Source organism: Bos grunniens, chromosome 8 (assembly GCF_055505025.1).
Source record: "Bos grunniens cultivar Pamir isolate PY7600 chromosome 8, Bosgru_T2T1.0, whole genome shotgun sequence".
In the NCBI taxonomy this organism is placed as follows: Eukaryota; Metazoa; Chordata; class Mammalia; order Artiodactyla; family Bovidae; genus Bos; species Bos grunniens.
Window position 1 is genome coordinate 9,907,045 of NC_141172.1, and position 130,849 is coordinate 10,037,893.

At 41.4% G+C, this 130,849-nt stretch overlaps 3 protein-coding genes and 1 long non-coding RNA gene across 5 annotated transcripts; 2 read left to right on the plus strand and 2 right to left on the minus strand.

Annotated features, from left to right (window-relative positions):
* Positions 1-61,744: 61,744 nt before the first annotated feature.
* LOC147366657 (uncharacterized) lies at positions 61,745-76,106 on the minus strand. Its single transcript, XR_015169441.1, has 2 exons — positions 75,916-76,106; positions 61,745-64,080 (listed from the first exon to the last, which is right to left on the minus strand). It is a non-coding gene; the product is annotated as an uncharacterized LOC147366657 (long non-coding RNA).
* Positions 76,107-76,139: 33 nt separating this feature from the next.
* Positions 76,140-92,493, plus strand: NDUFB6 (NADH:ubiquinone oxidoreductase subunit B6). Its single transcript, XM_086414888.1, has 4 exons — positions 76,140-76,418; positions 80,351-80,443; positions 88,927-88,971; positions 92,323-92,493. The coding sequence occupies exons 1-4, from the start codon at positions 76,239-76,241 to the stop codon at positions 92,389-92,391; spliced, it is 387 nt and encodes a 128-aa protein (XP_086271014.1). The 5' UTR covers positions 76,140-76,238; the 3' UTR covers positions 92,392-92,493.
* Positions 92,494-93,146: 653 nt separating this feature from the next.
* On the minus strand, positions 93,147-93,852 carry TZMP1 (transition zone microprotein 1). The gene is made up of 2 exons (XM_086414889.1): positions 93,684-93,852; positions 93,147-93,357 (listed from the first exon to the last, which is right to left on the minus strand). The coding sequence occupies exons 1-2, from the start codon at positions 93,726-93,728 to the stop codon at positions 93,235-93,237; spliced, it is 168 nt and encodes a 55-aa protein (XP_086271015.1). The 5' UTR covers positions 93,729-93,852; the 3' UTR covers positions 93,147-93,234.
* Positions 93,559-104,439, plus strand: TOPORS (TOP1 binding arginine/serine rich protein, E3 ubiquitin ligase). Of its 2 annotated transcripts, none has more exons than XM_086414881.1 (3): positions 93,559-93,729; positions 95,382-95,576; positions 100,903-104,439. In XM_086414881.1, the coding sequence occupies exons 1-3, from the start codon at positions 93,727-93,729 to the stop codon at positions 103,816-103,818; spliced, it is 3,114 nt and encodes a 1,037-aa protein (XP_086271007.1). In that variant the 5' UTR covers positions 93,559-93,726; the 3' UTR covers positions 103,819-104,439. The 2 variants fall into 2 exon arrangements, with proteins under 2 accessions (XP_086271007.1, XP_086271006.1); XM_086414880.1 differs by lacking the exon at positions 93,559-93,729 and adding an exon at positions 93,959-94,081.
* The last annotated feature ends 26,410 nt before the right edge of the window (positions 104,440-130,849 follow it).

Here is a 130,849-nt window from a genome sequence, read left to right on the forward strand (position 1 = left end):
TGCGTTCTGAAGCCTCTAGAATTATACACACAGATTTTGTTTCTGTGTATGTTTTCTGGGACAAAGAGTTTCTCTCTTTTATCAGCTCCTCAGAGGAGTTCATGACCCAAACATGTCAAGAACCCCTGGTGTAAATATCAAATCCATCTCCAAACTCTTCAGAATGATCCAATTTTTCATCCCATTCTGGAATATTCAGCCACGAGTGTTGCTTTCTCTTACCACCCTTCTCACTCAGACCTGCTGTCATTTTTAAAAGGATGTGTACACATCAAAAACAAGTCTGTAAGTGAAATCTTTTATTCTTTTACAATGGGTACATATCCAAGTCCCAAACTGAGGCAGGCAGAAAATATACATTTCTTTCACTTTTCTAAAATGGAAATTAACTTCTGTCATGAGCCCTCATTCCGTCCTTGTGTCAGAGACTTAATCTGTATGTTTGAGATTTTCTGTTTCTCTGCCCCAGGGGATTATGTCTCAACTCTGGGTGCTCACCTAGTATGAGGTGCCCAGATAGGACCAAGGCATGGAGCGCAGCAGGAGGCATCTATCCTCCATGTCATCTGTCCACAAAGGCATCTGCTGAGATCCACCTCTTGTCCCACTGAATCCTTGGCCATGGGACCACATGTGCGGACCCTGAGCTGGCCATCTTCTAGTCCTGGCCTCGGCAGACCTCCCTGCTATCTTTTTTGTTTTTTGGCTGTGCTAGGTCTTCATTGGGGTTCATGGGACTCTTCGTTGCTGCAAGAGGGCTTTCTCTAGTTGCAGCAAGAAGGGTCTACTCTTTTAGATTTAGTGCCTGGGTTTCTCTTTGCGGTGGCTTCTCTTGTTATGGAGCATGGGCTCTAGGGCATGCATGGGCTTCAGTTGCCCACCGCATGTGGGATCTTGTTCCCAGACCAGGAATTGAACCCATGTGCCTGCACTGGCAGGCAGACTCTTAACCACTGGACCACTAGGGAAGCCCCCTTCCCTGCTGTCTTTATGATGAATCCTTGGAGCTGCTCATGGCTCTGCCCTCCTCAAGCTGAGGCTCTGTGGTCTGGCTTCTCTCCAGGGTTCACTGGTCCAGGAAAGAGGGTGCTTTGGATCTCTCTTTGAGGTCCAAAGTTACCAAATTTTCCAATTTGTTTTTCCAGAAGAAACTGGAAATTTTCACTTTATGTAAACTGTTCTGATTTTTAAATGGTGAAAATTAAATGTTCTTTGGAAAAAGATCACTCCAGGTCAAATGAAAAAACATCTGTAGCCCAGCTTCATCCCCAGGGCTGCCACTTTGCACCTCCACCCTAAAGCTTCAGTTCAGTTCAGTTCAGTGGCTCAGTCGTGTCCAATTCTTTGCGACCCCATGAATCGCAGAACGCCAGGCCTCCCTGTCCATCACCAACTCCCAGAGTTCACTCAGACTCATGTCCATCGAGTCAGTGCTGCCATCCAGCCATCTCATCCTCTGTCGTCCCCTTCTCCTCCTGCCCCCAATCCCTCCCAGCATCAGAGTCTTTTCCAATGAGTCAACTCTTCGCATGAGGTGGCCAAACTACTGGAGCCTCAGCTTTAGCATCATTCCCTCCAAAGAACACCCAGGGCTGATCTCCTTCAGAATGGACTGGTTGGATCTCCTTGCAGTCCATGGGACTCTCAGGAGTCTTCTCCAACACCGCAGTTCAAAAGCATCAATTCTCCAGTGCTCAGCTTTCTTCACAGTCCAACTCTCACATCCATACATGACCACTAGAAAAACCATAGCCTTGACTAGACGGACCTTTGTTGGCAAAGTAATATCTCTGCTTTTCAATATGCTATCTAGGTTGGTCATAACTTTCCTTCCAAGGAGTAAATGTCTTTTAATTTCATGGCTGCAGTCACCATCTGCAGTGATTTTGGAACCCCAAAAAATAAAGTCTGACACTGTTTCCACTGTTTCCCCATCTATTTCCCATGAAGTGATGGGACCAGATGCCATGATCTTCGTTTTCTGAATGTTGAGCTTTAAGCCAACTTTTTCACTCTCCTCTTTCATTTTCATCAAGAAGGCTTAGACTTATGCAAACCAAAGCAAGGGTAACACCTCTGCCTCTTTTTTTCCTTCTGTTCTTGGATATGTCACTGCTCTCCCCAGAGCAATAAACACAGGATTGATTGCCTACCTACTAGAACAGGAAAGAAGGGCAAAAGGGAGAAATTTGGGGGCAAAACATTATATTTCTAAAGTATTATCCTTCTTTACCTTGACACTGAGCTTTTATCATCGGGTCTCTATTTCATAAAGGTAAACTTCTTTTATGTCCAGGAAAAAAGGCTCATCATTGCACAATATATTTTTGGTAATGTGATCCCACCCAGCAAATACTTTGAGTGGAATTACACAGCTTTCTATTGGGTGTCCTTAGTGATCATTTAATTTTAGTTCCTGAGACTGGATTAAATAAAAGTGACACCTGAAGCCTAGAAATAAGTGACTTTGCCTTGGCCACCTAGCAAGTCACAGCCAGCCGGACTCACAGTCGCTGACTCTCAGCTCTTTCTGTTTAGCACCTCCTGCCAGACAAACCAGGGCCCTGGTGGGCATTGTGCTCTGCTTGGGGTGGGAGGAGGGTGTGGGTGCTGAAATGGAGTGCTCAACTCAAGGAGGGAAGACCCAGGAGGCCCGGCCCCCAGGAGAAGTCAAGTTAAGGTGGGTGCAAACCAGAGGCCGTGATCATCAAAAGGGACTTGGGAGAGAGGGAGAATCCATGGACAAGCAGCAGGTCAAAAACCAGGAGTTTGGGCTGGGCTTTCTGGAGGGGCTTGAGACCGTGGGTGGGTGGGTGGAAAGACCCACCAGTGACATCAAGGTGTCAGGGACATCAAGGCAACTGGGACATTTTGTACTGTAATTGGGACACTTTTTACCTGAGAGATCTTTCTTAAGACACGGTTTCAAATTATATTAATCCCTTAAAACTGTCCAAGGGCTTCCTGTTGCCTATGGGACAAAGTTCTAACTCTTTGTTTATTAAAATATGGATTTATTTGGCTGCACCAGGTCTTAATTGTGGCATGCACGGTCTTTAGCTGTGGCCTGCCGGATCTAGTTCCCCGATCAGGGGTTGAACCTGGTCCCCGTGTATTGGGGTCTTGGAGTATTAGCCACTGGCCCACCAGGGAAGCCCCCTAACCCTTCTTTGTTACTGTGCCCCCTGTGCATTTCTAGTATTTTTCAACACCATTACCCAACTTTTTCATACTCTAGCCCAGCGGTTTTCCAACAGTATTGTAACTTGAATGAATGTGTATTACAGTTGTCTAGAGGGCTTGAAAAAACAGATTTCTAGATCCCCATCCTCAGAGTTTCTTTTTTTTCTTTAATTTTTTAATTGGAGGAAACTTACTTTACAATGTTGTGTTGGTTTCTGCCTCACAACAATGTGAATCAGCCATAATTATACACATATCCCCTCCCTGTTGAGCCTCCCTCCCCTTCCCCCATCCGTCATCTCTAGACCATCACAGAGCACCTGGCTGGGCTCCCTGTGTTACACAACTTCTCACCAGCTATTTGTTTTGCACATGATAGTGTATATATATATGTCAATGTCCATTCTCAGAGTCCTAATTCAGTACATCTGGGGTGGGACCTGAAATTCTGTATTTCTCCCTTGTTCCCAGGGGAGCCTGATGGTCTGGGCACTATATTTTGAACACTACTGTTCCAGCCACGCGCTTGATTGTTCCCTGAGCCAGCAGCAGCAGCAGCGTCGCCTGGGAGCTCTTAATACTTAGATATGCAGGTAGTCTGACCCACACCAGACCTACAGAATCAGCGTCTGCATGAAAAAGAGCCTCCTGTGATTCATCTGACATTAAAATCTGAGACGTACTGTTCTGGCCTAATAGTTCTGTACTCTGTCTACACCTTAGAATCACCTGGACAGCTTCACAATCTTAATTTTAAAATTTCATGGAGGCCCGTGCTCCACCCCTAAAGATTCTGATTTCATCAAAATGTTCAAAGGGACAAGGTATCTGTCGTTTTAAAAGCTCCCCAGGTGACTTTTATGAATACAATCTTGTGATTAGGTGAATACACAGCAAGATGGAGAATGACCACCCTGGCCTCACGGAACCACGACCACCTTCCAGACGTCATGCTGCCGCCCTCCCTGTTGTTACTCTGCACTGCTCTCCCTTCAGCCTGCAGCAACACTTCTCATCCTTCAAAACCCACGCTACCAAACCTCCTCTGTGAAGAGGTCCCTGGACTTTTCCCCAGCAGAGTTCTCTGCTCCTCTTTTAGGAGTCCACTCTTTGTGCACGCCATTAGAGGTAGAGCATATCAAATTGTAATCATGTATTTTCTATTTTTTTATTTTATTTTTTTAAATTTTATTTTATTTTTAAACTTTACAATATTGTATTAGTTTTGCCAAATATCGAAATGAATCCGCCACAGGTATACCTGTGTTTCCCATCCTGAACCCTCCTCCCTCCTCCCTCCCCATACCCTCCCTCTGGGTCGTCCCAGTGCACCAGCCCCAAGCATCCAGTATCGTGCATTGAACCTGGACTGGTGACTCCTTTCATACATGATATTATACATGTTTCAATGCCATTCTTCCAAATCTCCCCACCCTCTCCCTCTCCCACAGAGTCCATAAGACTGATCTATACATCAGTGTCTCTTTTGCTGTCTCGTACACAGGGTTATTGTTACCATCTTTCTAAATTCCATATATATGCGTTAGTATACTGTATTGGTGTTTTTCTTTCTGGCTTACTTCACTCTGTATAATAGGCTCCAGTTTCATCCATCTCATTAGAACTGATTCAAATGTATTCTTTTTAATGGCTGAGTAATACTCCATTGTGTATATGTACCACAGCTTTCTTATCCATTCATCTGCTGATGATCAATGGAACAAAGTAGAAAGCCCAGAGATAAATCCACGCACATATGGACACCGTATCTTTGACAAATGAGGCAAGAATATACAATGGATTAAAGACAATCTCTTTAACAAGTGGTGCTGGGAAAACTGGTCAACCACTTGTAAAAGAATGAAACTAGAACACTTTCTAACACCATTTACAAAAATAAACTCAAAATGGATTAAAGATCTCAACGTAAGACCAGAAACTATAAAACTCCTAGAGGAGAACATAGGCAAAACACTCTCCGACATACATCACAGCAGGATCCTCTATGACCCACCTCCCAGAATATTGGAAATAAAAGCAAAAATAAACAAATGGAACCTAATTAAACTTAAAAGCTTCTGCACAACAAAGGAAACTATTAGCAACGTGAAAAGGCAGCCTTCAGAATGGGAGAAAATAATAGCAAATGAAGCAACTGACAAACAACTCATCTCAAAAATATACAAGCAACTCCTACAGCTCAACTCCAGAAAAATAAATGACCCAATCAAAAAATGGGCCAAAGAACTAAATAGACATTTCTCCAAAGAAGACATACAGATGGCTAACAAACACATGAAGAGATGCTCAACATCACTCATTATCAGAGAAATGCAAATCAAAACCACTGTGAGGTACCATTTCACGCCAGTCAGAATGGCTGCGATCCAAAAGTCTACAAGCAATAAATGCTGGAGAGGGTGTGGAGAAAAGGGAACTCTTACACTGTTGGTGGGAATGCAAACTAGTACAGTCACTATGGAGAACAGTGTGGAGATTCCTTAAAAAACTGGAAATAGAACGCCTTATGACCCAGCAATCCCACTGCTGGGCATACACACTGAGGAAACCAGAAGGGAAAGAGACACGTGTACCCCAATGTTCATCGCAGCACTGTTTATAATAATCATGTATTTTCATATCTCTTTCTCTCACCAGAGAAAACTATGTTGTGAATATCTTTGGGGCAAGAAATCTGGTTCATTTGCTTTTTTTAAACTGTTTTTGTTCAGTTGCTCAGTCGTATCCAACTGTTTGCAGCCTCACGGACTGCAACACACCAGGCTTCATTGTCCATCACCATCTCCCAGAGCTTGCTCAAACTCATGTCCATTGAGTTGGTGATGCCATCCAACTGTCTCATCTTCTGTTGTCCCCTTCTCCTCCTGCCTTCAGTCTTTCCTAGCCTCAGGATCTCTTCCAATGAGTCGCCTAGCTTTGTTATAGTTGGTTCTTTGTAACTGGTTCTCTGTTTCTGTCAGTGATTAAACTCAGATGAGTTGAGTCAAGCTTTGAGAATCAAGTAAGTATCCTTCAGACGTTCTCAGTCCCTCTGGAAACACCTACAACCCTGCCAAAACTTTACTGTCCACCAAAAGAAAACAAAAGAAAGCAAAAGTATGAAACAACAAACACCCCAGAACAGATATGTGCATAATATACATGTCTTGTTTGCCTCAGAAGGAATAGTTGGGAACAGGTTGTAAGGGCAGGAAATTTGTTGGTTTTGTTCCTTACTCTATCCCCCATGCCTGGGAAGAACTACATGGAATGGATGTTGAACAAGTGGTTACTGCAAGGCAGCTTGCTTTCCTCCTTCTCCTTTCCCATGGATCATTCACACCAGGGACTCTAAGCTCTGTTTTGAATGCTGTAGCTTATCCCAAGTCAAGATTACCAGGAGCCCCGCCCAAGATGCTCTCGCTTTGGAAATTTGCTGACTCCAACCATTGTTTTTGCAGGCAAAGTGTGAATCAACCTCTGGTAATATCCTACATGCTTCTTAGAGACATGGTAATCTTTTGGAACGACTGAATATCATATAGTTGTAAGACCCTAACTTCTTCATTATTCACCCTCACCCCAATGTTCACAGGAACACACACATGCCCAAGGGAAGAGCTCAAGTTATACCGAGCTGTTGTACATTGAGCATCAGTGGCACACCAGGTCTCCACACTGTGCTCTGCCCTTAAGAACTCAGAAGTATTTACTGCCCTGTGGGCTGAATCAGCAGTGAATTTGACCATTTCTTGATGACAGCTTGTTTTGCCGAATCACTGACAAGAGAATGACAGAATTTTAGAACTGGAAGGGATCTTGGAGATCATTTGGTTTAACCTCACGTGTTTGATGGATTGAGGAGGCTGAGGTCCAGAGACATGTCACTTGCCTAAAGTAACACAGCTCATTTGTTGCTGAATAAGAGCATTAGTTGGTGTCCTGAGTTCTAGTTGTTGTTGTTCAGTTGCTCAGTCATGTCCAGGTCTTTGAGACCCCACGGACGGCAGCACGCCAGGCTTCCCTGTCCATCACCAACTCCCGGAGTTTACTCAAACTCATGTCCGTTGAGTTGGTGATACCATCCAACCATCTTATTCTCTATCACTCCCCTCTCTTCCTGCCTTCAATCTTTCCCAGCTTCTGGGCCTCTTCCAGTGAGCAGACTCTTCGCATCAGGTGGCCAAAGTATTGGAGCTTCAGCTTCAGCATCTGTCCTTCCAATGAATATTCAGGACTGATTTCCTTTATGATTGGCTGGTTTGATCTCCTTGCTGTCCAAGGGACTCTCAAGAGTCTTCTCTAGCACCACAGTTCAAAAGCATCAATTCCTTGGGCGCTCAGCCTTCTTTATGGTCCAACTCTGGTCACCTGCATTTTCTATTTATCTTATTACCAGCTCTAGAATATGCCTTATGCTGGATCTTAAAGCACCACATTTAGGAATGGCAAGTCATTTTCTGTTCCTTATGACAAAAAAAGGACTTTAAAAGAGAGTTATGATCCTTAAAAAAATCCTTTTAGATTAAAAGTGCGGTTAGGATGTGTTGAAATGCATTGGTCTCAGCTTGAAAGAACATGGTGAAATTTTTTTGCTCTTCAACTAAAAGCATTTAGCCTCTGTTAAAGTTTTTCTCAAAGCATAATTTTTTCCCCAAGATTTACAACTTACAAAGAAACAAAACCAAAACAATGTCTCAACCAAACTGATTTATTCACTGTCTCAGAGATACACTTCATATTTGTAGAATATCCTCACCAGCCTGCTTCACACTTTTGGTCCTGGCTGACCTCTATTCATATCTCTATATTTTTCCAAATCTAGTTAAATTTTTCTCCTCTCTAAGTGTCCTCTGGACTGCATGCCTTGCCTGAAACAATTTCTCCTTTTTCATAACTTCTTTAATATTTGTCAGAGATTCTAATAATTATATATTAATTTTATTGTATATTAGGAAAAATATATTACTAATATTTTAGACTCATGATTTCATAGTGGATTTTTTTTAAAGGTGATTTAATTGAAAATTGTATCAGTTCATTACTGCTGCAAAACAAACCAGTCCAACACAATAGTTTAAAAGAAGGATGTTTTGTTGAACTTACGACTGGTAATTAGGTCTGGGTTCAGCTGGACTGAAGTCAGCTGGGTTCCTTCATGTGTGTGTAGTCAGCTGCAGATTTGCTAACTGGTTGGGGCTTGCTGGCTGTCAGCTGGAGGCCTTTCCTTTCCCTCCACATAGTCCATCATCCCCCATTATGCTTGCCAGGCTCTTTGTATGGCAGAGCCAGGGGTCTAAGAATATAGCAGAAACATGTAGAGTCTCTTGAGGCCTTTGGGAACTGACACACCATCACTTCTGCATTCTATTGGTTGGAGCAACTCCTGAGGCCAGTCCCTCCAAATGGGAGGGGCTACAAAGTCACATTGCAAGGGGCATGGATGCGGAGAGGGGAAAACAGCTATGGACATGCTGCAGTTGATCTACTATGAAAGTTGATTTAAAGAAAAGTGCAGAGACTTCCCTGGTGGTCCAGTGGTTAAGAATCCACCTCTCTTGAGGTTTGACAGAAAACAACAAAATTCTGTAAACAATTATCCTTCAATAAAAAAATAAAAAGAAAAAAAATCCACCCCCCCCAAAAAAAATCCACCTCTCAATGCAGGTGACACAGGTTTGATCCCTATGGCACCCCACTCCAGTACTCTTGCCTGGAAAATCCCATGGACAGAGGAGCCTGGTAGGCTGCAAGGGATGGGGGAGCCTGGTGGGCTGCCGTCTATGGGGTCGCACAGAGTCGGACACAACTGAAGCGACTTAGCAGCAGCAGCAGCAGGGATGGCATCACCGACTCAATGGACAAGAGTTTGGGTGAACTCCGGGAGTTGGTGATGGACGGGGAGGCCTGGCGTGCTGCAATTCATGGGGTCGAAAAGAGTCAGAGACGACTGAGCAACTGAACTAAACTGAACTGAGGGGAACTAAGATCCTACAGCAACTAAGCCTGTGTGCGGCAACTCCTGAGCCCCAGAGCCACAGCTAGAGGGAAGCCTGCGTGGTGCAATGAAGTTCCCATGTGCCACAACTAAGACCCGATGCAGCCAAAAATAAGATGAATATTTTTTTTCTTTTTTTGTTTTCTGACCCCATGGACTGTGGCCTGCCAAGTTCCTCTGTCCATGGGATTTCCCAGGCAAGTATACTGGAGTGGGTTGCCATTTCCTTCTCCAAGGATGAATATTTTTAAAAGAGAGAGAGAAAAAGTGCAGGTTGTAGAAGACTCTGGTAAAGACTGTGAAATTGTTACCCAAATGGCTGAACAAAGATCAAGAATGCAATCCATCTGACACTTAATCACTTATCGCCTTGTAACTATTCTGGTGGGACCACCCAGTAGCACTAATTTGGAGTGTAGTTAGAATAGGGCATTACCTATGTCTTGATCTTTTCAACTTGGACTTCCAGAATTCTAGCCCCATATAAGTCTTCCCTTCAGATCTCAGGATTGGAGTTGTCTGGGGGTGAGGTATGTGAGGTATGTTGGTATGTTGCGGCAGAGGAAGATCCCAAAGGGCATCTCATGAAATGTTTTCCTCCACGACCTTCAGGAAGCACACATAACAGGGTGGAAGCTGGATCATCCCTTTGTGTCTGGACACCAGTGTTTCTATCTCGCCATTATACTGCTCTAGTTTGGGGCAGGTATTTAACATAAAGATCAAGTTATTCTTATTTAGCCACTGTGATCTATCCACATTGAAGCCAGGAATATTTTTCTTGGGTACTACAACAATTAAAATTTCAGTTTAAGAAAAAATTGGTAATGTAAGAATGGATATTTCCACCCTATTACTGAGTCCTGCCTCAGAAGTGAGATGAGCAGGTGAGGGGGAAGCATCCTGGGCTTCAGGATGAAATGCTAAAATGAAGTTATAATACATTGAAAATATAGTTCCTATTAACCTAGATTTCCATAAGCAACTCTTTATTACATAACTAGAAAAACGTAATTGATCAGCTCTTGCTGAGAGAGACAATGTAATCAACTTGAACCTAAAAATGAAGGAAGGAAGGAAGAGGAAATGAACTCATAGAGAAGACACTGACTTTTCAAGTGTTATGTATGTGTTAGTTGCTCAGTCCTGTCCAACTCTTTGTGACCCTATGGACCATAGCCAGCCAGGCTCCTCTGGAATTCCAGGCTCCATGGAATTCTCCAGGCAAGAATGCTGGAGTGGGTTGCCATTCCCTTCTCCAGGGGATCTTTCTGACCCAGGGATCGAACCTGAGTCTCCCACATTGCAGGCAGATTCTTTACTGTCTGAGTCAGCAGGGAAGCCCCTGTCAAGTATTGGGTTGACCAAAAAATTTATTCAGGTTTTTCCATAACACCTTATAGAAAAGCCTGAATGAATCTTTTTTTTTTTCAATTATGTATGCTTATATACATATATATGTATATATATCTTATGTGCATACATATATAATGTATATATAAATGAAATGACAGCAATACAAGGGAGAGGAGAAAGGAATTAAAATTATTTTGTTATTAAAGGTGTTTACACTACCCATAAGGCATTATAGAGTTTTTAAAAGACTTTATTTTGTATTGGAGTGTAGCTGATTAACAATGTTTGATAGTTTTAGGTGGACAGCAAAGGGATTCAGCCATACATACACATGTATCCACTTTTCCCCAAACTCCCGTCCCATCCAGGCTGCCACATAACATTGAGCAGAGTTCCCTGGGCTACACAGGGGGTCCTTGTTGGTTATTCATTTTAAATACAGCAGTGTGTACATGTCTATCCCAAACGCCCTAACTATCCCTTCCCCCATCCTCCCCTCTGCCAAATGCACTTTTTGGCCAGCCTAATCCATTCACAGTGAGTGACTGCAAATTACCTGGTGCAGCGAGGGATCACAACAGTCCTAGGAAGCATCCAGCCCCTAGTCCTCATGACAGGCCTTGTCATCAGCCTAAACGCTAAAACTGTTTCATACATAATGTATTTATTTCCTAGGTCTGCCTTAACAAAGTACCACAAATAGGTGAGTTAGAACAACAGAAATTTGTTGTCTCACAGTTCTGGACACTACAAATCTGAAACTGAGGTGTCAGCAGGGCCTGACTCCCTCTGAAAGCTGTAGGGTAGGGATTCTCCTTTCCTCTTCAGCTTCAGGTAGCCCCAGATGCACCTTTGTATCTGGCTGCAGAACTCCTCTGTCCTTCATGCCTGTTCACATAGTTCCCTCTGTGCATGTCTGTCTCTGTGTCCAAATTTGCCTTTAAAATAAGGACACCAGTCATACTGGATTAGGGCCCAGTCTAATGACCTATTTTAACTTGATTACTTCTGAAAAGACCCTCTTTCCAAATAAGGTCACATTCTGAGGTCTTGGAAGTTAATGGCAGCATATCTTTTGGGGGGAACACAATTAAACCCATGATACATGGCATGGTGCTGTTTATTTGGAATAAAGAATTCATTTTATTACCTAAAATTTGTAAACTTGCCTTGAAAATATATAAGTTTAAAATATACCTCTCAAAAAGCTGTCTAGTTTCAAAAGGTCACAAAGGAAGTCTAAAAAAAAAAAAAGATTTACCAAAAAATAGGAAATATTTTACCATCAGAAAACTGAAAAAACAAGTTTTTAAACATATTTGTAACTGCATCTTTGTTGTTGTTTAGCTGCTCAGTTGTGTCCAACTCTTTGTGACCCCATAGACTGCAGCACGCCAGGCTTCCCTTCTCTGTCTCCCAGACTTTGCTCAAACTCATGTCCACTGAGTCAGTAATGCAATCTAACCATCTCATCCTCTGTCAGCCCCTTCTCCTCTTGTCCTCAATCTTTCCCAACATGAGGGTCTTTTCCAGTGTCAGCTCTTCACATCAGGTGGTCAAAGTATTGGAGCTTTAGCATCAGTCTTTCCAATGAATATTCAGGGTTGATTTATTAGTGAAGATCACCAGGCAGATGGCTGTCTAATCATAAGAGATGTAAATGAGGGTTATTACAAATACATTTAATTGTTTTCTATAGTCAGTGTATCTACTAAGGGCCTTGTCTTTGTAACCCACGTGTATCTGGGGCCCTACCTGGACCCATCACCCTGTGGTGCTATTGAGTGAAAAAAAGTATCACAGGGTTAGGACAAAAAATATAATTGGAAGCACTTTTTCCAGTTTCCTTTGATGAAATTCTAAGATGGAAAAATATCCTTCAGTTCAGCTCAGTTGCTGTGTCGTGTCCAAGTCTTTGCGACCCCATGGACTGCAGCATGCCAGGCTTCCCTGTCTATCACCATCTCCAAGAGCTTGTTCAAAATCACATCCATTGAGTTAGTGATGCCATCCAACCATCTCATCCTCTGTCATCCCCTTCTCTTCCCGCTTTCAATCTTGCCCAACATCAGGGTCTTTTCCAAAGAGTCAGGTCTTTGCATCAGGTGGCCAAAGTACTGGAGCTTCAGCTTCAACATCAGTCCTTCCAATGAATATTCAGGACTGATTTCCTTTAGGATGGACTAGTTGGATCTCCTTGCTGTCCAAGGGACTCTCAAGAGTCTTCTCTAGCACCACAGTTCAAAAGCATCAATTCCTTGGGCGCTCAGCCTTCTTTATGGTCCAACTCTCACATCCATACATGACCACTGGAAAAACCATAGCCTTGACTAGACGGACCTTTGCTGACAAAGTAATGTCTCTGCTTTTGAATATGCTGTCTAGGTTGGTCATAGCTTTTCTTCCAAGGAGCATGTGTCTTTTCATTTCATCACTGCAGTCACCATCTGCAGGGATTTTGGAGCCCAGAAAAATAAAGTCTGCCACTGTTTCCATTGTTGCACCATTTATTTGCCATGAAGTGATGGGACCAGATACCATGACTTAGTTTTCTGAATGTTGAGTTTTAAACCAACTTTTTTTCAGTTTCTTTTGGTGAAATGCTAAGGTAGGAGAATATCCTTAATAAATAGTAAAAGCCCCAAGAGAAAACATTCTCATTATCTCTCTGTCTCCTAATGTAGACACAGGCACACACACACTCCTGTCAGTGACTTCTGAAGTCAATGCTGCTGCTGCTGCTGAGTTACTTCAGTCATGTCTGGCTCTGTGCCCCAGACGGCAGCCCACCAGGCTCCTTTGGCCCTGGGATTCTCCAGGCAAGAATACTGGACTGGGTTGCCATTTCGCATGCAAGCATGCTAAGTCGCTTCAGTCGTGTCCGACTCTGTGTGACCCTATGGACAGCAACCCACCAGGCTCCTCTGTCCATGGGATTCTCTAGGCAAGAGTACTGGAGTGGGTTGCCATTTTTCCTTCTCCTTCTGAAGTGAATGATTCCTCTCAATTTTTTCCCTCCAACTATTTTTAACACCAACCATGTGCTTGGTCTTCCTTTCTCTCCTTCCCTTTCTTCTTGAGCCCTTTATTATAGAGAATAACCAAGTCTCTCTGGTTCCTTTTGATTCTTCCCCATGACTGCCTGTTTCTCATGTGCTGCAGAGCAAAGGAGAGCCTGGGATCCAATCCAGCAAGTCAGAGTCACCCTCCTTAGAAGAAGAAGTGGGAGAGGCTGTGACTACTCAGACATTAATATTTTGTCAGCTGCTGCACTTCTATATTTTTGGATGGTGTTACATTTTCAATATGAAGTGAGTGGTTTGTTAATATAAAGCAAGTGGTTTTATTAATAGAAGCCACTTTCTCCCTGCAGCCATGAAATAAACTCTGAACTAATATTTTAGACTATCTCTTTGAGCACCCAATGATTAACCCCCTAAGTGCATCCACGTAAGAAGGTCTTGGGAAGAAGTGTGTTTGTGATCAAAGACAGTAGGGCATTGGTGACAGAGAACAAGGTTGAAAAGCTTGGGATTCAATGTGAAAAATGATGACTGAGAGACAATGTTTTTTTTTTTTTTTAAATCAATAAAATAATTAAAGGCATGGAGAATACAAGAATGTTGGCATAGTTCCCCAATTCCTGGATATTAGAGCTAAGCTGAAGCTTAGAACCCAAAAAGGAGGTATAATTCCAAACAGCAATTTTATAGTTGGTCTGCATCATTTAAAGTTTGAACCTCATGAAAAAAGGGTTTTAAATGAAGTCATGAGTATCCATGATCTCATATGAGTTGAACTTTATATACCCTCTCAAAGCTTTCCAATGAAATGCCTAAGAAAAGGCACAAAAAAGACAACACCAGAAGGTAAAGAGAAGACCATATGCTGTGGTCTAGAGGGGAATTTCTACTAGAGAGAATTTCCGTGAACAGAAACACTGATGAATGTGCCCCCTCAACCCAATGATAAAGTTAGAAAAGGACTTTAGCAATGCAGGGAACTTTATTTCTGCTTCAGTTACCGGTTAACATCAGCCAGCAGGTGTAGAGTCTTCTGTTGTCCCCATAACCCTGAGGGCAGGGGACTCGGTAGGCTCTAGTGTCTGAGGGTAGGCCTCCCAGAACTTCAGCCCCCTCAGTCCCTCAGCCTCCACGCCAAATAGGAAGATACGGCTTTTGTGTAGCCAAATCAATTTCAAAAGTGTGCCTTTGGGGACGGATCCACATCCAAGACCTGGTTGAGGGGTGTCCAGATGCAGTTTCCGACTCGTGTGTGATAGCCATGCTATCTGCAATTGGAATGGTGTCCACTTGGGCAGACCCAAGGGCTGGGGGTCCCAGACAGCCAGGCTAAAACTGGAAAGTGGGCCATAAAGGGGAAGAATGCCCCCTCCACTACCCCAGCAGGAGATGGAGAGATGCCAGTGCACTGCCCTGTCTGGAAGAAAGGGGTGCCAGCACACTGGGCCCCTGGCACCAGCCTCATTCCTGTCCCCGGATGCCCCTGGGTGTGACTAAAGGGACTCTTGGGCTGCCTCCCCATCAGAGGAGCTCATAACCTTCAAGTTGTGCTGCCTTAGAGGCTGCAGAGCCAGGCCAGCAGCGGCTCTCCCCTTCATGCCTTCAGGGCACCCCTGTTCTGGACTAACCACACAGCTCCAGCCGCCAGGTCTTCAAACCCCGACTGGGTGCCTTTCTGTTTACCAGCTACTTCAATCCCAAAGTTTGAATCTGCAAACATCTTACTCCCAGCCACTTTGCCTTCTTGCTGTGTTGCATGTTTTTTCTTGGTGCTTGTGAGCCCAAGTGGTTCATGTCTCTAAGTGTGAGTGTGTGTATACATGCGTGCAGGCGTGACAGCCTTCGCTGAAGAGTTAGACAGATGCTCAGAGTTCGTTGTCATGTTTACCAATAAATAAAAGCAGTACTTTTTCAAAAAAAAAAGAAAAGGACTTTAGCTACCTCTTATTCTCTCGCTCTCCATAAATCTGTGATGTCTCTACCAGGAAAACGGGTAGCTGCCCATCTCTGTAAGGGGGCTGTTTTGTGTGCTAAGTGGAATTGTGGAATCTGCCCCATACCTGCCCCATCATTTCTCCTTTTATATACTTTGGAAACTAAAACTCCAAGTGTGCAGCACAACCAGAAGCAGATGACATGTTTGTCTCCATCCAAGGGCCCTAAACTGAGTAGGGTGGGGTGTAAGTGCACAAGTATTTGCATTCATACTCTCTGAAAGTTCCACTACTTTATTTCTGTGGACCTAATCTGGAAAAGAAAAGTGTGGAAAGTACACTGATTATGTCACTATTATTGCTATCAAGCATTTATAGTTCAAGCATTTATAGATTCTCCAAGCATTTATAGTTACCCTACAAGATGAGTTTCTGAAGATTATATTCCTCTTTGAATAATGTTGATATTAGGACACTGCAAAATTTGCGGAACCTTTAACATAAATGCCAATGTGTCAGTATTACTAATGCATATTTTATAATTCTAGGAGTTAAGAACTCATATTTGGTACCTGTAATCCCTGGGGTGCAATTTGAAGAAGAAAAATGGAATCTCGCCATGGGCAATGAAGAAGCGTGCTGCAGAGGTAAATAAATCGAGGTTTTGCAATTTCAGTGGGAAAGGATTCTCCTACAAGTTCAAACCCAAATTTTAGCCACTCCATTAATATATATACTGTATAAAGTTGACTATTTTTGTATAGTAAAAGAGAAGAAGGAAAGGAAATTTTGCCCTAAACTACTGTCTACGTTTTTATTTTATTTATTTATTTTTTGTCTATGTTTTTAAAGTAACTTTTTTTTTTTGCTTTCAATCTGAAAATTAATATCTGCTCACTGTAGAGGACTTTTCAAATGATAGCACTGTATTACTACAGAAATTTTTTACATAAAATTTTTTTTAAATTTAAAATAATATTATAGCTATATTAATTATAATATGGCAGACATCATTCTAAACACTTGATTTGCATTAAGCATTTGGATTTTTAGAAAATATTTATTCTTTGGCTGCACCAGGTGTGTGGTTGCAGCATGTGTGACTTAATTCCCTTACCAAGGACTGAACCCAGGGCCCTTGCATTGGGACCTTGGAGTCTTAGTCACTGGACCACCAGGGAAATCCCAATGATTTGAATTTTAACAACTCCGCAGATAGGTTTTATTAGTCCCATTCATAGATGGGGGAAGTGAGTCATAGAGAAATGTAAGTATTTATGGTCTTTTTTCTTTTATAATTTCCTTTTATTATTTTTTGCTTTTGAGGATAACTAATAGTTCTCCTTTAACTTTTTCAAAAACAGTTAACTCATATGTTTTCTAATCATCAAAATAAGAAATGAAATGACATCTTCATATTTTCTTTTATATGTGAATGAGAAATTGACATTCACTTCCACTTCTCATCTCCCTTTCTAGTCTTTGTTAAGGTAATTTGATTTAGGTCATACCTGAATGGTCTAGTGGTTTTCCCTACTTTCTTCAATTTAAGTCTGAATTTGGCAATAAGGAGTTCATGATCTGAGCCAGTCAGCTCCTGGTCTTGTTTTTGCTGACTGTATAGGGCTTCTCCATTGTTGGCTGCAAAGAATATAATCAATCTGATTTCAGTGTTGACCATCTGGTGATGTCCATGTGTAGAGTCTTCTCTTGTGTTGTTGGACGAGGGTGTTTGCTATGACCGGTGCATTTTCTTGGCAAAATTCTATTAGTCTTTGCCCTGCTTCATTCTGTATTCCAAGGCCAAATTTGCCTGTTACTCCAGGTGTTTCTTGACTTCCTACTTTTGCATTCCAGTCCCCTATAATGAAAAGGACATCTTTTTTGGGTGTTAGTCCTAAAAGGTCTTGTAGGTCTTCATAGAATCATTCAATTTCAGCTTCTTCAGCATTACTGGTTGGGGCATAGACTTGGATTACTGTGATATTGAATGGTTTGCCTTGGAAACGAACAGAGATCATTCTGTCATTTTTGAGATTGCATCCAAGTACTGCCTTTCGGACTCTCTTGTTGACCATAATGGCTACTCCATTTCTTCTGAGGGATTCCTGCCCGCAGGAGTAGATATAAGAAAAGTTATGACCAACCTAGATAGCATATTGAAAAGCAGAGATATTACTTTGCCAACAAAGGTCCGTCTAGTCAAGGCTATGGTTTTTCCAGTGGTCATGTATGGATGTGAAAGTTGGACTGTGAAGAAAGCTGAGCGCCAAAGAATTAATGCTTTTGAACTGTGGTGTTGGAGAAGACTCTTGAGAGTCCCATGGACTGCAAGGAGATCCAACCAGTCCATTCTGAAGGAGATCAGCCCTGGGATTTCTTTGGAAGGAATGATGCTAAAGCTGAAACTCCAGTACTTTGGCCACCTCATGCGAAGAGTTGTCTCATTGGAAAAGACCCTGATGCTGGGAGGGATTGGGTGCAGGAGGAGAAGGGGATGACAGAGGATGAGATGGCTGGATGGCATCACTGACTAGATGGATGTGAGTCTGAGTGAACTCCGGGAGTTGGTGAGGACGGGGAGGCCTGGCGTGCTGCGATTCATGGGGTCGCAAAGAGTATAAGACACAACTGAGTGACTGAACTGAACTGAAGGTAATTTGGAATTTAACACAATTGTTTTTATATTATGTATCCTTTTTTCTTCCAGGATTACAAAAATATTTCATTTTGTAGCAAAGTTTACAATTCTTTGGATTTATCTCAAAATGTCTCCAATGCTCTTGCTAATTCTTTTACATCTTTCTATTTTTCCCTTAAATCTCCATTCACCTCAATCTTAAAGGGTTATTGCTTGCTTCTTACTTTTTAGGAGAATAGGTAAGTAAAATCATTTAGTTCCCCATAGACATGAATTTGTCTCTCGGTTGCCTTTGCATCTATCTGAATGAGTTTTTAAAATCTGGGTTGGAGCATTTTTCTCCTAAAAACTCTGAAGATGTTACCACATTGTGTTCTGCACTTAGTCTGGCAAAAGTGGAGGGGGCACCAGCCTGGTTGTGGTTCCACTATGTACAACATGTTTGTTTTACTACATGCCTTTTCTGTATCCATACAATTCTAAACTTTTTTTCAGAATATATCTATGTATGCATCTTTTTTCCAAAGGGAGGCAAGAGCTGATTGCTTTGGGAGGCAATACAGGTTAAGAACTCAAGCTCAGGGCTGGTGCACTGGGATGACCCTGAAAGATGGGATGGGGAGGGAGGTGGGAGGGGGGTTCAGGATGGGGGACACATGTACACCCAAGGCCGATTCATGTCAATGTATGGCAAAAACCACCACAATATTGTAAAGTAATTAGACTCCAATTAAAGTAAATTAATTAATTTAAAAAAATAAAAAAAGTAAACTAAGAACCATTATAATCCAAAAAAAAAAAAAAAAAGAACTCAAGCATGGAAATCAAATAACATAGATTGAATCTCAACTCTGCTCTTAGAGTTGAGACCTTTGTCAACTGACCTTCTCTAGTCTCCGTTTCCTCCACATAAAGTGGAATGATGATAGCATTTCACTACTTAGGTTTGTTGCTGGGATTCATTGAAATCATGGAGGTGAAATAGCACGTACCTGACCCATAGCAAGTGGTATTATTATTGTTATTAGGCTTGTCGGGAACGTGGTTCACCCTTCCAATCTTTACACTAACACAGGTTAAAGCAGACTGATATGATCATAGATATTATTTCTCATGAAAATTTCCCAATAATTCCAAGAATAGAGGCAGTCACCAGCTAGAAGCAGAGCATTGTTTTCCTGGAGGAGGCTGAAACCATCAGAAGCTTGCAGAAGTTGGCCAAAATGTCTCCTTTTTCACACATTAGTTTTTGGTTTGGGTTTTGGGTTAACCAGAGCATTTTGAGCAATGTATGTGGAAATCTTATTCATAAGCGGAGCCATTATTCTCCTCCACTCCCTGCTTCATGCATGCATGGTTTGTGGCAGTTAGGGCTGCTGATAATGTAGGAAAAATAGAATAAATAGGAGGTAGAGTATAATAGTCTGGAGGTATATGTATGTAGGAATATCATACGTATACAATGGTATTCCTACAATAGATGGATGTATTCTCAATTTTCTAGTTGGTGCAGACCTTGGTTTTTCTAATAGGGAAAGAAAGTGGTAAGAAGCTAAGCAAAACCTCTTTTCTGCAAAAGTGAAGGACATGGGCTCTGAGGCAGGAAATGAGAGATATGGGCCTCTCTGTATTGCTGTCTTTTTGATCACTTGTTCCAGGCAAAGACAGCCAGTGAGCTGTGAGGAAACTCATGCAGTCCTGTATAGAAGAACTGAGAGGAACTGAGGCCTCTCCCCAACAACCAGCACCAATTTGATAGCCACATGAGTGAACTACTTCTGAAGTAAATTCTCCAGCTCCAGTCTAGTCGAGTCAAGGCATCTCCAGATAACTGTAGTCCCAACTGACATCTTGACCACTTATGAGAGACCCCCAGTCAGACCCTTACAGCTGATTCACTCTCAAATTCTTGACCCAAACAATCTGTGAGAAACAATAAGTGTTCATTTTTTAATTTTTAGTTAAATTTGTATTGGGATAAAATTAATATTACATACAATTTACTATTTTCACCATTTTAAAGGATAAAATCCAGTAGTTTTTAGTATATTAATGATGTGCACCTTTCACCACTACCTAATTCTGTAATCCTTCCATCACTCCTAAAATGAATCATTTACCCTAAAATAAATCCTGTGCCTCCTGATTACTCCTGACTGCCATCCCCCGAACATCACTAATCCACTTTCTGTGTTTATGGATTTGTCTATTCTGGACATTTCACATAAATGGAATCAGACAATACTTGGGGTGATTTATTATGCAGGAATAGATAACAGCTACTGTTCTTTCAGTGCATAGAACAACTGACATGGAACAGATTCTTTTCAATCTAATTTCATTGGTTTTGTACTTAAAAGCCAGTGACAGTCCCTTCACGATTCTGAATAGATTGACATTCAGTCTTGTTAAATTTTTTTCCAGCTTTTTGTTTGTTATTTTATAAGAACGTTTGTTAAAGTATAAGAAAAGCCATGAGTGAGGCCACGTATTAGTTATCTATTGCTACATGACAAATTACCACAAACGTGGCAGCTTAAAACCATGCACAGGTATTATCTCACAGCTTCTGTGAGTCAGAACTTGACTGAGATGTGTCTTCTGTTCATGGTCTCACCAGGCTACAGTCAAGGCATCATCTGGGGGGGCTTGTTTAGGGAAGAATCTGCCCAAGCTCACTCAGATTTGGGGCAGAATTAATTTCTTTGCAGTTGTAGGATGAAGGGTTCCAGCTTCTTGTCAGCTACTGCCTGGAGGGTGCCCACACTTCCAAATGGCCGCCCTCAATGGGTCATGGGCTTCCCCACCATGACCACTTACTTCTCCAAGCAAGCAGGCAGAAACTCTAGAACGAGTGTGCCAGCCAGATGCAGCCTCATAAAATGTGACCGAGTCGGGGAACCGCCATCCCACCCCTTTGCCATATTCCACGGGTTAGAAGCAGGCCACAGGTCCTGCCCACACTCGGTGGGAGAGGACTACCCAGACATGTGAGCACCAAGAGACAGCGATCATGGGAGGGAAGCCGACATCTCCAGAGTCTGCCACAGATTGCAGACTGAATACCGTTTTCAACAGGATGTGGAGGAAAATCTTGTACAGAGTCAAACTCTTTTTTCATTTTACCTTGTTTCTAAAAGGCTAGAATTCATTGGATGGTACTTTTACTGTCTACTTTTACTCTCATGTTTTATCAGTTTTGATACAGCACTGTCTAACTTTCTTTCCACACACACACACACACAAAAGATTTTATTTTCTGAACCTTGCCTCAGCTCAAAAATGGAAAAACGAACTGCAATCTAGAGCTAGCTTTAATGGCTCTGATGTCTCCATAGAGTCACTCTCCTGAAAACTTTATGAGACGATATAGCATAATGCTTATGAATGTGGGTTCTGGAGTTAGGAAAACTTGGGTTGCTATGTCACCTAAGACAAAGGACTCAATTTCTTTATCTTCAGTTCAGTTCAGTTCAGTCACTCGGTTGTGTCCGACTCTTTGTGACCCCATGAATCGCAGCACGCCAGGCCTCCCTGTCCATCACCAACTCCCGGAGTTCACTCAGACTCACATACATCGAGTCGGTGATGCCATCCAGCCATCTCATCCTCTGTCGTCCCCTTCTCCTCCTGCCCCCAATCCCTCCCAGCATCAGGGTCTTTTCCAATGAGTCAACTCTTCGCATGAGGTGGCCAAAGTACTGGACTTTCAGCTTCAGCATCATTCCCTCCAAAGAACACCCAGGGCTGATCTCCTTCAGAATGGACTGGTTGGATCTCCTTGCAGTCCAAGGGACTCCCAAGAGTCTTTTCCAAACCACAGTTCAAAAGCATCAATTCTTCGGCGCTCAGCTTTCTTCACAGTCCAACTCTCTTCATCTTAGCATAGGCATAATAATAATAGCTACATTGTAGGGTTATGAGTATTCAAGAACAGAATGCGTAGCAAGTGTTTAACACACTGCTTTATGTATTATAAGCACTCTTGATGCAAACTTATAATGACAATAATGACAATAATAATAAGTATTATTGATCCAAAGGAGAGTTTAAAGAAGGAGGAAGCAATGAACAGTATGGCGTAGAGGCCAGGTATGACAAGGACTGAAGGATGCCCAAGAGACGCAGCAACTGGAAGGTCACTGATGGTCACGGTAGAGCTGTACCAGTGAATGGGGGTGTGACCGTAACTGTAATGCATAGGATGTGCAGAGAATGGGAAGTTAAGATGGAAAAGCAGATGAGAAGGGCAGGAGGAGTTGTGAAGGAGGGACCATGAGGCCATATCCATGATATGCCCTTTGCCTCTGTGTGCAGTGGGTGACAGAGTTCACCTCACAAGGTAAGAATATCCAGCAAGTCCCCACACCTGTGCAGGAGGTTTGACTTTTCCTCTTTAGGTTAATATATTTCTAACCCTTTCTTATAAAAAAAATTTTAAAATCCAAACTTCTATTTCTGGCTTCTCTGTAGTTTGCTAAATTACAACTTTAAATATTTAAAGGATTCCCGCATACACAACAAGCTGATGCAATAAATGCAAAAAAAGAAACTGATCTGTAAGAGGCAGGGGAGATTAGCAGAGGTTACAAATTCCCAGCTGGCATGAAAATGAATGGTGGAGACTTTGAACGTTTGAGGGAAATCGAATGCAAGCCAAGGATGGTAGATTTAGAGATTTTAATATTGCGCACTCAGTTGCAAACCCATTTGGCATGTGACCAGCTATTAGTATGGGTAAAATGGAGGCGCTGATGTTTATATTCTTTTCTGAGCTAGTTAGAGGATTTATCTGTGTGGTAATAAGCTCTCCAAGCTGGAACAGTGGGGAAGATGCTTGAGTTTGTCATTTATTATTATTCCACCTAGCATTGTATTTTGTGCCAGCAGTCACACTTTACCCAAGAGCTTTCTGAAAATTTCAGTTCATCAGCCAGAGGGAAGAATAGTTCTTCAGTAATAAGGGCCATGAGCTGAATGCTGTGCCTTTACCTTAAGGGATGCTGGAAATATTATATGATGCAGTACCGGACATTTATAGAGCTAAAGAGTCGCCTTAGTTCTCCCCGTGGGGGGAACTTATGGAAGCTTTAGCAAGCTGTTACTGTGAGGCAGTAGGAAAGGCTCTGAACTGGAGTCCCAGAGTCCAGTATCAAATCCTAGATCCATTGCTTACTGTGTAAACTAGGTCACTTCATACCCTAAGCCCATTTCTTCTTCTGTGAAATCAGGCAGTTAAATCAATCTCATGAACAGTTGTACAGATGAATGAGATTTTGCATGTCGGGCACGTTGAAGTTTCAATAGATTCCACCTGAATTTGGATTTATAGCACATCTCTACTTTCTATTCAGTAAATTGAATTCTTTCTGTGAATATAACCTGAGTAACAACTTCTAAGATCCATACCCCAAATATGGAGTAATGAGTTCCCTGTTCAGTTTCTGCTGCTGCTGTGTGGCAGAACATGCATGGGGCAGTGTGGTGAAGTGATGTAATTTTGCTGCCCAGGAAGGCACGACTCCTGGCTGCACCTCTAAAAAAATCCCCCTGGGTGACCTTGAAAATGATATTGACTCTCTAAGCCTACTTTCTGGTTTGTAAATTGCACCACAGGGCAGTTGCTGGTGTGGAACAAATACATTCTGAGTTTTCTTCTGTCTTGAATATTCCCAGTGTAGATAAGAAAGTTCTTTCTATAGTGGGCTACTGAGTCATACTTTTGCGCATAGTAATTCATTAAGAAGCATTATTGCCAGGAACTCTAAATTATTCCCATGGAAGAATATAGCAGCTTAGGAAATACAATGACAATAAATGAATTTGTTAACTAAAATGCAATACAGTCCTATGAAGAAGACAATTTGTTTTTTATTATCATTTAAACATATTAATGGCATCCTACTCCAGTATTCTTGCCTAGAGAATCCTATGGACGGAGGAGCCTGGTGGGCTGCTGTCTATGGGGTCACGCAGAGTCGGACACGACTGAAGCAACTTAGCAGCAGCAGCAACCAAATTAAAAAAGGCCATTATCATTCAGTTCCTGAATTCTGTTGCATGAACATTTGTTGATTTAACAAGTAAATAGATGCTTGCCTTCTATATCAGCCATCTATGCGATTGTGTCAAACAGGAGCATGGGCTGTTTGGATGTTAGGGGATGTAGGAGGGGCTGTGTTCTGAGCACTTGCCTTTCTGTGATGCTGCTTGGTACTGTGGTCCTAAAATACACCTTTGCCTGCAAGGATCCTGCAGGCTAATTTCAGCAGCTGGGAGTGTGCCCGGGCTGTCATGGGCTTTAAGGTATGCTGCCGCAGGCAGTCACCAGCAGGCATCTGTCTCCAGATCTAGGGGAGCTCGGAGTGATGTGACCCCAGCCCCAGTATGGAGCCTAATGGAAAGCAATAAGTCATAGCTGCGCATCCAAATATTTTTGTTAGAATAAATATAGGACTTGTTTAAATGTTGTGTACACACACAGGAAAAGAGTTACCTTGATCACATAAGAATCAATGCTGACCTTGTTGAGGACCAATTACTGATGCAGACTAGCAGGGAAATTACGCCTATGCTTTGAGGTGCTTGGGGTCCCTATCATGCGGTCTTCCTCTAAGCTGCCGATCTCAGACCCAGTTTCAAGTCCTACTGCTACTTATTAGCAGTGCAGCTTTGGGAAGGTATTCTTTTCTATAACAAGAGGCTAAAAATCGTACCCATCTCACACATGGTGAATATGAGAATTAAATGAGATAATGCATATTATATGCTTTGTAAAGGGCTTTTCACCTAGTAAACCCTGCTGCTGCTGCTGCTGCTAAGTCACTTCAGTCATGTCCGACTCTGTGCGACCCCATGGACGGCAGCCCACGAGGCGCCCCTGTCCCTGGGATTCTCCAGGTAAGAACACTGGAGTGGGTTGCCCTTTCCTTCTCCAATGCATGAAAGGGAAAAGTGAAAGTGAAGTCGCTCAGTCGTGTCCGCCCCTCAGCAACCCCGTGGACTCCAGCCTTCCAGGCTCCTCCGTCCATGGGATTTTCCAGGCAAGAGTACTGGAGTGGGGTGCCATTGCCTTCTCCGAGTAAACCCTGAATTGTTATAATTATTCATGATTATTTTGTTACTGTTATGATAACAAAATTTGGGGGCTCAGAGAGAGCTGCCCAAGGTCAGACAGCTAACAGCTAACTGGTCAGGCCAAGCTGAGCACTCAAGTGTGTCTGGGTGTGGTTCTACCACACTTGGTGCAAAGGACAGATGAGTGTGGGGACGCCGAGATCACCAACAGCAGAGGCAGAACTGACGGACTAACACTACTGTGGAGCAGTCAATCCTGGGCAGAACCTTGTCCATCAGGAACAGAAGGAAGTGAGAATCAGTCACACGTATAATACAGCAGCGGAGAAGGCAATGGCACTCCACTCCAGTACTCTTGCCTGGAAAATCCCACGGATGGAGGAGCCTGGAAGGCTGCAGTCCATGGGGTCGCTGAGGGTCGGACACAACTGAGCGACTTCACTTTCACTTTTCCCTTTCATGCATTGGAGAAGGAGGTGGCAACCCACTCCAGTGTTCTTGCCTGGAGAATCCCAGGGACCGGGGAGCCTGGTGGGCTGTCATCTATGGGGTCACACAGAGTCAGACACGACCGAAGTGACTTAGCAGCAGCAGCATAATACAGCAGTCCTTCCCACCTTTCTTCCCACAGGTTAGAGAAAGACTAAACCTGGGCCTCGGTGGCACTCCTGAAACCAGACGAACCTCAGCAGACCTACTTGTGAACTGGGGTTAAAACGGAAAAAAAAATACACACCAAGCAGTGCAACGAGTACAGCTCCTTTATTCTGTGTAACTTCCCTTTTGTCTTCCTCTGTGCGGCTGTCAGACTGCTTGTTGACACGGCATACTCGAGTAGGCAACCTCCTTTCAAATCTGAAATTCAGACTGGGGTACAAATGTCTCTGGTTTTCTTTCTCCCAAACATTCTGGAGGTTTTTTTTTTTTCTTCACAGCCCTTACGGTGCCAATGTGAAGCAAAGCTGGGTAGGGGAAGTCAGGGCTTTAGCATCTGACCTCTCGCTGATGTTTTCTTCTTCTATTTTCTGTTCCTGTCTTACAGGAACTTTCCTTGGATTACCTCTGAGTCCACTCTAACTATGGTGTGGAGAAAAAAAAAACTATGCATTATCAGACATATAAGCATCATTTCTTACTTCAAAGGGAGATTTTAGAATTTATAATTTTTTTTCTCTGCAACATTTGGCTTTCAAGTCTTTCTGGCTATTAAAATTTTAAAAAGACATTTGATGATGTGGTACTGACCTTCTCCTTTCCTAGGACAGTGTGACTCTTGGCCTATCTTTAGGGGGAAAAAAATAACACCTTAATTACTCAGAAGTTACTAAAGAAATGATCAAAGATACTTACATTATCCAAAAGACACTGGTTAAGATCCATAGTTATGCCATTAGGGTGGATCTTTCATTCATTCATTTGGGAATATTTAGAGAGAGCCAACAGAGGCCAGGCATCAATGATGGCAATAAACCACTTTCTCACTTTTCAAAGTCCAGACAATAGCATTGAGGTCAACCACAAATATAATCAATTTTCATAGAACCTTGGAGAAGCCTTGGAGAAAATGAGTTGGTGTTTTTCTGGACTATCTATAATGAGAATAAAGACGCTTGCTTTTTGAGGAACCATTGCATCATGCCCTCTGTTCAGAGGTGCTATTTCCCAACCCTGGCTGCATTTTGTATTGGTTATTTATTTTTGTGTAATAATTTACCCCAAACTTAGCAGATTAAAACAGCAGGTACTGAATATTTCACCTTGGGTCACGCATTTGGGAGCAGCTTAGTCAGGTGCCATTGGGCCAAGGTGTCTCATACATTTGCCATCAAGCTGTCAGCCATGGCTGCAGTCACCTACAAGGCTTGACTGTGGCTGAAAACCTGCTTCCAGATTCACTCAGATGGTTCTTGTCAGGCCTCAGAAGATCTGCTTCCAAGTTCACTCATGTGGCCCCCTCTGCCAGCCAGGCAACCTTATCACGTGGCAGGTGACTCCCCCAGAGTGAGAGCAAAAGAGAGTGTCCAAGACGGAAACCACAGTCTTTTATAACCAATATCATAATTGACATCCCAGAACTTCTGAAGTATTCTGTTTGTTAGGAGCAAGTTAATAGATCCAGCCCATATTCTAGGGGGAGGAAGATACCCCAGTGTGTGAATATCAGTAAGCAGGGATTATTGGGCACCATCTTGGACAGACTGTCTGGCTTAATTTTTTTTTTTACCTGCTATGAATGTGTTTTAGGTTAAAGATCACAGTATAGATTTCTATGATTTTCCCTAATTCTTTGGCATAAATGATCATAGGCATTTAATGAACTGTTTACTACATTATGCTGCTGCTGCTAAGTCGCTTCAGTCGTGTCCAACTCTGTGTGACCCCAAAGACGGCAGCCCACCAGGCTCCCCTGTCCCTGGGATTCTCCAGGCAAGAACACGGGAGTGGGTACTACATTATGCGTTAGTCTCAAATTAGTTCAGGCAATCCAGGCGATCCATGATGCTGATTGCCTGCAGAACCAGTAGAAGAGACACTTCCTTCTAAGGTGCCTTCTTATTTTTGTTTGTTTTGTATAGATCAGTCTTATGGACTCTGTGGGAGAGGGAGAGGGTGGGGAGATTTGGGAGAATGGCATTGAAACATGTATAATATCATGTATGAAACGAGTCACCAGTCCAGGTTCGATGCACCATACTGGATGCTTGGGGCTGGTGCACTGGGACGACCCAGAGGGAGGGTATGGGGAGGGAGGAGGGAGGAGGGTTCAGGATGGGGAACACAGGTATACCTGTGGTGGATTCATTTTGATATTTGGCAAAACTAATACAATATTGTAAAGTTTAAAAATAAAATTAAATTAAAAAAAATAAAAAATAAAAATATTTATTCAAGATAAATGCAGATTTTGGTCATTCTAGATAAACTGTTAAAATTGCATATTTTTCCATTCATTACTTTTCTTTTTTTGTAAGGTGTCTTCTTATAAGCTTCGCTGGTGGCTCAGATGGTAAAAGTGTCTGTTTGCAATGCAGGAGACCCAGGTTCCATCCCTGGATCAGGAAGATCTCCTGGAGAAGGAAATGGCAACCCACTCCTGTACTCTTGCCTGGAAAATTTCATGGATGGAGGAACCTCGTAGGCTACAGTCCCTGGGGTCACAAACAGTCACTCACTTACTTCTTATAAGCACTTGCTCTTTGCTATTGAGAGAGTATTTTGGGATACAGTTATACAACCTCAGATGAACAGTTAATGGGATGAATTAGAAATACAGGGAGTGTTTCCAATGATGATTCATGTCCTGACATTTTAGGAGCTGTTTTAACCACAAATGCACTTGAACTTATCACAGAATTAAGAATCAAGAAACCTGGATTTGAACTCCAAACTTGCCTCTAGCTCTTGATGTGGGGTAAGTTACTTTACCTCTCAGAGGGTCTCTTTTCTTTATCTGGAAAATGAAAGCTTGGGCTAAATGGTCTCTAAGGGCTCTTGCAGCTCTACCAGACTGTGCCTCTTCAGCATGGTTTTTCTTCTTCAGGAGGTTTATGTGGAACCAGGGATGCTGTCTTGCTGCTGGTTGTGTTATTTGTTGGAACTGGAGAGATTGTTATCACTTGGCAATTTTCTATTTTCACTTTCTATAAACTACTAAGACATACTCCCACCAATCTTGTATGGGAAAACATTGAACATTTATTGAAATCTTACCATGTACCAGGCACTTTGCTAAGCACTCGATAGGCATTCTTACAACAATCCTATGAAGTAGATATCTTTTGTTCCATAGTTGATGTAAGAAGAAACTGAGACTTAGAGAATAATTTGTCAAGATCACAAGCTAATTATGACAGGAGCCAGAATTCTCTTTTTTTCATATTTTAGTTTTTTTTTAAAAAATTGAAGTATAATTGACTTAAAAGATTAGTTTCTCATGTACAACGTAATGATTCAATATTTTTATACAGTGGGGAATGATCACCATGATAAATCTAGTTATCATCTGTCACCATACTAAGTTCTTACGATATTATTGACTTATTTTCTATGTTATTCATTACAGCCCCATGACTTACTTATTTTATAACTGGGTTTTTATAACTTATTTTATAACTGGACCTCTTAACCCTCTTCACCAGTTTTGCCAGTTCCGCCTCTCTTTTCCTCTCTGCTAACCACTATTTTGTTCTCTATGTCTATGAGTCTGTTACTGTTTGTTCATTTGTTTTGTTTTTCAGATTCCTCGTATCAATGATATCAAATGGTGTGTGTTTTTATCTCACTTATTACCATTTAGCATAATACCCTGTAGGTCCAACCATGTAGTTGCAAATGTCAAGATTTCAATTCTTTTTTATGTGCGTATAGACAGTACCATATCTTCTTTACTCATTTATCTATTGATAGATGCAAGTTGCTTCCATTCCGTGGCTAAATAGTGCTGCAATTAACACTAGGGTGCATATAGCTTTTTGAAGTAGTGTTTTTGTTTTCTTTGGGTAAATACCCAGAAGTTGAAGTGCTGGATTGTATGATTCTATGTTTTCTTTTGGTCATGGATTGCCATTCTGTTTTCCACAGTGGCTGTTATCCATTGACATTCCCATTGATAGCAGAAGATGGTTCTATTTTCTCTATATACTTTCGAACATCTATTATTTCTTGTTTTTTGGATGACAGTCATTCTGGCAGATGTGAGGGGAAATCTCATTAGTGGTTTTGATGTGCATTTTCCTGATGATTAGTGATGTTGAGCATCTTTACATGTGCCTGTTGGTGGGGCAAGAATTCTAAGGGTCAATCTGGCTGGCTAAAGCCAGGCCCTTGACCTCTAAGTTATCTCTTCTGTGCACCAGTTCCTTGGGTAACGCCTATCAGTCAAGGATCTGGGATCCTGAGCAATGAAGCTAATCAAAGTGCTCTGGCCAGTGCAATAGCTTAAAAATGCTAAGCACCCCATGGGAATGAGCAGTATTCTTCCAGAATAAGCTTTTCATGTAAGGTTCAGACTTTGAGGAAGGTGAGTCTTATGAGCACATATCATTTTCTGACAAGACCCCTAAATGTGTGTTGCTGAGGAGAGATGGAAATAAAGTGTGTGCTTTTTTTTTCCCCTACTGTGATTTCTTATTCTTCATGAATGTACTTTTATTTGAAAATATCTCCTCTATGTTTGGCTAGTAAGAGAGTTACAAAGTGGAAATGCCTCTCTTGACCCCTTTGGCCCTCTTGGAGACATAACCTTGTTGCCAGAAGGTCTTTCAAGGTAGACAGGATGGGACTTCCCTGATGGTCCAGTGGTCAAGGATCTGCCTTGCACTACAGGGGATGTGGGTTGGGTCCCTGGTTGGGGAACTAAGATTCCGCATACTGTGGAGCAACTAAGCCTGTGCACCCCTACTACTGAGTCCACCTGCTCAGAGACCACGTGGCACAGCTAGAGAGCTCACAGCTACTAAAGCTGCAGAGCCTGTGCACTCCAGAGCCTGTATGCCACAACTGGAGAGCCCACATACCACAGCTACTGAGTCTGTGCTTGCCACAACTAGTCTGCACTCTGCAGTGAAAGATTCCACATTCCACAACTAAGACTCTAGGCAGCCAAATAAAAAGAAGAAAAGCAGACAGGACTCTGAGGCAGTTTTTTTGTTTGTTATTTTGTTCTGTTTGGGGTGTGTGTGTGTGTGTGGGCTCCTTTAGGCTGTTAGTCACACCCACAGCACATTGTAGAACAGTTTGTAGGAACTTTCACAGGGAGCCCCCTAGCAAAGGCTGTCCCTGGCCCCTGGCTCTTCTTAGCTCATGCTGATGTTGCAACTCAAGCTAGTTTCTGCTATGGGCTGAGAAGGAAGGGCATCAATTCAGCAGCTCTTGTTTCTAATGGGCTGTTTTGGGAGGGGCCTTTTGGAGTTGGAAGAAATGCTATTTTCTGTAGCCATTTATTTGGCTGTTGCAATAAGGAAAATTTCCACTGACGTGAAGAATCTAGTAAAGATTTTACTAGATGGGAATGGCTGCACCAGAATGATGAAAACCGCAAAGCAGCATGTATAATCGCTAACATTTCTGGAGAATTTTGCAGGAGCTTTGCACATTATTTAAATCCTTTCACCAACCTTGAGTGATAGATATTATCTCCATCATGGAGATGATATGTAGAGAGTCTAAGAGATTGTTCAAAGTAGAAATTCCTGTAACTAGGAAAGCTAAACTAGAACCCATATCTCTCAAAATCCAAAACCTGCGTTTTAGCCTACTATGCAAATTACCTGCTTATAAGTTTGAACTTTTTATATTGATTACATGTTGAAATATTTGGGATGCATTGGGTTAAAGTATATTATTAAAATTGATTTTACCTGTTTCTGTTATTTTTTTTAAGAAGGCTACTAGAAACTTTAAAATGATGTAAGCCACTCCCATTATGTTTCTATTGGACAGTGTGAGACTACAGATGTTTCATATCCCCAGGAGATGCAACTGGGAAAGTTGATTGGCTTCCGAGCTTGGAAGGCCTTGAGGAACAATTTATGAATTACCCATAGTGTGCCAATATTGCCTACAGCTTATAAGAATATATTAATAATGTCTTCACTCAAGGTTCACGGCTTTTGTATTGCCTGGTAAGGGTAACTTTTAACATTACCACATCCAGGGACTTCCCTGATGGTCCAGTTGTTAAGAACCCATCTTCCAATGCAGAGGATGTGGGTTTGATTCCTGGTTGGGAAACTAAGGCCCCACATGCAGCGGGGCAACTAAGCCCATGCCACAACCAGAGGGTAGCCTGTGCATGTCAACGAAGACCTTGCATGCCACGACTGAGGCTCGACATAGCCAAATATTTTTTTAAAGGTCAATATCCACAATTGTTTGAGCAGTCACCTTTCCCAATTCTTCGCTTATTGTGTTTTACGAAGTAGTTAAATAGTTGGAAAAAGCTACCAGGAACGAAGGTAAGGAAGCAAGAGGCACAGTTCTGCAAGGGGATTAGGAGACAACTGCGTTGCTTCCATCTAAAAGTGATGAAAACCAAGGCGCTGAGCCATTAATCCAGGGTGCACTCTCTAGCAGGCCTTTGGCAAGAAGCATAACACTTACTTAAGTGGGTCACAGCCTGACTGTTAATTTCCATTCATGGAATTTGCTTCATTTTCTGGTGTCTCAGTTAGCTCCAAGGTGATGCTTTAAATAGTTGTGAAGGCATCACGGAGGTAGTCAGAGCTTCTAGAGTAGTCATCATTAACTTCTTTTTGTCAGTATTTCTTCACCTTCTGATGAGTCTTCAGCAGAATCTGGGCTCTTCTCCTGGAATCCAACCAGCAAGCTCTTATCAGAATTGTCCAGCCACTCCTGAATACCACTGCCAATGAGCTGGGAAGAATTGTGCAGGGGGAAATGCCAGCCTTGCTGAGTGAAGCAACTTTTTCAACCCAAAGCTGACTGGTAATTGTGGTGGGATTCATGAGACTGTATTAGGTTCACTCAGCCCAGACCCAGGTCCACGTAGAGAAGAGCCGGCAGTCAGGCTATGCAGGCAGCAGGTATGGTACTAGCCCTCTGAATTCTGGGGTTCCTTTGGTGTGATTAGATTGTGAATGAAAAAGAGAATAAGAGCTGAGGGTTGATAAAGCCTGTGCTACCCACAGGCTTATGCTTTCGATTCAGGTATAGTCTGGATGAAGATGAGGGGTCCAGTTTAAATAGTCCCCAAAGTAACTCTCATTTGAAAGTTCAGTTGAAGCAGGGCTTTGTAGACAAATGAGTTGAAGTTGAGCCATGACCCTTCAAGTTAACGGCTGCGTGATTTTGGCCAAATCACTTTTATCCTTCTGAGCTTCAGTTTCCTCATCTGTAAAATGGGCATATACACATTCCCTTCTGGGGTTGATGTCAGAGTTAATTGACACGTGCCTGTGGCCTCCAGCACGAGTAATGCAACAAGTCATGCTAACTTTTCCCCTTCAATGTGTTTTATTATTAAAGCATATAATATATGCTTTAGTATAAATAAATACCTTTCTTATGAAATCGAATTCCAACCTTTGGAACTGATCATGCTTGGTCTAGAATTTTTTTAACTACTTGACTTTGGAAATTGTCCAATTTTGATGATGCTGATGATGATGACGGATACTTATCTTTTTTTTTTTTTTTTTGACCATACTGCTCAGCCTGTGGAATCTTAGTTCCCCAACCAGGGATTGAACCTGGACCACGGCAGTGAAATTGTCCAGTCCTAACCACTGGACCACCAGGGAATTCCTTAATGAAAGCGTATCATTTATTCAGCACCTAACCTGTGTTATGGCAATGCCATGGACAGAGGAGCCTAGTGGGCTACAGTCCATTGGGTCTCAAAGAGTCAGACATGACCAAAGTCTGTATTAAGTGCTTTTTATATGTTATCTCATATAGTCATCTTAACCCCATGAGGCAGGTACTATTATCAACATTTATAGATGAGGAATGAGGTTAAGAGAGAATAAGTGATTTATTCAAGATTATAAAATTAGGTACAGAACACCTGGGATTTAAACCCAGGCGTGTCTCCAACACTATCATGCTTAACCACTACGTTACGTTGTATCCATTCTATCTGTTAGTTCACCTTATTTTTCCTCAAACCAAAAGATTTTCTGTGCCCATAAAAGTTATCAAAATGTGCTTGAAAAAGGAACCATTCCCAACTTTAAATATCTTTTATAGTTTGAACTTACTTGATATCATATTGAAACTAAAATTGTAATTGAAAGACAATCAGGAAATCATTTTGATGAAAGAAAATTGAATTTCTTATTCTACAGGGAAATTAAGAGAATAAATGTAATTCCGTGGAGAAAAGAAAATAAATTATCTTCAAACCAAAGTCTAAAAGAACCAATTATAGAGCTATATGCAATTTATAAATAATTGCAGTACTTAAGGTTTATGAAAATGTTCAAAAATTTATAGACATAGAAGATTGTGTTCTTTTAAACTCCAAATGTTACTTTTGTATGAGTGCAAAAATTATATAATACTCACTTGCTATCATATTAAAGGATATGAGAATGTTAAATAAATATGAGAAAATTGAGAATATGAAAAAAATTGAGAAATTAAAGTAAACAATTCTATTTCTGAGGCCAAAGAAATATTTCATATAACTAAAGGGATAAACCACTGAGCATTTTTCATGGTGGGGTTGGGGAGGAAATTCTATCTGTTGAGTTGACACCATTCAAGGCTGTTATTTGCTATTGCCAAGAGAGTTTTATTTTTTATTAGAATTCTTTTTCTTCGGTTTTTCCCCAAAGAACAAATGTCATTCTAAGGCCAATATTGTCAAATGCATTTATTGCTTGGATTTACTTTTCTAAAATTTGCCCTCTCTCTCTTTCTTTTTTTTTAAATATTTATTTATTTGGCTGCACTGGGTCTTAGTTGCAGCACACAGGATCTAGGATCTTTGATCTTTGTTGCAGCATGTGGGATCTAGTTCCCTGACCAGGGACTGAACCCAGGCCCTCTGTATTGGGAGCACAGAGTCTTAGCCACTGGATCACCAGAGAAGTCCCTGCCCTCTCTTTCTTGAATAAAGGTACATCTCTCTCTAGGATACTAAAAGCTCTAATTTTTTTTTTTTAATTGAAGTATACTTGATTTATATTCTTGTGTTAGTTTCTGGAATATAGAAAAATGATTCAGTTATATATATATATATATATATACATATTGTTTTTCATATGGTTTAATAAGTTAATAAATTACAGAATATTAATGATAAATTACAGGATATTAAATGTAGTTCCCTGTGCTATACAGTAGGACCTTGTTGTTTATTTTACATATGATAGTCTGTACCTGCTAATCCCAAACTCCTAATTTATCCCTACCCCCTTTTCCCTTTGTTAACCATAAGCTTGTTTTCTATGTCTGCTAGTCTATTTTTGTTTCATAAATAAGTTATTTTTGTTAAATTTTAGATCCTACATATAAGTGATATCATATGGTATTTGTCTTTCTCTGACTTATTTGCTTAGTATGATAATCTTTAGGTCTATACATGTTGGTGTTAATGAATTATTTCATTCTTTTTTATACTAAAAGCCCTAATTTTACTAATGATGAGATTATTCAGAATAAGTATAGCATGTTTGAACAACTGGCTTATCAATATAATTCACATTAACTACCTCAGAGGAAAACTTGTAAATCTCATGTTGCTATAATATATAGCATCTTCTCTGTTACATTTGATAAAGGCTATTTTTAAAGAAAAAGAGGAACCATTTACCATTTTGACTTTATTCATCTTGTTATTCTACTGAAATGTCCCAATGACCTGGACGTTACTTACTTCATGACTTTGCTTGTATCTCCAAGAACCGATGAGCATGCTTCCTTCTTGAAATGCTGTCTTCATTTGGCTTGAGACATCACTTTGTCCTAGTTCTCCTATTCCACTGATCATTCAAGTCCTCTTTATCTTCTGACTCCTAAGTGTTGAGCCCTAAAAACCTTTCATTTTCTTTCTCATTATTTATTCCCTCTGTAATACCATCCCCAGGCTCTTAGCTTTGAAAGCATCTATATGTCAGTGATTCCCAAATGTGCATTTCTAGCCCTCTTTTCTAAAGAGGACTCATGATCAACCATCTACTCAAATCTACACTTAAATATTAGTCAGGATCTCAAACTTAACCTGTCCTGAATCAAACTCCCAATTCTCCACTGCCATGCCCCATCTCTCCACTGACAATCCTCTTTGTACCATTTTCTACATCTCAAAAGATGTTAGCCCTGCCTTTCTAGTTGCCCAGCCAAAACTACATTTTCTGTCTTCCTCTGACACTCTACATTCATCAGTAAATCCTATTGGTTTTACCTCCAATATGTGCTTAGTTGCTCAGTGTCCGACTCTTTGCAACCCCATGGACTGTAGCCCGCCAGGCTCCTCTGTCCATGGGGATTCTCCAGGCAAGAATACTGGGGTGGGTTGCCATGCCCTCCTCCAGGGGATCTTCCCAACCCAGGGATCGAACCCAGGTCTCCTGCATTGCAGGCAGATTCTTTACCAGCTGAGCTACCAGGGAATCCTAAATGTATTTTTGTTCTTTGATTTCAAAGAGCACTTCAATCTACAGAATTCTTAAGGAAAAACAAAGCATCACATACACACAAAACAGATATACTCACTGTCTGTGTCCTCACGCACAACTGGCTGTATCATTGCAATTAGTTAAAACTGCTAAATTAAACATTTTAATGAAACTGATTTACTAATTTTGCCTCCGATATTCTATTTATCAAAAATCTGAGCTCTTTTCACCACTTCCATTGCTCTTTACCTGGTCTAGGCTTCTACTGTAATTTAATCCCTCACCTGAATTATTTCAAAAACTCCTAGATGGACTCTTTTCTTCCTCCCGCACTACACTCTGTTCTCCACTTAGAGGTGAGAATAATCTATTTAAATTGCAGGTAAAATCAAGTTACTCTTTCGCTCAAAACTTTTAATGGCTCCTCATCTCATTCACAGTAAAATCCAAAGACAATATGACCTGCCCTATATAACCTTTTTGGGCTATAACCTTTTTGCCTCTTAGTATGTTCATTGGGTTCGCAAGGCAAAAATACTGAAGTGCCATTCCCTTCTCCAGTGGGCCACGTTTGGTATCTCAAAGAGTTGGACATGACTGAGCAACTGAACGACAGCAACAACATAACCTTTCCCTCAGCTACCTCTCTCATCTCATACTTTTATTTCTTGTTCCCTGAGTTCTTGCCTCTTTGTACATACTCTGTTCCAGACATACCCCTAGAAGAGATTTCCTAGAACAAATACCTTTCTCACTTTTCAAGGTTATTTGTTCATGTGTTATCATTTAGGAAATATCTTTCCTGAGTATTCTTCCCCTCCTCCCTGGTCTTCCTGTATCCTTTATTCTGTGTTATTTATCTCTGTAGCACTTTTTACCACCTGACACAATATATATTCATTTGTTTATTTTCTCCATTAGAATATTAGCCTATATTCCAGATTTCAGGAATGGCATGCTAGATGATTCCAACCAAGCCTCCCACTTGAAGACAATTTTAAAAACTGAAACACACACACATTCTCATAAGCATCAGAGACCTAACGAGATATTTAGAGAGAACAAGGAAATAATCAGAGCCCTTTTGGACAGGATGATTTACTAATGACGAAAAGAAAAGTGAAAGGCAGAGCTTGACTGAGACGTTAGGAAATGACCCACTCTGTGCTCCAGAGCCCACGGGCTGAAATTTGGCTCTGAGGCCACTTGCTGGAAGCATTTGAGACACAGAGCTAAGCATTTGAGAATTCAGATACACGAAGATTTGGGGACTGTATCCATCTCCTTCAAAAACAGTGAGGCCTTAATATAATATCCCTTTTTCTGACTTGAAACACTCAAAGGCTACATCCTGGAGGCACGGGATCTGGATTTTAGTCTAGCCTGCACAAAACCCTCATATCTTGGTCCTAGACTGCTCATCTACTTGGGTGTTTTGTAGGGGAAAAAAGGAAAATATTTTGTGGAGGAAAATAACATCATTCTAGGTCTCAAATTATTACCAAATGTTATTTTAATTTGTCCAGCAAACTATTAAAGGCTATAAAGCAAATGAAAGTTCAAGACAAATGGCAACTAATATAGTTCTAAACCAACTAGCCACTCAGCATATGAAAAGATGCTCAGCATCGTTAGTCACGAGACAGATGCAAATTAAAACCACAACAACATACCAATACCCACCAAATAAGACAAAAAGAAGTCACTGATAACACTGAATGCTGGCGAGGATACAGAGCAACTGGAACTCCCACGCATCCCTGGCAGGAACATGAAATGGCACCACCGCTTTGGAACACAATTTGGCGGTTATTTAAAAATTCAGTGTACACTTCCCCTGTGACCCAGCCATCCCACTTGTAGGTATTTACCCAAGAGAAAATAAGATATGTAAATGCTTATCCAGTGGTAAATGGATAAGTAAACAACTATAAACATAAAAACCATACACCAATAAAGATTAATTAAAAAAAAAACAAAAAACAGGGCTTCCAGGGTGACTGCAGCTGATTCCAGGTTAAGAATCCATATACCAGTGCAGGAGACATGGGTTCAGTCCCTGGTTCCGGAAGATCCCATTTGGCTAAGCCTATGCACCACAACTGCTGAGCCTGTGCTCTAGAGCCCGGGAGCCACAACTACTGAAGGCCTTGCGCCCGAAAGCCCATGTTCTGAAACAGGAGAGGCAGCCACATGAGAAGCCCGAGCACTGCAATTAGAGAGAAGCCCCTGCTCGCTGCACCTAGAGAAAAGCCCACACAGCCAAAAATAAACTAAATAAAAAAAACAAAACAAAAACCATACAATGGAATGTTACTCAGTAATATTTACTGAATATATTATTTAATACTTTTAAATTATTAAATAAGCATAATATTTAACCTGTGATATTATATATTATTTTTAAAATATTTTAATAATACTATATATTTTTTCAAAAATATTTAGTAATATATATTATTTAAAAATAATATTATATATTATTTTTAAAATATTTCTTGGTAGAAAGCCACATTGACCCTTTCAACACTGGTCTGATGTTTTGGTTGCCTCTGTGGGCGGGTGACAGAACATATGGATGCTCTTGAGAGCAGGAGGATGGTGAACCTTTAATTCAGGGAGGGCAGCAGCCCTTTCACTTCCCATTTTTCCTTCCACTTGACTCTCTTCCTTCTCCTCTGACGTGGTGCTCCTTCAGTCCTTCCCACTGCCACCTGGGGTTGGGCTCATGGTCCCCTCTGATACCACCAAACAGCCAAGGATGTTTTCACAGCAAGGCCATTTGCTGTGGGCTCAGCTGCCTCAACAATTTGGCCAATATTTCACATCCCCTGGAGCAGGAAGGAGAAAGAAACTTGTAACTTGAGGGCAAGACCTTGGTTTGTGCATTTGTAGTGACCCATCATGGCCAAGCACAGAGTCTTAGACATGCTGAATGCTCAATATATGTTTGCTTTGTGTCCAGATTTGGTTTCTTTAAAGATACTAACTGGTTCCTAGCATCCTCAAGTGTAGTGAATGCAAGTTGAAATTACTCTGGCAGGGGTGTGTGTTTAGTTGCTCAGTCATGTCTGATTCTCTGTGACCCCATGGGCTGTAGCCTACCAGGCTCCTCTGTCCATGAGGATTCTCTAGGCAAGAATATTGGAGTAGGTGGCCATCACCTTCTCCAGGGGATCTTCCCAATCCAGGGACTGAACCCGTGTCTCTTGCATCTCCTGCACTGTAGGCGCTTTCTTTACCACTGAGCTACCTGGAAATGATATCCTCAGTTTAAGAATATCAACTATGTAATATATATTCATTTATTTATGAATTCAACAAATATTTACTGAACACCTACTATGTCCTAGATTCTATGCCGAATTATTTAGGTTAAAGGGATACATATCCAAGAACAAAAATCAATCATTAATTGAAAGTATCAACAATATAGATTGACCTTTGCATATTTTGTTTCCTAGTGAATTTAATTTTTCTTCTCATTTTCTTGTTCCTGTAAGGGAAGAAGATGTTTTTAGGCACAGATACCCTGGAACAGTGATTGGTGGCTCACTTTCCTGTCCTAGGAAGCTTAAAGGAATTGGTTCATTTTTGTGAGTAACAGTAACTCTCCATGGTGGGGCATCTAAATACGGGCAGGTTGTTAAGGGTGCGAGTGAAGCACCAGGAGGGCCTGGGGAGCCTGTGTACTGATAGCTTCAAATCATTTATCTACCCTCCCCTCCGTGCCTGTGACCATCAGCTTCTTTAGTGTCTGCTTTGCCCTGAGGGGAGAAAGTTTCCCACACTTACTTTCTTTTTCTCAGTAGGAAAGATTCTATTGTTTGACTTTCCTGTTTTTTGCTATCTCAAGTTTTCACTGAAACAGTAACTGAATTCAGGAGATTAAAGATACACAGGTGACTTGTCTATTATTAACTGTAAATTGTCTGCACCCTCCTATTCTCTCTCTCCCTGGAACACAAGTACTTCTTTCTTCTTGTGTTTTGATGATTATCATGTGGTTTTGTTTAGTCTAGGGTACTGACATTGATTTTTTAAAAATCAAATTATTGTTGGGATTCCACAGAAATGACACATCTAATAATGTTTAGAGACTTGCACATGGACAATAGAATCACGAACCATTTCTATTGATGCTAAGTGGTGATTGAATCACTCCAGAATGTTTTGGACTTGATAAATTTTGCTGTAACTTGAAAAAAAAAAGAGTAGACAATGTCATAGGACAGAAAGCAAACATTTGTACATTTCTGTTATAAATCTCCCCCAGATTTTCTAGTTTCCACAAGCTCAAGTTCATTAATACATCACAACTATGATCCTGGTGGTTGTGGAGGGCACAGTAGGAAAAAAGGGGGATGGAGCGAATGCTCCAGATAGAGCCCAAGAGATGTCCATTGCTGGGATTCAGGTACATCTGATATGTCCATCTGGAGGATTGTTAACATGGTGCACTAGGGACCTCCTGAAGGAAAAAGTCCTAAAGGAAAGGGCAAAACCAGCAACAGGCTTGGCCAGTAAAAAGGCCACAGGGGTCAGAGATGAGGTGAGTCTTCTGAGGATCTCCTGTTAGTGAAGCCTTTGGTCACTGGGATCCAGCCTTCTATCGGCCATCTGCTGCTGCTCAAGCATTCCCAGGAGGAATCAGATCTCCAACCCCCTCAGTGTGATTATGTTAACAAACCAGACTTGGTTCCCTTAACCCACTGGCAGTAAAGCCAGCCTATGGACCCTGGGTTATGATGAAGAAAAATGTAGCATTTATTGCAGGAGACCAAGCAAAGAGTTCAGGCAGCTAATGTTTAAAAGGCCTGAACTTCTTGCTTGGCACTCTACAGTAAACACTACACTTTTCTTCACCACAACCTGGTGTGAATAGTTTGGCTTTACTGAAAGTGGGTAAAGGGATCCAACTTTGGTTGAGGAGCAAAGAGCCAAATCTTACTCCTGTTCGTGTCGCTGGTTAAACGTCGCTTATCTGGGGTTGCCTTCCTTGTCCCCCTCAGGTGGCTCACCAATCATATTATCTGCCCTCACAGTACTCTGCATTTCTCTTTCTTAACACTGCACAGATGATCACCAAGGCCTTTGCAAGGACCAAGCCTGAGTCCTCCTTATTTTATTGGGTCCTGGTAAGCCAGAGGTTCTTCCATCATCCATCTTCACTACTGAGCCACCAGGGAAGCCCTCCATTTATCTAGATTTGGAATAGTAAAGAAATGTGACCCTATTACTGGTTACATTTTTGGGTTTGAAACTAATGTATCAGAAGTTCAATCAATAAGGAGCCACGTGCAGGGTCAATTACTTTTTTATATGACCCAGAAAAGAATGCAAGCCCTCAGATAACCAACACATGCATCTGACTCTGCAGAAATCTCAGTGCTAATAAAAATGTTAGTGTGTGGGAGAGAAAGAGGCTGCATACAACTAGATAAATGATGTTCAACATGGTTTTAGAAAAGGCAGAGGAACCAGAGATCAAATTGCCAACATCCGCTGGTTCGTCGAAAAAGCAAGAGATTTCCAGAAAAACATCTATTTCTGCTTTATTGACTATGACAAAGCCTTTGACTGTGTGGATCACAATAAACTGTGGGAAATTCTGAAAGAGATGGGAATACCAGATCACCTGACCTGCCTCTTGAGAAACCTATATGCAGGTCAGGAAGCAACAGTTAGAACTGGACATGGAACAACAGACTGGTTCCAAATAGGAAAAGGAGTACGTCAAGGCTGTATATTGTCACCCTGTTTATTTAACTTATATGCAGAGTACATCAGGAGAAACACAGGGCTGGAAGAAGCACAAGCTGGAATCAAGATTGCCTGGAGAAATATCAATAACCTCAGTTATGCAGATGATGCTACCCTTATGGCAGAAAGTGAAGAGGAACTAAAAAGCCTCTTGATGAAAATGAAAGAGGAGAGTGAAAAAGTTGGCTTAAAGCTCAAAACGAAGATCATGGCATCTGGTCCCATCACTTCATGGGAAATAGATGGGGAAACAGTGGAAACGGTGTCAAACTTTATTTTTTGGGGCTCCAAAATCACTGTAGATGGTGATTGCAGCCATGAAATTAAAAGACGCTTACTCCTTGGAAGGAAAGTTATGACCAATCTAGATAGCATATTAAAAAACAGAGACATTACTTTGCCAACAAAAGTCCGTCTAGTCAAGGCTATGGTTTTTCCAGTGGTCACGTATGGATATGAGAGTTGGACTGTGAAGAAAGCTGAGCGCTGAAGAATTGATGCTTTTGAACTGTGGTGTTGGAGAAGACTCTTGAGAGTCCCTTGGACTGCAAGGAGATCCAACCAGTCCATTCGAAAGGAGACCAGTCCTGGGTGTTCATTGGAAGGACTGATGCTGAGGCTGAAACTCCAATACTTTGGCCACCTCATGTGAATAATTGACTCATTGGAAAAGACTCTGATGCTGGGAGGGATTGGGGTCAGGAGAAGGGGATTACAGAGGATGAGATGGGTGGATGGCATCACTGACTCGATGCACATGAGTTTGGGTGGACTCCGGGAGTTGGTGATGGACAGAGAAGCCTGGCATGCTGTGATTCATGGAGTCACAAAGAGTCGGACATGACTGAGCAACTGAACTGAACTGAACTGAAGCACTTTGTTATTGAAAAAAATGATTAAAATTACATTTGGAAATACATAGGATTTACTTTTATTAAGTGAAAAAAGAAATTTTGCCATTCTGCCCCTAAGACTTCTTCCGGTCAGGGAGGGGGCACTGATTTACCTGCTTCCTCAGACTTGGAGGTTGCTTGTCTTATATGCCTCATGTATGATCATTTGAACTATTTTGGGAGTTTGAGCTTTCTTTGAATTTTTGTCTCTATTATTCTTTCTCTAATACTTTAAATTGGTTTGCATTCAGTGATCGGTTCCATATATGCAAATTGTTCTGCGATTCCAGAAGAAAATTTTAGATTCTAAGTGACTGGGAAAAAAAAAATAGGCATTAATTCTAAAAACTCTTTAACAGCCTACAGTCAATTGCTATTAATTGTTCGTTCTTATTATCTTTAGAAAAAGAATGCCACTTTAAAACAAAGCAGCATGCCTCACTGATCATATGCCTGGGTTTCATCTTTCTGCAAACTGCATGTCCCCTAGCCCAGGCAAGCTTCTTCTGAGTTTTTAATCTTAATGTAATTCACCTTTTTGTCTTATTTTTGCTGTTATTAACAATACATTTTTAATGTATACACAAAGTGAGGAATACTACGTATAATGTTAGATAGAAGTTCTTGCTTATCAGTCTAAAATAGAAATTGCTTTCATTCTACGTATATTCTTCTTCTTCTAAGTCGATTCAGTCGTGTCCGACTCTGTGCGACCCCAGAGACGCCAGCCCACCAGGCTCCGCCATCCCTGGGATTCTCCAGGCAAGAACACTGGAGAGGGTTGCCATTTCCTTCTCCAATGCATGAGAGTGAAAAGTGAAAGTGAAGTCGCTCAGTCGTGTCCGACTCTAGCGATCACACGGACTGCAGCCTACCAGGCTCCTCCGTCCATGGGATTTTTCAGGCAAAAGTACTGGAGTGGGGTGCCATTGCTTTCTCCGACGTATATTGTTAGCCATCCCAAAATATTTACATGTGGGATACATGCAAATAATCGTTAATAATGCATATACATGCTTTAGAAGATGACGTAACTGAATCTGGAAGTGCTCCAATTTACAGATTAGGAAGCTAACATACTTTTTAACTGAATTATATAATTTTAAAAATCAATTATTCCCCACGCATAGAAATAAAACATGATTTACAAATGTATAGTCAACTTACATGTGCATATTTGTAAATCACGAGCTATTTAGAAAGAATAGATTCTATTTATGGATTATTAACACCACTTTTGGAGAAGGCAATGACACCCCACTCCAGTACTCCTGCCTGGAAAATCCCATGGATGGAGGAGCCTGGTAGGCTGCAGTCCATGGGGTCACTGAGGGTCGGACACGACTTGAGCGACTTCACTTTCACTTTTCACTTTCATGCATTGGAGAAGGAAATGGCAACCCACTCCAGTGTTCTTGCCTGGAGAATCCCAGGGATGGGGGAGCCTGGTGGGCTGCTGTCTATGGGGTCGCACAGACTGAAGTGACTTAGCAGCAGCAGCAGCAGCAACACCACTTTAATGGATGATATGTATATTTTTAAATGGAATTTGGCAATTAAGAAAAATTGTGAGAAACAAGATTGTGGAAATAACAGAAGATTCCCAGAAAGAATTCCCCATGAATTCCTATTTGCATGGTATATGTGTACTAATTACCTTAAAATAACTAAACTAAATAACTACTTTGTTGAAAGAGCTATTTCCAAGACTAACTATTGCCTAGAGATGATTAAGTGATCCATAGTCATTTGATTAACACATATTATTATTTTCCTAAAGGAAACCAAAAAAAGAAGTGATTCTCAGTATGTTGTTAAATACAGTAGAACAAGAAGCAAAGAAACTAGGAAAAGGCGGAAATATTATTTCTACAAATACAGTAAATGAGAAAAAAAGCTGAGGAAGAAATGTTCATATATTGAGATATGGGGACATCATTTTGGCTTATACATGATTTGGCTTAAACTTTATGCTAACTAGAACAGCCCATTTTGTGGCCTAGTAAACATGCATTGTACATCTGCCTGCCAGCTAAGGATCCATGTGCTGCTTCCACTGGCCTTTAAAAATTGTACAATTTAATAATTTTAAGTAAATTTACTGAGTTGTGTAACTGTTAACCGCAATCAAAATTTTAGAATCACACACACGTACAGAAGCCCTCATGCCTCTTTGTAGTCAAAACTCTCCAATCTCACCGCACTACCCCCACTCCCCTTCCTACCCCCAGCCCTGCTGCTGCTGCTAAGTCGCTTCAGTCGTGTCCGACTCTGTGCGACCCCATGGACTGCAGCCTTCCAGGCTTCTCCGTCCATGGGATTCTCCAGCAAGAACACTGGAGTGGGTTGCCATTTCCTTCTCCAATGCATGAAAGTGGAAAGTGAAAGTGAAGTCGCTCAGTCCTGTCTGACTCTTAGCGACCCCATGGACTGCAGCCTACCAGGCTCCTCCATCCATGGGATTTTCCAGGCAAGAGTACTGGAGTGGGGTGCCATTGCCTTCTCCCACCCCCAGCCCTAGGCAACCACTAATCTACTTCCTGTCCTTCCAGATGTTCCTATTCTGGGTATTTCATGTAAACAGAATCATACAATATGTGGTGTTTCATATAACCTCTTTCATTTAACACCACATTTTTGAGATTGATCCGTATAGGAGCATATATCAGTACTGGATTGCTATTTATTGCTGGAATAGTACTCCACTGCATAGATAAACCACATTCTGTTTGTCCATTTGCAAGTTCATGGACATTTGGGTTTTTCCATCTGGGGATATTCCTGCCTATGTTAATGCTCCTATGAACATTCACATACAAATCTTTGTGTGGACGTAGCTTTTCATTTCTCTTGGGCAGTTGACTAGGAGTGGAATTCTTGGCTCATCCAGTAACTCTATGTTTAACATTTTAAGAAACTGCCAAATGTTTTACAGAATGGCTACACCATTTTACACTCCTACCAGCAAAGGACAAGAGTTACAGTTTCTTTATACTCTCACCAGTGCTTATTATTTATCTTTTTATTCATTGGCTTTGTTAGATATTTTAAATACATTGGGGAAACCCCATACCACCTTCCTAGATCCTTAGGTGGGTGCTGCTATCCTGAACTACATTTTTAGAAATAGGTTAATTACCTATTATATACTTATATATACACATATACTTATATGCAGAGTACATCATGTGAGATGCAGGGCTGGATGAAGCTGGAATCAAGATTTCCAGGATAAATATTAATAACCTCAGATATGCAGATGACACCACACTTATGGCAGAAAGTGAGGAACTAAAGAGCCTCTTGATGAAAATGAGAGAGTGAAAAAGCTAGCTTAAAACTCAATATTCAGAAAACTAAGAGCATGGCATCTGGTCCCATCACTTCATGGCAAATAGATGGGGAAACAATGGAAACAGTGACAGACTTTATTTTTTGGGGCTCCAAAATCACTGCAGATGGTGATTGTAGCCATGAAATTAAAAGATGCTTACTCCTTTGAAGAAAAGCTATGACCAAGCTAGACAGCATATTAAATAACAGAGACATTACTTTGCAAACAAAGGTCCATCTAGTCAAAGCTATGGTTTTTCCAGTAGTCATGTATGGATGTGAGAGTTGGACTGTAAAGAAAGCTGAGCTCCAAAAAATTGAAGCTTTTGAACTGTGGTGTTGGAGAAGACTCTTGAGAGTCCTTTGGACAGCAAGGAGATCCAACCAGTTCATCCTAAAGGAAATCAGTTCTAAATATTCATTGGAAGGACTGATGCTGAAGCTGAAACTCCAATACTTTGGCCACTTGATGAGAAGAACTGACTCATTTGAAACGACCCTGATGCTGGGAAAGATTGAAGTCAGGAAGAGAAGGGGATGACAGAGTATGAGATGGTTGGATGACATCACCGACTCAATGGGCATGAGTTTGAGCAAGCTTTGGGAGTTTATGATGGACAGGGGAGCCTGGCATGTTGCAGTCCATGGGGTTGCAAAAAGTCGGACACGACTGTGTGACTGAACTGAATTGAACTGAACCCTTCGTGGGAGCTTAGGACCTGTGTGTATCTGACAGCTGTTGTATTTAACTCTAGAAATTTTAGTACTTTTGTAAATAATAGTGCTCTACTTAAAGTTTATTGTGTGTGTGTATCAGAGACTGTTAATTATACCCCAACATCCATTCTTCCCTTTTTACATAGAAATATAATTATTGGATAGACAGAACCAAAAAGTACATTTCCCTTCCTCCTTTGCAGCTCTGGATGTAGAAACATAACTAAGTCTAGGTGAACGGGATGTGAGCGAAAATATCGTGTATTCTGAGACCAAAGAAGTGAGCCTTTCACCCTTTTCCACATCTTCACTGGAAAGTAGGAATGATGGCAAAGGCTGGAGGTGCCGTCTTGGACACCATGTGCTGAAGCAGGCAGAGTATCAGAACAGAAGCCAGGTCTCTGACCATCACAGGGCCACCACAGCAGTCCCAGATTACGTAGTCAAACTTTAACAAGAGAGCTAAATGCCTTCTTTAATCCGGGGTTATTTTGAGGCTCTCTGTTATAACAGCTAAAATGTGAAGTCACTGACACGAGCATCTTTGCTGATGAAGATGATCACACAAAGAAAGGCAAGGTAATGTAGGGAAAAGAGCAGTGGACTCAAAGTGAGACTAGGGACGACCCTGGTGGTTCAGTGATTATGAATCCACCTTCCAACGCAGGAGACGCGGGTTCCATCTCTGGTCAGAGAACCAAGATGCCATGTGCTGCAGGGCAACTAAGTTCTCCTGCCACAACTACTGAGCCTGCACACCTGAAAAAGAGAGCCTGTGTGCTACAACTAAGACCTGACATAGCTGGATAAATAAATTGATAATTTTTAAAAATGATGTTGCTAGAGGTTTAGCCTTGACTTTACTTCTAGTCAGCTTTGTGACCCCAAGAAGGTCTCTATATTTTTGTGTGTGTCCTCGTCCATAAAATCAGGTGATTTTTATACAGTTAAAAAGAAATTATTAAAACTTGCAAGTGAAAAGTGTCCGGTTACAAGAGTATTTCACTCTATTCATTTCCATTGGTAAAGCAACTCAATAATACTTTAAGATGTATAAAACTGAATCTTTGGTGCTAGCTTTCTCTAATAAAATAAGATGCTAGTCATCTTTAGTGGCTATGTCGTTTGCACAGGGCTAAGAATTCCATATAGAAACTCTGCAAACCTGCATGCTTAGTGTGTCCAACTCTTAGTGATCCCAAGGATTGTAGCCTGCCAGTCTCCTCTGTCCATTGGATTTTCCAGGCAAGAATACTGGAGAGGGTTGTCATTTCCTTCTCCAGGGTGTCTTCCCAACCTAGAGATTGAACCCGTGTCTCCTGCTTTAACAGGCGGATTCTTTACCTCTGAATTCCCTGTAGATGAGCTTTTTAAAAATCTTTCCATTATTATTCCCATTTCACATATAAAGAGCCCCATGAGGGTAAGTACCTAGCTCTGTCATGCAGGTAGTGAAGTGCTGGAGACAGGAGTTAGGCTCCTGGGATCAGAGTGCAGGAGCTCAGCCACTGCCACCCTGCCCCGTCATTATACCTAACTAGTACTTGTGAAGCATTTCAGGAAATCAGTGGTATTCACTGAAGAGCTTGGCCTCTTCAGTCATTGTGACTGGGAGGCATTTGAATACTTTAAAATGAATAAACCGCTCTTAAAAATGTGCCTACTGGGTTAAGGTGACATGTGGAGGAGTCACTGTGAATCATTTGAGGAACACATTGAGAACTTGAGCTAATGGTGAAGCACATTTGCCAAACGCTGAAAAGAGGATAAGCAGCTCTCAAGAGCCGATGACCGGCAGCACTGGGCGGCAGGGTCCTTGGGCTCCAAGGACACAGCCTCCTGGGTCTGGCTGGCAGCTGTGATTCAAGGAGGGCCTGGCTCCAAGATGGGCTGTTTCTTGCCCGATGCACTTCGCAGAGGTACATCAGAGAAGCTAAGCCTGATGGACTCTGAACACTGGTTGCGGTTTTTTTTTTTTTTTTTTTCCTGGCAACAAAATTAAAACCGCACCTAGGGATTTATCCACCCTTTTGCTGATCTCAATGTGAACCATGCAGTGAAATCCCCGTACACAGCACTGACTACCTCCCAGGGAGCTGCTTAAAATGCGGCTGAGCACAATGGAAGGAAGCATCAAGTCTTGTTGGAGTCAGCACACAGAATTAATCTCTGAAAGTAACGAAAGAATTCATTACACTCTGTAAGATAAATAAATGCAGAGTATGGTAAAGTCAGAGGTGTTCAGCGCAGCTGCTTTTAGAAGGAGACATCTTGGGGAAGGATATTCTTGGGTCACATTTTTAATGCCACTCTGGTACCTTCTATGATTGCAAAAATGCTTGGGGTTTCTTTTTCTTTACATGTATTTAATATGTGAGGTTTTTTAACTTGCCCCTATTCACCTTCCATTCTTTTTAACATTGGGAAAGGAAAAGCAAAGTATCTTGGCTGGTTTTTTTTTTTTTTTCTTTTTAAGCTCTTAGAAGTATAAGTATATTTTTTTGTGAAAGTTGCTGTCGTGTCCGACTCTTTGCGACCCCATGGACTCTGGCCTGTCAGGCTCCTCTGCTATCTGTGGAATTCTCCAGGTAAGAATGCTGGAGAGGGTTGCTATTCCCTTTTCCAGAGGATCTTCCCAACCCAGGGATAGAAGCCGGGTCTCCTGCATTGCAGGCAATTCTTTACCATCTGAGCCACCAGGGAAGCCCAAGTATATTTTTTAAGTAAATATGAAATTAGGAACTATCTCACTGTTTAAAGCCATTACAAAATAAGGCTCTCTGCTTTTCACCCCATCCTTAGTTTTATTTTTACCTTGACTCTGAATTTCATGCTTTGGCTTTTTTTCTGAATTTGATTCAAACCATCTGCTTGGAATCACCAAGAATGCTTATTGCAAAGTTGTTCTGAGACTTTGGAGTAAAGGAAATCAGATCAGAGAATGTTTGTCCCCCAGCACCTAAGGAAATGAACAAAATTATTGCTTTTTAGGAGGCCAAAAATTCATCAACAGCAATCAAAATAGAAAAATGATAAAACATCATGTAATAAAGTTTGAAAAGTAGCTCTTAACCTTGCTTACCATGACACCCACTCCCCAGAAAGAGAAGTGAGAACAGGTGAGTCAAAAAAAATTCTGATACTCTGAATTCACCTTGATTTGAAGAGAAGTGGCCAAAAGGTGAGTGTGGAAACTCTGAGCACAGGAGCTGCTCTCCGCACCACTGTGGATCCCAGCTGAGGCTAGAGGGGCTGACAGGCCTGGCTGTTCTCCAAGGTCATCGCTGAGTTGGAGGAGCCAACCAGAGCCCAGGGGTTAGGAGACCCCTGGCCCTCACTGGGAAGACTGCCCGGGGAAAAAACATTCACTGCAACTCAGAGAATGTGGTTTAGGATCCCAGCAAGAGCTGCAGGCAGGTCCAGAGGAGTTCTTCCTCTCTCAAGACTCGAGCCGCTGAAAAGTAAATAGAAAATGACATCCAGCCCCCAAGTTGCCGTCCACTGGTCTGATAGTTTCCAGGGAAGGTACAAAGGAGGTCAAGGAGAACTACAGTAGGTCAGAGGAACTGAGGAGAAGCAGAACTGCCCAATTATAGCTTGAGCAAATAAAAATAAATGGCATGTAAAGAAAAAAAAAGTCATGTCAACTGTGTTAATCCGCTAGAAAGAGGGGGAGAGAGAGAGAAAACCAAACATGAAGGAGACAGCCTGGAAGAAAACAAAACCCAAAGAACAGAAGAAAACTCACCAGATTGTCTTGTGCTAAAGAAAAACTTTAAAATAATGCTATCAATAAATAAGAACTCAAAGATGAAGTGCTGAAACAACATGAAGAAATGAAAGAGACTTGCAAGGCTAAGGAAACCCATCAGAACCAAAATAATACTATCTAACAAATAAATTAGAAATCAAAGAAGAGTTACTGGTGCTGAAGAACACCTTAAAACCATCACTATGAACACAGAAGACTACCAAGAAGCTAAAACAATTAGGGACAAAATAAGGTGTTCAGTTCTAGATGATACAAAACAAAGATAATTATTGTCCCTGAAATAGCATACTCAACAATAGGAGATAAAAATTATTCAGAAATACAATGAAGGAAAATTTCCCTGAAATGAAAGAATGAAATCTGCTATCATAATGGTACACCATATACCCAGAGACTATTTGATGTATAACAATAGACATTGATTAAGATATTTAACTTCAGGGATAAGAGAGGTTTCCTGAGGCATCCAAGCAGAAAAGGCTAGTTGCCCACAAAGATCAAACTGGCTCCCTACTTTTCCACAGAAGATGGGTAAGCAGTATCTACAATTTCTGCAGGAAACAGTGTAAGAGCCAGTGATGTTATACTAAGCCAAAAGGCAGACATTTCTAAATACAAAACAAAATAACTAAAGGAAGGGGCGGGGGAAGAAAAAGGAAAGAATGAGGAAAATAGAGCCCATTTTAAATACACACACACACACACACACATATTTCTTTGACAATAAAATCAAGCCAGTCAAGAGGTAAGGTGAAATCATCTAATTTTTCTTTCAACTTTTTTCTGAAGTTGTCACGGATTAAGTTTTCAAAGGGAACCTCACCTATTTCAGGGCATCAAGGAGGAGGAGGATCGGAATGTTGGGGATAGGGGAGTGGGAAGTGGGTGAAAAGGAACGAAAGCATAAAAAGTCAGTCTTTATTAAGGTCTTGCATCAGTCTAACCCTGCCTGTGCTTCAAAGCCTCATAGGGTAACATGAAAATAATTAGCTCTGCTTTGCAAGGTTATTGAGAGGAGTAAGAGAAAAGAGGTATATAAAGACCAACAGGACCTCTGTGTTCTAAGTGCTCAGTAACTGAAGTCTCTTTCCCACCCTGATCTGTTTCTAGAGCACTAAAAGCTGGTGTGTGTTTGTTCATTCAGGCTCACTTTCCATTATGCCACTGTAGTTTTTCAGGTTGAGTAATTTATGGCTTAATGTAAATATTTGCTAGCAAACTCTTCACAAATCAGCCTGGAGAAAATCATGGGCTTTGGCATTAGAGCTAGATTTCAGTCCTGGTTTGCCTCTCTCATATATATAATGAGAAAATCTCGAGGATAAGAGAGAAAAGAACAGAAGCAATACTTGAAACCATAATGACTAAGAATTTCCCCCAAATTAACATCCAACAGAAAACCACAGATCCAGGAAACTCAGAATGTATTAAACAGGATGAATGCCTGCCCCCCCACCCTGCTGCCCCACTCCTCAAGCAACACCTAAACATATCTTTTTCAAACTGCAGCAAATCAATCTACAGTGGAAAAAAAAACAAACAAACAACTTTCCCATAGAGGAACATCTGACTTCTCAGAAACCAGGCAATCAAGAATAGAGTGAAATATTTAGTGTTTTGAGAGAAAGAGAAAAAACAAGAAACAAACACCAACCTAGAAATCTGTATCCTGTGAAATTACCCTTGAAAAATGGAGAAGTACTTTCTTAGATGAATAAAAATTGAGATAATTTGCTGCCAGTAGACCTGCCTTGCAAGAAATGTTACAAGAAGTTCTTCAGAGAGAAGCAAAATGAAACAGGTCAGAAACTGGTGTCTACAAAAAGAAGGAAAGAGCATTAGAGAAGGAATAAGTGAAGGTAAAAGAAAAGCTTCCATTTTTTAAATTCTTAATTTATCTAGTAGATAACAGTTTGGGAAAATAATAGCAATGTATTCAGTGATTAAAGTTTATATATAAGTGAAATGAATAACAGCAATGATATAAGGGGTGGGAGGGAAGAATTGAGAATATTGTGTTACTGTAGGTATTTGTACTACCCACGAAGAGATATGGTGTTACTTGAAAGTAGACTTGGATTAGTTGTCAATGTATATTGCAAATTCTAGGGCTCAAGTGGTAAAGAATCTGCCTGACAATGCAAGAGCCACAGGAGAAGTGGGTTCAATACCTGGGTCAGGAAGATCCCCTGGAGTAGGAAATGGCAATCCACTCCAGTGCTCTTGCCTGGAAAATCCCATAGACAGAGAAGCCTGGTGGGCTACAGTCCATAAGGTCACAAAGAGTTGGACACGAGTTGAATACTGAGCATGAACAAAAGTATTCCATTGTATATATGTGTATGTATATATACTTACATACTTATACATGCATGTAAGTATATATACCACATCTTCTTCATCCATTCATCTGTTGATGGACACTTAGGTTACTTCCATCTTGGCAATTGTTGTTATAATCTTGGCAATTGTAAATAATGCTGCTGTGAACACTGGGGTTCATATGTTGTTTTGAATTATTGTTTTTGTTTTTTCCCAGATATATACCCAGGAGTGGAATTGCTGGGTTGTGTGGTAGTCCTATTTTTAGTTTTTTGAGAAAGCTCCATACTGCTTCCACAGTGGCTGCACCGAATTACATTCTCACCAACAGTGTACAAGGGTTCACTTTTCTGAACACTATCACCGGCATTTATTTTTGTTCTTTTTGATGATAGCCATTCTGACAAGCAATGGCACCCCACTCCAGTACTCTTGCCTGGAGAATCCCATGGATGGAGGAGCCTGGTGGGCTGCAGTCCATGGGGTTGCTAAGAGTCGGACACGACTGAGCGACTTCACTTTCACTTTTCACTTTCCTGCATTGGAGAAGGCAATGGCAACCCACTCCAGTGTTCTTGCTTGGAGAACCCCAGGGATGGGGGAGCCTGGTGGGCTGCTGTATATGGGGTCCCACAGAGTTGGACACGACTGAAGTGACTTAGCAGCAGCATTCTGACAAGTGTGGAGTGACATCTCATTTTGGTTTTGATTTGCATTTCCTTGATGACTAGCTATATTGGGTGTCTTTTCATGCGCCTGTTGGACATTTGCATGTCCTCTGTGGAAAAATATCTATTCAGGTCTTCTGCTCACTTTTTGACTGTTGTTTGTGTTTGTGTGTGTTTTTTTTTTTTTGATGTTGAGTTGTATGAACTGTTTATATATTTTGGATATTAATCCCTTATCAGTTTTAATATTTGCAAGTATTTTCTCCCATTCAATAAGTTGTTTTTTATTTTGTTGATGGTTTCTTTGCTGTTCAAAAGCTTTTAAGTTCAATTAGGTCCCATTTGTTTATTTTTGCTTTTATTTCCTTTGCTTTAGGAGACAGATCCAAAAAAATATTGCTATGATTTAGGTCAAACACTGTTCTGCCCATGTTTTCCTCTAGGAGTGTTGTGGTTTCCATCCTTACATTTAGGTCTTTAATCCATTTTGAGTTTATTTATTTGCATTAGGAAATGTTCTAATTTCATTCTTTTACATGTAGCTGTTTGGTGTTCCCCATACCACTTATCAAAGAGACTGTCTTTTCTCCATTGTATATTCCTGCTTTCTTCGTCATGCATTAATTGCCTGTTTAAGTTCATGGTTCTATTGCTGGACTCTCTATTCAGTTGCATTGGTCTGTGTGTGGCTGTTTTGATGACTGTTGCTGTGTAGTATAGTCTGAAGAGGGAGAATGATTCCCCCAGCTCTGTTCTTCTTTCTTAAGATTGTATTGACTATTTGGGATCTTTTGTGTTTCTGTACCAATTTTAAAATTATTTGTTCTAGTAATGTGAAAAATAGGTTTTTTTTATAGGATCACATTATATTTATAGATTGCCTTGAGTAGTATGGTCATTTTAACAATATTAATTCTTTCAGTCCAAAAACACAGTATATCTTGTCTGTCTCTTCATGCCATCTTCAATTGATTTCAACAGAGCCTTATAGATTTCCTTGTATAGGTCTTTTACCTTTTTAGGTAAGTTTATTCCTAGGTATTTTATCCTTCTTAATATGATAGTAAATGGGATTATTTCCTTAATCTCTCTTTCTGATAGCTTAAGTGTATAGAAATGCAACAGATTTCTGTGTATTAATTTTATATCCTGAAAGTTTATCAAATTCATTGATGAACTCTAGTAGTTTTCTGGTGACATCTTTAGTATTTTCCATGTATAGTATCACTTCATCTGCAAACAGTTTCACTTCTTTCTTTCCAATTTGAATTCTTTTTATTTCTTTGTCTTGTCTGATTGCTGTGGTTAGGATTTCCAATACTATGTTGAATAAAAGTGGTGAGGAATCCTTGTCTTGTTCCTAATCTTAGAGGGAATGCTTTCAGCTTTTCACCATTGAGTATGATGTTAGCTGTGGGCTTGTCATGAAAAGAAACCTACTTTAAATATAAATATAGATTAATAGTATATCTCTCACACAAATTTTCTTCTGCATTCCAGACTCATATGTCCAACCACCTACGTGACATTGCCTTTTTTAATATTCAAGAACCCTTTTAATCATCATAAAAACCATGACATAAGCACTATTATTACTCTCATTTTGAAAACTAGAAAAGTGAAATACATTCTGTAAATTTGCATAACTGATTTATGTTTGATGGAATTGAAACCCAGAACTCTCTGTCCTCAAATTTCATGCTTTTACTCAATATATCATATTATTGCCTCTTAAAATTTACATCAGAGGAATGGAGGTAGCTTGCTTGAAATAATAATAATGATGATGATAGTTATTACTGTTAAGAAATGGAACCAGCGTATTTGAATAGGAATAAATCAACATTCTAGAGGCTTCCCTGGTAGCTCAGCAGGTAAAGAATCTGCCTGCAATGCAGGAGACCTTGGTTCAATTCCTGGGTCGGGAAGTTCCCCTGGAGAAGGAATAGGCTACCCAGTCCAGTATTCTTGGGCTTCCCTTGTGGCTCAGACAGTAGAGAATCCACCTGCAATGTGGGAGACCTGGGTTCAGTCCCTGGGTTGGAAAGATCCCCTGGAGGAGGGCATGGTGACCCACTCCAGTATTCTTGCCTGGAGAATCCCATGGGCAGAGGAGCCCAGTGGGCTACAGTTCATAGGGTCACAAAGAGTCAGACACAGCTGAGAGACTCCACACAGTACAGCAACACTCTAGACAATTCAAAACTTAGACAATACAGTAGAATCTTAGGGTTGGATGGGATTTTGAAGGTCATTTGGTCCATCCATCTTTCTTTCTTACTTGATTCTGGGACATTTTTGAGGTCATAGTATATTTTTTTAAGAAATGTTTTTCATTTAAAGGGACTAATACTGCTTTTTCTGAGCAATGAGGAGAGAAAGTAAACCACCTTAATATTATTTCAACTTCTGATTCCAGTTCTGTCTGATGACCTGCATCCATGATTTTTTTTTTTACCTTGTAATTATGAACCCTCTGTTGGTTTCTCCCCTTTTTAAAAATTCATTTGGATTGAGGTTCTCTCACTTAGTTGATACTGCATTTTAGGTGTCTCAAGCCATTGCATAGTAAACAGGTTGAATACTAAAATTCATCATTTGCTCTGCCAAGCAGGCCCTCTCCTGGTGTTCCCTTTTCCAATGATTTGTACCCCCATTAGTCTGGTTACGCCAGTCAGAAACTCAGGAGTCATCCTGGCTTCATCCCTCTTTCACTTCCCACACCTTGCTACCATCACAGCCAGTCCTATATTCTACCTTCTACAGGGCTCTTGCCTATCCTTATCTCTCCACTTCTACTGGCACTGCGTGGGTCAGCCTCTGGACTGCATTGTTGGAGTAGCCAAGTAACTGGTGGCTCTGCTTTCGTTTTTGTTCCTTCCATTTTGTTCTCCAGAGTGCAAAGTAACCTTTTAGACACAGGAATTCAGTGATCTCCTTCCTTGCTTAACATCCCACAGTGGCTTCTCATTGCTCGTGGAAAGGTCAAATCCTTTGAACACTGCCCCAAAGTGCTGCATGGTCCCTCACCCTTTCAGTGCTTGATACGCATCATTCTCCCTCCTACGGTGGGACCTCAGTACACGCAGTTTCCTCAGTACACGCTCCAGACACTGGCAAATGAGAAATGTTCCCTGCCATGTCAATAAACAAAGTATATTTCAGCTGTCAGCTGCTACCGCTGCCCCCAGGGGTGCACCCTGTGGAGGCTGAGGATGGGAAAGAAAAGGATGCTGGTCCTAGATAGCTAAGGTGCCCATCAAAGAACTATTTCAGTGAATCCAGAATCTTGCATGTTCCCATACATAGAGAAGCACTAAATTCATTAACTTTAGATGTCTGGTTTTCTTCAATTAACAGTAATCTTTTGATGGGCTTCCCTGGTGGCTCAGTGGTAAAGAATCTGCCGGCCACTGCAGAAGACACAGGAGATGTGGGTTCAATCCCTGGATCAGAAAGATCCCCTGGAGAAGGAAATGGCAACCCACTCCAGTACTCTTGCCTGGGAAATCCCATGGACAGAGGAGCCTGGCAGGCTGCAGTACACAGGGTCATAAAAGTGTTGGACACAACCTAACGACTAAACAACCATCTTTTGATGTTCCAACTATTAATTCCTGGTCTTTGTTGAAAAACTCTTATATATTCTGAGTCCTCCCTTACCTCTTCAGAGAGACTCCTAAGAGGCTGCCTGCTGGGCTTGAAGCCCTCAGAGAGTTCACAAAATGAAACATAATTTTCAACTTTTAGGTTGTACTTCTTTTTTTTTGGTTAACACACTCTTTCCTATCCTTTTCACTCAATTAACTAAGACGGCCTCCTAATACAAAAACTCAAAGGAGAAAAAACCATTTTTCCCACTTCTAGGCAGGCACATGATCTAAGCCTGGACAAGCACATCAGTCTTATGGGAAAGTTGCAAAAAGCACGGGGCTGATTAGACATTATTCTTGGCTGTGCAGAGGGAGAGTTCAGTGTCATGAGGACAGGGATGACAGTCATTAGGGGGTCAGGTACCAGCTTCTGTAGCAGAGTCTTGACTCCCATGGTTCCTGCCTTAGTCTGGTTCTTTAACATTTCTATCAATTCTATTTCATTGTTTTTTTGTTTGTTTTATTTTGCTTTGCTTTGTTTTTGGCCACTGTGTGGCTGGCTTGGGCCACTGCTGGACGCCTGGGCTTGCTTCCTGGACTGCCAGGGAATTTCCTCATTTCTGTCAATTCTATGAGCCATCTGATCCCCTTGTAGGTTATTTTTTTCTACTTAACTAGAGTCAGCATCATTTTTATAATCAAGAATCCTGATGAGTAGTAACAGTGTGATTCCTTTATTAATGCCTGACTGACTTATCTGCAGAAGAGGGTGTTCTCTGGTTCTTTTGCCCATCATTGTATTCAAAGACCGACAGCACATGCCTGGAATATAATTAGGACTCAGCCAATGATTTTCACATGAACAGATTCCTCTCGATATTTCAGGAACACTTTGCACTGACTGACTATGTTGTAATCCTGGTTTTGCCTTCAAGGACACAGGCTTTGTCTTACTCATCTTCGCGTTTTGCCCGGGGACTGATTCTGCCTGACACATAGGTGTTCCAGGTGTGTGTGTTGATTAAATGGGAACCACAGGTTAACTGTTTTGAACAGACGGCTGGGAGATGATTATCTTAGTGTCACATGCCAAATTCACATCCCTTTCTTCCCCTCCCCACCCTATCCCAAGCATTGGAAGTAGGTCATATACCAGGGTACCCTTTGTACTTATTTAGTTGACTTTAACTTTTCTTGATTAAAAGGTAGCTACCAGCATAGATCAGATTAAAGATTCCAATTGTCTAGGGAGCTCAGCATTGGAATTCCAAAGAATGTATGTATATTTTTGTCACTGTCCTTACTCAATGGACCTTGTGGATTTCTCACCTCTATATTAAAAAAAAAAGAACTTCATTGAGGTATAACTTATACACAGTAAAATCCAGCAATTTAAAGTGTATACTTTACTGAGTACTAACAGAGGCATGCTGCTCTGCAATTGCTACCACAGTCGTGATACAGAACATTTCATCATGCATCTCTGCAGTCAGTCCTCACCTCCCCCTCTTAGCCCCTGACAATCACTGATTTCCTATCTATCCCTGTAATTCTACCTTTGTCAAAATTCAGACAAGGGACTTCTGCAGCGTGTAGTCTTTTTGTGACTGGCTTCTTTCACGTAGCATAATGCTTCTGAGAGCCATCCTGGTTGATGCTTGTATCAGTAGGTTGCTCCTTTAATGCTGAGTCGTATTCCATCACTGGACATAGGGCCATTTGCTTATCCATTTACCAACTGATTCATTGGGGTTGTTTTCAAGGCTGGACTATTATGAATGTAGCTGCTATACATATTTATGTGGACACATGTTGATTTCTTTCGGGTAAATCTAGGAGTGGGATTGCCAGTTTAACTTTCTAAAAAACTGCCAAACTGTTTTCCAAAGTGGCTATCCCAGTAGGCATTTCCACCCCCAGCATATGACAGTTGTGATTGATTGGCATCCTTGCAACATTCCACTTTGTCATTCATTTCAATTGCATTGTGCTGTGTTTAGTTGTCATTGGGTTGTTTGTTGGTTTGCATTTCCCTCATGCCTAATGATGTTGAGCATTTTGTCATTTGTCTTCTTTGGTGGAGTGTCTGTTTCAAATATTTTACTCAGTTTTAAAATCAGATTTTTTTTGTTATTATTGAGTTATAAACGTTGCCATGTGTGTTAAAAAAAAAACCTGCTGGTATTTGGACTGGAATTGTGTTGGCTCCATAGATCAATTAGCAGAAAATTGTCATCAAAAAATATTTAGTTTTCTTATCTGTAAACACGCTATCTATGACTTTGCATTTATTGTTGTTGCTCTGTTGCTCAGTCATGTCTGACTCTTTGCAACCCCATGGATTGCAGCACACCAGGCTTCCCTGTCCTTCACCATCTCCCAGAGCTTGCTCAAACTCATGTCCATTGAGTCAGTGATGCCATCCAACCATTTCATTCTCTGTTGTCCTCTTCTCCTTCCTTCAATTTTTTCACAGCATTAGGGTCTTTTCCAATGTGTCAGCTCTTCACATCAGGGAGCCAAAGTACTGGAGCTTCAGCTTTAGCATCAGTCCTTCCAGTGAATGTTCAGGGTTGCAGTCCAAGGGACCCTCAAGAGTCTTCTCCAACACCACAGTTTGAAAGCATCAATTCTTCGGCACTTAGCCTTCCTTATGGTCCAACTCTCACATTCATACATGACTACTGTAAAAACCATAGCTTTGATTACATGGACTTTTATTGGCAAAGTAATATCTCTGCTTCTTAATATGCTCTCGAGGTTTGTCAGAGCTTTACTTCCAAGGAGCAAGCATCTTTTAATTTCATGGCCACGGTCACCATTCGCAGTGATTTTGGAGCCCAAGAAAAAAAAGTCTGTCACTGTTTCCATTGTTTCCCCATCTATTTGCTTTTTCACTCTCCTCTTTCACCTTCATCAAGAGGCTCTTTAGTTCCTCTTTTTTTAATATAAATTTATTTATTTTAATTGGAGGTTAATTACTTTACAATATTGTATTGGTTTTGCCATACATCAACAGGAATCCGCCACAGGTATATACGTGTTCCGCATCCCGAACCTCCCCCTCCCTCCACCCTCCTGTACCATCCCACTGGCTTGCCCCAGTGCACCAGCCCCAAGTAACCAGTATCATGCATCGAACCTGGACTGGCGATTCATTTCACATATGATATTATACATGTTTCAACGCCATTCTCCCAAATCATCCCCTCCTCTCCCTCTCCCACATAGTCCAAAAGACTGTTTTATACATCTGTGTCTCTTTTGCTGTCTCGCATACAGGGTTATCGTTACCATCTTTCTAAATTCCATATATATGCATTAGTATACTGTATTGGTGTTTTTCTTTCTGGCTTATTTCACTCTGTATAATAGGCTCCAGTTTCATCCACCTCATTAGAACTGATTCAAATGTATTCTTTTTAATGGCTGAGTAACACTCCATTGTGTATCTTTAGTTCTTATTTAACACTCTGTTATTTTCATTTTAATGTGTACAGGATCTGTAGTGATGTCCTCTATTTCATGTTGGTGAATTGGGACCTCTCTGTAATTTTTCTCAGAGTACATGCAGAGTACAACATGAGAAATACTGGGCTGGATGAAGCACAAGCTGGAATCAAGATTGCCAGGAGAAATATCAATAACCTCAAACATTCAGATGACACCACACTTATGGCAGAAAGTGAAGAAGAACTAAAGAGCCTCTTGATGAAAGTGAAAGAGGAGAGTGAAAAAGTTGGCTTAAAGCTCAACATTCAAAAAACGAAGATCATGGCATTTGGTCCCATCACTTCATGGCAAATAGATGAGGAAACAGTGGAAACAGTGACAGATTTTATTTTGAGGGGTTCCAAAATCATTGCAGATGGAGACTGCAGCCATGAAATTAAAAGACGCTTGCTCCTTGGAAGAAAAGCTATGACCAAGCTAGACACCTGATGCAAAGAACTGACTCATTGGAAAAGACCCTGATGCTGGAAAAGATTGAAGGCAAGAGGAGAAGGGATGAGATGGTTGGATGGCATCATCGACTTGATGGACATCAGTTTGAGCAGACTCCAGGAGCTGGTGATGGACAGGGAGGCCTGGCATGCTGCAGTCTTTCTTCTGTTTCTCTGAATATTATCTACATGTACTTGAAGCTTTGTTATTAGATACATACACATTTGTCAGTATCAAGTGTCTCTCTTTGTCCCAGATAACACTCCTTGTTCTGAAATGTGCTTTGTCTGAAAATATTGGTGTTTGCGTGGCATGTCTTTTCCACCCTTTTACTTTTAATCTGTGCATTTGTGTTCCTACCATTACAGCATATGCGGGGCTCCACTTTCACACACTGGTACTGTCTCCCAGGACACTGGTGCTCTGTTTATTTCTCTCAATATTTTTCTGTGTTACTCATTTATGGTAGTTTCTATTACTATGTTTCAGGTTTACTGATCTCTTACTCTACCATGCTTAAGCTGTTGCCAGTGTCATCTGCTGAATTTTTCACTTCAGAGATTGTAGTCTTATTTTCTAGAAGTTCCATGGTTCTCTTTTTTTATATATCATTCAGTTTTCCCCTGTTCATTCTTACATTTCTTCTATCTTCTTTAATATACGAAGCGTTTTTATAACAGCTTTTAAAAACATCCTTGTCTGCTAATTCCACTATCTCTGTCATTTGAGGTAATTTTCCCCTTTGGTTATGGATCTTATTTTTTCTTCTCCTTCATATACTTGGTATTTTTTTAAATTGAATCCTGGATATCATGTTGTTTACTTTCTTAGATGATGCATTTTGTTGTATGCCTTACATAATGTTGGCTTTCTTCCTGATTGTTTCAAGGCTTGCTTTAAAACTTTGTCAGGCTGACCATACTGTAAAACAATCACCCTTCTATTAAAATAAATAATTTTTTTTAAAAAAAGAGCCTCATTAGCCAGGATCCAGAGTAGCCCACTACCAAGAAGTCAATACCCTCCTCAGGTCACCATCTGATGTCTTTTGTGTTTTGAGATGTTTTCACCATCGCTGGTAGGAACATGAACCATTCCCAACTCTGTGTAAACTGCAGGCAGTGCTCGGTATATGACTTCCTTGGACTTCTTTATCTGGACTCAGATGGTTTTCCCTCACACATGCATAGATCATTATTCCATTACTCCAGAGCTCTCTCTCGGTTAGTCTCCTCCTCTTGGAGAGGAGACTAGCTACCTCGGCCTCCTCAGACTTTAACCTCGGTGTCCTCAGCTCAGTGAGACTGCTGCTCTCTGGGTTATCACTTCCTATACTACAACCTGGGGCTTCCCAGGTGGCGCTAGTGGTAAAGAACCCACCTGCCAATGCAGAAGACATAAGAGACACAGGTTCCATCCCTGGGTCGGGAAGATCCCCTGGAGGAGGGCAGAGCAAACTGCTCCAGTATTCTTGCCTGGAGAATTTCATGGACAGAGGAGCCTTGCAGGCGACAGTCAGGTCCTTAGGGTCACACAGAGTTGGACACGACTGAAGCAACTTAGCACACACGCATATACTACAACCTAGAAACTTCCAGGCAGAAAAATGGGAAATGGGACAATTGTAGGGCTCACCTCATTTATTTCCTTCCTCTTGGGTTGCTTAGCATCCAATGTCTGACACTGCTACTTGATACATGTTATCTGATTTTCTAATTTTTTAAGGCAGAAAAGTAAATCCAGTCCCTGTTACTTCATCATGGCCACAGGTAGGGTTACATACACATTATTTTGGCCAAATTTAATCCTTCAACTCTCTGTACACACAAATGTGTAATTTTTGTGGTCTAGAATTTAATGATTAAGGATATATACGGGTACCATAAATTTGGAAGAACCAGGATCAGAAATGATTTCAACATAATATTTAAGATAACTCGGATGACCACACTGCTGGTGGGAAATTATTCTAGCCTGAGTTTACTGCTCTGATTTCTTGTCTACAACTGTGAATATATATTAGAATGGTTTAGAAATGTTGAACATAGTGTGATGGCTCCATTAAAGTATAAGAAGCACCCTGAAGAACGGTGGGAGTGGAGTAAGAAGGCTCTGATCTTCACTTCCTTTGTTTCTGGGAACACACTAATGTTGCTATTACCAGATTCGCTAGAGGGATTATGAGAGCTGAAGTGGTAGGAGACCCCATCAATGGTGTCCTTTGAGCAAGACTGAAGGTTGGGGAGGGGAAGGAAGGAGAAAGTCAAAAGCCACTATCCATTTCCCTGACTTTTTATTTTTAATCAGATGCACTCGCTTCTTGCATTGAGAGGTGGCTCCTAATACAAATGATGCTGGGTTTAATAGATGCTCAGATAGAAAACAGAGACACTAGTTGTGTCTTGTCAGCAGTTCCAGAGATGCCTTATAATGGCAACGACCAGCTTCTGGTTGCTAAACACTGGCCTTGCAGCTTTTTACTATAACCATCCCATTTTTAGTTTCAGAGCATATTTTAATTGGTTGGCTTTGACTTATTTGGGGTTGTCAGAATCCACATAACCTTGCAGAATAACCTTAGGGATTTTGAAATCTGTGTCTCAAAATAGAGCTGGGAAAAAAGGAGGAGTAGAATCTGTGTTGGTTTTAAAATCCACTTGGAGCAGGGGAAACTTACAGAGCAGGCCGCTTTCTGGACTCTCCAGCATCGTTGCTGATTTTGCACTTTGGGGGACAGGTTGTCATCTCAGTGTCGTCAGGTTGTTTGTTTTAAATGGTCTGTTCAGAACAAAATATGCCCTGTTAAGAAAACTCTGGGCTAAACTCTTTTACCAAAACTGTTTCTATGTCATACTACAAGATGAGATTTGCTACATCAATAGTATTTTAGGAAAATCAGCTACAATCAATAATGAAGCACCCTAAATGCTTGAAAAGACATGAGAGTTGTAATGCATTAGAAAGCCGTTCATCTCCAGTTTTGTAATATTTTGAAAGAGGGCCATCTAGCGGAACTATGAAACTGTGAATGCATCCTCTAAAACCTTACATTCACGTTTTTTAAATAAAAATAAAAATAAAAATTTCTCTTAAAAATTTAAAAATCCTTTTAGTCCCTTTAAACCCCAATTAACTGTTCTTTATATAAATAATCTGACAGAAATAAATATCTGTCCACTAAAATCCCTGTTCTAATTAATTTCTTATAATCTATGGAAACACATTCAGTTAAGTTTCTGACAGTTCTAATTTGTTTACTTTTTTCCCTTCCTGTGAAAAATAGTCCCTTCTAGCCTGCCTTCTCTTATACCGCCACACCTTCCACCATGAAACGTCACTGAAGAATGAAGAAATGTATATGTTGGACAATCTGAGAATTAAACAAGACAGGGTATGATATAGAATTAAGAAATATTTGCTACAAGTGGGACTGGAGATGAACCATCAAACACAGTGTTGAAATTGCAGAAGGTGTCAGAGAGTGTTTCCTTGGACTGTTTGAAGAGAACAGGCCTCCCCTCCAAATGAGATGGAGGGCTTGTTCACCAAATGCATTTTATCCTCTTCCTGGAAACTTAGCTAAATTACATTTTGCAGCTTTCCTTCAGGTGGAGTCCTTTGATATAGTTCTGGCAAATTAAATGTGGATACATGAGACATATACCCCTACCCCTCCCTTCCTGGCCTGACTCTTAAAATACTTTGCACCACCCTCCATTTTCTTTTAGTCTCCCCTGCCCCACCCTCACCACCGTCATCTGGCGGGTGTCATTGCCCACACAGAATGTGAGTGCTTTTATCATGTTGAGTCTTTCAACCTCTGCCTTTTCAATGGAGCCTGCCCCTGCCCCCTGATCCCCACAACCTATAACGACAGAGACAAGGGCATGGGATATGCTTTCATTATTTTAAGCCAATGAGACTTGATGATTATTTACCCTGATAAATACTGGAGAGAAAAAAACAATGGAGGGGAAAAAAAGAATATGAACTGAGGGAAGGACAATAAGGTCCAAATTTCCTTCAGATACATTGAGGAGCGTTCTCTTTTCTCCAGGTTTCAGAGTAAGCACATGGTCAATGAGTTCTGCAAACACTTAGCAGATCAGCTGGACGTAGAACCACAGAGTGCCTCCAGGTAGGGTTAGAGCTGACGAGGTCAGGAAGGCAGGCTGTGGGTGGAAATGATGAAGGTGGGCTCAAGATGCTTCCCACAGCTTGAGACATGGTGACTGCAGTGTGAAGTGTTTACAATATGGGAAATGCGGGAGCAAGATTTGTCAGCTTTAGCCCCCAGACTCTTACGGGATTATGCATCACATCAGGCTAATTAAACTTTTCAATTAACTCTTTTCAAGATGTCCTGCAAGATTTGGTTCTATGCCTGCCTCCATATAGTAATTGGCGTTCCAGGTATATTCAGGCTAAGTAGAGTGGGTTATCCCCCAAATCCTTTACCTGAGCCACTGATGGAAGCAATACTGGGCACAAGTTTTAACACATAAAAAGTCTTTTAAATGAGCAAAAGAAATAGAAACCACTGAGTCCCAGAGGTCAAAGTTTTGCAGAGGAGCTGGGACTGAACTGAACCGTGGGCTGGCAGAGAAGGAGAGAAGCATGCGTGGTGGCAGAAAAGAGAGAGGAATAAATACGGAGGAATAAATAGAAAGGCAATGGGTCTTATGGGATTGAGGTAGAGGAAGAGGGTGAAATTAAGCAGCAAAGAGAAGATGAAGGCAGGTGACTAAGAGCCTTGAAAACCATCACTGAGTTTTGTATTTGAAGCCAGATTGGATGAGCCCGAGGTCCCAGGCCAATCAAATACTGTCCTTGCCCAGTCATTTGTTCTGGTGTCTGCCATCATTCATGTTTTCCCCAAGGCACACTCATGAGCATTTCAGACTGAGAGAGGGTCTGACAAGATACCCTGCTCCTAAATCTAAACACTCAGAGATAATGAGAAGTCCTAGACTGTGCTTCTTCCTTGAGTACCCTCTCTCCCCGACTGCCTGATGATGCCATGTCAGTCCTCTAGATCCTATTCTATCACCTTCTGCCCTGCAAAGCCTGCCTGAAGCTTTGTCCAGGAAGCTGATCACTCCTTCCCTTGTGCAGCCACAGTACCAGATATAAATCACCTCTGAGGAGGATTAAATGCATGTAAAGTACTTCATTTTTTAAAATATTTATTCTTATTTATTTAGCTGCATGCATGCCCAGTTATGTCTGACTCTGTGACCCCATAGGCTGTAGCCCGCCAGGCTCCTCTGTCCATGGGATTTACCAGGCAAGAATACTGGAGTGGGTTGCCATTTCTTCCTCCAGGGGATATTCCTAACCCAGGGATCCAATCTGTGTTCCTTATATTTCTTGCATTGTAGACAGGTTCTTTACCAATGAGCCACCTGGGAAACCCATATCAATTCTATCTCTTGTTTATTGCATGTTTTTATTACTTACCTGGCTCCCGTACTAACTGTGGATTCCTTGAAGGCAGGATCTGTGTCTCATTTCACTCTCTATTCTTGACTCTGAGAGCAAGCCCTGCCATTTCTTGGGTGCTCAAGATGAATATATGATAAATGCACAGATGGATGGATGAATGAAAAGTATGAAGGTTTGTTTCCCCAAGGTTGGAGACTTCACTCACACATGCAGCCATTACATACACTTATTTGTATACACAACTGTCTTCCTGTATTAGATTGTAAGGCTCCTTATTCACAAATTTATTCTCAGCACATTTCAGTATCTGGCATATTTTGGGAAGGAAGAAATTGTTCTCTATTCTTCTAGGTTCTTCTGGCTGGTCTAAGAATTAAATTGACATGAAGTAGATTAACAGGAGAAAAGCAAACAAAATTTAATAACATGTGTACATGGAGAGGGGTTTCCCAGGTGGTGTTAGTGCCTCCTGCCAATGGAGGAGACATAAGAGATGCAGGTTCGATCCCTGGGTCGAGATGATCCCCTGGAGGAGGGCATGGCAGCCCACTCTAATATTCTTGCCTGGAGAATCCCATGGACAGAGGAGCCTGGCAGGCTACAGTCCATAGTGTCACACAGAGCTGGACATGACTGAAGCGACTTAGCACACATGCATGCATGCCAGAGACCCAGGAAAATTGAATAACTCCCAATGTAAGTGAAGACCTCACCTTAAATACTGACCCAGGGATTGAACCCGGGTCTCTTGCATTGCAGGCAGATTCTTTACTGGCAGATTCTTTACCATCTGAACCACTAGGGAAGCCCACCTTAAATACCATGTTTACCTGAAGACAAAAAAGATTTGAGACTTCAAAGAGAAGGAGAGCTGTCCACACGGAGATGGAAAAGCAAAAGTTTAGTAAGCAAATGCTTGATGGGCCATGCTGCGTGAATGAGAAAGTGTGGAGAATAGCAATAACTCTTTGGGATTATGACCACTGCATCTTCATGCTCATGAAATGCACAAGTACAGAAAAGAGAACAAAGAAGCCATCTGACTATTCCCACCACTCATCTCATTACAGAAACCCATGAATACACCAGAGCAGGTGTGGGAGATCAAAGATAACTCAGGCAAAACCAAGAAAAAAAATGTTATTTCAAAACCTCAAACACAATAGAGCTGTATAATGATGAAGAATTTTAATGTTAATTAAAATTTTAAACAGTATTTCCCTTTTTTATTACTAATGGGACGTAAAGACCCATATCAGATCTATTTAAGTAAAAAGTGAAGACAGGGACTTCCCTGGCTGTCCAGCGGGTGAGACTCCATGTTTCCATTGCAGGGGGCCCGGCTTCCATCCCGGGTTGGGGAACTAAGATCTCACAGCCCACGAGGTACAGCCAGAGGAAAAAGAAGTTAGTTTTCACTCTAGTCCCCCAAAAGCACACAACTGCTCTTATGACTACAAGCTTACTGTGTTTTTCTCCTTACTTTATTTCCTGTTGGTCATTATTAACTTTATAGTTTACATATATTAATAGCATACAGTTATTTTTAATTCATATATGCCTATAACACAGTTATTATTTTAAGAAATAAACCTATATGGTATTACAATAGTGTTTTTCAAATGTGAGTAATATAATAATCCCTTTTAAAGAAGGGAAAGCACATTATTTCCTATTCCTAGATTAAAGTAATTTTCATGACAACTTTCCTTAAATATTCACAACCAAGAATTACATAAACCTGTCTATATTGTGTTTCAACTATAAAACATAAATTAACTTACAAATTAAACAATAACAAAAATTAATAAAATTCAAATAATGGATATGTTGTAATTAAAAAACCCCAGTCATACTGGGTTGAATAATGGAGAGATGTATTTGGAGTTTTCTGCTTCATTGCATATTGCCTTGGTTTTGAACATGCTGGAATATTGCATCATTGAGCATTGCTTTTTATTTTTCCTTTTAAACAATGATACTAATTTTAACCAATTTGTTGTTTTGTTGGGCTGATCTGCTCAATAGCATCCACCAAATTGCAGTAACAACATAATATTCTAACAACAAGAAGGCATAATGAAAACCTTTTCTTTAGTCTATTACCTCATCTACTGAATAAACTGTTGCTAGTCAAAATATACAAAGATAGGATCTTTACCATGAGGTGCCATATGCTGTTAGGTGGCTCTATTTGCTACTTTGCTACCCCTCCTGACTGTGAAGCCTTGTTTACAAAGAGTGTCTGTAACATCACATGGCCTTCACGTGGCTCCCATACAATTGTAAACACACGTGCACATTTGGGTATATGGTTATAAGGTAGTCATTGAGGCGATGGAGAGTATGCTCACATTATATTTTTAAAATGATCATTGAAATGAAAACATAAAATTTAGAAACTCTTACAGGGACTTGGAGGATACCTTCTGTGTTACAGAGATAATGTTTTTTATCAATCACTCTTTCTAGGCTGATTTCTGATTGGCATCACTTGCCACTGAAAGTGCAGGCATCCAAACAGATGTAAAAGCTTAATCAATGGACACTGCTGTCTACTACTACTGGACATTGTTGTCCAGGACCACTAAATGCCTAATATGTCATACAACTTAGTCTGCTCTACTCATCTCAGAAGGAAATGAAGACACCTGTAGTCATGCCAACTAGGCTCCCTAGATGGTTCAGCTCAATGCTCTGTTTCTGGCACACCTTCTCCATCTCCCTCTGTTAGTAATGAACTTCCTCATGAAGTTGCTCACTGTATTAGTTTCTGTACACCTCTGAAACAGTAGTTAGAAATTTGTAGGCAAATGTAAAGAAAGCTGAGTGCTGAAGAATTGATGCTTTTGAACTGTGGTGTTGGAGAAGACTCTTGAGAGTCCCTTGAACTGCAAGGAGATCCAACCAATTCATCCTAAAGGAAATCAGTCCCGAGTATTCATTGGGAGGACTGACGCTGAAGCTGAAACTCCAATACTTTGGCCACCTGATGCAAAGAACTGACTCATTGGAAAAGACACTGATGCTAGGAAAGATTGAAGGTGGGAGAAGAAGGGGATGACAGAGGATGAGATGGTTGGATGGCATCACCACCTCGATGGACATGAGTTTGAGTAGGCTCCAGGAGTTGGTGATGGACAGGGAAGCCTGGTGTGCTGAAGTCCATGGTGTCACAAAGAGTTGGACACGACTAAGTGACTGAACTGAACTGCGCCCTTTTAAGCACCTTCACAGATTTTTCTGATCAACATAAGCAAGCATCATTTTCCCCTTCCCTCTTTTAGAAATAATGATGTCTGGTATAGTAGGATGATACAATGTTCTTTAAAGCGGAAGCACAAGATGAATGAATCTTACTAGGATATAAAGGAATTTACAGGGAAAATAAATATTTTTTTCAACAGTAGTCTTAAGCAGTACCTAAAATGAAGACAACACAAAGGTTTTAAAATTTTGATTGAAGGAAGGAAAGGGAACGTTGATGGGGAACTCTCATCTCAGTTCCTGCTGGCAGACTCAGACAGGCGCAGGGGTGTTGTGGGGGAGGTGGTTTGCTGCACGCATTTCAGCCTCTGTCCCCCACCATCTAAAATCCACAGCCTCCATTTCATGTCTGTCCCAGCTAGTGCACTTGGAGCAGCCAAACTGAACTGGGTTTTAAAACCATAGCTGGAAATACAGACCCTTATAATTGTGTGCTAAGTTGCTTCAGTTCTGTCTGGCTCTTGGCAACCCCATGAACTGTAGCCCACCACGGGATTCTCCAGGCAAGAATACTGGAGCAGGTTGCCATGCCCTCCTCCAAGGGATAGTCCCAACCCAGGGATCGAACCCACATCTCTTATGTCTCCTTCACAGCCCGATGGGTTCTTTACCACTAGAACCACCTGGGATGCCCACAGACCCTTATTAGATGGATTCAAAGTTGAAGAGGTAAGTTTGTTAACAGAAGACAACTTCTTACTTTATCTCCTGACCCCTTATTTTCCCTGCTCACTGTTCCTTAGCTCTTTCCCAGCCTTATGGGCTTGTTAATGAGACCTTATATAAAACTCCATTTGTTAGATTTTATGATTTTTCAGAAGCTTAGAGTGCCCTCTTGTGGGAATATCAGGTAGTTATCCAAGTGCGGCCAACCATCTCAATTTCAACCATCTCTTTCCCAGGTGTGTTGAGAGGGACAGGCTCCTTAATTGTGCTTTGTTTTTATTTAACTAATCTCGATGGATTTCACAGCTATAGGTAAATGGAAAGGGGTGGAAATGTGCTAGGCATTAACCAGTGGAATAAGATCATATTTTCCAAAACAATACTGATTTCTTCCCCCCCCCCCTTTTTAAATGTGGTGGTGGTGGGAAGTGGGGAAAAGTGTGGTAAATTTCCAGAGCAAGTCAGAATAAGGACCCTCTATTCAAGAAACGACTGCTGCTGCTAAGTCACTGCAGTCGTGTCCGACTCTGTGCGACCCCATAGATGGCAGCCCACCAGGCTCCTCCACCCATGGGATTTTCCAGGCAAGAGTAGTGGAGTGGGGTGCCATTGCCTTCTCCTAGATGTCTTTAATTCTTGGTTGGTTGTTTAGTTGCTAAGTTGTGTCCAAATCTTTTGTGACCCCCATGGACTGTAACAAGCCAGGGTTCTCTGTCCAAGGGATTTCCCAGGCAAGAATACTGGAGTGGGTTGCCATTTTATTTTCCAGGGGATCTTCCCAAACCAGGGATGGAACCCGCATCTCCTGCAGCTCCTGCTTGGCAGGTGGATTCCTTACCACTGAATCACCAGGGAAGCCCTGTTTTTACTCACAAAGAAAACACTTATTTAGGCTATCAATGCTTTATACAACCCCTCTGGGGGTAGTTAAACACTCAGGGACTTACACAAATATGACTATCAAATGATTGTATCTCATCATAAGAGAGATGAGAGCTCTCACCTAAGCTGTTATAAGACAGAATGAGGGTTAATAAGAGCTTAAAGACACAATTTGCTTACTACTTCAAGGCATAAATCTTTTAAAATATTTCATATACAAAATAGTATATGAGAGGAGTATAATTAACCCCTACTTACCTATTAGTCAGCTTCAAGCATTACCAACTCATTACTAATTTTTCATTATTTAGAAGTAAATTGCAGGTTTTCCAGGGGCACTAGTGGCAAAGAATCCGCCTGCCAATGCAGGACATAAGAGACTTGGATTTGGTCCCTGGGTCTGGAAGATCCCCTGGAGGAGAGCATGGCAATCCGCTCCAGTATTCTTGCTTGGAGAATCCCATGGACAGAGGGGCCTGGCAGGCTACTGTCCTTTCATTCATAAGTATTTCAGAAGTTAAATTTAAAAGATAAGAATGCCCCTTTAAAAATACAACCACAAAATCATAACATATAGAATGAAAAGTAATTTCTTATTATCATAAAAGATTGAGAAAGGGTCCAAATTTCCCTCACTATCTCTCTTTTAAAAAAATATTTAGACAAGTTTTAGGTTTATAATAAAATTGAGAGAAAAGTACGGAGGTATATGGCCTATTCTCACACATGTGTAGCCTCCCCCATTATCAACATCTCTCACCAGAATAGAGCTTTTATTTTAAACCAATGATGAACCTACATGGAACCTACATGGATACATCACATCACACAAAGTCCATGGTGTTTTCTCTTGGTGGTGTGAGTTCAGTGGGTTTGGACAAATGTATGATAACACATCCATCATTATAATAGTATCATGCAGAATATTTTTACTCCCCTAAAATCCTCTGTGCTCTTCCTGTTTATCTCCCCCAACCCCTCCAGCAACCACTCATCTTTTATTGTCTCCATAGTTTTGTCTTTTAGAGAACATCATGTAGTTGGAATCATACAGCATGTAACTTTCTCAGTTTGGCTTCTTTCCCTTAGCTATATGCCAGTAAGATTCCTCCATGTATTTTCATCGGCTTGATAGCTCAGTTCTTTTCAGCACTGAATAATATGCCATTTTCTGGATGTGCTGTACTGTGCTTAGTTGCTTAGTCGTGTCCGACTCTTGGCGATCCCATGGACTGTAGCCCGGCAGGCTCCTCTGTCCATGGGGATTCTCCAGGCAAGAATACTAGAGCGGGTTGCCATGCCCTACTCCAGAGGACCTTCCCAATCCAGATCTCCTGCGTTACAGGTGGATTCTTTACCGTCTGAGTCACCAGGGAAGCCCAAGAATACTGGAGTGGGTAGCCTGTCCCTTCTCCAGGGCATCTTCCTAACCTAGGAATCAGACCAGGGTCTCCTGCATTACAGGTGGATTCTTTAGCAGCTGAGCTACCAGGAAAGCCCAATAAAGTATTTTAAAGCTAACGTATTTCCTTTTTTGTTTTTAAAGATATAATGCTATTGCACACTTAATTCTCTCAGTTGTGTTTGACTCTTTCTTTGTGACCCCATGGGTTGTAGCCCACCAGATCCCTCAGTTCACGGAATTCTCCAGGCAATAATACTGGAGTTAGTTGTCATTTCCTTCTCCAGGAGTATCTCCCTGGAGATATTCCCAACTCAGGAACTGAATCCCAGGTCTCCCACGTTGCAGGCAGATTCTCTCCATCTGAGCCACTAGGGAAGCCCTGTCTGGATGTACCACAGTTTATTTAAACATTCACCTACTGAAGGACATCTTGGTTGCTTCCAAGTTTGGGCAGGTATAAATAAAGGTACTGTAAACATTTGTGGGTAGGTTTTTGTGTGGATGTAAGTTTCTGACTCCTTTAGTAAATACCAAAGAACAAAATTGTAGGATTTTAAGGTAAGAGAAATTTTCATTTTGTAAGAAACCTCCAGCCTTCCAGAGTGGTGATACCATTTTGCATTTCTGCCAGCATTGGATGAGAGTTCCTGTTACTCCACAACCCTCTCCCACAGCATTTCATGTTGTCAGTGTTCCAAATTTTTGCACTTCTAATGGGTGTGTAGTGGCATTGTTTAAATTTGCATTTCCCTGATGACATATGATGTGGAGCATCTTTTCGTATGCCTACTTTCCATCTGTATATCTTCTTTGGTGAGGTGTCTGCTAAGATCTTTGGCCAGTTTTTAAATTGGGTTGTTTGTTTTCTTATTGTTGTTTCTCTTAATCTATAGGTTCTCTCTCTCGCCTCCATATATTCTTTTAAAGAATCTGAGATGCTTGTCTGAAGTTTCTACAAGTTAGATTTTTCATAATGTATTAATATCATTCTGATGTTATTCCTATGTTTCCTGTAAATGAGTGGTTAGATCTAGAAACTTGATCAGATTCAGGTTCAGTTTTTTGTTTAGCAAGGCTTATTCACAGGCAGTGAGGTAGTCTTCCACCAGGGGGCGCAGTTGCTCTCTGTCAAGGATCTCAACCTCGTGATCTGGACATTGATTCATTAACAAACTAATGTTTGCGCAATAGAAATATTCTAAATATGCCATCTATTCTTATTAGGGTTTTAGATTTTTTGAATAAATTTCTCCTTATCAACTATTTTGTTACTTTATGATTTATATAATGAGGCCAGAAAAACGCTTGATTTTTCCCTCTGCTTTTTAGTTTTCAAAATAATGAGTTGGTTCCCTAACACCCCATGGACTGGGGTCACAAAGAGTCCTACACGACTGAGCGACTTCACTTTCACTTTCACTTTCCCTAACACCATCAAAAAGTGACCAATAAGGTTTTTTTTTTTTTTAAATCATAGTGAAAAAAAATCATGATTTTTAAAAATCATAAATCATTTTAAAAATCATGTATGTAAACGTATCTGATATTTTTCATTCACCCACTGAAGTCACAATACTCACTGATGCTCAAATCATTCCATCTTTGACCAGTGTAAGTCTATTCAAGTTGTCTCCTCAATCATTTTGACACCACCCTACTAGTCTTTAAAAACCTCCCTGCCTTCAGCTAAGATAAGATGTTCCAGGCTTATTTTACATTTCCAACCCCAATGTGAAATTAGTTATTTCTCCAAAGTGATGGTTTTCAAAGTGTGACTGGGGAGCCCCTGGGCATCCCTGTAATCCTATCATGGGGTCTGCGTGGTCACAATTATTTTCATAAAAATACTAAGATGCTATTTGCTCTTTTAAACTCTTTTTGTCTCATAAATATATACAGAGTTCCCCAAGGTTACATGATGTATGATATTATGATTGAATGTAGAAGCAGTTTTAAGAATTCTGCTGTCATTTATTAAGCCAGACATTAGAAAAATTTACAATGGCACTCCTCTAAGTAGTTTTTGTTAACAGATTTTTTTTGTTTTTACATGTTTTAATTTCTAATGCACTAAACATCAATAGATATAACCCACATCAACAAACTCTTTGGGACCCTCTCACAATTTTAAGAATTTAAAGAGATTTAGGGAACAAAATGTTTCGAGAACAACTACTCTAAGGAGTCTTGGCTCCTTTTAATTGAAGATGGTATTTAGAGATCACAATCTAGGAGCTAGAGATATTCATGGTTACTGGGTTGGCCATAGTCCGTAGGGCGTTTCATAGGCAAATTTATATATAACATTACTACTGTCCTCCCTTTTTTGGATAAAAGGTAGTATGTACACTTCTCTCCACGTAGCTTTTTTTTCACTGAACAATATTATGTTTTCAGGCACTCACTTCATTACGTTCGTTTACAATTTATTCAACTAGCCATTTGTTGAGGAATTTCCATATTTTATTATATATATGGTGCTGCAGTGAACAATCTTGCATGTACTTTTACTACTATACCTTTAGGATAGAATTCTAGAAGTGAGAATACCGGATCAAAGGGTGAATGTGTACAACTCTGCTATATATTGAGATTCTTTTTACTTCTACAGTACAGATGAAGGAAGGGCTTCCCCCAGTAGCTCAGCTGTAAAGAATCCGCCTGCAATGCAGACCCCTGGGTCAGGAAGATTCCCCTGGATAAGGGTATGGCAACTCATTCCAGTATTCTTGCCTGGGAAATCCCATGGACAGAGGAGCCTGGCCGGCTACAGTCCAAGGGGTCGCAAAAGAGTCAGACACGACTTAGCAACTAAACAATAACAGCAACAGATGAAGGAACAGACTGAGACAGCTGCTCAGGGTCACTTTTCCAGTCACTGACAAAAGACTTAACGTCTCCACAGACTCTGTAGGTCCGTAGGGCGGGGGCGGGGGCCGCTTAGTTACCTGAAGAGTATGAGAGGTCGAAAGACTAGAGGTTCTGTTAAGGAAGAACTGGTGTGCTGGATATTGGAAGAATGAGAATCCCCGCCGCCGCCCCTTCTGGTAATTTAGACCAGTACAGCCGGCGAGGTGTGCGGGGCTTTGCGCATGCCCAGCCACTACGTGCAGGTTGGAGTCGCTCGGAGGCAGGAGCAGAGTGACGTTATAACGGCGCGCCGCTCCCAGGCGTCCTCGCAAGGTCGCTTTGCAGAGCGGGAGCGCGCGTAAGTGACAAGACCCTGGTTCGGGTGCGCGCCGTCTCTTGCTGCCTTGGTATCAGCAGCGACATGTCGGGGTATACGCCCGAGGAGAAACTGCGGCTGCAGCAGCTTCGAGAGCTAAGAAGGCGATGGCTGAAAGATCAGGAGCTGAGCCCCCGGGAACCCGTGCTGCCTCCGCAGAGGGTGTCGCCTGTGGAGCGATTCTGGAATAAATTTTTGCAAGACGGAGCTCTCTGGAAGAACGTGGTGAGTGACCGCCCTTCCCAACCCCAACCTACTCTCGTCCCATCGCAGTCCACGGCCTGGCTGCTGAGACAACCTGTTCGCTATAGCCGCGTTGCCCCCGGAAGTTCCCCAAGGGAGAGTCAGGTTCAGTCGAGACTGAGGCTTGTCTGGGACTCCGTTTGGTCCCAAGAGTCATGCACTGGAAGTCAGGAGTTCGGAGCTTGTATGGCTTTGGGATTGTCTTGCCCTTTGGCTCTCAAGTGTGATAAGAAGGAGGCGAATCTCTGCCTAGATCATACAGGACGTACAGGTTTGCCTTTCTTTTGACTGAGGAAACCTTTCCTCAGAAGGATGGCCAAGGATTCACTAGAGTTAAAATTCAATGATTTTAGTATCCAAGGACACTTGTGTGATTTTTGAGGTTGAGATTACACAGACCAACACTACACTCGACTACCCGAAAGCAGGATAATCCTCTAGCTGGTAATGCAGCTCCATGTTAATTACTGTAAAAGAAGAGGTTCTGTTGATATGCTGTTGATAGCTGTGAAAAGAAGAGAAGCGAAAAGCAAAGTAGAAAAGGAAAGATATACTCATTTGAATGCAGAGTTCCAAAGAATAGCAAGGAGAGATAAGAAAGCCTTCCTCAGTGGTCTGTGCAAAGAAATAGAGGAAAACAATAGAATGGGAAAGACTAGAGAGCTCTTCAAGAAAATTAGAGATACCAAGGGAACATTTCATGCAAAGATGGGCTCAATAAACTACGGAAATAGTATAGACCTAACAAAAGCAGAAAATATTAAGAAAAGGTGTCAAGAATACACAGAGGAACTGTACAAAAGGGATCTTCACGACCCAGATGATCACGATGGTGTGATCATTCACCTAGAGCCAGACATCCTAGAATGTGAAATCAAGTGGGCCTTAGGAAGCATCACTACAAACAAAGCTAGTGGAGGTGATGGAATTCCATTTGAACTATTTCGAATCCTAAAAGATGATGCTGTGCCAGCAAATTTGGAAAACTCAGCAGTGGCCACAGGACTGGAAAAGGTCAGTTTTCATTCCAGTCCCTAAGAAAGGCAATGTCAAAGAATACTCAAACTACTGCACAATTGCACTCATCTCACTCGCTAGTAAAGTAATGCTCAAAATTCTCCAAGCCAGGCTTCAACAATACGGGAACCATGAGCTTCCAGATGTTCAAGCTGGTTTTAGAAAAGGCAGAAGAACCAGAGATCAAATTGCCAACATCCGCTGGATCATCGAAAAAGCAAGAGAGTTCCAGAGAATCATCTACTGCTGCTTTATTGACTATGCCAAAGCCTTTGACTGTGTGGATCACAATAAACTGTGGGAAATTCTGAAAGAGATGGGAATACCAGACCACCCGACCTGCTTCTTGAGAAATCTGTATGCAGGTCAGGAAGCAACAGTTAGAACTGGGCGTGGAACAACAGACTGGTTCCAAATCGGGAAAGTAGTACATCAAGGCTGTATATTGTCACCCTGCTTATTTAACTTCTATGCAGAGTACATCATGAGAAATGCTGGGCTGGATGAAGCACAAGCTGTATTCGAGATTGCTGGGAGAAATATCAGTAACCTCAGATATGCAGATGACACCACCTATGTGGCAGAAAGTGAAGAAGAACTAAAGAGCCTCTTGATGAAAGTGAAAGAGGAGAGTGAAAACGTTGGCTTAAAGCTCAACATTCAGAAAACTAAGATCATGGCATCCGGTCCCGTCACTTCATGGGAAATAAATGGGGAAACAGTGGAAACAGTGTCAGACTTTATTTTTTTGGGTTCCAAAATCACTGCAGATGGTGACTGCAGCCATGAAATTAAAAGACACTTACTCCTTGGAAGGAAAGTTAGGACCAACCTAGACATACTCAATGGAGAGGGCAATGGCACCGCACTCCAGTACTCTTGCCTGGAGAATCCCATGGACGGAGGAGCCTGGTAGGCTGCAGTCCATGGAGTCGCTAGGAGTCGAACACGACTGAGCGACTTCACTTTCACTTTTCATTTTCATGCATTGGAGAAGGAAATGGCAGCCTACTCCAGTGTTCTTGCCTGGAGAATCCGAAGGACCGGGGAGCCTGGTGGGCTGCCGTCTCTGGGGTCGCATAGAGTCGGATACAACTGAGGCGACTCAGCAGCAGCAGCAGCAGCAGACATATTCAAAAGCAGAGACATTACTTTGCCAACAAAGGTCCGTCTAGTCAAGGCTACGGTTTTTCTGGTAGTGATGTATGGATGTGAGAGTTGGACTATAAAGAAAGCTGAGTGCCAAAGAATTGATGTTTTTAAACTGTGGTGTTGGAGAAGACTCTTGAGAGTCCCTTGGACTGCAAGGAGATCCAACCAGTCCATCCTAAAAGAGATCAGTCCTGAGTGTTTATTGGAAGGACTGATGTTGAAGCTGAAACTCCAATACTTTGGCCACCTGATTCGAAGATCTGACTCATTTGAAGAGACCCTGATGCTGGGAAAGATTGAAGGCGGGAGGAGAAGGGGACGACAGAGGATGAGATGGTTGGATGGCATCACCGATTCGATGGACATGAGTTTGAGTAAACTCTGGGAGTCGGTGATGGACAGGGAGGCCTGGCGTGCTGCAGTCCATAGGGTTGCAAAGAGTCAGACACGACTGAGCTGAACTGAACTGAACTTCCTTAACCACCATGTACATTTAACGCATTCTTTTGTGTAAGGGTGTCATTCCTGGGCTTTACTCTGCAGAAGATCATTCAAGTGTTGTCTTTATTTTCGGGGTCTCTTCACATTTTCTTAAAGCCGTTGTTAAGTCACATCAGTTATGGGTGATGAATACTGTATCTCAGAATTCCTTGGGACTTTGGCTAATAATAGTGGTAATAAATAACACTTGGGTGCTTACTTTGTGCCTGGCACTTTTATGTGTGTTCAGGATGGGGAACACATGTATACCTGTGGCGGGTTCATTTTGATATATGCCAAAACCAATACAATATTGTAAAGTTAAAAAGTAAAATTAAATTAAATTAAAAAATAAATAAAAAACTTAAGTTTTTACTGCTGTAATGTAGAAACTTTCCTCATCCTTATTGTAAGTGTGTGGGAATGGAGACCTACAAAAATTCAGTGATTTACCCATGGTCACAGGGCTAGTAATAGAAGGAGTTCACTTTGAAATCCATGTGTATCTACTTTCTTACTGTGGTACAAAGTCTGTCAAAGAACGTATTCAATGCTAATTTATGGTGGTAAAATTCAACTCTCCTCCCCTCTCCCACTTTGTATCTCTGATATTACTCACTGGCAGCCACTGATTGAAAATTGACAGCCAGTGATTTAAGGAAATAATCATTTGTTGAAATCTGTCTTGCCTTACTTAAGAGTTAACGTTCTCTTCCATAATCATATCTTTATATGATATATCATATGTGATATATCATATCATTATAGCACTTATAATCTAGGTTATCCATTCCCTGAAAGGATAGGTCTCTTTCACTGAAATTGGCTGCCATGGAAAAACTCCATTTTTAGCTGTCTTTTGCCTTTCTTTTTAAAAACAGCATGTGTAAAGGCACCTCAAAGTGAGCTTGGGCCACCCTTATCCCAGTAGGTAAAACATTCTTTTTCTAGCATTAGTGTGCTCAAGGTTGTCCACCCTACACGTGCAATGTGTTGTGTTGATCGTGCATATTGGTGTTGATCGTGCGTATCTGACGTTGATAAATCAGGGACATGAGTTTACCTGAAAATTCTATAGTTTTGGTTACTCTGGTTAAATCAGTGAAACTTACTCTCATTTTTTAATGCCATATTTTATCATAAATTTATATTAAGGATATTTTTAGAAGTCTTTTTAAAGGCATGCATCTATGCATATATTACTGTAGTTTGGCCAAAAAAAAGTGAGAAATCTATTTATCTCATGTATTTGTTTTCTCCTCCAGATCTATAAGACATATCGACACAGTATCTTTGCTTTTACTCATGTACTTATTCCTGTCTGGATTATTCATTATTATCTCAAGTATCACGTGACTGTAAGTATGCTTTAAGTATGTGTTTTCCAGAATTTATTTATTTTAAAAATATTTATTTATTTGAGTATACTTGACTGTGCTGGGTCTTTGTTGCTGTGGGCAGGCTTTCTCTAGGTGCAGCGAGTGGGAGCCGCTCTACGTTGCAGGGCACTGGCTTCTCATTGTGGTGGCTTCTCTTGTTGCGAAGGACAGGCTCTAGGGCAGTGGGCTCAATAGTTGTGGCACATAGGCTAAGTTGCCCCATGGCATGTGGGATCTTCCCCGACCAGGGTTGGAACTTGTGTCCACGGCATTGACAGGCAAATTCTTAACTACTGGACCACCAGGGAAATCCCAGAATATATTGTTAATATTGTACAAAATTATTTCCTCTATGGGTTTGCCTTACCCTCCTCTGATCTTATAACTTATAAGTTATAAGTTCAAGACCTTATAACTGATCTTGAATTACTTTGAATCCTTTTCAGTAGATGGTTTAATGAAACTTAACTAATGCATGGTTTTTCAGAAAGTTAATTTTTAAAAATAAGTTTATTTATGTATTATTTTTGGCTGTGCTGGGTCTTCATTGCTACACGGACTTTTCTCGCGGGGGCTTTTTCTAGTTGCAGCATGCAGGCTTCTCACTGCAGTGACTTCTCTTGTTGCAGAGCACAGCCTTGAGGGTGCGCATGCTTCAGTATTTGTGATGCACGGGCATCCCCGCAGCATGTAGGGTCTTCGCAGATCTGGGATCGAAGCCATGTCTCCTGCACTGGCAGCCTGATGCACTTAACACAGAGCCACCAGGAATGTCCCAGAAAATTTAATCTTTATATTAGTTGGTTACAACTTGAATCGTATTTCCTTGTAGAAATGATGTTTTAATGATCAGGAATGTAGTTGATCTAATAATACTGGTGCAGAATTGGGGTCCTGAGTCTGGAAAAGAGAACAGAATTTCTGCTCCTTTTTTATTGAGCACAGATCTGATATAAGATAGAATTCAAAATGGATAAAGGTCTTTGTCATCATTTCCTTTTCCTTTGTTCTATCTGGTTTTTCACAACTTACTTTCTTTAGAATTCAGTATGTCCAGAACATCTGCATGTGATGATGGAACTCAGCCTGTTGCCTTATTTTAAAGGCTCGGGATACCTTGGTGGGGGCTCTCCCGGTGGCACTAGTGGTAAAGAACCTGCCTGCCAATGCTGGAGACATGAGACACGGGTTTGATCCCTGGGTCGGGAGGATCCCCTGGAGGAGGGCACGGCAGCCCACTCCAATATTCTTGCCTGGAGAATCCCATGGACAGAGGAGCCTGGTGTGGGCTACAGTCCATAGGGTTGCAAAGAGTCAGACACGACTGAAGCGACTTAGCCCAGCATACCTTGGTGTAGGGTGTTAGATCCCAGGCACGGTGAGGAAAGAGTACATTTCAGGGAGTGGAATGGAAGAAGAGTGGTGATAGTTGCCTGCCCAGCGTGGAGTTTTATAACCCAGAGACTGAGGAGGATATTCTCGTACCCAGTGATGAGTGTTAGGTCCTGAATGGGTGGGGGGGGGTGGCGAGTTGATGAGTGTAGCTGTTTGGAGAGCTGCAGCGGCAGCAACCTGGGGTAGGAGATTGGAACCTAAGCCTGGGGAGGAGGACATCAGGGAGAAGTGTGGTTTGGGGCAATGATGGAATTGGCAAGCCAGAGTAAAGTGTCAGAACCTGAATGAGGTGAGGAGGTTATTTATACTGGAGTGTGGTGGTGATGATGATAGGAGGTTGGTTTTATGCATGTTGAATTCTGTGTGGCAGGCAGTGAGAAGCTTTCCATTTTTAAATAGGGGAGTGAGTTGATAAAGTGATATACAGTAAATCTCCTACATATGAATGAATTCCATTCTGAGAGCACATTCATTAAATCCAGTTTTTTTTTTTTTTTAAGTCCAACCAAGTTAGCCTAGGTACCCAACTAACACAGTGGTCTATGAAGTACTGTACTGTAATAGCACAGTATTATACAGTATATATACTGTATAATAGTACAGTATTTTTATAGTATAATACTGTATATGCAGTTTTATATACTGTTATATATACTGTATAATACTGTATATACAGTTCAGTTCAGTTCAGTTGCTCAGTCGTGTCCGACTCTTTGCAACCCCATGAATCGCAGCACGCCAGGCCTCCCTGTCCATCACCAACTCCCAGAGTTCACTCAGACTCACGTCCATCGAGTCAGTGATGCCATCCAGCCATCTCACCCTCTGTTGTCCCCTTCTCCTCCTGCCCTCAATCCCTCCCAGCATCAGAGTCTTTTCCAATGAGTCAACTCTTTGCATGAGGTGGCCAAAGTACTGGAGTTTCAGCTTTAGCATCATTCCTTCCAAAGAAATCCCATGGCTGATCTCCTTCAGAATGGACTGGTTGGATCTCCTTGCAGTCCAAGGGACTCTCAAGAGTCTTCTCCAACACCACAGTTCAAAAGCATCGATTCTTCGGCGCTCAGCCTTCTTCACAGTCCAACTCTCACATCCGTACATGACCACTGGAAAAACCATAGCCTTGACTAGATGGACCTTTGTTGGCAAAGTAATGTCTCTGCTTTTGAATATGCTATCTAGGTTGGTCATAACTTTCCTTCCAAGGAGTAAGCGTCTTTTAATTTCATGGCTGCAGTCACCATCTGCAGTGATTTTGGAGCCCAGAAAAATAAAGTCTGACACTGTTTCCACTGTTTCCCCATCTATTTCCCATGAAGTGATGGGACCAGATGCCATGATCTTCATTTTCTGAATGTTGAGCTTTAAGCCAACTTTTTCACTCTCCTCTTTCACTTTCGTCAAGAGGCTTTTGAGTTCCTCCTCATTTTCTGCCATAAGGGTGGTGTCATCTGCATATCTGAGGTTCTTGATATTTCTCCTGGCAATCTTGATTCCAGCTTGTGCTTCTTCCAGCCCAGCATTTCTCATGATGTACTCTGCATATAAGTTAAATAAGCAGGGTGACAATATACAGCCTTGACATACTCCTTTTCCTATTTGGAACCAGTCTGTTGTTCCATGTCCAGTTCTAACTGTTGCTTCCTGACCTGCATATGGATTTCTCAAGAGGCAGGTCAGGTAGTCAGAATTTCCCACAGTTTATTGTGATCCACACAGTCAAAGGCTTTGGCATAGTCAATAAAGCAGAAATAGATGTTTTTCTGGAACTCTCTTGCTTTTTCCATGATCCAGCGGATGTTGGCAATTTGATCTCTGGTTCCTCTGCCTTTTCTAAAACCAGCTTGAACATCAGGAAGTTCACAGTTCACATATTGCTGAAGCCTGGCTTGGAGAATTTTGAGCATTACTTTACTAGCGTGTGAGATGAGTGCAATTGTGCGGTAGTTTGAGCATTCTTTGGCATTGCCTTTCTTTGGGATTGGAATGAAAACTGACCTTTTCCAGTCCTGTGGCCACTGCTGAGTTTTCCAAATTTGCTGGCATATTGAGTGCAGCACTTTCACAGCATCATCTTTCAGGATTTGAAAGAGCTACTGTAATATACAGTACAACAGTACAGTATAGTATTTTTCACACAAATAATACATAAAAGTGACAGTGAACAACAACAGTACCTTGAAAAGTACAGGAGTACAGTACAACAGCTGACATACAGGGGCTGGCATCAGGTGAATGAGTAAAAAGAGTTACTAACTGGAGGAGGGAGAGGGGGTGGAAGATGATAGAGCTGAAGGATTATCAGCAATAGGAGATGGAGGGCAAGCTGCAATTTCACTCAGGCCTTACATGATTGGGTATGCAGACACATTTACATCTTTGAAAGTTTGTAACTTGAAGGTTTGTGTGTAGGGGGCTTGATCTATTTTGGAAACAGTGACTTTATTTTCTTGGGATCAAAAATCACTGCAGATTTTGACTGCAGCCATGCTGCAGTCAAAGACACTCCTTAGAAGAAAAGCTGTGACCAACCTAGACAGCATATTAAAAAGCAGAGACATTACTTTGCCAACAAAGGTCCGTCTAGTCAAGGCTATGGTTTTTTCAGTAGTCACGTATGGATGTGAGAGTTGGACCATAAAGAAAGCTGAGCACTGAAGAATTGATGCTTCTGAACTGTGGTGTTGGAGAAGACTCTTGAGAGTCCCCTGGACTGGTTGGATCTTGAGCTCCAGTACTTTGGCCACCTGATGCAAAGAACTGATTCATTTGAAAAGACCCTGATGCTGGGAAAGATTGAAGACAGGAGGAGAAGGGGATAACAGAGGATGAGATGGTTGGATGGCATCACCGACTCAATGGACAAGAGTTTGAGCAGCTTGGGAGTTGGTAATGGACAGGGAAGCCTGGCATGCTGCAGTCCATGGGGTCGCAAAGAGTCGGACACAACTGAGCTACTGAACTGAAGTCATCTATTTAGGAAAACATAAAAACATAGAACTGTAGGGCGAGTTGGAGGGAGGAAAGTACTGATGTCAAGCAAATCAGCAGAGGCTGTTTCAGTTTACTGGATGTTAGTTGATGAGAATCTGATTAGGTAGTAGTGAGCCAGAAGATACTTTTTAAAGAAATAATGCAAGGTGGGGATGAAATAAAATTTCACAGTCATTTTGACTCTAAAATTTTTAGCCTTGAAAGTTCAGGGTAGCAAAATTTGCCACTCCACAATGTCTCTTTGGCATGCAGATTAAAATGACATAAGCCACTCCCATTATGTTTCTATTGGTCAGTGTTAGACAAGAGATAGAGCTTCCCTGGTGGTTCAGATGGTGAAGAATCTGCCTGCAATGCAAGAGACCCCGGTTTAGTCCCTGGGTCAGGACCATCCCCTGGAGAAGGGAATGGCTACCCACTCCAGTGTTCTTGTCTGGAGAAATTCCATGGACAGAGAAGCCTGGCGGGCTACAGTCTATTAGGTCACAAGAATTGGTCAAGATTGAGCCACTAACACTTTCACTAACTTCTTAAAATAATGTAGATTAGAAGACCTGTTCCAAGAAGGGAACTATCACCATAGATAACTATAATATGAACTCTAGATGTGGTAGACAGGAAGGAACCTAGCAAAGGCTGTTGAAATTCCCTACTGTGTTCCATCGTCTCTCATGGTCCAGCAGACGTTTGTTTCCCGAACTTTTGCTTTTCCATCTCCATGTGAATTGCCTTCCTCTCCAATGAAGTCCCAAACACTTACTCCCAGCGTCCTTTTTTGTCTTTAGCCTAAGATGGTATTTAACTCATTTGGGGAGTTATTTGGTTCTCCTGGGTCTCTCCCATGTGTACATGTTACTGAATTTTGTTTGCTTTTCTCCTATTAATCTGTCTCATGTCAACTTAATTCTTAGACCAACCAGAAGAGCCTAGAAAGGTAGAGGAAAATTTCTTCCTCCACAACTTAAGTTATAAGTAGGACTTTGTGAAGGAAGGCTTTCTGGAGACGGGGAAGAGGTAAACGTGCTTAGGCGCGTGTGCTGCCCGGTCAGTTTCTGTGGAAGTCTGAGTGGACGTGGGCTGTCTCACATGGTAGAAACATGAGATTAGTGGAGGCCAGGGGGATGAAGAACTGGGGGTTAGTGTTTCATTTTATAAACCAACAGAAAATCGTTCTTCAGCCATGGAAAGGGGGCGAACAGTGCATGGCTAAGGGTCAGAGTGTGGTTTACATTTCTGTCGTTGACGAGCTTAAACAAAGTTTTGTATCCATGTTCACCTACACGTCCACAGCCGGCTTTGTATCCTGGTGGTGGTGGTTTAGTCACTAAGTTGTGTCCAACTCTTGCGACACTATGGACTGCAGCCCGCCAGGCTCCTCTGTCCATAGGATTCTCCAGGCAAGATTACTGGGGTGGGTTGCCATTTCCTTCTCCAGGGGATCTTCCCAACCCAAGAATCAAACCTGGGTCTTCTGCACTGCAGGCAGATTCTTTACTGACTGAGCTATGAGGGTAGCCTTGTATAATTATACCTCTTATTTTTTTCAATGTCTTAACATGCAGGACCCTAGAGAAGAAAAAATGTTACTGTCTGTGAAATTTTTTTTAAACATCTAAGAGTGGTTTTTATGTGCAGGAATAACTGTTCCAGTTACCTGAAATAGAAATTAATATTCAATTTCTTAGTTTCAAATTTAAAAACTTTTGATTTTTTTAATTCAATTTTAAAATTCTGTTAACTAGATAATACATCTAGTAAAATATGAACAGTCTTTTTTCTTTGTTCTTATTATCTTTGGATAATTCAAATTGAATTTCCATAAAACAATTCCACTTACAAACATCATCAAATTCTCTTAAATGTTTTAAGCTGCATTTATATATTTTATATATTCAGTTTTATCTTTAAGTATTTATGACAGGGGTCCCAACCTCAGGACCAACCTCCAGGTTCTAATGCCTAATGATCTGAGATGGAGCTGATGTAATAATAATAGAAATAATGATCTGAGATGGAGCTGATGTAATAATAATAGAAATAAAGTGACAGTAAATGTAATGTGCTTGAATCATCCTGAAACCACTCCCTGCCTCACCCCCATGGAAGAATTATCTTCCAGGAAACTGACCCCTGGTGCCAAAAATGTTGGGGACTGCTGAATTTTACAGGACACATTCAGATCAGATCAGATCAGTCACTCAGTCATGTCCGACTCTTTGCGACCCCATGAATCGCGAAAAACAGTTCAGATCAGATCAGTCGCTCAGTCGTGACTGACTCTTTGCAACCCCATGAATCGCAGCACGCCAGGCCTCCCTGTCCATCACTAACTTCTGGAGTTCACTGAGACTCAAAGGAAAATCTTTTTAAATTTAAAATTCACACATTTAAATGCATTTTAACTAGAATCCTTATTAAATTTGACATTCACCTGTTTATACCCTGGCTTAATTTACCTTGTCATAGCTATATTTAACTGAATATTTCTAGGATGGAAAAAATACTTATCTCCTCAGAGAAAAAGATTTTAACTACCTGCAGTTGCTGGGTTGACAATTTGAGCCATTGATATGGTGGCTTATCTGAGGAATTCATACTTCTAGATGATTTTTCCTGGACAGATGGACATAAGTACAGGTTTGGGGTCAGTAGATGTCCACAGGCCTCTCCTTTACCTTACTCTTTCTCTTGGTTTGGGTAGGCCTGCATCCTCAGTACTGTTATAGCCAGTTCACTTCAGCTAATACCTTTATGCTGCATTAAATTGAACATTCTCTGTGAAGATATTTCAGTATCTTCTTGCCTCTGGTGGCAGTTTTTAGAGACATTTGAATGTCCTCACATTGTTTTATGAGCTTCTCTCCTGCTTTTGATTCCAATTTGCCTAAGTCTTACATCATGCCAATAATCTTTTAAATTTCTGGTGTGGTATCTTGTACAGATGTGTGTGCTTAATAAGTACATTTATTTAGCACTTCCTGTGTACAAGGCACTGTTCTAAACACTGTAGGGATACAGCACTGAACAAGGCAGATTGAGTCCCTGTCTTCATGTAATGTTTGTTCTAGTCTTGGAGACTGGCAGTAAATAGATAAGCAAATGTTGCAAGATAATGTTACCGGAGGTGGTTAAGTCTGTAGAAGAAAAACTTAAGGGTAAAAGACTAGAGAATGACAGGCACTGCTATTCTAATTAAGCTTCTTTGAGGAAATGCTCTTTGAAAAACGTTAATGAACTGAGGATATGGAGAAAAGCGCTTCAGGCAGAAGAATCATGAGGTGGGAGGGTTCTGAGGCACAGGCAGGCCTTACAGGTTGTACTAACGCAGAGGAGCCACTGCGACTACAGTGCAGGCGGTGCGGTGGGGGGAGGTAGTATGAGATCGGAGAGTTGGCCAAGGACGTTGGCTTTTTTATTTTTTCTTAAGAATTATGCAACTTTGAGCAGAGGAGTGATGCATCTTAATCACTGTAGGAACTTCCGTGGTGGTCCAGTGGTTAAGACTCTGAGCTCCCGATTCAGAGGGCCTAGGTTCGATCCTTGGTCAGGGAGCTAGATCCCATATGCTGCAGCTAAGAGCCCGCATGCCACAACTAAAGATCCTGCATGCTGCAACTAAGACCCAGTGCAGCCAAGTAAATAAATATAAAAAAAAAAATCACTCTTTCTGCAGTGTGGAGAATAGACTGTAGGAGGGCACATGCAGAAGTCAAGAGACTAGTAGGTGAAAAAATGGGAGCAGCTTGGACAAGGGTAGTAGTATATTAGAAGTGGTGAGAAGCACTGAGATTCAGGATAAATCCTCAAGGTGGAGTCAGCAGGATCTACCAAGCCCGGGGTTTCGGCCTTTGTAACTAGGAGAATGAAAGTACTGTTGCAGAGATTGGGAATAGTTTGGGGCTGAGGGATGTTAAGTGTTGGGCCTGGCTAAGTTTGCAATGCCTGTTTGATCAAGTAGTCTTGAGTAAATAATTGAATATATGAGCCTGAAGCTTAGTAAAAATTTGGGATATGATCAATGTATTTTAGAAAAAACTCTAAAACCATAATTAACAGAATTACTTTTATTGCAGACAAAACCATATACCATCGTTGAAAAGAAGCCCAGAATATTTCCAGTAAGTCTTAAAACATCTACTTTTTCTTTTGCTTATATTTCTCTCTCCCTTCCCAAATGATCATTAGACTAAAATTCTTCTTGCTGAAAGTTTTAAGTACCTATTGCATACTCTTTAAAAAAAAAAAAAAAAAAAGGGAGGAAATAGTGTGATGTAGCAACTGGAGTTAAACCTAGGACATGGGCACATTCTTTTCACCCTGGCTGTAAAACTTGTGTGACTTTTGTAGTCCTAAAGTGAATTGAAAGTCCCAATAGTTTTTCACTGGTGCCCTGTTCATGTGGGTTAAGGATTTAGGGCACTGTCCTGAGCAGACACCTGGGCATTACAAGAGCAACTGAATTCTTTTATTATTTTCAGACTTATTATCATTTCCTGTGACAGTTTGACCATAATCTCTCCATATGTGAATTTAAAATGTTATTGTGTGCTTTAAATTGTACACTATGGATATGTAGGCTATTAACCTAATTTAAAATGATTTTTTTTTTTACCATTAAAAGGTTACTTATTAGTCAGTTGGTATTTTGCTGGCTGTTCATGAGGTTATTGTTTAGCAGAGTCAAATACATGTTATGTTCTTTTCCCATTTCTAGTCACAGATAATGAATTACCATCAATCTCTAACTTATGTACTTCTAGAAGACAAAACTGTAGATTCTTGCTTCCATCAAATGACATAGTCACGATAATCCATTGACAACTGCAGCAGAAGGGAATTTTAGGGAGAACCACCAAAATTGGCTAACTCTTCCAGTTGGAATTCTGCTTTAGGAAAAAGGAGATTTCTTCTGTATTTGTGTATAATTGGTGTTTGTCAGGGCCCAGTTAGCCTCATTTATCTTGCTGGTTTCAACCAGTTAGGTAATTTATTTATTCTTCCATTTATATGTTTGTTATTTATTTTGCCATTACTGTTTGAAGGAAAAGGAGGAGGATCTCTTTAGAAGACCAGTATTTTTTGCTACTGTGGTTCTTTCCTGTTTCTGTACCATTGACCCATTTGAGAAGTTGCTCCTTTGAGGACCTGAAGAGTGCTCATCTGTACATACCTTGGAATAGGATAGACAGTAAGAAATAAACCCCCAGATCTCAATGGCTTACCAAAAGTTTATTTCCTGTTGATATCACAGACTAGTATAGATCAGACAATTATAGTTAGGCCATTGAGAATATGTAGCTCCAAGATCACAGGGTTGAATATCTCAGAGGATGATTTTAAGGTCTAAGCTTGGATGTAGCTTACATCACTTCAAGTCCTATTGGCCAGGACTTATTCTTATGGACCCAGATATCTTTGTGCTTTTTTATATTTCCCAGCCTCCCATACCTGGAGTCTCTGCCACAGTCTATCTTTCTAGTCAACAAATGGCTCTCTGCTTCCTTCTTCCCACACATGTAACACAAGACCTTTTCCTTGGGAGAAACCCCAAGATCCCATTCCATCAATGCAACCTTAGACTGCCAGATGATGCACAGTAATATCTGTCAGGGTTAATTTTGGAGATTCTTCTCTTAGAGATTTGAGGATCAATGACAAGTGAACTGTATCCCTTGTCCCCCCAACCACGGCCATTATTATGCTATGCTGTGGACAGCATAGCAGTCACTTGGTTCTGAAACCCCACTGGTCAAACACTGTGAAGACTCCTAACCCCTGTGTGTGGGAAGTTATTTGAATGGGACTGATTTTGCTTCTGGAGGAAACACCTTTGTTCATTGTTCTTCCTGACTCCTGGGGGGGAGCGTCACGGGGGCGCATCCTTTGTTTTTCTTTATCGATCTAGACCACATCTAAAATGAGGACTGTGAAACATGCCCTTCTTAGGGTTGTACAGCCTTTAAAGTCCACCTCAGGTTCACAGAAGGTTGAGGGCCAGAGAAAACAATCACAGGCTTTTGTTTCTGTATGTTTGGGTTCTTGGACCATCTAGTTCTCACATTTGGCAGGCATGGAAAGAAAAACTTGGTAGGAGTCTAATCTTTGTGCTTCTAGTCAGCCCCACCTGCCAGTATCTGTGGTTTGTACATAGCTACCAAGTTCTTTCATTCCATTGTCCTCACCCTGCTGCTGTCTACTCAGTGGCAGCTGTGTGGAAGCCACTGAGACATACTCTGGCTCAAGGGCTACCTTGGCTTCAGTCTGATCTTTGCATGGTGCTGGGTCCCTGTGTTTACTCAGCTTTATGGGCTTCTCAGAATCTTCTCAGTGTTAGCTCCTACTCTTTAGAGATTCAGAAACAATTCATCTGATTTTCTAATATTGCATGGTCCTGAATTTTTAGATTCTTATTTTTATTTCTCTTCTCAAATCAGCCACTTCTTAACCTGGGCTTACGTTTCTTAAAGTACATTCCTAAGGTGGCCATTAGTGTAGTAGTTAAACCCATACTCTAACTTTTTTCCAGGTACTTCTCCTAGAACCTCTAAGTTATTGGTGCTTCTAAGTGATTAGTGCCTTTTGTTTCCATCTCTTAGCCTCCAGTGCCAGTGGCTTGAAGCCAGATTTGCTAAGCCAGTGCCATATAGTTCAATTTTTATTACAGCAGCATTCATACCAGTTCAGGTTATTAATTTCTGTGTCAGGGTAAAGCTAGCTGTGGAAACAGGTTTTCCCCAAAATGTTTAGTGGCTTACACTAATACAAGTTTATAGTCCTGAGCAACCAGGACAGGGAATGGCAGGTGGTGATGGATAATTCTGCCCCACTCAGTCAATTCATGGACTGTGAGGCTTATGGAATCTGCTGTCTTAAAGAGAGAGCTGAAGTGAAAACTAAGTACTTTGCCTAAAATTATACAGCTTGTCAGTGGAGGGTTCCAAGATTCACACTACTTGGTTCTAGCTTTAAAGTCCCCTCCTGTTCTGCAACACACACTGTATCTAGGTTTGGAAAGCTGGAAAGACAGCTGGACCAGCTGCCTGGGCAAAGTCTGCAGGTCTGTCTCTAATATCTGTTCCGAGCCAAACAGTAACTGGCGGCTGCCTACCATATTTAGTTGCTGGGAATATATACCACCTTGTATTGAAGTGAAGCTGTTTCCCACAACTTCTTTCTAGGGCTTCTCCTATTTTGGGGGGCCAAGCAAATAAAGATCATCCTTCTGTCACTTTGTAAACACAACTTTCATGTTCTTTGTGGTTGTTTGGTTCGAGTAAAACTTCCCCTATTTGTTCCTTATTCCTTAAGATTTTGGATACTGGTTTCTTATCTTTAGACAGCTTCTATTTTACCTATGTCATTTTTAAAGTTTGAATGCCAGAACTGAGCTAGGTTTTCCAGATGAGCTCGAAGGCGAACTGTTACCTCTGCTGACAAGATTTATCACTAATGCACCTTTGTTTTTCTAGGGTGATACAATTCTGGAGACTGGAGAAGTAATCCCACCCATGAAAGAATTTCCTGATCAACATCATTGAAGATTACTTTAAAATTTCAAAAGTGTATGGGCCTAAGTTTGTTGCTACATTACCAACTTATTTAAAGTATTTTCTGGAAAAGTAATAAAATTTACTCACATATGTGTTGTCTGTTTCTTCCCAACCTGTGCCATTCTCTCCGTACAATTTGAGACTGAATTATCTAACAATAAGTAAAAACTGGACAGGCTAAATAATAATATGGTCAGTCACCTACTTTTTCTGGCCATTTTTAATCTGGAAAACAGAACGTAGAAAATTGTTTAGTCACATGATAGTTTTTTCTTACACTGTACTTTAGTTGATGTGAAAGTATACAACGGAATGAAATGCTGCAATAAAAATAAGTACAGAAATTACAGCACACTTTGCTTTAAAGGCTTTCTGGAGACATTTCAGAAGTATTTTAGAAACTCTAGAGCAAAAGACTGTCAGATTTACTTTGCTTTGTTATCCTTCCCCGTGTTCTTTTCCTTCAACTCTTTTTGAACGGTAGCTCGCCAGGCTCCTCTGTCCCTGGAATTCTCCAGGCAAGTATATTGGACCGAGTTGCCGTTTCCTGCTCCAGGGGATCCTCCCCACCAAAGGATGGAACTGGTGTCTCATGCATTAGCAGACAGATTCTTTACAACTGCATCACCTAAGATCCTTATGCTTTGTTATATGAAAACCTAAAAAAGACAAACCTCTTGGTATATGAAAAATCGAGAATTAATGGTTACTATAACGGACGGTATACAAAAGTGAATTTGGAATCATTGTATTAAAGATTTTACTTCAAATCGAGACATGTACCAGACAGAGGTAAAGAACTGTATATGCATGAAGTCAAATCCAGAGGAATTACACATTTTCGTTCATCCCGAAGATTTTGTCTGGGTATTCCTTGCTTAGTTGTCGTCGTGCAGCTACAGTTGATGCATAGATGACGTATCCCCAGGAGAGCAATACGACCGCGAGGAGCAACTAGGAAATGCAAGAGTAGGCGTAAAAACAACCTGTGAGTGGCACGTCCTCCCGGCCCCCATCAGGTTGCCGTGCACGTTGCTAAGGTGGGGATTTTAGTGACAAACTCGAATACATGTAGTTCCGGAAGCGAGTTCACCCAGTAGCCCTTACGTAAGAAGCGGAAGACCGTGTCCTCCAGGAAGAGGCGGAGTCGAGGTTAGGGAGTGAAAGGCTTTAATTCAAGAATGGATTTTAGAGTTTCTGGGCGCTGAAGATATAGGGGATCTTCCACCCGCGGGCCTCGAGCGTAGAGCCCGTGGAGGCCGGCCGAGCCCAGGACCTACCGCGGAATAAATCCGGTCTAGGGTGCGGCGACTCACTGGCTTCATGGTAAGGCGGTGGCGGTGGTCCGCGAGCACGGGCGGAAGCCGCAGGCCCTACAGTAACCTCTGGGGCGGTGGCTGCCGGGCGGCGGCAGCCATCTTTCAGCCGGGCGCGAGCGCCCGCCCACTCGCCTCCACGCGCGTTTCCCATCAGCCTGGCCGGCCTCTTCCGCCCGGAGTTGGGGGCGTGGGGGGGGGGGTGCGGTGTCACGTGTCCGGGGGCCTATCCCGCCTTTAGGGGAGGAAGTGAGAGAAACGAGAAAATAACGTTGGAAATGGGTTTATTTTGCCGCTGTGAGGGAGAGGCTTGACTCGTCAACCGGTCTTTCAGTTGTAGAGCAGTATTAATGCGAGATAAGGTACCGTCATGTGCATTTAAAAGTTTATTTGGAAAAATAATCCACGGTTTAAGTATTACGCCGACGTCTAGCACTGAAAGAATGTTTCTAACCGGATCTGTTACCACGGTATAGGTAGTTCGTGTATTCACCTTTTAGAGTACAACCTGCTTTTGTATAACTGATGAGTAGTTGTGGGACTCCCAGTTACTGGAGCTTTTCTTAAAAGTTTTTGAGAATGCAGTGGCTTGATATCAGCTACTTTTAAGAAGAAATAACGTGGCACGAATTACCCGGCATAATGTAGCTGCCAATTAGCAAGTGCTCATCGAGCATTTGTATGCTTAGAACTGTAGCACGATCAAATACCAAGCCAAAGGATGGGGTTTGGCACGCGGGCCCTTGTACCAAGTTCAGCTCTAGAATGTTCGGGATGCTTATATTTGAAGTGAAGAATGGGACAACGGGGCCGCGTTAGGCTCCAGACGTTTTGTTTCTGTAATCTCAGCTATCACCTAAACAGGGTTTTAATGCATATTTCGGAGAGCGGGTAAGGAAAAGACGTTATCTGTTTCGGGAAGATTTCAATTCCCACTGATTTTACGTCAGATGATAGTTCATCCGGACTGGAGTTGATCTCTCAAGATTGATTTGGGATTCCATTGGAATCCTGGTGGTGGTTCTTAACTTTTCAGCCCAAGTCCATTTCCTTCCGGATAACTTGGTTCCTTTATCGAACACCAGAGATAGTTTGAGGAACTTCTCGCAGAATTTGGCAAGGTTTAAATGAGACCACAACCCTTGTGGCTCGGCTGGTAAAGAATCTGCCTGCAATGCGGGAGACCTGGGTTCAATCCTTGGGTTGGGAAGATCCGCTGGAGAAGGGGAAGGCTGCCCACTCCAGTATTCTGGCCTGAGGAATTCCCTGGACTGTATAGTCCATGGGGTCTCGCAGAGTCGGACACGACTGAGTGACTTTAACTTTCAAATGAGACCAAGCTAGTTATTGTGTCTTCCGGGTAAGTTAGAAGCGAACTTTAAGATAGTTTGTAATCCCCTGGTATTTATTCGAGTTGACGGTACGTTAGCGATTTCGTCCTCAGGGGGTCACGTCGCTCTGCTTCCGGGAGCGGAGGCAAGTGGGGGAAGGGCTGGGCTCAGGCCGAGAGCGCTAAGGCCCGCCCTCAGCGCCGGCGTCCTGTACCGCGCATGCGTCACGCGGGCGGGTGCTGTGTTTTGACGCGCTGGGGGCCGGGAAGTGGGTTTTGGTTTCTGCCCCCGCCCCTTGTCTGCCATTGGTGATGGGCGCTTTACGTCACAGGGGTCGCAGCAACCGCCGGGGTCTCCGCTGTCTCGCGAGGAGGGTGAAGCGCCCCGGCCTACTCCCGCTCCGGAGGGACGGCGGAGAAGTCGTAGAGTTCGCCTTCGTGGATCCTGCCGTCACCGACCCAGCCTTCTGGGCCGCCGCGAACTGGCCACGAGCGCTCCAGTCCGGCCTGCGCCGGCATCCTCTGAGGTGAGTGAGGTCGGGAACAATGGGGCGCGGGGGTCGGCAGGGGGCCGGGAGAGCAGGAACTCCAGCCTGCAGCGAGGCCCAAGGGCGAGAGAGCTGCGGTCCGGGCCTGAGGCGCCGCGGTCAGCCGGCGGGCCAGGCTCCGGGCGAGCGGCTTCTGCGGAGCACCTGTGGATCCGTGCCGGTGGGCGGGGGAGGGCTGCTTTCCGAGAGGCGCTCCCGAAAGCACGAGCCCAGCCGCGTACTGGAAGGCGCTTGGTCTCTGGGTGGGGGGGTTGGTGGGGGGAACCTGACACAAAGCACGAAACGTTCGAGTCTTGAGTCGTGGCATCGCTGCTGCCAGAGTTGTGACCTTGGATGGCCCCCTAATCTCTGAGCATGTCTGTAAAATGGGAGTAACAGTGTTGGAGTTCGTTGTGATTATGTAATGCACGGGGTGCCTACCTTAGATCCTGGCAGGTGGCAGTTCTCAACCAAAGGAAGCGACTGTCTCTGTAACTCTTGTAGTTGTCTGTTACACCCCTTGAGCCTGTGACTTCATCCGTCGACTCAGTGCATCTCTCTTCACGGGCTACTTTGTTAGACTGGAAGGGGGCAGTACTGAGAGGAGGCAAATAGTGCTTTGCGAGGAAAAGTGAATAGAATTTTTGGTAGGTAATTTTGAAGTTAATTGAAGATAAATGCAGAAAGAGTTACCGAAGATTTAAGTTAATAACGGTGAGAGTTGGGGGTTTTGTTTGCTTTTAGTCTCTGGCTTTGAAAGCTATACAGTCAGCCAAAGCAGTCATGCTTACCTGGAAAGAGCGGCTTTAGAGGGTAATGGTTCCCAAGCAGTTCCTTTTATTGCTGGAACTGGAATTAAATTTCATTGGGTCTGGTCAGTGTTTAAATTTTTTAGGGTCTGGTTAATTGATCGTTTAAATTCTGTTTGATTTCTTGGTATTGATTAGATTGCAGTGCAGAGAGGGACACGGTTTCTTTAAGGTCACAAGAGATAAGGGCCCAGATTGTTTATAATAGTTGGGACTGTTTAGTTGATCCACCTGTGAACCCTTTTTAACCATTTTTCTTAGATATAATAAATAAGATAATGATACAAATATGAGGATCATTCGCTTGTCATCCTCCTGGGCATTTATAATCAGTTATGGGTGATGGAAATTACAGAAATTAATTTTATCTTCACATAACATGAGATAACTATTAAATTCTTACTCCCCACCAAGCACTATGCCAAGGGTTTATGTGGAATCTCTCTCTTCACACAACCACTTTTCAGGTGGATACTGTTACTTAACACATTTTAGAATTGAGAAAAATGTAAGGTTTTGAGAAATTGACTTTTCTGCAGATCACACCCCTAATAAGTGTTTTGATTCTCAGCCCTGACTTTGCGTTAGAATTAACATCACTCCATGAAAACATCACTCTGTCAAATTTTTTAAATGTGAGGTGTTTTTAAATGTCCAGTCTAAGGTCTAATTTAGATTTCCAGCCTCCCGACTCTTTTTATCAGCCTCCACCTGTCACCCCTCCCCTCAATTCTGAAGATGATACATTTTATTAGAATTTGGGAGGCAGTTAAGGGGAAGGGTTCAGAAGAATTGATTAATCTTCTCTTCATGGGGAAATTAATTTGAAGTCCTAATTCCTAGAGTACTAGGATAGAGAAACTTTTATCATAGGGTGCTTCTAGAATCTGAAGCACTAAATCTGTCATCAGGTCTGCCTTTGCTGCCTAACCCAGAATTCTTCCAGCAAAACAAATCTTTTTTTTTTTTTTTTAATATATATTTGTTTGGCTGTGCTGGATCTTAGTTGCATTTGGGATATAGTTGGCTGGTTTGGTATTGAACCCAGGCCCCTTACTCATTGGGAGCGCAGAGTCTTAGCCCCTGGACCACCAGAGAAGTCCCCCAGACCTTCAAATCTGTCACCTTGCTGTCTCTGTTTTATGCCTTAATTTGTATTTTTGAAACAGCTTTGTTGAGATATAATTTGTATTTCATCTATAAAGTTCACTTCTTTAAAATTTATAATACAGTGGTTTTTAATGTGTTTATGGAATATATTTCTGCAGTTATAATTGAACATTTTCATCATCCTAGAAAGAAACCTTGATAATCCGTACCCAGGCTTCCCCTACACACACCCAGCAATCACTAGTCTGCTGTTGCTGCTGCTAAGTCGCTTCAGTCGTGTCCGACTCTGTGCGACCCCATAGACGGTAGTCCACCAAGGCTCCACCGTCCCTGAGATTCTCCAGGCAAGAACACTGGAGTGCGTTGCCATTTCCTTCTCCAGTGCGTGAAAGTGAAAGTGCCCATTCGTGTCTGAATCTTAGTGACCCCATGGACTGCAGCCCACCAGGCTCCTCTGTCCATGGGATTTTCCAGGCAAGAGTACTGGAGTGGGGTGCCATTGCCTTCTCCGAATCACTAGTCTAATTTCTATCAGTTCTCCTGTTCTGTACATTTCATATAAAATAGCATATAATGTGATATTTTGTGATTGATAATGAAAAGATTTGTCCATGTTGCAGCATACATCAGAACTTTGTTCCTTTTTATTGTCAAATATTCCATTACATGGATATACCACATTGTATGGGTATACCACAGGTAGAGGCAGCCTCCACCTGCCAGCACTACCACCCTCCCTTCCACCCCCAATTCTAAATATGATAAATTTTAGAATTCATCTGTTGATGAGCATTTGACACTTTTTAGCTATTAAAACACTTTTTAGCTTCCCAAGTGGCATTAGTGGTAAATGTTGGAGATTTAAGGGACGTGGGTTCTTTCCCTGGGTCAGGAAGATCCCCTGGAGGAGGGCACGGCAACCCACTCCAGTATTCTTGCTTGGAGAATCCCATGGATAGAGGAACCTGGCAGGCTACAGTCCCTTGGGTCACAGAGAGTCAGACAGAACTTAAGCAACTTAGCAACAACGGCTATTCTTTTAAAAGTTTTTGTGTGGGCATGTGGTTTTGTTTCTTTTGGATAAATAGATGTGGATTGCTGGGTCATGTGGTAATTCTACTTTATTTGAATTAGCACATATTTTTAGTATTTAGTGGTGATTTCAAAAGAGTAAATCCCTTATGATTTACATTCATTGCCATTGTATGATGTTTCTCAGGAATACCATTCTTTATAGCTAAAGAAACTCCTGTGTGGAAATATGAAACAGAACTAAGAATTTTTTCTTTTTACCTACTATACATTAATGTTACTCATCATTCTTTATACACTTGTGCTGAAAGGAGGACTAGAATTCCATCTTAAAAAATTTATAATTAGTGAAATTTTGTTTTATTTGAACTTGAAATTATCTAGTAATTCTCTTTAATAAATTTATTCTGGGTTATAAATCTTTGTGTGACCTGGAAATGTTTAGTAAACACCAAAATTCTGTATTCCAGAAAAACAAATTAAGGTAAACTGTATTACCTAGAAATTCTCCAGTCGTTTTAAAAAGTCTAGTGATTTCTTAAATAGAGAGGCAAACTAAAGTCCAGAGTTAATGTGGATTTCTCCAGTTGACAGTTAGTTTTTGGTGAAACTTGGTCATTAGTCCAGATCTGATGCCCTCTCCACTGTTTTCCCTAATGCCCACAGAGTATCTTAACAGTTTTTATTTTTAAAAGATTTTCCCCCCTGAGTCGGAGAATTTAAAAATATGAGAAGTAGGGGGAAATGCCGAGAAATTTATGTCATATTGTTTTCAGAGTTTAAATACATTTGCAAAAATGCAGCTAGTATTAATATATTTATAATTCTCTTCTAGTTAAGAACAGTGGTAATTTTTGCATCCCACTGTAGAAGACAGAGGACTGGAGGTATTTGGACCCCCTTGAAGAAACTTGTTCAGCATTAATTGATTTCCTATTAAGATACAGCTCTGAGAAAGCTAAGATGCACTAGATGAGCAAGTTAATTTGAAGTCTGTGGTGAAATACTTACATTCTGCAATCACAGATTTTTGTTGTGGGTTTTATTTGTATTTTGTTAGAGCTAGATATGGCCAGTGAGTCTCTTGTTTAGAAAATTAGTTTTATTATTTGACTAGATAGCAGTTGACTGGTCATGAGACTTCCTGTGATAGAGGAGGTGGAGAAAGATGGATAATAGGCCCAGGAAAACATAGAAGAAGAAACTAACATTTAATATTTATAAAATGATTAGGATAGAAAGCAACTAAACAGGGAACAAGGCCCAGATGTAATGCAACTAGATTTCAGCTCTTGAAAATTCATTTAGTAAGTTATGGGCCAATGTAAACTGATAAATTTCAAGAAAACAACGAATTTTTAAGATTCTAGTGATCCTAGTGAGAATAGATAAGGGGAGGAGGCTGAAAGCATGATTTCAAGATACTTTGTGAGTGACTAGATTAAACCGGAAGGCGAAGAAAAGCTTCTTAGGGATATTGGAAGGAGTCAGTGATGAACTGAATAGTAACAATAATAAGAGTAACTAGTTAACATTTACTTAGCAGTTGCTGTAAGCCAGGGACTGGCCTTGAATGCTTTTACAATTATTACATTTAATAATCTTCACTAATATCCTTTTTTGTGTTTGAAAGAATCATCCACAGAACTGTTTGAAATAGGGGAACTTTATGGTATACAAATTTTCTCACTAAAGCTATTTTTAAAGGTACATACATAATACCACAAACAAAACAAGTAGTCCATATTGTTTGGGGTGTATGTATGAAAGATATAAAACCATACATAGAAATAACTGAGAATTGTGATATTTTGGGTTTTTGTTTTCTGGAGAAGGATGGGCTTGGGGGAGGGGCACATAAAGGGACGGTTTAAAAAATCTCAAATAACCATGAGAAAATGTAAGTCGCTAAATCTGAGTGGTGGATATTTGGCTACTTGGTATATTTTCTTTTGCACTTTTTTGTATATATCAAATTTTCCTCAAATTATCTTTTAAAAAGGAATGATGCATAGTATAGAATATTTGAGAGCTTACTATGTACCAGGCACTTTTTCTAAGACCTTTTCCTTTTTTTAAACAGCTTCACAAATCCTGTGAGGTAGGTTCTAGTATTAGTGCTCATCAGATGAAATTGAAGTATAAGGATAATAACTAGTCTATAATCACACTGGTAGTGTGGAACCAGGATATGAACCAGGAAATCTGACTTTAGAGCTTGTGCTTTAAGTACTATATTACTATGCTACGCTGTCCCTTTATGTTACAGACATGTACTACTTTTCACTGAAGTATGTTTCAGTCATTTGCATTTTTTTCAGATTTAGTCATTTCACTTTTATCAGGTTACTGATGTATTTTTTTCCCTTTTACAGATAATGGCATCAGCCGCTAAGGAATTTAAAATGGACAACTTTTCACCTAAAGCTGGCACTAGCAAATTGCAACAGACAGTACCAGCTGATGCATCTCCCGATTCTAAGTGTCCTATATGCTTGGATAGATTTGATAATGTGTCTTACTTAGATCGCTGTTTACATAAGTTCTGTTTTCGCTGTGTACAGGAGTGGTCAAAAAACAAAGCTGAATGCCCACTGTGTAAGCAGCCCTTTGATTCTATTTTTCATTCTGTGAGGGCAGAAGATGACTTCAAGGAATATGTCCTAAGACCTTCGTACAATGGCTCTTTTGCTACTCCTGAGGTCCGACGATTCCGCTATCGCACAACTATGACAAGGGAACGAAGTGCTTCTGTTCATTCACCTAGTAGTACCGTGAATAGAAGAACAACAACTCCACCAGACAGTGGAGTATTATTTGAAGGGTTAAGCATTTCAGCAAGACATAGAGATGGTGAAATTCCTCCATTTATGAGACAGATTTCAATAAGAAGGCCAACTACTACAGATGAGAGATCTTTGCGGAAAATTCAAGAACAGGATATCATTAATTTTAGGCGAACTCTCTATCGTGCTGGTGCTCGAGTTAGAAATATTGAAGATGGTGGTCGCTACAGGGACATTTCAGCTGAATTTTTCCGTAGAAATCCAGCTTGCCTTCACAGATTAGTCCCCTGGTTAAAACGTGAACTGACAGTTCTCTTTGGAGCTCACGGATCTTTAGTAAATATCGTCCAGCATATCATCATGAGTAATGTTACTCGCTATGACTTGGAGAGTCAGGCATTTGTGTCTGATTTGAGGCCATTTTTGCTTAATCGGACTGAGCATTTTATACATGAATTTATCAGTTTTGCTCGCTCTCCATTTAATATGGCAGCCTTTGATCAGCATGCTAATTATGATTGCCCTGCTCCTTCATATGAAGAAGGTAGCCATTCTGATTCTTCAGTCATAACAATATCTCCCGATGAAACTGAGACCCAAGAGCTGGATGTTAATGTAGCCACTGTTAGTCAAGCACCATGGGATGATGAGACTCCAGGACCTTCTTACTCAAGCTCAGAGCAGGTGCATGCTGCCATGTCTTCCCTTTTAAATACTTCTGACAGTTCAGATGAAGAACTTGTAACAGCAAGAGCTACATCTCAGATACAAGGAGTACAGACCAATGAGGACCTAAATAATGACAGTGATTCTTCTTCAGATAACTGTGTCATTGTTGGATTTGTTAAACCACTAGCTGAGAGGACCCCAGAACTTGTTGAACTGTCCTCTGATTCTGAGGTAGAGTTAGGTTCTTATGAGAAAATGGAGACCATGAAGACACAAGAACAAGAGCAGTCTTACAGTTCTGGTGATAGTGATGTTAGTAGATGTTCGTCTCCCCACTCTGTCGTTGGAAAAGATGAACAAATAAATAAAGGTCGTTGTGATTCTGGTACAAAAATCAACTCAAAGAAGGAAGAGAAACGATCTATATCATTGTCCTCTCTCAGAGACCTGAGCTCATCCCTCAGAGGAGACAGAGTATATTCGCCATATACCCGCAGACACAGAAAGAGGGGAAGATCGAGAAGTTCAGATTCATATTCCCAGAGTAGAAGTGGGCATGATCAGAAGAATCGTAGAAAGCATCATGGGAAGAAAAGAATGAAAGGCAAGCGATCCAGAAGCAGGGAGAGTAGTAGACCTAGAGGTAGAAGAGATAAAAAGAGATCAAGAACCAGAGATAGCAGTTGGTCAAGAAGAAGCCAAACTCTGTCTCTAAGTAGTGAAAGCTCTAGCAGATCAAGATCTCGTAGCAGTGATCGTGGTAAAAGAAGATCACGGAGCAGAAATCGAGATCGTTACTACTTGAGAAATAATTATGGCAGCAGATATAAGTGGGAATATACTTACTATAGTAGAAATAAGGACAGGGATGGCTACGAGTCATCTTACAGGAGAAGGACTCTGTCCAGAGCTCACTATTCCAGACAATCATCAAGTCCAGAACTTAGAATTCAGTCCTTTTCTGAAAGAACAAACGCTCGGAAGAAAAACAATCACAGTGAAAGGAAGTACTACTACTATGAAAGGCATAGATCAAGGAGCCTATCTAGTAGTAGATCAAAGACTGCATCTACAGGGCCTGACCGGGTGAGAAATGAAAAGCCTGGTGGGAAACGAAAATACAAAACAAGGCATCTGGAGGGTACTAATGATGTTGCTCAACCATGTCATGAATTTGCTTCTAAAGTAAAGGAAGGTCATTATTCAAAATCTTCATCAAAATTGGATGGAGGCTACAAAAATGAGAGTGATAGCTTTTCAGATAGCCGGTCATCAGACAGAGAGACAAAGCACAAGAGGAGAAAAAGGAGGACCCGCAGCCTGAGTGTAGAGATAGTTTATGAAGGGAAAGCTACCGATACAACCAGACACCATAAAAAGAAAAAGAAGAAACATAAGAGGAAGCATAAGAGACACCATGGTGATAATGCTTCACATTCCCCAGTTGTGATTACCATTGACAGTGACAGTGATAAAGACTGTGAAGTAAAGGAGGATATAGAATGTGACCTTAGTGGTCCTCAAGGCCCTCTCCAAAGTGAAGTTTTGGCTCCGTTTGAATCTAAAGATGTAGTTACAATAGAAGATGAATTTGGTGTCCTGAGCAAGGAGTGTGATATTACCATACTTAATAACAACTTGAATAATGCCAATAAAACTGTGGATAATATATCACCCCAGGCAGCTTCAATTGGACAAACTCTTGATGTAAGAGAAGAGAGCACTCTGGCCTCTGATTTGGAGAACCAACCCAGTACTGTCTCTTTTCAGACTGAGCCATCAAGGACATCATCATTAATGTCAGTGTCTCTTGGTAGAGACCATGATGTGTCTTAAAACTGCCAAAGCATCTCTTTGAGAATTCTGATGGTATAAAAAGAAGAAAAAAGATCAGTGTCATCTATTGCAGTCTGTTTAGAGATGACACTTGGTGAAAACTCTTTTCCCCCTTAAAAATATTTTGTGATTTTTTTTTTTTGGTGTTAAAAATTTGTAAAAATCATTATTTGTTCAAAAAGTATGTATGTTCCACCCTCAGAGATATGCACTTTTAAGTGAAGAAAATGATATTGCTAGCAGTTTATTTAAAACTTCGGATCCTTTTTAAATAAAAAATAAAAATTTTAGAAGTTATTTCGTAAAGCCATATGGTATTGACATATTTTTAAAGTAGCCAATGAGTATTTTTGAATTTCTTTTTGAGAGTTATTCTGGAAACGTGTTATAAGCTAGAAGAATCCCTTTGGACAGTCTTTATTTTTCTTCTTAAAAATTTGTATGATTCACAACCATTTCTTCAGGTTAAATTGAGGCATTTTAATCCGCACAGCTTATCTTGACATCTGCCAAAAGAAAAATTTAAATATTTCCTTTATATACTTGTTTATCTGGACTGCCAGTAAAGCAAATGTGTATTCAACAAAAGAAAAAAAATAAAACAGTAACACTTAAAAACAATCCATAAATTTTTTTATGCAGTATTTTTTAAAAATCATTTTAGTGGAGCTAAAATCTTGTAAATAGTTAAGGCTATCCTTGTGTTATAAATACTGAATTTCACAGTTTTAATGTGAACTGCATTTAACCTCAAACAGTTTTAATGATTATTTTAGTTTTTTAATCTGATTATGAAGAGTATCTTTCTTGTTTTCTGTCTTCAGCAAAGTGCAGTTACAGCTTACTAAAAACAAAACCCTTCTCTGACTTCTTTTACTTAAATAGTTCTTTTATACAAAAGAGGGCTGTGTTTGTGTTCTTCTGTTTCAGAGGTGATAAAAACTGCTCAATATTGGTAGCCTGATTGATGTAGGATTGATTGCCAATGAACAGTGGAACTTGGATTAGGTCTAAATTTAGGTGTCACTTTGTCTGGCTGCAATGTTCGTTCATTGTTCAACAGAAATTAGAATGCCTGCTGTGTGGCACGTTCTGTTTTAGGTTTTTAGAGATTCGGTGACAGAACAAAGCAGGTATGTTCCCTGTCCTCATGGGACATTTATGTATATGTATTTATGAATATTGCAGACTATAAGTTCTCTCGAGAGTATAATTTTCTGTAAGAGCGTACAGTGGGGGCCTAATCTTAGGTGGAAGTGATGGTTGAGACAAGTAGCTATTAAGCAGGAGCAGAGTTGTTAGTAAAGGAGATGTACAGAAATCCAGGGGTGAAAAGGAGTCTGGTATATTCCGGGAACTAAAGGCAGGTTTCGTTAAGGGACAAGAGTGTGGGACCAAGCTTTGTAGTCTGTGTTTAGCCTACGGGCAGTAGGAAACTGGTTTAAAGTGACGAAAATCTAAAGTTGATATTGACAATTTTGGTAAGCTCAGACATTGAGAAGTTGTGGGATGATTATAGTTAATCAAGAAATATACTTTGAAATTATGAAATGACTAGTGTTTCTGAAGTATGTAAGAGTGCGGAAAAATGTAAGAGTGCTGTTTTATTGCACATTCTGCTTTTGCATAGTATTTTAATGAAAAAGCTCAAAGCACTAGTGAAAAGCCATCTTCATACATGGCTCCATTACATCATTCTAGGTGTTCCAGCCCCAAATTTCCAAGTCTTTGATTCTTTTTTCTCCTTCAGCCTTCTCATCCAATCAGTAAATCCTGGTTATTAGATATTTTTCTAATATTTCTAATGTGTCTGTACCATCATCCAGTCTAGACAGCCATGATCTCTTCACTTGTGCTACCATAATGGGTCTGCCTGCATCCACTATTTGCCTCCATCGTTTCTTGATACAGCTTTCAAAAGACCTTTACAAACATTTTTTATCCTTTCATTCTACTTAAAATCCTTCAGTAGCTTCCTGTTATTCTTAGGATATTTATTAAAAGGAAACAAAAGTCCAAAATAATATGAATTACAAACACCTGCTTAATTAGAGACTCTAGCCCATCTTCAGCTTTTCTCTCACTTCATTTGTGCCTGGGCCTCACTGACATGCTTTGGGTCTGTGTGCATGGTGCTCCCCACTAATTCACAGCCTTCATGCATAGCATTTTTCTTCTACTGGAAACTAAACTCTGTAGCTAAACTAGGTTAGTGTTAATGTGCCCTTCCACTCCATTCCTGTCAATCATTTGCTCTTTAACAACCCTGGATTCCTTTAGAGCATGCATCACTGGTTGCAATTGGTTACTAATGTCCTCTTTCTCACCGCTTCCCTTGTGGCTCAGCTCATAAAGAATCCACCTGCAGTGCAGGAGACCTGGGTTCGATACCTGGGTTGGGAAAATCCCTGGAGAAGGGAAAGGCTACCCATTCCAGTATTCTGGCTTGGAGAATTCCACGGACTGTATAGTCCATGGGGTTGCCGAGAGTCAGACACAACTGAGTGACTTTGACTTTTTTTCTCTCTCACCAGTCTGAAAGTTCTTTGGCAACTCTGTGTGTTCTGCTGTATTCCTTCTCTTTCACATAAGATATGCTTAAAACCCTTACTGGGTGGAGGTATAGGTGCTAGAGGTTTTAAAAATTGCCTGAGACCTGCTTTCATGAAGCTACATAATAAACTTTCAACCAAACATTACATTCACTTAGCTTATTCATCCAAATCTATTGTCAACGAGTCATTTTCTTTTACCTCAGGATTTTAGTTTTTGTGACTTATTTGTGTAAAGGAAATGCAAGCATTTGTGCTTGTACTTATCCTCTGATAAACAGGAAAACTTAACTGCTTCTTAGTCTAAATAGTTAAATTCAGCCTTAGCTCTTGGGGAAGGTAATCCAAGGGCTTTCCTAACCCATCTAGTCTGTAATAACAAAGGGTGGTGTGTACAAAGGGGCGAGGGTTTATACAAGGCCGTTAGATGGCCTCTGCTTATTGGGAATTATTCTTCCATCATGGAGAATAATTTCAGTCCCCTCTAGCATAGGCTGTGGACACTTGAGCTAGCTGGTAATGTGTCTGTGAACTTGGAAAGTTTTTTTCAGAAGGTGCTTTTGGGTGCTGGAAACCACCACCACCCATTGTCCCTACCAGTGATGTCAGGGGGTGAGAAATGGGAAGGGGTTCTTCACAGAAAACAGATTTCATCAGTATTCAGAGCGTGGATCCATTTCTAACATTAAGCTAAATAGACCTTTGTACGACTGAAATGGTGACTGATTAATTACTATGATAATACAGAGACCAGAATTTGTATAGGTCTGTCTGGTGATTGGTGCCTTTAGGAAAACCCACTTGGGCATCTGAATCATAATCATTATGTAACCTACCCTCAAATGGTTCAGAAAAAAAATATAGTTGGAGAGGAATAATGATAAATTGTGGCAAAATTTAAAAATTGGTGAACGAGGGTAAAATACAGGAATTCTCTGTACCTTTTTTTTTGGTAATTTTTATATAAGGATGAAGTAATTTCAAAACAAAAGTGCCTCCAGGCCTTCAGGGTTGCCTGCATATGAGAATATATTAGTTACCAGCCTTGAATATTTTCCAAAAGGGGGCAAAAATGATAAAGGAAATTAACTATTAAAGCCATTTTCTCTTCAGGAAAATAGAACTCATTAGACCGTTTATAAGGCTAGACCTGTTGAGGATGAGGGTCTTGCCTGAGATACACAGTTAACTACTCTTGGTTCTGTGCTCAGAAGCAAGCTTGTGAGGGTATAAAACCAAAGGAGAGTTTGCTTAATTTTTAAAATTTTGAATGGGAGGGAGACAAGATTTTGGGGAAGGAGCTCCTAGAAGGAAATGGCAGCCCACTCCAGTATTCTTGCCTGGAAAATTCTATGGACACAGGAGCCTGGCAGTTTATAGTCCATGGGGTCGCAGAGGCAAGACACAACTGGGGACGTGCACACATACTCCTAGAATAGGAAGAGTTGAGACTAAAGGAGAGGGACAGCTGGCGAAGCAAAATGGAGAGGGGTGGTTGCAGAGTGGAGGTACATGAGCTAGCAGCAGCAGAAGGAAGTAAAAATGCACAGAGACATTGGTGGGTAGATGGTTATGATGAAGTAGTTCATTATCTAAAGCCTCTCTTCCCCCATGAAGTAGGAAGCAGTGCCATCCTCTGAGAAAGATGGATGGTCAATAGGATTGGGCTTCAGGAGAGGAGTGGAAAAATGCTTTTTAAGGGGTGTGAAGGGATTAGCCACAAATTGCTGGCGAATGTTGAGGCATGGTGATAATGGAATGTCTATGGGGCCCTGAAACTTGTGGTTTTGCTCTGGTAGCATTCAACAGTATGGAAATAGAAGCAGAAATTAAAGTTGGACATGGAGTATGCATTCAGTGTTTATACAGCAAATGAACAAATGGATTTATCCACGGTTAAAGTATCGCTGAATGTAAGTAGCAAAAGAAAGGGTGGCCTAGGGGGCTGAGTGAGATAAGTGTAGTTAAATTTGTGTATTCTGGCATCTGGGCTGGGTAGGGAAGGAAGTGAAGCTATGAGATGACTGTTAGAGAATTGATTGTCAAGGGATTCGTTTTCCAGTGAGGTTCAAGTATGTATGTGTGGGGTTATGCCTTTTTCAGAAGACTGAAAAATGTTTTAGAGAATGCCTAATTTCTAGCCATCATTTAAAGTACCCAACGTGACTGGAGGTGAAGGTGATTGGATTTGAGGACAGTCATCTGTGAGGCTATTGTCTACATGGAAGAACACTGGGTGATGCTGGGATATAACCGGATGGAGAAGAAAACGATATTAATTACATCTTGTCCTTTAAACTACACTCATTTCTGCTGCAGCAGCTGACTCTTGCACCGGAGGTAACCAAACCTTGGGAGATGATTAATTTCCTTATTTTGAGTTTTCAGTCAATAACTGAATCTTTTAGGTGTTGGGAAACAGTAAGTGGTATCAGATCACATCAGATCAGTCGCTCAGTCGTGTCCGACTCTTTGCGACCCCATGAATCGCAGCTCGCCAGGCCTCCCTGTCCATCACCAACTCCCAGAGTTTACTGAGACTCACGTCCATCGAGTCAGTGATGCCATCCAGCCATCTCATCCTCGGTCGTCCCCCTCTCCTCTTGACCCCAATCCCTCCCAGCATCAGCGTCTTTTCCAATGAGTCAACTCTTCGCATGAGGTGGCCAAAGTACTGGAGTTTCAGCTTTAGCATCATTCCTTCCAAAGAAATCCCAGGGCTGATCTTCAGAATGGACTGGTTGGATCTCCTTGCAGTCCAAGGGACTCTCAAGAGTTCTCCAACACCACAGTTCAAAAGCATCAATTCTTCGGCGCTCAGCCTTCTTCACAGTCCAACTCTCACATCCATACATGACCACAGGAAAAACCATAGCCTTGACTAGACGAACCTTTGTTGGTAAAGTAATGTCTCTGCTTTTGAATATGCTATCTAGGTTGGTCATAACTTTCCTTCCAAGGAGTAAGCGTCTTACTTTCATGGCTGCAGTCACCATCTGTAGTGATTTTGGAGCCCAGAAAAATACAGTCTGACACTGTTTCCACTGTTTCCCCATCTATTTCCCATGAAGTGGTGGGCCCAGATGCCATGATCTTCGTTTTCTGAATGTTGAGCTTTAAGCCAACTTTTTCACTCTCCACTTTCACTTTCATCAAGAGGCTTTTTAGTTCCTCTTCACTTTCTGCCATAAGGGTGGTGTCATCTGCATATCTGAGGTTATTGATATTTCTCCCGGCAATCTTGATTCCAATTTGTGCTTCTTCCAGTCCAGCGTTTCTCATGATGTACTCTGCATAGAAGTTAAATAAGCAGGGTGACAATATACAGTCTTGACGAACTCCTTTTCCTATTTGGAACCAGTCTGTTGTTCCATGTCCAGTTCTAACTGTTGCTTCCTGACCTGCATACAAATTTCTCAAGAGGCAGATCAGGTAGTCTGGTATTCCCATCTCTTTCAGAATTTTCCACAGTTTATTGTGATCCACACAGTCAAAGGCTTTGGCATAGTCAATAAAGCAGAAATAGATGTTTTTCTGGAACTCTCTTGCTTTCCCTATGATCCAGCGGATGTTGGTAATTTGATCTCTGGTTCCTCTGCCTTTTCTAAAACCGGCTTGAACATCAGGAAGTTCATGGTTCACATACTGCTGAAGCCTGGCTTGGAGAATTTTGAGCATTACTTTACTAGCGTGTGAGATGAGTGCAATTGTGCGGTAGTTTGAGCATTCTTTGGCATTGCCTTTCGTTGGGATTGGAACAAAAACTGCCCTTTTCCAGTCCTGTGGCCACTGCTGAGTTTTCCAAATTTGCTGGCATCTTGAGTGCAGCACTTTCACAGCATCATCTTTCAGGATTTGAAATAGCTTCACTGGAATTCTATCACCTCCACTAGCTTTGTTCGTAGTGATGCTTTCTAAGGCCCACTTGACATCACATTCCAGAATGTCTGGCTCTAGGTCAATGATCACACCATCATGATTATCTGCGTCGTGAAGATCTTTTTTGTACAGTTCTGTGTATTCTTGCCATCTCTCCTTAATATCTTCTGCTTCTGTTAGGTCCATACCATTTCTGTCCTTTATCAAGCCCATCTTTGCATGAAATGTTCCTTTGGTATCTGATTTTCTTGAAGAGATCTCTGTCTTTCCCATTCTGTTGTTTTCCTCTATTTCTTTGCATTGATTGCTGAAGAAGGCTTTCTTATCTCTTCTTGCTATTCTTTGGAACTCTGCATTCAGATGTTTATATCTTTGCTTTTCTCCTTTGCTTTTCGCTTCTCTTCTTTTCACAGCTATTTGTAAGGCCTCCCCAGATGGCCATTTTGCTTTTTTGCACTTCTTTTCCATGGGGATGGTCTTGATCCCTGTCTCCTGTACAATGTCAGGAACCTCATTCCATAGTTCATCAGGCACTCTATCAGATCTAGGCCCTTAAATCTATTTCTCACTTCCACTGTATAATCATAAGGGATTTGATTTAGGTCATACCTGAATGGTCTAGTGGTTTTCCCTACTTTCTTCAATTTAAGTCTGAATTTGGCAATAAGGAGTTCATGATCTGAGCCACAGTCAGCTCCTGGTCTTGTTTTTGCTGACTGTATAGAGCTTCTCCATCTTTGGCTGCAAAGAATATAATCAATCTGATTTTGGTGTTGACCATCTGGTGATGTCTATGTATAGAGTCTTCTCTTGTGTTGTTGGAAGAGGGTGTTTGTTATGACGAGTGCATTTTCTTGGCAAAACTCGATTAGTCTTTGCCCTGCTTCATTCCATATTCCAAGGCCAAATTTGCCTGTTACTCCAGGTGTTTCTTGACTTCCTACTTTTGCATTCCAGTCCCCTATAATGAAAAGGACATCTTTTTTGGGTGTTAGTTCTAAAAGGTCTTGTAGGTCTTCATAGAACCGTTCAACTTCAGCTTCTTCAGCGTTACTGGTTGGGGCATAGACTTGGATTACTGTGATATTGAATGGTTTGCCTTGGAAACGAACAAAGATCATTCTGTCGTTTTTGAGATTGCATCCAAGTACTGCATTTCGGACTCTTTTGTTGACCATGATGGCCACTCCATTTCTTCTGAGGGATTCCTGCCCGCAGTAGTAGATATAATGGTCATCTGAGTTAAATTCACCCATTCCAGTCCATTTCAGTTCGCTGATTCCTAGAATGTCGATATTCACTCTTGCCATCTCTTGTTTGACCACTTCCAATTTGCCTTGATTCATGGACCTGACATTCCAGGTTCCTATGCAATATTGCTCTTTACAGCATTGGACCTTGCTTCTATCACCAGTCCCATCCACAGCTGGGCATTCTTTTTGCTTTGGCTCCATCCCTTCATTCTTTCTGCAATTATTTCTCCACTGATCTCCAGAAGCATATTGGGCACCTACTGACCTGGGGAGTTTCTCTTTCAGTATCCTATCATTTTGCCTTTTCATACGTTCATGGGGTTCTCAAGGCAAGAATACTGAAGTTTTTTGCCATTCCCTTCTCCAGTGGACCACATTCTGTCAGATCTCTCCACCATGACTCGCCCATCTTGGGTTGCCCCAAGGGCATGGCTTAGTTTCATTGAGTTAGACAAGGCTGTGGTCCTAGTGTGATTAGATTGACTAGTTTTCTGTGAGTATGGTTTCAGTGTGTCTGCCTTCTGATGCCCTCTTGCAACACCTACCGTCTTACTTGGGTTTCTCTTACCTTGGGCGTGGGGTATCTCTTCATGGCTGCTCCAGCAAAGCGCAGCCATTGCTCCTTACCTTGGACGAGGGGTATCTCCTCACCGCTGCCCTTCCTGACCTTCAACGTGGGATAGCTCCTCTAGGCCCTCCTGCACCCGCGCAGCCACGGCTCCTTGGACGTGGGGTTGGTCCTCCTGGCCACCGCCCCTGGCCTCGGACATGGGGTTGCTCCTCCCGGCTGCCGCCCCTGACCTCGGATGCGGGGTAACTCCTCTCGTCGCCGCCCCTGACCTTGGACGCTGGGTAGCTCCTCTCAGCCGCTCCCCCCCCCGCCCCCGACCTCGGACGCGGGGTAGCTCCTCTCAGCAGTTCCTGCGCTGTCGCAGTCTGGCACTCTCGGCCCCTGCCCCTGACCTCGGACGTGGGGTAACTCCTCTTGGCCACCGCCCTTCAGGCATGCGGTCCTCCCGGCTTCTGCCCCTCACCTCGGACGTGGGGTAGCTCCTCTCGGCGGCGCTTAGCGTGCCGGTTGCACCAGCCTGCGCTTAGCGCGCTGGTCGCAGTAAGTGGTATATGGGTGTTTTAAAAAGTACAGTAATGTTCAGTGTTACAACGTCACAGAAATTAGGAAATTTTTTCCTACTTTACTTGGGGGATGAGAAGTACCATTGGATCTGTACCTGAGAAAAGCAGGAGGTAAGAGAGAATTCAACTTAGACCAAGGTCTGAGTCCACATTCACCCCAGTAGAAACTGTGGCTGTGATGTTTGCTAGAACGCTAGTTGTATGCTTTCATAGGGACATGGGACAAAATTAAAGCCTCCAGTAATTGCCTGGAGTAGGCTGGCTTCTGTTTCCCTGCAAGGTTGTCTGTACTTCAAATAGGTAACAGTTCTCTCCTAGGCAGGAGGCTATGTCTCTGCTTTCCTATCTGCAAAATTCGTTTCTGCATCAGATACTGTGTACCTCTCGTCCAAGATTATGCTAAGTGCTAGGGTAATAAGGATGAAAAAGATGGTACTGAGAAGAATTTCGGGCTTCCCTGGTGGCTCAGACAGTAAAGAATCCACCTGCAATGCGGGGGATCTGGGTTCCATCTCTGGGTTGGGAAGACAAGAGTTTTAAAGAAAGTGGGAATGGAACAATCAAGTTGTTAAAAAAAAAACTAGAAATAATGAAGAAGGTTTAGAGTAGGGAGAATCTCAGTAAAAAAAAATTTGAGAACTCCCCTGGTGGTCCAGTGGTTGGAAATCCGTGCTTCCAATGCAAGGAGTGTGGTTCGATCTTTGGTCAGGGAACTAAGATTCCTCATGCCTCTCATTTGGAAAACCAGCCCAGTATGTCTTCTTTTCAAACTGAGCTATCAATCAAGGCTGCTGCCATCTCCAAGGACATCACTAATGTCAGTGTCTCTTGGGGTGGCCAAAAAAAATGTTTGAGAAGCTCTTTGCAGCAGTTCAATCAAAAGGACCTGTAGGACAGCAGTGACCCAGAGGAGAGGCTGGAGTCAATAGATTTCTGAGGTAGAACAGACAAGATGTGGGCAGCATTTCGATGAGGCTGGGCTGTGAGGGATAGGGAAGAGTCTGGTAGGACCAGGTATTTTTTTTTTTTTTCCATGTGAGAGAGAATACTGACAATATTCAAGGTAAGAAATAGGAATTAGCGACAGTTGTGGGAGAAAAACGAGTTCAGTTTGAGATGTTTGAGTTGCCTAGAGCTATGCTATCCAATAAACTCACCACTGGCTACATGTGGGTATTGACCACTTGAAATGTGATTAGTAAAACTGAGGGACTTTTGAATTTCCCTGGTGGTCGTCCAGTGCAGGGAGGGGACATAGGTTCGATCCCTGGTCCAGAAAGATTTCACATGCCACAGGGCAACTAAACCTGTGTGCCACAACTACTGGGCATGCGTGCTGCAGCTACTGTAACCCGTGCGCCTAAAGCCCATGCTTGGCACTCTGCAACAAGAGAAGCCACCGCAGTGAGAAGCCCGGGCACCACAGCTAGAGAGTGGCCCCCGCTCTCTGCAACTAGAGAAGGCCCACTTGAAGACCCTGGAGCAGCAACGAAGACCCAGAGCAGCCAAAAATAAATAATAAGTCAAAAAACTAGAGGACTTTTGAATTTTCTTTAGTAATCACACAAGGCTTAAGGCTATCATATTGGCCAGTACAAGTAGAAAGCATGTCCACAAAAATTCTTTGCACAACATGGAATAGAGGCTACCTATGCAGATGAAGAAAGCCTTCTTCAGCGATCAATGCAAAGAAATAGAAAACAACAGAATGGGAAAGACTAGAGATCTCTTCAAGAAAATCAGAGATACCAAGGGAACATTTCATGCAAATATGAGCTTGATAAAGGATAGAAATGGTATGGACCTAACAGGAGCAGAAGATATTAAGAAGAGATGGCAAGAATACACAGAAGAACTGTACAAAAAAGATCTTCACGACCCAGGTAATCACGATGGTGTGATCATTGACCTAGAGCCAGACATCCTGGAATGTGAAGTCAAGTGGGCCTTAGAAAGCATCACTACGAACAAAGCTAGTGGAGGTGATAGAATTCCAGTGAAGCTATTCCAAATCCTGAAAGATGATGCTGTTAAAGTGCTGCACTCAATATGTCAGCAAATTTGGAAAACAGCAGTGGCCACAGGACTGGAAAAGGTCAGTTTTCATTCCAATCCCAAAGAAAGGCAATGCCAAAGAATGCTCAAACTACTGCACAATTGCACTCATCTCACACGCTAGTAAAGTAATGCTCAAAATTCTCCAAGCCAGGCTTCAGCAGTATGTGAACCATGAACTTCCTGATGTTCAAGCCGGTTTTAGAAAAGGCAGAGGAACCAGAGATCAAATTACCAACATCCGCTGGATCATAGGGAAAGCAAGAGAGTTCCAGAAAAACATCTATTTCTGCTTTACTGACTATGCCAAAGCCTTTGACTGTGGATCACAATAAACTATGGAAAATTCTGAAAGAGATGGGAATACCAGACTACCTGATCTGCCTCTTGAGAAATTTGTATGCAGGTCAGGAAGCAACAGTTAGAACTGGACATGGAACAACAGACTGGTACCAAATAGGAAAAGGAGTACGTCAAGGCTGTATATTGTCACCCTGCTTATTTAACTTCTATGCAGAGTACATCATGAGAAACGCTGGACTGGAAGAAGCACAAATTGGAATCAAGATTGCCGGGAGAAATATCAATAACCTCAGATATGCAGATGACACCACCCTTATGGCAGAACGTGAGGAGGAACTCAAAAGCCTCTTGATGAAAGTGAAAGTGGAGAGTGAAAAAGTTGGTTTAAAGCTCAACATTCAGAAAACGAAGATCATGGCATCCAGTCCCACCACTTCATGGGAAATAGATGGGAAAACAGTGTAAACAGTGTCAGACTTTATTTTTCTGGGCTCCAAAATCACTACAGATGGTGACTGCAGCCATGAAAGTAAGACGCTTACTCCTTGGAAGGAAAGTTATGACCAACCTAGATAGCATATTGAAAAGCAGAGATATTACTTTGCCAACAAAGGTTCGTCTAGTCAAGGCTATGGTTTTTCCTGTGGTCATGTATGGATGTGAGAGTTGGACTGTGAAGAAGGCTGAGTGCTGAAGAATTGATGCTTTTGAACTGTGGTGTTGGAGAAGACTCTTGAGAGTCCCTTGGGCTGCAAGATCCAACCAGTCCATTCTGAAGGAGATGAGCCCTGGGATTTCTTTGGAAGGAATGATGCTAAAGCTGAAACTCCAGTACTTTGGCCACCTCATGTGAAGAGTTGACTCATTGGAAAAGACCCTGATGCTGGGAGGGATTGGGGGCAGGAGGAGAAGGGGACGACAGAGGATGAGATGGCTGGATGGCATCACTGACTCGATGGACGTGAGTCTCAGTGAACTCTGGGAGTTGGTGATGGACAGGAAGGCCTGGAGTGCTGCGATTCATGGGGTCACAAAGAGTCGGACACGACTGAGTGACTGATCTGATCTGATCTGATGCAGATGAAGATTTCCAGTGGGTAGCTGGAAGTAGGAGTGTGCATCTTGGAAGAACAACTGGGGCTAGAGACAGGATTGAAGAGTCACTGGTAATAGAGTAGTAATGAGGCTGTGGGGATGGATGAGACCTCCCAGAGAGGAGAGGCAGAGCAAGAAGAGAGATCAGTGAGAAATCTAGAGAATACAACCTAAAGTTCAGTTCAGGTGCTCAGTCATGTTCAACTCTTGGTGACCCCATGGACTGAAGCACGCCAGGCCTCCCTGTCCACCAACTCCCTGAGTTTACTCAAACATGTCCATTGAGTCAGTGATGCCATCCAACCATCTCATCCTCTGTAGGCCCCTTCTCCTCCCGCCTTCAATCTTTCCCAGCATCAGGGTCTTTTCAAATGAGTCAGTTCTTTGCATTATGTGGCCAAAGTATTGGAGAATACACACTAAAGGAGGCTGATAAAAGGAGATGCTTTCCAAAGAGACTAAGAAGTGTTTCCTCTAGTTTCGTATACTTTGTTTCCAATTTTATATGGTACCCCCTGTGACAAATAAATACAGTGTCCTACACACGGTACAACACAAGAAGTGTCTTTTATTTTCAAGTTCTTGAGAGTACCTCACTGTACCTTCATGTGATCATTATATCAGAAACTACTGCTCTGGGTAGATCAAGTTAGAATGCCTCTGAGGATATCTAATATGACTTAGACAGAATTCAGGACTAGGAGTGACCATCTTTTGACCTTACTAAGTCACCCTTTGCTACACTTTCCTTCATACCCAGCTATGATTTTCTGGATTATACTTAAATCAGTTCATTGCAATACCCTCCAACTTTCTGTCCTCATTCATATCATTTAGGGGTTGGCAGTTGTTTCCTGTAAAGGGTCAAATAGTAAATATTTTCAGCTTTAGGGGCCATATGTAGCCTCTGTTGTATAGTTTTTAATAGTATGATCTATAGTTTTTTCCTATAGCACTTTAAAAATGTTATAGCATTTTTTAGCTTGCAGCCTGTAAAAACCAAGCCACATGCTAGATTTGTCCTGCAAGTAATAGCTTATTAACCTGTTATCTAGCAAGATCTCAATCTGGGTGAACCCATCTCTAGACTTGTCCCTACATACATCCTGCTAAGTGTTCCTGAAGGAAATCGATAACCCTATAGATTGTTAACATAAAACCAGTCACCAGCCCAAACTTCGTATGATACACATTCAGTTCAGTTCAGTTGTTCAGTCGTGTCCAACTCTTTGCGACTCCATGGACTGCAGCATGCCAGGCTTCCCTGTCCATCACCAACTCCCGGAGCTTGCTGAAATTCATTTCCATCGAGTTGGTGATGCCATCCAACCATCTCATCCTTTGATTGTCTCCTTCTCCTCCCGCCTTCAGTCTTTCCCAGCATCAGGGTCTTTTTCCAGTGAATCTGTTCTTTGTATCATGTGGCCAAAGTATTGGAGCTTCAGCTTCAGCGTCAGTCCTTCCAATGAATATTCAGGACTGATTTCCTTTAGGATTGACTGGTTTGATCTCCTTGAAGTCCAAGGGAGTCTCAAGAGCCTTCTCCAACACCACAGTTTGAAAACATCAATTCTTTGGCACTCAGCTTTCTTTATAGTCCAACTCTCACATCCATACATGACTACCGGAAAAACCATAGCTTTGACTAGACAGACTTGTTGGCAAAGTAATGTTTCTGATTTTTAATATGCTGTCTAGGTTGGCCATAACTTTTCTTCCAAGGAGCACGCATCTTTTAATTTAATGGCTGCAATCACCATCATCTGCAGTGATTTTGCAACCCAAGAAAAGAAAGTCTGTCACTGTTTCCATTGTGTCCCGATCTATTTGCCATGAAGTGATGGGACTGAAGGCCATAATCTTAGTTTTCTGAATGTTGAGTTTTAAACCAGCTTTTTCACTCTCCTCTTTCACTTTCACTAAGAGGCTCTGTAGTTCCTCTGTTTTCTACCATAAGGGTGGTGTCATCTGCATATCTGAGCTTATGGATACTTCTCCCGGCAATCTTGATTTAAGCAGGGTGACAGTATACAGCCTTGACTTACTCCTTTCCCAATTTGCAACCAGTCCATTCCTTGTCTGGTTCTAACTGTTGCTTCTTGACCTGCATACAGATTTCTCAAGAGGCAGGTAAGGTGGTCTGATATTCCCATCTCTTGAAGAATTTTCCACAGTTTGTTGTTATCCACATGGTCAAAGGCTTTAGTGTAGTCAATGAAGCAGATGTTTTTCTGGAACTCTCTTGCTTTTTTGATGATCCAACAGATGGCAATTTGATCTCGGTTCCTCTGCCTTTTCTAAAACCATCTTGAACATCTCAAAGTTCTCGGTTCACATATTGTTGAAACCTAGCTCGGAGAATTTGAAAGCCTAGCTTGCCTCCCAAAGAACGGCAATGCCAAAGAAGTTTCAAACTACCACACAGTAGCACTCGTCTCACACACTAGCAAAGTAATGCTCCAAATTCTCCAAGCCAGGCTCCAACAGTACATGAACCAAGAACTTCCAGATGATACACATTAGTGGACAAGTTTATTATTCTTCCTCATTGATACAATGGATATTTCTTACCTTTTCCTCCTCAAACCTTCCATTTCTCTCCCAACACTCCATATTGACTGGGCAGTTCTGGTCAGTGCTAAGCTCAGGCCAAAAAAAAAAAAAAAAACCTCTAGCACATTATTATCAAAATGTATCAAAAATGATAACCTCTAGCACATTATTAGAGACACTGCCTGCCTACTTGGTCTTGACTGGCTTTCTCATGTGTCCAGTTAACTGGTGGGTCTGCTGACCTAGGCTGGCCTCAGCTAGGATTACAGGGTACTTTCCATGTGGTCATTTATCTTGTAGCACATTAGCCTGAGCTTGTTCATATCATGGTCACAGGGCTCCAAGAGAGAGCGGAAGCTTGAAACCCGACTCAGTATTGACACACTGTCATTTCCTCATTCAAAGTCGTAATTCCAAGCAGACATAAGGGGCTGAAAAAGTGACTCTACTGTTGATGAGGGGAACTGCAGTTACCTGCTGCTGCTGCTGCTGCAGTTAAGTCGCTTCAGTCGTGTCCGACTGTGCGACCCTATAGATGGCAGCCCACCAGGCTCCGCTGTCCCTGGGATTCTCCTGGCAAGAACACTGGGGTGCAGGTTGTAAATACTGAGAAAAGTGACTTGGGATCTTTGCTATCAACCTGTGATAGCACTCATCTTTGCCCTCAGTGAAGTAAGTCCTCTTTCTCTTGGCCTCTGTTCTCAGACTTTCACATGCATCAGAATCACTGGGAGAGTTTGTTAAAACATAGATTGCTGGGCTCCACCCACACAGTTTATGATTCAGAAGGCCTGGGATGCCAAGAAATGTGTTTTTCTCATGAGTCTCTGGGTGGTTCCGCTGCTACTGGCCTGCACACCAGTTTGAGAACCACTAGTTGAGGCTCATCCCTCCCTGTGTGCTCTGGGTTTCACTTCCGTTCACTTTAATAACAACTTTGATTTTGCAGTTCTCCTCCTTTTCCCTTATCTCTGATTTTGCTATCTAGACTGAGGTCTGTGGCCCACCAACGTCAGCATCACCCGGGAGCTTATTAGGAATGCAGAGTCTCAGGTACACTGGATTAGAATCTGTACTTTTGTCAGGATGATTCGTGCACACATTGATGTTTGAGAAGCACCACCTGTGGGTTGTCCTCGTCAGCAAATGAGCGAGCCTGTTCTTGATCTCCTCCTCCAAGCTCGCCTCTCTTCCAGCGTCCATGTTAGCAGATGGCACCCCGACTCTTGCAGCTGCTCAGGGGAAACCAACGGGCATTCTCCTTGACTCCACGTATCCTTCATCCAGTCCGTCAGCAAACTGTCATGGGGGTTTTAAGGTTACACATCCAGCAACTTCAGCACTGCTACTGCTTTGACCCTAGTTCAAGACTCCATTCTCTCTCACTGGGACCAGTGCTGTCGCTTCTTACCAGGCCGCTGCTCCCACCTTCCCCCTTGCAGTTTGTTTTCTGTTCTCCCACTCAAAATCCTGCATTAGTTGCCTAGTGTACTAAGGATCGAAATCGTCCTTGTCTTCTTTCAGGCCTTATGTGAACTGCCTTGGCCACCTCTCTCTCCCCTCTCTTTTCCCAGTCCATCCCACTCCCACAGCCCTGCTTACCTTTTTTTTTTTTTTTCCTGCAGACTCAGTTTATTACCACCTTCCAGACTTTGCAGTTTCTCTTCCTTTTGAATAGAATGCTCTTCACCCAGCTGGCGTGTTCTCACTTGATATGAATCTTCCCTGATCAATTCGTGTAGCATAAGCAGCCCCCATTTACTCTTTATTCCCTTATCCTGCTTTATTCTGCTCACTGCTCTTACCTGACATCTAGTTGCTTGTCCGCCTCCCACACTAGAATGTCGTAAGGTCTAAATGTACCTTCTCCATTTTAGTCACAGTGCAACCATTTTCAGTCATTCAGACCAGATACCTGAACTGTAGGCTGGATTCTTTTCCCTCTTCTTTTCTGTTATTGATGCAATCCTGTCTCTAAAATATATCTCTTCTTCTACTCTGCACTGCCACAGTCCTTATCTAAGCCTTCATATATCTTACTTGAGTCATCTCCCAACTGAACTACTAGTTCTGCATAGGAACCAGAGAGTTCTTTTAAAAATGTTATCAGATTATGTTGTTTTGCTTAAAACCTTGCGGTGTGTTAACCACTGCCCTTCATTCCTTGCATTACAAGGCCCTGCTTGCCTCTTTAGCAGCACTGCCTACTATTTACCCCTTGTTCTTGAAGTTCCAGCTACCAGTGTTTTTTACTTTTTCTTGTTGACCTGTTTCTGTTTTCTGTCCCCCTGCATGAAATCCACTGCCCCAGCTTTTTGTGAATAGTGATTCCTTCTCAGTCTTAAAGATCCAGCTGAATGAAATGTGGCCTATTCAGAAAAATATACCCTTACCATTGTATTAAAAGTTTTTTCCCAATGTCCATTATTTTCTGACTCATGACTTTACTTGCTTTCTTTGCATTATTTCACATTGATCAATTTCTTATTTATGATTTTCCACCTGAGGGAAACTTTTTTCACTTATCTCCACATACCCAGTTCTTTTCACAATACCCCTGATATAGTAAATACTCTGCAAATGTTCTGGTTAAAATTAATGCCCAGGTGAGCTAGCAGTTCTGCCGAATCCAAATCCTTTCTTCTCATCGTTCTGTGATGCTTTCCTTCTTCCGCTTCTTCTCTGACCTCTCAAATGACTCTGTCTATGGAACTTCAGTTCTTTCAGATTCTACACTGTAATTGTTGATGTTTAATTAATTCATTGTTATTCAAAGCTCTGTAGCATAAAAGGAGGCATGACTTTCTTTTTTTAAGGAATTTTAGATCTGATTTTTCTTCCTCAGTTAAAAATTTAAACCCAATTAGTGGCAGAATAGCTTGTATGAGAAAACTGATAAAAATGGACAAAATATAAAGAACAAGTACTTGAAGGCATTGGAAAAAAAAGCAGAAACTAGAGGGAAGTAGAATACTGAAAGACAGGAACTGTACTGCATGAGAACTGCATTTGACTTTTCTTCTGAGGGTTCTCACTAGTCCATCTTCAGTTTGAACACAAGCAGAGAGTCACTGAATTCAATGACAAGCAGTCATTGAATTAGAAGCTGAACCCTGGGGCTGCCACAGTGATGATACTGAGGGGGAAATTTCTGAAAGGAAACAGAGGTACCCCTAGAATTTGTATATAACATTCACTCAAATCCTTCCATGGAGGGGAGAATCCAAGGGCCCAGGTAAGCAACGGCTGGAAGGCTGGAAAAGCTCAACAAGATAGCTGGAAAGGGAAGGCAGAATTTGGAGTCTGAGTTTCACCAACTTGGAAAGGCAGTGGAAACATGTAGGGCTTTTCACTGAAACCCCTCAGGACCGCACCTTAACAGAAAAGACTGTATCCTCAAATAAGGGAATCACCTTGCATAAAGGCAAACCTTTAACAGATGTGTGAAACCCACCAGAACTGTGAAACAAGGCCTCTATAATTTCAAAATTAATAGCTGGTAAGTTAGTATATTAGACAAAAAGCAACACTCCCCAAAGTAAAATAACAGAATCCAGAGATTCTACAGCATATCTGTGATGTCCAGTGTGAAATAAAAGATTATTAAATGTGTGAGGGAATTCAGAGTCAAGAGAAAAAAGTTACAAAACCATAGTGTGGCACCTCCCTATGGTCCAGTTGTTAAGACTCGGTGCTTCCAATGCAGGTGTTCAGGTTTGACCCCTGACCAAGGAACTAAGATCCTGCATGCTGTGTAGCATAGCCAAAAAAGTAAAAAGAAAAAACCCAACCACATACTGTGAGATAATCCACATGGTGGAATTAGCAAAGACTCTAAAGATATAATTAGAAATATATACATGAACTTAAAAGACAGCTATAGTGATGAACATAGAGTTTCTCAGCTGAGAAACTGAAAGAAGAAAAAAACAGTGGAAATCTTAGAACTCTTCAAAACAATATTAAAAATAATAAACTCATTGGAAGTCTAAACAACATATTGGAGGAACCAGAAGAAATGATATCAGATGGGAAAAAACCATTATCCACAAATGGGAATGAATAACACTAGAAATTGTAAATGGGAAAATAGAAAAGAAAATAATTTTCTTATTTTATTTAAAAGACAACTGACTTTTTACAATAAAGCTTATAGCCTTGTATTATGTGGTTTATAATGCATAAAAAGGTAAAAATTAGGACAATAAAATGATGGGCTGGGATGGATGGTTGCAAGGATCTTATATTTTTACTTGATATGGTATAATATTAATTATAAGTAGACTGATATCAGTTAAATATGCACATTGTAATCAATAAGAGCAACCACTATATATGGTTGCTTATACATATATATACACACACACACAAACACACACAGGGACAAAACTAAAAAGAAAACAATTCATAGCTAACAAAATCAGATGCAACAAACAGCAAAATTGCAGTTTTAAACCCATAAAATGACTAAATATAAATAGATTTAATGTTCCAATTAAAAGGCAGAGATTGTCAGACTGGATAAAAAAGGAGCACCTAACTATAAACTGTATACTAAAGGTACCCTCTACATATTAACAGAGAAGTTGAAAATAATAGGATGGAAAATGATATACCATGCAAACAGTAAGCATAAGAAAGCTGTTACAGGTTCTGTAATAACACATGAAGTAGACTTTGATATAACAAGTATCAATACAGACAAAAAGACATTTCATAAAGACAAAATTTATCAGGAAAACAACAATCCTAAATGTGTATGCATCTAGTAACAGAGCTACAAAATTTATGAAGTAAAAATTGATAGAACAAAAGGGACACGTGGACAAACTAGTGATCATAACTGGAGATTTTAACACCCCCTCTCAGTACTTGATACAACAAGTCAACAAAACTATGAATAGTAAGGATACAGGAGACTAGACCACACTCATAAACCAACCTGACATAATTGAAATTTGTCAAATCTTATACTCAAGAACTATAGAATACACATTCTTCTTAAGTATATCTGAAAGGTATATCAAGATAGTCTATATGCTGGGTCATGAAGCAAATTCCAATAAATTCCAAAAGATTGAAATCGTACAACATATGCTTTTGGATCACAACAGTTTAAAATCGGAAGTCAATAACATCAAGCTATTTGGGAAATTCCCAATATTTGAAAAATAAACAGCATACTTCTAGTTAACTCATAGGTTAAAGAAGAAATCACAGGGATATTAGAAACTGTTTCAAATGGAATGATGTTGAAAATAAAATCTATCAAACTGATGGGATTTTAAAACTTCTCAGCTGAGGAAAGGAAAATTTATAGCCTTAAATGTCTTTTATTAGGAAAGAAAAATGTATAAAATTGTGATTTAAACTTCTAACTTACCAAACTAGTAAAAGAAGAGCAAATTAAACCCAGTGGATGTAGGAGAAAATAATGATTAGAGCAGAAATCAATGAAACAGAAAATAGAATAACAATGAGGCTATCAAAGCCAAAGTTGGTTTTTGAAAAAAACAGAGTTGGTAAATTCCTGGCAAGACTGATTTTTTTAAATGATGTATATTTGATTCACAATGTGTTAATTTCTGCTATACAGCAAAGTGATTCAGTTATACATATATATATTCTTTTTTACATTCCTTTCCTTTATGTTTATTACAGGATATTGAATATAGTTCCCAGTGCTATACAGTAGGACCTTGTTTATTCATCATATGTATAATAGTTTGCATCTGCTGCCCCCAAACTCTCAGTTCATCTCTCCGCCACCCTGCTCCTCCTTGGCAACCACAAGTCTGTTCTCTATGTCTGTGAATCTCTTTCTGTTTTGCAGATAAGTCATTAGTGTCATATTTTAGATTCTAGAAGACTGATTTTTTTAAGGTAAAAAGATAATAAAGAATATCATGAATAGCTTTATACCAACAAATTTAATGATTTAGAGGAAATGGCCAAATTCCTTAATAAGCACAACTTAACCAAAACTGATTTGACGTTAGGTAAAAAATTAGGGCTTCTCAGGTGGCTCAGTGGTTAAGAATCCGCCTGCCAATGCAGGAGATGAGTTTTCAATCCCTGGGTCTGGAAGATCCCATGGAGAAGAAAATGGCAACCCACTATAGTATTCTTGCCTGGAAAATCCCATAGACAGAAGAGCCTGGGGGACTTCTGTCCGTGGGGTCACAAAAGAGTCAGACACAGCTTAACAACTAAACAACAACAACAACAACAAAAAATTAGAATGGCCTTATATCCAGTAAAGAAATTGAACTGTTATGAAGAATCTTCATGTATCAATCTAGAGGGGTGGGAGATGGGAGAGAGGTTCAAAAGGGAGGGAATATATGTGTACCTATGGGTGATTCATGTTGAGGTTTAACAGAAAACAACAAAATTCTGTAAAGCAATTATCCTTCAATGAAAATAAATTAATAATAAAAGAATCTTCAAACAAAACTCCAACCCCAAGTGGCTTCACTGGTGTATTCTGTTAAATATTTAAGGAAGGAACAATACCTGTCTTATACAAACTTGTTTTATAAGGTCAGCATAAGCCTAAAATTATAAGAAAATGTATGACCATAGATACAAATATATAACCATAGATACAAAATATTAGCAAACTGAATCCAGAAATATATTTTTAAAAGGGTGCTACTTCATGATCAAATGTGATTTATCCTGAGAGTTCTAGGTTGATTTAATATTAAAAAATCAATAAATGAAATTCAGCATATTAACAATATATGATCACCTCAATAGATACTAAAAAGTTGAGAAATTTGACACCTATTCATGACTTAAAAAAAATAACTGAGCAAAGCAGAAATGAAGAAAACATCAATCTGATAAAAGGCATCTAGGAAAAACCAATAGCCAACCTGTTTACTGAATCCAAGCTTGTACCACTCTCTGTATGACTGGCCAATAAATTCAGAGACAAGTTGCTGGGGCAGGGAATAATGACTTTGTTTGGAAAGCCAACAGACCAAGAAGATGGTGAACTAGTGTCCTAGGGAACCATCTTTCAAATGTTAAAACTAAGCCTTCTTTTATATTATGACTTCCCTGGTGGTGCAGATGGTAAAGCATCTGCCTACAATGCAGGAGACCCAGGTTCGATCCCTGGGTCAGGAAGATCCCCTGGAGAAGGAAATGGCAACCCACTCTAATACTCTTGCCTGGAAAATCCCATGGACAGAGGAGCATGGTAGGCTAGAGTCCATGGGGTCGCAAAGAGTCAGACACAACTGAGCAACTTCACTTCACTTCTTCTATATTAAAAGGGGAAGGGGTGTGGCTGGTGGTTGCAAACTTCATGGCATTGGAATCCTTTGTTCTTACTGCTGTTGACCTAGGTCTGGCATAATGTTCCTACAAACCTCCGACAAGACAAATATTATGCTCTGCTTTCAAATTTTTATCTCTCTATGAATAGAAAGGTGTTACACCTCTAAAGATCGGAGTCTTGAGAATGGACTATCCTGTATATTTCAGGCTCAAGGCAGCATTCTTTTGAGTTTGAGGAGCCCTTGGTGCAGAGTCAGTATGACTAAGCACAGGCGACAGACCACACAAGTTAGAGCTAAAGGAATGGATTCAGTATGGAATCAGGTTTGTTCTTCTCTGTTAGAGTTTGTAATTAAAGTGAACATTGATTGTTTCCCTGCTGAGATTAGTAATAAGGTAGGAGAAGGCAATGGCACCCCATTCCAGTACTCTTGCCTGGAAAATCCCATGGACGGAGGAGCCTGGTAGGCTGCAGTCCGTGGGGTCAATAAGAGTCGGACACGACTGAGCGACTTCACTTTCACTTTTCCCTTTCAGGCATTGGAGAACGAAATGGCAACCCACTCCAGTGTTCTTGCCTGGAGAATCCCATGGACAGAGGAGCCTGGTGGGCTGCCGTCTATGGGGTCGCACAGAGTCGGACACAACTGAAGCGACTTAGCAGCAGCAGCAGCAGCAAGGGTGTCAACTCACTAGTTTTATTCAGCTTTCCTTTGAAGCCGTGCTGCTGCTGCTGCTAAGTCGCTTCAGTCGTGTCCGACTCTGTGGGACCCCATAGACGGCAGCCCACCAGGCTCCCCCGTCCCTGGGATTCTCCAGGCAAGAACACTGGAGTGGGTTGCCATCTCCTTCTCCAATGCATGAAAGTGAAAAGTGCAAGTGAAGTCGTTCAGTCGTGTCCGACTCTTAGCGACCCCATGGACTGCAGCCCACCAGGCTTCTCCGCCCATGGGATTTTCCAGGCAAGAGTACTGGAGTGGGGTGCCATTGCTTTAGTAGGTGCCATATGGGAAAGAAGCAAAATAAAAGGTATAAAGATTGGAAAGAAATAAAACCCTGTATTCCCAAATGGCATACTGTTTACATAGAAATTTTTAAGAACTCTACAGAACATTAACTCTAGAGCTAATAAGTGAATTAGTGAATTGCATAATACAAGCAAATTAGTAAATTCTATATACCAGCAACAAAAAATTTAAAATGACACTTGAAAAGCAATTCAATTTACAGAAGCATCAAAGAATGTAATAGTTAAGAATAAGTTTAATAGATATTTAGAAGATCTATACTTGTAAAACTATAAAATAATGCTGAGGGCAATTAAAGACCCAGATAAATGAAAACTTACGTTCATGGATTTGAAGGCTCAATTCAGTTCAGTTCAGTTGCTCAGTTGTGTCCGGCTCTTTTCCACCCCATGAATTGCAGCACGCCAGGCCTCCCTGTCCATCACCAATTCCCGGAGTTCACCCAGACTCACGTCCATCGAGTCAGTGATGCTATCCAGCCATCTCATCTTCTACTGTCCCCTTCTCCTCCTGCCCCCAATCCCTCCCAGCAACAGAGTCTTTTCCAATGAGTCAACTCTTCACATGAGGTGGCCAAAGTACTGGAGTTTCAGCTTTAGCATCATTCCTTCCAAAGAAATCCCAGGGCTGATCTCCTTCAGAATGGACTAGTTGTATCTCCTTGCAGTCCAAGGGACTCTCAAGAGTCTTCTCCAACACCACAGTTCAAAAGCATCAATTCTTCGGCACTCAGCCTTCTTCACAGTCCAACTCTCACATCCATACATGACCACAGGAAAAACCATAGCCTTGACTAGATGAACCTTTGTTGGCAAAGTAATATCTCTGCTTTTCAATATGCTATCCAGGTTGGTCATAACTTTCCTTCCAAGGAGTAAGCGTCTTTTAATTTCATGGCTGCGGTCACCATCTGCAGTGATTTTGGAGCCCCCAAAAATACAGTCTGACACTGTTTCCACTGTTTCCCCATGTATTTCCCATGAAGTGATGGGACCAGATGCCATGATCTTCATTTTCTGAATGTTGAGCTTTAAGCCCACTTTTTCACTCTCCTCTTTCACTTTCATCAAGAGGCTTTTTAGTTCCTCTTCACTTTCTGCCATAAGGGTGGTGTCATCTGCATATGTGAGGTTATTGATATTTCCCCCGGCAATCCTGATTCCAGCTTGTGCTTCTTCCAGTCCAGCGTTTCTCATGATGTACTCTGCATAGAAGTTAAATATACAGGGTGACAATATATAGCCTTGATGTATTCCTTTTCCTATTTGGAACCAGTCTGTTGTTCCATGTCCAGTTCTAACTGTTGCTTCCTGACCTGCATACAAATTTCTCAAGAGGCAGATCAGGTGGTCTGGTATTCCCATCTCTTTCAGAATTTTCCACAGTTTATTGTGATCCACACAGTCAAAGGCTTTGGCATAGTCAATAAAGCAGAAATAGATGTTTTTCTGGAACTCTTGCTTTTTCCATGATCCAGCGGATGTTGGCAATTTGATCTCTGGTTCCTCTGCCTTTTCTAAAACCGGCTTGAACATCAGAAAGTTCACGGTTCAGCTGAAGCCTGGCTTGGAGAATTTTGAGCATTACTTTACTAGCGTGTGAGAGGAGTGCAATTGTGCAGTAGTTTGAGCATTCTTTGGCATTGCCTTTCTTTGGGATTGGAATGAAAACTGACCTTTTCCAGTCCTGTGGCCACTGCTGAGTTTTCCAAATTTGCTGGCATATTGAGTGCAGCACTTTCACAGCATCATCTTTCAGGATTTGAAATAGCTTCACTGGAATTCTATCACCTCCACTAGCTTTGTTCGTAGTGATGCTTTCTAAGGCCCACTTGACTTCACATTCCAGGATGTCTGGCTCTAGGTCAGTGATCACACCATTGTGATTATCTGGGTCGTGAAGATATTTTTTGTACAGTTCTTCTGTGTATTCTTGCCATCTCTTCTTAATATCCTCTGCTCCTGTTAGGTCCATACCATTTCTGTCCTTTATCGAGCCCATCTTTGCATGAAATGTTCCCTTGGCATCTCTGATTTTCTTGACGAGGTCTCTAGTCTTTCCTATTCTCTTGTTTTCCTCTATTTCTTTGCATTGATCGCTGAAGAAGGCTTTCTTATCTTTTCTTGCTATTCTTTGGAACTCTGAATTCAGATGTTTATATCCTTCCTTTTCTCCTTTGCTTTTTGCTTCTCTTCTTTTCACAGCTATTTGTAAGGCCTCCCCAGACAGCCATTTTGCCTTTTTGCATTTCTTTTCCATGGGGTTGGTCTCGATCCCTGTCTCCTGTACAATGTCAGGAACCTCATTCCATAGTTCATCAGGCACTCTATCTATCAGATCTAGGCCCTTAAATCTATTTCTCACTTCCACTGTATAATCATAAGGGATTTGATTTAGGTCATACCTGAATGGTCTAGTGATTTTCCCTACTTTCTTCAATTTAAGTCTGAATTTGGCAATAAGGAGTTCATGATCTGAGCCACAGTCAGCTCCTGGTCTTATTTTTGCTGACTATATAGAGCTTCTCCATTTTTGGCTGCAAAGAATATAATCAGTCTGATTTTGGTGTTGACCATCTGGTGATGTCCATGTATAGAGTCTTCTCTTGTGTTGTTGGAAGAGGGTGTTTGTTATGACCAGTGCATTTTCTTGGCAAAACTCGATTAGTCTTTGCCCTGCTTCATTCCATATTCCAAGGCCAAATTTGCCTGTTACTCCAGGTGTTTCTTGACTTCCTACTTTTGCATTCCAGTCCCCTATAATGAAAAGGACATCTTTTTTGGGTGTTAGTTCTAAAAGATCTTGTAGGTCTTCATAGAACCATTCAACTTCAGCTTCTTCAGCGTTACTGGTTGGGGCATAGACTTGGATTACTGTGATATTGAATGGTTTGCCTTGGAAATGAACAGAGATCATTCTGTCGTTTTTGAGATTGCATCCAAGTACTGCATTTCGGACTCTTTTGTTGACCATGATGGCCACTCCATGAAGGCTCAATACTGTTAAAAATATCATTTCTCCTCAAGTTCATCTGTAGGTTTCATGTAGTTCTGATCAAAATCCCCATATGCTTTTTTAAAAATAAGAATTAGCAAACAATATTTCATGAAAGTAACAGTCACTCAGAGGTGTCTGACTCTGGGACCCTTTGGACTGCAGCCCGCGAGGCTCCTCTGTCCATGAGATTCTCCAGGCAAGAAAATTTCATAGCAAAATCCAAAGATCCCAGAACAGTCAATATACTTTTTTTCTTTCGTATTTTTAAATTTATTTGGCTGTATCAGGCCTCAGTTGCAGCACACAGGATCTTTAGTTGCAGTATGTGGGATCTTTAGTTGCAGCATGTGGGATCTTTAGTTGCAGCATGTGGGATCTAGCTCCCCACAAGACATCACACCAACGCCCTCTGCACTGGGAGCAAGAGTTTTAGCCACTGGACCACCAGGTAAGTCCCAATATAGTCTTTACAAAGAGACATAAAGCAGTATCAACAAATAGATAAGTGGAGCAGAGTAAAGTTAGAGTAGTGCACAGTCAGTTGATTTTTTTGACAAAGGTGCCAAGCCTTTTCAAAGGGAAAAGTTTTCGAGGAAGCAGTTTGTGTGAATCAAGTACAAGTATGGAAAAAGTGAAAGCTTAACCTCTACCTCCTCCCACAACAAAATTAATTTGAGATGCCCATAACCTAAAGGTAAAAGCTGAAAATACAAAGACCCTAAAAGAAAACACAGAATATCTTTAGTAGGCAAAGATTCACCAAAAGGACACAAAAGGCAGTAAACAAAGAAAAAAGTGGCAAATTAGGTTTCACCAAAATAAATTGATGCTCAAAAGACACCTTAAAGAGAATGATCTAAGTCGCCGACTGGGAGAGGATATTTGGACTACA

Coding starts and splice junctions, on each gene's coding strand:
- NDUFB6 (XM_086414888.1), top strand. CDS start 76,239: ATGTCGGGGTATACGCCCGAGGAGAAACTGCGGCTGCAGCAGCTTCGA. Junction 76,419..80,350: donor GAGCTCTCTGGAAGAACGTG/GTGAGTGACCGC, acceptor TTTCTCCTCCAG/ATCTATAAGACATATCGACA. Junction 88,972..92,322: donor AGAAGCCCAGAATATTTCCA/GTAAGTCTTAAA, acceptor TTGTTTTTCTAG/GGTGATACAATTCTGGAGAC.
- TZMP1 (XM_086414889.1), bottom strand. CDS start 93,728: ATGAAGCCAGTGAGTCGCCGCACCCTAGACCGGATTTATTCCGCG. Junction 93,358..93,683: donor TAGACCGGATTTATTCCGCG/GTAGGTCCTGGG, acceptor TGCATTTCCTAG/TTGCTCCTCGCGGTCGTATT.
- TOPORS (XM_086414880.1), top strand. Junction 95,577..100,902: donor CTGCGCCGGCATCCTCTGAG/GTGAGTGAGGTC, acceptor TCCCTTTTACAG/ATAATGGCATCAGCCGCTAA.